A 144,179-nucleotide genomic window follows, 5' to 3' on the forward strand; every position below is an offset into this window, starting at 1 on the left:
TTTATAAGATTTTATTTATTTATTTGAGAGGGGGAGAGAGCACAAGCAGGAGGAGCAACAGAGGGAGAAGGAGAAGCAGACTCCCTGGTGAGCAGGGAGCCCGATGCGGGGCTTGATCCCAGAACCCTGGGATCATGAGCTGAGCCAAAGGCAGACACTTAGCCCACTGAGCCACACAGACGCCCCCTAAGCTCATGACTTCTTACAGCTCGAACTGTGATTGAGCCTCTCTGTGAATAGATTTATTTCTATCATTTTATCATTCTAGCCTTAATCCACTCTAATAAAATTTTTAAACTTCCTCTCAATATATAGATAAAAATATGCTTGCTTTGGTAGCAATTTCACTTTAAAAAAAATACAATATTCAGTTTCCTTATATTTTAAATATAGACTGCATGAAAATAACTTCATATACCAGAAGCATTAAACAAAACTCATTTTTTTGTTTTGAATTAGCCAGAGTTATTTTCTATAGCTATCAATTATTAATGTTGAGAAATACAGAGTTTTACAATCAGATGCCCATGAGAAAATGTGGTAAGTCTTTCTCACAGAAATATACTACACCCTAAACCCAGATATAGCATCAGCTTTTTTTTTTAATTTTTTTATTGTTATGTTAATCACCATATATTACATCATTAGTTTTTGATGCAGTGTTCCATGATTCATTGTTTGTTCATAATACCCAGTGCTCCAATAGCATCAGCTTTTAATATAAACACAAAATAGAACTAACAAAATTTAATATAGTGATGGGTGACAAAAGTTAAGGAGAAACACTTCCACAATGGTGTGTTGTTGGTGGGGGAGAAAGGCACAGAATATCCTTTCTGGGCCTGCACTGATCACATCTACTCTCCTATGGTTTTCTAGCACAAACTTCATAATAGATTTTCTTTTCTTTTTATCTTGGGAAATTCTTTGACATACTGCCTAAAATAACCACTAACCCCTAAACACTTTTAATTCCTTTACATTCATTGGTAGGGTTAAAAAATATGGGGAGGCCTCTTTTTTAAGGTTCTTTATGGCTTGTTTGGCTATTATGGATCCAAAATACTTCACTGAGATATAACAAAATTGAAAATTATTGTGTGCTAAATTAGAATCTTTTTTTCCCCAAATTCTTTGATCATGCTTTTCCAGACCTCTTCAAATTCAATTATTATCAAAATATAGGTAGGTAATTCACCTGTAAGTAATTCATATTCCTGAATATAGTGGAACATCCTGAAACATCAGTGTTTGCAAGGAGGCTTGGGTTTCAGAGATTTTTCTAAGGCATCTTTGAATTTAAAAAAAATATCTTATTGGTCAGATGAATATGTTTATCTACTTTCCTAAACTGAAAGTATCTGCTAGTCTGAAACTAAACTAGCTTGCTACTAAGCAATCTAGGACATTCTGTACACAGAAATTAAATAAATCAATCTTTTGTGATAATCTGCACACATATTAATTTTCTCTAATTTCTTCTGCCCTACAACAATTCACAATTAACATGGGCTTGGTACTTTGAGATAATACTATTAATTAGTAATTCTTTAATCAAGTTCTTCAAATAATTGACTTTCCTTGACAAAAATAATTACTACAGAACAACTGTCCATCAATTCTGGGGCCTCACAAATATTAGATGTAACTACCACTCTAGCATAGCTTATCTAATACTGTAATAATAAAGAATAAAAATGGCCCTCAGCTAAAATTTTGTAGGCACTGTAAATCGTAAGAGTTAAAGCAGTTCAAATCAGTCCCTTTGTCTTCTCCCTGTAAGGCCTAATCAGTTGGTGTAAGAGGGAAATGCCCTCTTCGTGCCCTGCAGCCCTCTATCTCTTGGTTTCTCAGCATGCATTAAATGTGCAGTTCAATCTGAAGTAGTTACCGATTACTGGCTTATAGAACATAATAGTGGACCAAAACTTTGAATGGGCTGATGCTAGTCCATTAAATCTTGTTACTCTTGGTAGACTTGTAGGATTGAGTCATAAAACAGTGCAATGTTCACACATTTTCTCCCCTCCAAAACTACTCTAGGCAATGCCCAGTTCACCATAACCTACCCTATAAATAGATGGACCTCTCTTTTTAACTTATATGTTCCCCGTTCTATCAGATTATACAGTGGAACAGACACACATGTACTCATTTTCTTTAGGGGCTCCATAAGGCATTTTTACAAGTTGGTTCTAGGTTTTCCTTTATCTTAGTTAGTTGGGGATGAACTAAGACCATAGCAACTGCACAATCTCTAAATAATTTTACTTCTTCAAAATTTTGTTAAACTTTGAGTTCCTCTACCTGCAGAGAATTTCCCGGTTGGACACTTTTTCCTTTCCTAATACTACTTCATTTTCTCCACACAGTCTTATTTTTCATTTTTCTTTCTATCCCAATATATTCATCTCCTATTTAAATAAAACAGAATAAAAAACAAAACAAAGAAAAGACTTGCTAAATGTCCTTAAGAACTCATCAATGTCCAAGATTTTTCATTGGTCTTACAAATTATACAAGACTGGTAATCCTCCATAAATTTCCTTTTGACAGATTCTGCTCCCAGAGAGAAGGAAATAGTAACTTTAGTCCCAGAGGCGTACAGGACCAAAACACTCTTGAGGTGCAGTTTGCTATTTTTCCCAAATAACTAAAAGAGTCAAATACATTTATCACTACTAAGCTACTTTTTGGGCCAAGTTCTTCAAGGATTCACAAACAAAAAAATGATTTATACTTGTTACATAATCTTAAACTTTTACCAAAAAAATAAATTAAGGCCTTCACCCTTTCTACCAATGTCACACTGAAAGATGGGGTACTAATTGGTCCTTTCTGTTTATAAAATTTTCTTTTGGATTGCAAGTTGTTGGTCAGGGAAGAGACCAGGAAAGTTCAAAAGGAGTCATACCATATTACTACAGGGAGGATTATATTAGTGATGGCAGCAAATGTCCTGGGATGGAAAACAAAATGCATGTCTTTATTCATAGGTAAGCGTCTATTATGTCAATATTTTGCACTTGCTAAATGTTAAAAAACTAGCCAACAACTAAAGTTCAGAATTCTTTTTCAAATGAGTGAATTTTTCCATTTTCTTTGACTATAACTAGCTAACTTATTACATTGTTTTTATTTCTCTCCTGCTGTGTGGCAGGACTCAAAACTAATAGACATTCTCAAATGTGATTTTTCTGACTAGAGAGAGGGTATTACATTTTAGTTTACACAGGCATTCAGCACTATGAAGTTTGAAAACAATAAGACGTGACTGTAAGCAGTTTTCTGAATGAAAGATATTGAATTCAGTCACTGGACTCTGTCCAAACTGAGTATGAGGTCATTAACCAACTAATAGAGTTCTTAAGGGAGATGAGGCTGCTAAGCAGTTTTAAGATGTAGAAGAGAATAATTATTAGTGTTTTTTAATTAAACCATTTTATTTTCCAAAGGAGTTATTTTTATCAAATATGCATTATTTTTATTTTTTATTTTTTAAAGATTTTATTTATTTATTTGAGAGAGAGAATGAGATAGAGAGAGAAAGCATGAGAGGGGGGAGGGTCCGAGGGAGAAGCAAACTCACTGCTGAGCAGGGAGCCTGATGCGGGACTCGATCCTGGGACTCCAGGATCATGACCTGAGCTGAAGGCAGTCGCTTAACCAACTGAGCCACCAGGCACCCTGCATTATTTTTTAAAAGATGTTTTTATTTATTTTAGAGAGAGAAAGAAGGTGAGCAACTGGGGGCAAAGGGCAGAGGAAGAGAGAGAATCCAGAAGCAGACTCCCTGCTGAGCATGGAGCAGGATGCAGGGTGCAAGCCCAGGACCCTGAGACCATGACTTGAGCCAAAACCAAGAGTCGGCTGCTCAACCAATTGAGCTACCCAGGCGCCTCACATACACATTATTTTTTGAGCTATTTCAATTCGTTTTAAGTGTTCGTGGGTCAAGACTCAAATTCTTTCTTTTCTGGGGTTAAATTTTCACCACAGAGTATCCTTAGTAAGCAAACAATAAGCACAAATACAGTAGCTTAGTTTTAGTTAAAACAAACAACTACTTAACACATACTTAAAACTAGATTTGTAAATAAGACAATAACTGATATGCTTTGTTATCCATCTATTTGTTATCATCGCTAGATGCATTGTATGTATATTGACTTCTCTCTGCTAGTTTCATGTTTCTGTCATTGTAAAAATATTTATGTTCATTAGTTATTAAGGGTGACATAATGATAGTGGAAATTAACAGAATTGGAACTCAAAATCAAATGTATACATTACTTTTGATAAAATTGTTTCCCATGCGAATACAGATTAACAATTCTGAAACTACTATACATGCATACTGGAACTAAACAATTAAGTAAATGAATGGCAATAAATGGGAGCCAGGTTCTTTGCTATTGGAATGGGAAGTTACAGATAAGCAAGGGGAAGAGGCCAGAATGCTCATTGTGTGGATGACAATTGAAGCCATCAGTATGAACTCATCTTTAGCTTAATATACATATAAGATGGTTATGCATAGAAATATTTGTAGATAAGTATATACATTTGGGTTAGTATACATTCATGTAACTTCTTACTCCTTGCTCTGTCAGCTAAGATTCCTAGAAGCAATGACATCCCAGTAGCAATGAGCAAATCTAGCATCCAGATATTGGTTTCTAATATTATTTCCTAATGCTGTATACAATCCACTACCATCACCAAAATGAACAGAACACATCCCTTTTTTTAAAATCACACTATTTAAAAGATTACATTTCACTCCTTCAAATGAAAATTATATCAGTACTATGTGTTTTGTTTGCTTGTTTGAGTGGCAGGTGGTAATTAAAGCAAAATAGCCAAGACTGAGTTCTGTATTAACTTAATATAAAGTAGAGTTAGTGTGTATGGGGGAGAAACAGGAGGGAGATTGAACTCTCCTTCAAAATATACAAACTTAGGAAGTCAACAGAAACTTTAGTGAGACCTTGGAGTTTCCATATGGTGGAAACAGGATTTTCAATCAGTTTTATGTGGATCTCAGTAGACTGATATCAGGTTTACCAGATCTACTGAGAAGAACAAAAAACAACTAAATAATGATAAGAATAAATAATTAGGGGGCACCTGGGTGGCTCAGTCGTTAACCGTCTGCCTTCGGCTCAGGTCATGATCCCAGGGTCCTGGGATCAAGCCCACACATCTGGCTCACTGTTCAGCCAGGAGCCTGCTTCTCCCTCTCCCCCTCCCCCTGCTTCTGTTCCCTCTCTTGCTGTCTCTCTCTGTCAAATAAATAAATAAAATCTTTTAAAAAAAGAATAAATAATGAGAAGTCAAAATAATTTAAAAATAATGTTAAATATGACAGAAACAATGGGTTTACTTAAACCTGTCCTTCATTATAAAAATGAGAAGCCAAAATTTCTTATAGAAGTAAAATGTAAAGTGGCCTATGAAGGACAACTAGGAATTATAATAATAATACATTATTTTGGAAATGGAGGAACAAAATTGTTGCAAAGACCTAGAAGTGAGAAAAAGTATGTTGTATATAAATAACTACAAAGAACTGATATTTAGAAATAGACATTCCAGATGTATTAAAACATTGAAATAGTAATGAAAGGTATAAAAGACATAATCTCTTATGATCCTATGAATTTCATAACTGAATTTATGTTTCCATGCTGGAAAAATTTATCAAAAATAAAAGAAATGTGAGTAGATTATTTCTTAAAAAATACTAAAAGAAAATTAAGCTACAGCCATTATGGCAAAGAATATGGAAAAAAATTAAAAATAGAACTGTCTTATCCTCTAGGAATCTCATTTTTGGATATATAGACAAAAGAAGTGAGTAAGGTTCTTGAAGTGATCTGTACTCCCACGTTTGTTCTAGCATTATTCACAATAGCCAAGTTATGGAATCAGCCTTAGTATAGACATACCATCCATATATATACAATGCAGTATCATTCAGCCGTGAAACAGATGGAAGTTCTGTCATATGTATCAACATGGGTGAAGCTGGAAGATGTTGTGCTAAGTGAAATAAGTCAGACACAGACAAAAACTGCAATGATCTCACCTATATGTAAAATCTTAAACAAACTCATAGAAATAAAGAGTAGACTAGTGGTTACCAAGGACTGGAGGAGTGGGAAATGGGGAGATGTTGGTCAAGGGGTAAAAAGTTTGTTATAGAAGATGAACAAATTCTGGAGATCTAATGTATAAAAATGTGACTATAGTTAACAACATAATATTGTATATTTGAAATTTGTTAAGAGAATAGAACTTGTGTTATTTATCATCACACAAAAAAAGTAAAGAGAAAGGTAACTTTGTGAGGTGATAAATATGCTAATTACCTTGATCGCAGTGCATATTTCTGTGATCACAGATCATCAACTTGTACACATTAAATTTATGTAATTTTTAATAGTCAAACATACTTCAATAAATCTAGGGGGGAAAAAAGAAAATGAAGCTCTGCCCACATTCAAAGAAGTCACTATATATATATATATATATATATATATATATATATATATAATACATATATACATTGTGACTTAAATAAGTTATATATTTATATACAAATTTCTTTATACCATTTATGTATACAAATATATAATTTTTATACTGTTTGTATATATTATATAATTTACTTATAAATTGTATAATTTATGCATAAATGGTATAAAGACATTTGTCAAGAAAGGTGTAGAAACCAAAATCTATATAAGGCAAGATAATTACACATGGGCAGAGAGTTAACACAGTTCTTTCCTCTTCTACATGCACAACTGATCTTTGGTTAACTACTTAGCTTTGTTCCTCTGATAACCCAATAAGGTGCAATGTGATCTAAGAAAGCAGCATTGTTTATGTAAAAAGACACTTGATGGGGAAATTGCATCTGGCCTGGGAGAACTGCAAATACCTGATAGCCACAGCTTTGAGTTTCTCTGAGTGTGGTGATCCTTATTACTGGGTCTGTCCCTTGTGGAAGACAAACTGTTTTCAGACATAGTGACTCTTTTCAAAAATAACACATCTAAGCCAGTTCTAGTCCTGAGAGAGATTCACAATAAATGTTGAAGTGAATATTGAAACACATGATAAATTTACTTATCATATACTTATCATTCAATTATTTGTTTTTTTAATTATTAATAAAAACACAGATCACGTATATTTGAACTCCATAAAAAGAAGTTGTAGCAGAGAACAATGCAAGCATGCTTCCAACAAATATTTACTGAGTCTCTGTGTCATGCACTAGAGAAAAGATAGATATATTAATACTTAAAATATATAATTAGGATTTAGAAAAGAAAAGCAATATTTTTTCAAAGATAACCAAAATTTACAATCATAGGTCACTTACTGCATTCTTGCACATCAGAATTATACTGTAATTCTGCACACCAGCATATTATGAAACTAGTAACATTATTATGGCAATTATTTTATAGCATGAGAAATTATTTAGTTAAAAATAGACAAACATTTATTTTTAAATTGGATGTACATATATTGATATGTTCATTAAAAAACAGTAAATGGAAATATGGCATCGTGTCAACAATATTATTCTCTAGTTAGTGAGATTAAAAAAGCACTTCTATTTTTTCTTGTATTTATAAGACAATATGTGCATAATTGTTCAAAATAAATTCATTTCAGTACACAATATGTGAGTGAATATTAGAGTTGTATAGTTTAAACATATGACAGAAATTACATTTATTCAAAAATGCTAGATAGAAAACTGAGTAATTCTCCATTTTATTCTCAATTAAGGCCTTTCACAAGAGGTGTTTATAGTGCTACTCGGTCCTATGGAATATAAGGGCAAGTAGCTGCCTCCAGAGGACAGTAAAAACTTATACATGAATTCAAACATAATCTTAGAAATGATTTGAGCCTGAGTTCAGAGTATTAAAATTTCAGAAAATGTCAAAGTGTTTTAGAACTGTCTTTTTAAATTCTTTCTATTTTGAATCATTAAAAAATATTATAATAAAATCAATATAAATAAAAACAGCTTAAATATTCACAATTTCATTTGAACTACAATTCATGGTGTTATGGATTGAAAATAGGACATTTATCAGTCATAATAATTTAGGAGATAATTGTACTACATAGTAAGTTCATTACCTTGTTATAAATTCACTGAGATTTAGCATAGAGATTTAACATTGTGACCCTCAATTTAAAGTTACTCAGGTATTAATAAAATCTTTAAAAAAATAAAGTTACTCAGGTATTTAGGCTTAATATGTATTCCAGAGATTATTAATTATAAAAAGGAGGGTTAAATTTAATACATAGTTCATAGATTCTTAGTACCTCCCCCCTTGTATCCTGTTAAATTGATGACCACATGAATAAATAACTTATTTTATTCTTTTTTGAAAAACTGCATTACTACACAGAGTAAAAGAAGACAATGGCTTCTTTCTTTCTTGTCTACATTTTTCTAAGGCATACTTTATGTTCGATTTTTTGTTTGTTAAGGTTATTATGAACATCCCAGATAGAGAAGGAGGATCTATTTTCTTTGTGTCCTGTCTCTGTCCTACAAGAAAGGTAGTGAACTTTCATCTACAACAAGATACACTTAAAGTCCATGCTTTACCTATGATAAAACAAACACTTAACTAAAATGACCTTCTCAAAACCCATAGCAATTTCAGTTATTTAAAAAATTCAACGGATTGCCGCTTCAAAACAAAGTAAGGTCAAATCTACCTCAGATGTGGGGTAGAACACACCATTGTTAGCTGTTTTGAGCACTCCATGAAGGTGCACACACGAGTTGTGTCTTTGCACAATGTCGGCTTTATTCAGTCATAAGCAAAGTTAAATCACAATTATAGAGCAGACTCAGGATTCCAAACTCAATGATATTTCACCATGTGATTAAACTTGGCTTCTTACACAGCACACAGAGCAGGACATAAGACAAGCCACACAAAAAGCAAGATAACAGAAGGGTGTGGGAAGTTAACAAACCAAACGCGCAGTTGAGGTAAGGCGTCGGTCCTGCCCGGGTCAGCTCTTGGCACTTACTGCTTCTGATGTGCAAGCAGGGAAGGCTCTCGGTTCTGTTCGGAGATCAATCGGGCAGAGCCTTCGGGGGCAGTTGCGTTTTTTAAGTGGTCAGACATAGAGGGGTCAGGTCTGAAGAGTCTGATGGTTTGCTGCCAAAATCCTACCCTTTTTAAAGGAATTTAATCAGTTTTGGGTCTCTGCACACCTCCTCTGGTTCTGGTCCTTATCAGTTCTGGGGTGTCAGGTGATGCTGGTCCTGGTGAAGTCTCGTAGCTGCAGGACCTTAACTGCTTGCGTCATTGCTTGACACGGGCTCCTGCTTGACATGGAGACTCCATTTTGCTGTCCACATTGGGCAAAGATGAAGCCGCAATCTGTGGAGCATTCACACCAGATACAGACAGTGATGGCTTGGAGTTAGACATCAGGGAACAAGATACCTGACAGGTAGCAAGAGTATTAGATTTTGAGTAAAATTAGAGCCTAAAATAGCTGACTGTCACACACAGTATATATAAAGTAGTGTCCCTGCTGGGCGCCTGGGTGGCTCAGTTGGTTAAGCGACTGCCTCAGCTCAGGTCATGATCCCAGGGTCCTGGAATCGAGTCCCACATCGGGCTCCCGGCTCAGCGGGGAGTCTGCTTCTCCTTCTGACCCTCTCCCCTCTCATGCTGTTTCTTTCTCTCTCTCTCTCTCTCTCTCTCTCTCTCAAATAAATAAATAAAATCTTTTTAAAAAAAGAATATAAATTCATTCTCAGAGAAATCAAGTATTAGCTATAGCTCAAAATGAATTTTTAAAAGATGCTTTACATTTTAAAAGATGTAAAGAAATAACCTACACAATAAAAAATAAGTTATTAATAAGAACATAGGAATATTAGACAAGAATGCACACACACACAGACAAAATATTAGACAACAACAAAAAATCCAGATACATTTATTAAATAGAAGACAAACAAAATCAAATGTATTGGATAGGATAATTTATATATTGAACACAGTGGAGGGAGGAAATTTTAAGACTGCCTATAAAACACCAGGAAATCAGCACAGAGAGTAAAACAGTTAAAGTATGAAGTTAAGAGATACTCATTGCGTGACTTTAACATATACGTAGTAGCATTTCAAAAAGAACTCTGAGAGAATGGTGGAGATGTAACAATTTGAGACACTAAGACTGAGGAGTCCGCTTCTACATCTCTGGAGACTAGAAGTCCGAGACCAAGCTTCTGGCTGATTTTGTTTCCAGCAAGAGCTCTCTTCTTAATCTGTGGAGAGTCATCCTCTCAGATGTGGTCTCTCCTCAGGGCACACATCAGAAAGAGCAAGCTGGTCCTCTGGTGAGTCTTCTTAGAAGGACAGTAACCCCATTGACAGGGTCCCACCCTTGTGACCACATTTAACCTTAACTGCTTCCTTATGTACCCCATCTCTAAATATAGCCACAGTTAATGTTAGAGCTTGAGCATATGAATTTGGGGGGACATAATATTAAGTCCATAATAATTCTTGTTTAAAGAAGGGTTAAAATGAAAACACTGGCCATACAAAAATGAAATGAACAGTAAGAGGGAGAGACAATATAGTTTAGTAGGGAGATAAGTCTTGATAAAGTTCTTCTCTTAGAAATTGAGAGTGAATAGAAAATAAATAAATTTAGACTTACATAAAATTAAATAAATTAAAGATAGATAAACAGTCTATCTCCATATCAGGAGCCACAGGGCTGCTGAGTTAAAAACTCTCAATAGTAAAATGATAAACAGGAATATCACAATAGCAATAACAACAAAAGAAAAAAAAACAATATCATCTATAATTAAATGCATATACATTTTCTTCAGCGTATCAAAAGTTAAAGAGAAAATCATAATGCAGCCTTGAAGTATTTAAATTGGACTGTACATAAAAGTACTGCATATCAAAATTTGTGGAATGAAAGCAAATAGCATTTGAGGAAAAATGCATAACTTTAGTTACATTTATTCAAATAAATGTTACAGGTGCCTGGGTGGCTCAGTCGGTTGAGCGTCTGCCTTCGTCTGAGGTCATGTTACCAGGGTCCTGGGATCGAACCCTGCATCGGGCTCCCTGCTCACCTGGGAGCCTGCTTCTCCCTCTCCCTCTACCCCTCCCTCCTGCTCGTGATCTCTTTCTCAAATAAATAAATAAAATCTTTAAAATAAAATTATATCCCTGACTTGTAAAAAAAAGTAAACAAATATATTAAACACATTAAACAACATTTTAACACTTGGAAAAGAAAATGAAAAATAAGTAGCATTAAGGTAGGAAACATTTTTTAAGAGAAAAATAGAATATATGAATAACCAAAGACTGGCAAATTGTATCATATCAAAAGTGAAATTTATCAAACTGAATACTATATAAGTACTAAAAAAACAAAAAAAAAAGCCTAAGAAAAATTTAAAGTATCAGTAACAGAATAAACATATATTTAAAAACCTCCACTGGAAGAAAATATTAGAATACATGCAAATGCTATTAATAATACATTCCCAAAGAAAGAACTATAAAAGGTCAATAGATATGAGGAATGACTGCAATCATAGAAACACAACATAAAACCTTGAGATACAGAGAAGATATAGAGAAATGGGTATTCTTACACACTCCCGGTGAACCAACGTGTCAAGCAATTTGGTCAAGTATAAAAAATGTTTAAATATAACACTGTGATAAAATATATGTAGCCAGTATACTATATTGCTCAGAAAAATTGTTTTGAGAATGCAAGCTATTGATAAAAACAATTTTTGTGCAGGGGCGCCTGGGTGGCTCAGTCGTTAAGCGTCTGCTTTGGGCTCCGGTCATGATCTCAGGGTCCTGGGATCGAGCCCCGCATCCGGCTCCCTGCTCTGTGGGAAGCCTGCCTCTCCCTCTCCCACTCCCCCTGCTTGTGTCCCCTCTCTCGCTGTCTCTCTCTGTCAAATAAATAAACAAAATCTTTAAAGAAAACAATTTTTGTGCAGTAATTAAAAATACAAGAGCCCTTCCAAGTGCTAAGAACTAAGACCACTTGCATCCACATAACAATAAAGTTGAAGAACTAAGGTTGTTCGTGTCAATATAACTTAATCTTTGGTTCTTGCAAATCCCTATCCAGGCAGACAAAACCATAAATGAATAAATAATTTCACTCATTGCTTCACAAAATTTCTGCAAGCCCATCTATCTTAGAAAGAGTTTGTTCATTTGGGTAAAATCTCTTCTGCTCAAATAGCTCTTTTAGATAATATTTTACTTACAGACTTCTTTAAGAGTGTAGCCCCTCTGTGTCCATTAATCCTACATAATTATGTCATAAAGGTCGCCAGTGTACCATCTCCAGGCGGCCCCGGTAACTTGTTTTTCCCCGGAGCAGCTATGAGCAAGCGAAACCAGGTTTCGTACGTGCGGCCAGCCGAACCGGCGTTCCTGGCTCGCTTCAAGGAACAGGTCGGCTACAGGGAAGGGCCTACCGTGGAAACCAAGAGAATCCAGCCTCAGCTCCCAGATGAAGATGGTGATCACAGTGACAAAGAAGATGAACAGCCCCAAGTGGTGGTTTTAAAAAAGGGAGACCTGTCAGTTGAAGAAGTCAAGAAAATTAAAGCAGAAATAAAGGCTGCCAAAGCAGATGAAGAACCAGCTATAGTTGATGGAAGAATCATGTATCGAAAACCAGTCAAACGTTCCTCGGATGAAAAATATTCCGATTTAACAGCAAGCTCAAAAAAGAGGAAGGCAAATGAAGATGAAATAAATAAGCAGGACTCAGTTAAAAAGAACTCACAAAAGCAAATCAAAAACAGTTGCCTCCTTTCTTTTGACAATGAAGATGAAACTGAGTAAGTGTAAATATTTTGGACTTAGTCATGCTTATGAGTATATGGGATGTTTTTTACAGTGACACTTTTTTTTTCTATTTAAAGATAATACAAGTTCATTATAGAAAATTCAGAAAAAATTTAGTATGATAAAAATTGTATCTACCAATACCCCTTTGACATGAGGCTAACTCTGTAGATATTAACTACTGTTAACATTTTGGAACTCCCACGTGTGGGGTATTTTTTAAACAAAATTGAGATTATATTGCATATGTTTTCTGTCCTGCTTTTCACAAGACATTATATTCTGAGCATTTTTCCAGATCAGTAAAATTCAAAAATGTAAAAAAAAAAAAAAAAAATATGTCATAAATTTTTGCCCAGTACCAATCAATTCTCCACCTTGCAAAATCCACTCCGTAAATCAGAAGCTCTGAAGGTGAGGTTCTGAGGACATTAGTTGTTAAAGCACATTTAATTATTCTGAATGCAACAGTTTAAAAGCTACTAGAATTAAAAAGAATTCTTCATTTCAATAAATGTATAATTTGAGAGTAAACTACAATGTGCAGAGTGCATGAAGAGGAATTACAAAGACACTGAACATGATGTAAATGCCATTGGAGGAGCATCTGACATACTTTTTATCATATCTTTGAATTGTTCTCAAATCCCATTTACCTTGACTTGTTAATTAGTGGTTTTTCATGCTGTTAGTTGGTAGCTCCAAAAGATACCTATGGTTATGTTATGCATATCCCCAGAGTAAAACTTGGAATATAATCACATTTTTGTTTTATTTCCTTTCTCTTAAGCTATGATTTATTTGGGGAAGGACTCTTGCCAAATTCATCATCCCTACTATCCTCATGTTTGGCACATCATATATGATTCATATTTGTTAAATGAATGGACATGAATGAAAAGTTTGCATGATTCCTCTGTAACCTGATCGTCCTATATTTTAAATGATGTATGTTTATTTACCTTAAAAGTTAGCTTTAAAATGGTTCACATGCTTCAATGATTTCCATTTCTTAGCTGTGAAACATCAGAGGTAACTAAAACAGTCTCTAAAGAACATGGCTATAGCTGTTTTTAAAAAAGAGATACTTCATTACAATTTCATTATAGAATGTCAGTTAAAATTTCTTGCCCTTTTGAATGACAAGAAAGCCTCATTATTCCAATGCAACTTGCCTTTCCATAAGAACATTTAATAATGAAATAAGGTTCCAGGTATGCTTGATTCCAGTTTTCAAGGGATTGTCTTGCTGCTTCATATTTTGAGAAATGATTCTCAAGAAAGAACTGGTGAGTCTATTTCACAATATCTCGATGTGGATTCTAACATAATTAAAAAAAAAACAAACCTTTGTCTTAATTACTTAATTAAATTTTTCAATACACACAAGAACAGTGTTTGGCAAATGGGAATCCTTTTTGCGTATTATTATGGTTTGTAACAGTAACGATATTTATATTTCAGATAACAATGCAGGTTTTTTGAGTTTTAAAAGGCAATGCTCAATTGCTGTCTATGTTGCAAAATTATATATCATGAAATTATCTTCTCATTACATTCTATTATAAAAGTAAATATGTGTTTCTTCTAGAAAATTTCAGGAGATAAATGAAAGAATTTTATAAAGAAATATTACTTATGTACTGAAATTCAAACAATTAATGCAAAGACTTATGTTTGACAAAATATTCTGAATATGTTTTAACAAAGGAACGTAATACCCTTCTCAAATGACACATGACCGTATCTATAAATTAGATGCATTCTAAAGTACTTTTTTCTCTACCTCCTAGATCTTGTAGCTTTGTTAATGAGAAAAGGAATGATACATCAAACGGTCTGGCGGGAACTTAGATGTTTATTTTACTCCAAGTTATTTGAGTGGTAATTTTATATTTATTTGATGAACCTCCACAATTAACATCTATCATCTTAAGAAAGCTTTCTAAAGGCTCAATATGATATTTTCTGTTAACTCTTCTTTGCTTAGTAGCAGCTCAATAAATTTTGTCAAATAGGTCATCTGTGGACTCAAGATATTTTATGCAATTGTTGTTAAATGTGACAGTTATAGTGTTAGACTGTCCCTCTACCATTTCCTAGAAACAGATTAGAAGTCAATATCATATTAGTCAGAAAATAAACAACACAAAAGAGCAAATCAGAGCAAAAGAGAATATTACACATCATCCGTTTTATTTTGCAACTTGTTTTTAAGATTGTCTTTTTCTCTAGACCTTATTATATAATTTCTTTAGACAAAATTATACTATTTAGAAATATAGTAGATGAGGCAAATAACTTCTAAGACTTTAATTTATATATACAAACCAATACAAATCCTTTCCCACTGTATAGTTAGGCGTCTGAGGGCAAGTTTAATACATTTCTCTTGAAAATGTGATCAATAATTTCTAATTGTCAAATTCAAAGAATTATTATCCATATATTTGTTACTTTAGATCGTAATTCCTTTAAAACTTTCTTTCTTGAATTTTTGAAATAACACTTTTTTTTTCATCCTACCAATTCAGTCACTTTTGGATTTTATCCTTATTCCCCAATATTTAATTAATATTTTTATTCTCTAAAGTTTATATTTGGCCTTTTGTTTTCCTGTTCTCCAGTTTTTCCTTTAATACTGTGTGATCTCATAGATTTATATAAATATAACAACCCTTCTAAACTTGATCTCTTGTATAGACCTATGTGTAATTGAGAGCTCTTGTCTTCCTCTCTATGGATGATGAAATCCATCTTAAAGAGTAATTTAAATAAAATAATGTTAACGATTTACTAGGACATAAGAATATGTTAATAAAGTCTCTGTTACTCAACAGGTTTGGTAAATATTCGATAATAATTGTTGATGGTGATCACGATGGGTACTGTGAGAAAAGATTGGTACATATATAAATTTACTATTGTTCTGCAACATTAGGTCCACCCACATAATCCAGGATAATTGCCCCACATCAATTGCATTAATTTAATCACATCTACAAGTTCCTTTTGCAATGTAAGGTAACATATTCACAGGTTTCAGGGTTTAGGTGTATATGTTTTGGGAAAGGCATTATGCAGCCTACTGCTGTGTGCTCACTTGCCCTTAAATACCCACATTCATTTCATATGCAAAATACATTCACCCCAAGGTCCCCAGAAGACTAAACCAATTACAGAATAACTCAATTCCAAATTTCATATAAGTCTTACCAGCTCAAAAGTTCCAAATTCCATCATCAAAATCATCTAAGTCAAATATGGGTGAGATGCTGGTTGTGATCTTTGCTGGTCAAAATTCCTTGCCAAACGTATACCTGGGAAACTAAAAATCAGTAGGTCTACTCCCAAAATGCAAGAGCGATAGGCATAGGACACCAGTTATAGTTCCTTTCAAAAGGAAGAAATTGAAAGAGAGTCACCAGTTCCAAGCAAATTCAAAATTTAACTGTACACACTCCATTAAGTTTCAAGGATTGGGAATAGTCCATTTGGCTTTAGGCTGTACCCTCTGATCCCTCAGCTCTGTGTCTGGACTCTCAGTTCTACCTTATGAGTCAGGCTTCTTTTTTCATGAAGGGTAGCATGTGTTTGCAGCTGAGTGGTTTTATCAGTCTGTCTCCTGCCAGTAGAATTTTGGGAGTCTCACAGCCTTTGTTCCCTCTCCTTCCTTCCATCAACACATTGTCTTCTTCTCTGCCTCTAACTCAACTGCCTCATCCTTATAAGGCCACTTATGATTACATGGTACCCACGTGGATAATATGGTTTATCTCCCCATCTCAAGATCCTTAACTTAATCACATCTGTAAGGTCCTTTTCCCATATAAGATAACAAATTTACAGGTCTGGGGATTAGAATACGCATGCCTTGGAGTAAGGGAGACATTATTCAACCTATCATATCACATTTTAAATATGATGTATCCATTAAGAGAAATAATGACATAAGTTATGATCCAGTACATACATATAATAATTATGTGTATATATTAAAATATGAGCACATATGTAGATAAAATGAGAATCGTTTGTGTATATAATAATTATGATTATTAAGTGGTAAGTGTAGGGCATCAAATTTTATTCCCTCCAAATCTTCTTGATGTTAAATAGTTCTAATTGCATTGTCTTCCAGAAATAAGTTATTCTTTTATTTTTTCCCCAAAGTGTTCCATGTATTTTCCAATTAAAGTTCTATGGATATTATGAGGACTGTAAAAACTCATAATTTGACAAAGATTGTTAATTTTGGCTTTATAAAATGAAGGAAACAGTGTTTTAAAAGCTCAGGACATTAATTTTGATTGTTTAAAAGCTGTTGACAAATGCTTTTATTCAGTTATTAGATATTCTGTCTATTTTAATTACTGTCATTTTGTAGTTTGCTAGGCATAGCCTTATTATTTTAGTTGTGAAATTATCTGCATACTTCCCATTAGGTCAGTTAATGAACTTACATTTTCTAGAATATAAGCATATGTTTCTTAGTGAAATTGTTTCAATTATACTGATGATCATTTGCAAAGTTTTGCAGAGGCAACTTGTTTTAAGGCATTAAAAATGTGACTTTCTGACCATGAACTAATTAATCCCTTTATCACTTCAGCAGATCTCTTGATGTTTCATTAATTTACCCAAAATTGACTAAAAGTAGGGAATATAGCTTATCATCTACATTCATTGGTTCAACTACAGAACCAGGAAATAATATTTCTGTTAAAAAATATTTCTTAGGTTTGCAAATACAATGAAAGAGTGGAAACTCTCACAGCCTTCAACATCACTAATCATCAAGGAAATGCAAATCAAAACCACAATGAGATATCACCTCACACCTGTTAGGATTATTGTCAAAAAGACAAAGGATAACAAGTTTTGGCAAGAATGTATAGAAAAGGGAACCCTTGCGCAGTCTTGGTGGGATTGTAAAATTGTGCAGCTGCTTTGGAAAACTGAGGACGTTCCTCAAAAGTTTAAAAACCGAACTACCACATGATCCAGCAATCCCTCTTGTGGCATAAACCTAAAGGACATGAAATCAGAACCTTGAAATGATATCTGTACTCCCATGTTCACTGCAGCTTTATTCACAATAGCTAAGATATGGAAACAACCCAAGTTTCCATTAACATATGAAGGGATAAAGAAAATGTAGTGTATATGTATAATAGAATGTTATTCATCCATAAAAAATAACATACCATTTATTTATAATAACATTGATGAGCCTTGAGGACATTGTGCTAAGTGAAATAAACCAGACACAGAAAGAAAAAAAACTGCATGATCTCACATATATGTAAAATCAAAAATGTCAAATATGCAGATGTAAAGAATAGAACAGTAGTTACCAGGGGCAGAGAGGTGGGGAAATAGGGAGATGCTGATCAAAGAGCAAATTTTATTTATGTAGAATGAATAAGTCTAGAAATTTAGTACAGCATATTGACTATTGTCAATAATATTGATTTGAATACTGGAAATTTGTTAAGAGAATAGATTTTAGGTGCTCTCACCACAGTAACAATTAAAAAAGGGTAATTATGTGAAGTGATGGAAATATTAATTCACTACATGTATGTACAGCAAATCATCATGTGTACGCCTTAAATATACATAATTTTTATTAAAAATGCTCTACTTTGCAAAAGTTATTATTTTAATTAAACATTTTGAGTACATAATGGATTTTTATTTTTAAGAAATTAATGATTTACATATATCTTAAAATTTACTGTATATGAACAGATAGTATATGTTTACAGAGAAAAACTCTGGCTTTAATTTTGTCTATTTTGTTTAAACACTACTATTATCTTGTCTTCTATTTTATTCATTTCTGAAGATATAAACTAATTATCTAATTGAATATTGAAAAAATATTTGCTAAAACTTCTAGTATTCCTATCATCTATTAATTTGGATGTAGAAAGTAAAATTTTTTTAAAGATTTTTATTTATTTATTTATTTGACACAGAGAGAGAGAGAGAGAGAACACAAGGCAGGCAGAAAGGGAGGCAGGCCCCCCGCCAAGCAAGGAGCCCAATGTGGGACTCGATCCCAGGACTCTGGGATCATGACCTGGGCCAAAGGCTGATGCTTAACCATCTGAGCCACCCAGGTGTCCCAAAAGTAAAATTTAAAAATAAGCTGTCTTTTGCCATAAACTATGATCTCATTACTGGTATTTGTCTAAATATTCTGTACTTAGGATTTTAATCTTACTTGAAGATATTGGTATTAGATTTGAAAGTATTAGTAAAACTCAGAAGGCAATATGTTTTTCTTAGATGATAAGCTGTGTAGTAATAATCACACTAAAATATTTTTAAAACTTTAACTCTGTTAGACAGGGAAGAAAAATCAAAGAGTATGCCAAAGTATACCAGCAAGATTGAGATAAAATGACAGAGGAAGTAGAAAAAAAAGTATAATTGTACTACTTTTAAAATATATTTTAAATGATAGCTTATCATTTCCAATATTGATAATTTGAGATTCTAGAATATTTAAAGAATTGAAGTAGTATCAAATAGATTGTACAGCTTCAAATTTTTTCAGAGTAAAACTTATCTAAGGAAACAGACAATACTGAAAAAAATCAAAATACAAAAAAGAAGTCTTACAAATATTTAAATAAAATGAACAAATAAAATTACCTTCTCACAAAAATTTAGAAACAAAACACTTTCTCAGAGAGAGCTTTTGATTCAGTGGGAAAATAAAAGTGTTTTTTTTTAAGATTTTATTTATTTATTTGAGAGAGGGAAAGAGAGCACAGAGGGAGAATGAGAGAGGGAAGTAGGCTCCCCACTGAGCAGGGAGCTAGCCAACTCAGGGCTCAATCTTAGGACCCAGAAATCATGACCTGAGCCGAAGTCAGACGCTTAACCAACTGAGCCACCCACCTGCCCCAATAAAAGTGGCTTCAACAAGATATTTGGAAAATACCTATCATGAGAAAAGTACAGGGAAAAATATGCATGAATTGACACAATCTATACTTTGAGGATAGCACATTGCTTTGTAATTACGTTACTTAAACAATAAAAATACACTAATCACTTCACTCAAAAAGCTGAAAGTTACAACGAAGCAAACCTAGGGAAAGGAGAAAAATTAATTCAGATGGATTTAGAAGAAAATAAGAAAACAAAAGTCAGAGAGTAGACCTGGGAGAACAAGGAGCTCTTCTTTTAATTGAATGGATCCCATGCTAATATTACAAAAATTATTTTCAGCCTAAAACTGAAAGCCTTCCATGAATCACTGTAATCTGCTGTTCTGCAATGGGGAATGAGGTTCCCAGAAAAGAGATCCCCATTCTCCATGGCTGGCCCACATGGTCCATTTTGAAGTTTTATGGGATATCAATAAGATTTGTCAGAATTCCCTCTACTTTCTTCCTGAGATAGGTCACTGTTATTTCAGGTAAGAAAATTATATTTAACTCTTGCTAACTTTTTCTGATTCATTCATTTATTTTACATCCAGCCAAATTATTTGAAATCCTTGGAGGATATATTTTGCTCTGATTCCAACTTTAACTAAAGTGGTTTTGGTTATCATTGGTCTTTTGTCTTTATTAATAAATGGTGGTGAATGTGAAATCTTTTCCTTATGCTGTTTGGTGCGGTCCTTCCCAGAAAAACCTGCAGTGTGGATTTAGTAAAATTAATTATACAATTTAGGAAAAAGAAGAATCTGTCTTCAAAATCAGTATAATCGGACTAGGAACTCATCCTTAAATCCATAGACACTCAAGTTCCGTCAATCCTCAAATTTTGCTCAAGTCACCTCTAAATTGTATGTCTGATGCATCTTCATTTTTCTCCCTCCACAGTTTTAGTAAAAGTCACTATCATTGCTTGTTTAGGTGAGCCCAGGCTTCCTATCTGGCGTCCCTCCTTTCTTCCTCCCGCCTCTCCACTTAGCAGAGAGAAAAATATATTTTACAAATGAAATTATGCTATTCCCAGCTTAAAGTCAATGATTTCTCATTATGCTTAGAAAGTACGTGAAGCCCTTTCTCAGGACCTATAAATCCCTACTAGCCCACTTAGCTGACTTTATCTCTGAGAACCCCCTAACTCCTTCACCCTCTTATTATGATCACAATAGCTTTTGGCAATTACAAGAACAAACATGCCACATTCCCCCTATTGCAAAGCTGTTGCGTTCATTATTCACTATTTCCCCCTGCTACCTGGCGTTCTTGGAACCTAGCATCCTGAAGGTCTCAGCTGAAATATTATCCTTCCTGGAAGTCATCCTCTTTGTTTTTCTGTATCACAGAATCACAGAATTTCCTTCATAGCACTTAAATAATCTATATTTATTTGAGTCACTTGTTGTATTATTTTCTGTTTCCTACACTAAACTATAATTCTATTACAGCAGGTCTCCTGTTTGTCCTGCTCAATATATTACCCAGAGTGTGAAACATCAAGTCTGGTGTTTATGTAAATGTTGAATAAATAAGTGAAGAGTGAAAAGATGTTAGGTTTTATGTTTTTGCTTTGTTTGGTTTGTTTTTTTTTTTTTTTTGCACTTTATAATACACCTTACACTGGAAAATACATGTCTCTTTCAGGTATAAAAGAGAGATGAGCCATTAGGCAGGAAACAACTTAAAAATATTTTGAATCTGGAGCAGAACCCCAGAGACAGAGTAACAAAATTAGCAAAAGATAGAAAGCAAACAAACAAGCTTCTCCTTTCCTATTTGGGTGCAATAAATCTATTCTATGGCCAAATGTGACCTAGGACTGTTTGAAAATGATTGTATATTTTTACACTATTCAAAGTTTTAATAAAACTTCTTCAGCAGATTTATGCTGATATTAGATAGACATTAAATTACAAAGGTCCCCAATATGTTAATAACCATTATATTAGTCTTAAGCATATTCTTTTGTAGAGGAGGCAAAATTTCCGTCCACCCTCTTAGAGTTTTTCCTGCCTAGCCTGAGAATTAAACTGATATAAAACAGATAAACAAGAAAAAGGCATGCAAATGCATTTAAGTTCTACATGAAATGAGAGCCTCTGTAAGGAATGAAGACCCGACGAAGCAGCAAAACTGGTGGCTTTTATACTAGGTTGAACAAAAAGAAGCATTTGTGGGAAAGTAACTCAAATATATGGGAGGCTAATGAAAATTAAATATTTTAACGAAGTCTGTTCTACAGAATTTTCTTAGTTTCAACTCCGTCAAAGACTTTCTTCTCTTTTCTTTTTTCTTTCTTCAAACTCTGTTACTCCATTCCCTGATTATGATGACAAGTGATCTCCACACTGATCCAGAGATAAAGGTTTATCATGAATGTATATTCTCACGTGGTTTTGATTTCTAAAGGATCTGTGCAGACTTTAGTTACATAAACAGAGTGATAATCTTTAGCTATTCATTGAAAGTCCTAATATCAAACCATTTTCTCAGACCTCAAAAAAATTTTAAAAATATAGTCATTTATATTTTAAATTCTCTGTCTCTCCTGTTTATCCTTTACTGGCTGATAGAACTCACCTTGTTGAACAGCCAAATACCTTTTTTTTTTTTAATGAAAATCAAGCAGTTTAAATAGTTCAAAAGCTGAGTAGAGCCAGAGACTTGTTAATTTATTTTTAAATATGTTTTTAATATTTTTTAAAGGAATAGGCGCCTTTTGGGTTTTTCTCCTGGTTAGATTAAAACTATTTCAATAAAAGATGAAATGGAAAAAAAAAAAAACTTTGGAAACCTTTATGATGTAATCAAAGTGAACAGTAATAGAAATTAAACTGGATAATTAAAAGAACAAGGCATGCTGAAATATGACATTTTATTTCTCATTTTGAAGTTTGCTATCAGGGATGCAAGATAAATAGTTATAGATGATAAGTGAATGAAAAATAGGCAGTAGCATACTAGAGGGGCCTGGGAATGGTAGGTACCAAACAGCAAACAGACCTCTGATATTCCATTTATGTCTGATGGCTTTGTATGTATTACTTGAAAAGAGAACTTACTAACTCACGCATGTCAGATTCAGTCTTGGTTTAAATCAGGATAATATTTGCGTAGTCTTTAGAGGAAAGAACGTTAAGAAAATCTTATATTTTCAAAATTACTATACTGGTAACTTTTATAGTGTCTGATTAACAAAATTACTTTTATTTTATAAGATTTACAAGAACAAGATTTAAAAAGAATGTATGTCAGAGAATCTTCCACTGGTACAAATGTATTAATGGAAATGTGCTCTATGCAAGCTCATTCTCCTACATTACACATTTAAAAAACAGAAGAAACTTCTTGAGAAGACAAAATTAACCGCAGTGTTTTTATATCTAGTTAGAAGAATAAACCTTTAGCATTTAAATTTTGCACCATTCATTTAATCTATATAATTTTTGGTTTTGTTTTTGTTGTTTTAGGAAACAAAATGTGTTCACCCAATTTGTAAAGATATTCACTAGCTCTTTTAAATGATTCCACCATTTACTAAAGATAAAAACCGTGGAGTTATTCTTAAATTATCTCTTTACATCAAGCCCCCCACCTAGTTTATCAGTGAAGCATATTAGCTCTACTTTCAAACACACATCACCACATAGCATAAGAAAGAGGTAACGTGAGGTTATATCTGGCATATCACTTTAAGATTTTTTTACATTCAAACTAGAAAACTAAATTTCTTTTATATTGAGTTTTAAAAAATCTACCTCATAAAAATAAGAACATTGTGATTGTCTGGAAAAGCATATAATATTAATCATACTGGAAATCCAGAAATAATCCATCTTGTTAAAATTGCCATCATTTCTCCCACAGACTACAGAAATAACTTCAAAACTATTCTCATTGCTATCAGATTTGCCCATAATGCTTCTCCCTTGCTCCAGCAGATTTTCAAGGAGAGCTACAATGATAGAGAAAATAATAAACTCTATTCATTTGTTAAAACCCATAGAACCTGTACATTATAAAGAGTGAAATACACTCACACAAATTTTTTTAAAAAATCACCCCAGATATCAGAGGACCCCAGGAAGAAATGCAGACTGTGACAACTGAATCTAGCTGTGTTACAAATGTATGGCATAAGGGCACCAAAGGAGAGGGGGAAAGAGGAAAAAGGGAGCTAATTTAGGCAACTTTGGAAAAGAACATTTTGAATAATGCACAGTTAAAAACAAAAGAACATAAAGACTGCACTTCAATTAGTTGATTTGTTTCTGTAGGTGTAGGGATTAACAATTCTGCAACTACTTTACATGAATATTGGAGTTGAAACACTAAATTGTTGACACTAGGAGCCCTGTTTTCCTCTGTCCAGGAAAGAAGTTACAAATATTAAAGGAGGCTAGATAAATGCAGGTGCATGAACCCTATGGTACTGGATTAAGCTTGGAAGTATTGGTGGGAATTTATGTTTCTTTTTCTATAGACATAGACAGAAGGAGAAGTAACTATAACCACGTGTGTAGACATGGGGTAATATGTGTACATATATTTCTTAGCTCGGTGTACCAAGATGGACCAGAAACAGAACGAGTCCAGCAGCAGTGAGCACACCTAGCATTCTTACCACAATGTCTAAACCCAATTCTTCAGGAAAAGGAACCTGGAATCGCTGAAGAAATGGCTGATTCTAAGGCTGTGGTAGGAGAAATAGAAGATGAGCCTGTGGCATGTTGTAGTGGCAGAAAAGTAAAAGGGACAGGGCCACATCAAAGGGACACAGGATCCAAGTGGAAACCTCTCCTGGTAGCTAAGTCTGGAATAATTTGAGCAACGATGTAAATAATAATAGCATTGGACTATAACCCAAAGAATAAAATACGTATCTATGAACCCATCTTGATAAATAAATGATTTAATAGATAAATAAATGCAGGAGAAGGCATGGCTTTTCCTTAAGGAATTCTAAATAATAAATTTAAAAGAAATGAAGAAATAGAAGGTCATCATTAGAGTAACATAGTAACATAATTTCTACAGGAAACATCTGAAGGTATGTGCTAATATTGATGGACAAAACTTGAAGGAAAAACAACATCTTGGCATAGCCTTGAAGTATCACCCCCAAAACGTTTACTAAACATTGTGGTGGTTTGAAAATATCTAAAAATTCTTTGATACTCCCTCCAGAGAGGTGGAGCTCAATGTTACTTCCTTTTGACAGGGAGTGAATTTAGTTACTCAGGTCTAATAACTAGCGTACAGAAAGGGGAAGAAATATCATACAGAAACCTGACACCAGCTTCTGCATAGGATCAAGGTTAACATCACCAGTACTAAGTCATGTTGATATCATGCCATCCTTCCCCAGATGATACCATGAGAGGGACATTTCATTTCTCTGGTATCCATTCTTCCCCCAAATCCATAAGCCCAGTCCAGTCATGACAAACATCACACAAGCCCAAATCAAGAAACATTTTTCACGATCCCCAAGCAGTCATGAACATCGAGGGAAGAAGCTGTCACAGGCCAAGGGGGGTTAGAAGACATGATGACATGACATCCCGAATTAGCTACTTGAACAGAAAAGGACATAAGTGGAAAAACTGTTGATTCCCATATAATCATTTAATAGTATTTTGATTTTGTTTATTTCTTAATTTTGTTCAATGTAGCATGGTTACATACGGTGCTAGCAGGAGAAATTAAATGAAGGATGTATGGGAAATCCCTGAACTCTCTGTATGGTTTTTCAGTACCTCAAATATTATTTCAAATTTAAAAAGTTAAAATAACATTAATAATATTTACAATGCTTCCTGCTAAAACTCTGTTGTAGCAGCCCACCGCATTCACAATGACTTCTAATCTGACTATCTTGGCCTACATAGCCTTAGTTTCTAGCCCTTGTACGGTGAAATTTACCACGTTCCTTTCTTTACTCCTGCATACTCTGGTTGCAAGCACCTTCTTTGCTCTTTGTTCCTATCTTAAGGCTTTGAAAATACCTGTTCTTGAATATAAATTATCTGCTGTGTAGCTTGCCTTCAGATAACATCAATGTATTCCTTCTCTATCCCTTCAACTTTGTTTCAAATCTCTTTTAAGTGATAAAATTACATAATGAGCCAGCTGAATTTTAAAAATCATTGGATTTTTTATTATCTTGATATTAAATTACTCCTCCTAATATGTCATTTGCACAAAAAATCTTAGGATATAATCAATTTAATTAAAATATAGTTTTCACATTTAATGTCAAAAATGTATGTGTGATGATAACTTATAAAACTATTTCAGAACACAACTGAATTGATTTTATGTGTCTTTTGTAACATCCTAAAACTTCTACTCAACTATATGATTTAAAGTAGATTTTGTTTAAATGGATAAAACGTAGCTCAGTCTATTGGGGGCTCTTTATTTTACGGACGAAGAAACAGATGCCCAAGAAAGAGTTTATGGCAATTTGCAAGAGTCCCAGGGCTTACATTTAGTTCCCTAGATTGTCAAGCTAGTTTACGATTGACAAATTCCCCCAGCTTCTTTTATATATCAACTTCTTTATATGTATAAACTATACAGTATACAAATTTTGCATTCAGGGGATCAGGAATGAAAAAGTATTAACAGAATAAAAGTCACAGTAGGTCATGTTTCACAAAGAGGTAGGACTAATCTATATCAGGCACTTTTTTTTTTTTTTGAGATAAATGAGTATAAGTAGTTCAGCCAAGAATTTCACTTAAGTAAGATACCCCTATCCATGAACTTATACTTAAAAGTATTCATGAAATACTAGAAATGATAAAATTGATATCTAAGTATGTGACAAAAACAGTATTGATTGAACACAGAAGTAATGACTGCTTCTTTCAAATATTAATAACTTCTTTATTGCACATTAAAATCCCATCACATGAATTTATTATTTAAAACTCCAGTAAATTTAATATTATCTCTAAAGTAACTATTATAGAGACTTAATGGATTTCTTAATTAGGATATAACATTAATGGTTATGGAATTATAATTAAAATGAAGGGTTTGAGAAACAGCCGAAGTCTGAAGAAATTATTCAAGCAATGATTTTCTTAAAACAAGAAAAGTGGATGGAAGCTTTATTTGTTCTGCATGGAACACTGGGTGTTATACGCAAACAATGAATCATGGGACACTACATCAAAAACTAATGATGTAATGTGTGGTGATTAACATAACATAATTTAAAAAAAGGAAGTAATGAAGAGTAATACAATAGTAGAAAAAAAGGAAATGTACAAATCATATACTTCATTTAGTCATTACAATGTTTTCCATGAGGATTGATATGTATTGTTACCTTCTAAATATATATTCTATTTTACTTTAATATCCTGGAAGTTATCCAAATTATCTTGCTATTTAATTGGAGTTTATTTATTTTACAGAGAAATTAAAGTACATCTTCTATGATACTTGGCAAATTTATTTGTACCTCTGAAATTTCTTTCATAATTTTACTTACTTGAATACAGATTTTCATTATAAATGTATCACTGCATTAAGAATTCATCTGGATAAATTTATTTAGAAAAATGTTATCTGTAACTGATAAGAGTTGATATGGTCAAAATTATTTAATGATTTTTAAATTTAGTAATAGAGTTTAATATTTGACTTCAAACAACATAATTTGATTCAAATAAAAATTATCTACGGCTATTTTTTAATCTATTATTATGTATGTTAACAATACACTAATTAGTTTTAGGATTCTTTATTAGATAACAATTACTCCCATACCCTTTACTAGTCTCTGGATAGTTAAGATGCTTTGTTCCAAGGAATAGCAAATCATTTTTAAAGAGCAGAAGTAGAAAATGAAATTGAGCACAGGGGATCAAGAGTATCTTAGGGAACCGATATGCCACCAGGATTCTTATGAGTTGGCACTTAGGAACAGGGGAAATTTCAGGAATTTGCGAGACATTTATTCTTTGTCTGACTTGCTTATGTTTAACTTACATGGACTCACATCTCTGCTTTTTTGTGTCTCTAATTCATTCTCCTCTCTCTGTAAACTGATTTTTTACCCCTTTAAGGTTCCTGTTGAGAATATGACAACTTCACCATTCCAGAATTCCAAGTCATCAAGTAAATAAAAATGATTAAAATGAATTATTTTTCCCAATTCCGAATTCTGGCAAAAAGAATCTGTCCTGACCTGGATCAGTGTCCATTTCTGGTACAATTAACTATGGTCTGGGGTTTAGAGCCTATTTAATATAAATGGATGAGTCAATGTCCATTCCTGTTTAAGGCAAGTATAAGATCAGGAAAGCAGAAGTCACAGAAATCCTCAGAAGTATAAACCACATGGAAAGAATTAACTATCTCTCATAAGTGAAACTGGGAAAACATTTATGCTTATTAGACTTAATTCTTCATCGATGTTGAGTTGGCACTATAATTTTTTTTTAAGATTTTATTCATTTATTTGACAGAAAGAGAGAGCACAAGCAGAGGGAGCGGCAGAGGGAGAGGGAGAAGCAGACCCCCCACAGAGCAGGGGGAGCCCGATACGGGACTTGATTCCAGGACCCCAGGACCATGACCTGAGCCGAAGGCAGTCGCTCAACCAACTGAGCCACCCAGGCGCCCCATAAAATTTAAATAGTATAAAATAATGATACAATTTTAGTGATTTATACTTAACATATTTAAATGTTCATAACAATATATAGCTGGAATCTTTTCTGGTGGAGGTTAGAATTCTTTTGGATGGAGCCTAAATTCAACACTATATTTTTAAATGTTTAATGTATTCCTACAGCTGCTAGAATATATACTAATTCTTAAAGACTTGCCAGTTTATCTCTTATTTCTAGATAGATATAAGCACACATTTTAACCTCCAACAGAATTCATCAAGTCTTTTGGCTACTGAACAATGTATTTTAAAATCATCAATTAATCAAAGTACTTACTAATCCGGCACCATAAGCCACTAAGACACACCTAAGATATATCTCAAATAAATAAATAAGTAAGACAGTCCCAATATCCCTAGTTTTGTGGTGATGTTTTATTTCTCTGTTTATTTTAAATATCCTAATTGGAGGTGAGCAGGGCAAGACACTCAGGTGCCTCAGGTGCAGGGCTTGGGTGGGCGCGGGTACTCCTGTCACCAAAGGAGAGGAGGATCACAAGGTGCCAAGCAGGAGGCTGGCACCAACCGGACCGGGACCTGAGCAGGAACTCTGGCCCCTCACCCAGGACGAGGCTACAAGGGGGCAGGGCCATCCAGTGTCGTGATTCGGTACCCACGTCAGATGTATCAGAGTTGCTTGATAAAGCTTTTATTCTCTGGTAGAATGCCCTCCTACACAATAAAAACCCAAGCTAAAATAGCCCCATAACATTCCAGCAAATATCGAACTACCTGATGTTATGGATGGCTTGTGTCTTGTCCAGACACAGAAGTCTCCACAGTCACATACTGTTAAAAAATTCCAAAATGAACAAATTGCCTCTGGATATCTCCAGAGTAGCCTAACCTTCTACATTTTCAAGGTATAATGTCATTCCTGGCACACAAAAAATACTCAATAAATTTCATCGAATAAACGGATGAATAAATGGATGGAGGGAAAAAGCTAGATTTTTAATCAGACCAGGGATTAAATCAGTCATTAGGGAAGGCACTCAAGCCTCAGTTTCATTAAGGGGAATGATCATTTTTATAGAGTTGATCTGTGAGTAAAATCAAATCATATTTTTAAACACTACAATTCTTTCCGGCACAAGTTGTTTCATGCTGACCTTTACTTTTTTTTCTTCAGAACGTAGGGTTTGAAATCAACCATTTCTCCAATGAGTCCAACTCATCATAATGGAGAATGGAATTTAGAAGACAAGATGGCTTGCTAGGTTTGAAATTTTTCAATTGAAAATTAGGGAACAAAATTCTATCAGGTGTATAAAGGAGTTTTCATAGCAGATGCCACCGAATGAACAATAAATGGTAGTGATTCTTATTAATTACTATTATTTGCAATATACACCTCATCATGTCTACAGAATATAATAATTACTTATTCACAGAAAAAATTTTAAAACAAAAAATATTCGAAGTGTCCTATGTATTCTGTGTGGTTTATGCAAGGATTTGAAATATTAGTGGTGAAGTAATTGATTATTTAAAGATTTTAAAGCTGTAGGTTTTGTTTGCATGTATCACATTGTATATACAAATTCAGCTCTTCTTTTGCATTAGAAACAACATATATTCTGGAGATACTTATAATAGGTTAGAAGAGATAATTGAAATGTTTAAAATACCATTAGCTTAGAAAGAGAATATATTTTTCACAGTTGATAACTCTGCCAAGTATTTAGTCTTCATTAAATGTATTGAAAACTTGACACAATGCATTATAACATACATATATATACATACTTTTTATATACACACTTCCCCCCTTGGTCCTATAATAAATCATAAAGTTGTGAGAATAAAAATAATTGAAGCTAAAAGTAAAATATTCTTATTCTGCCTTAGAGAATAAATAATAAGTTAATAATTATTTTTCATTGTAAGTGTTCATTTGAATTACCTTTTTCAGTTTGTTTTTTCACATGTATCAGGGAATTTATATTTTCAAATATAAATATTCTTAATTTAAACTTTAATGTATTCCCTAATTTCCACTTTCGCAGTTGTCTGAATAGCTTATAAAAAATAATAATTCTTCTGCTAAAAATAACTATAAAGTCCCTGGGGGGAAAAGATGTTTGAAGTCTTTGGAGTGCAACTAAGACAAGCAAGCCCTTCTGAGCCAATCTACCAGAGAAAAGAGGAAATGAAGAGAGATGTGTTGAGGCAGTCCTGCTTGTGAAGCTTTTCCTCTTGGTCCAGGCTCACATCCTCAGCGTTGGGCATGACAGCCAAGTCTAAAACCTTAGCTCAGTGTTCGTAGCCATCTCTCTTGGCTGCAGGAGCCTCAGTAGCAATTCTGGATTGCATGGCATCCAGGATGTAGAGGCCAAGATCCAGAAGAGGGAACCCGAGAGACGTGAACCTGAAGCTTTGTGTGCCGCTTTCCTTTGAGGATTTCACCAATTCCTGAGCTGTGCATGCACATGGCAAGAAGAATAAAAACTCACAGCAGCAGCTAAGATGCTAAAAATCTCCACAGAATTTTTAGGAATTACACAATTCTAAAAAGACAAAATGTATGTATATATATATGATATCATATATATATACACACCAAGGAGAAGGACTTCAGGAAAGTATCCCAGGTTTGGGTCAGTGGCAAACTAGAAATGATTAGCTTTCAGAAAGCTTGAATTCTACTCTTGAAACATGACAATCCTTGACAGAATCAAGATGCTTGAATGTTCTCTAATTGCTAGCCATGGAGAAACCAGATCCTCCCTGAAGAAAATAAAATGGCAATAATTTAGATCATTTCATAAATAATATATAGCATTCATTTAGCAATTACCAGGCATACAAGGACCTGAAAACTGAAAATCAAAAGAAACAAACAACAGGTAGAGATCCACACATTTTCCAGCTAATGGAGTAGTAAGACAAGATAGGTGATTGGAAATATGACTAATATTACAGAAACTTCCAGAGGATACCTTCTCCATTATTTTAATGAGCTCAACATATCCATTATTTAAAAAAAAAAAAAGATTTATCTTACAAGAAAAGTGTAGACCGATCTCATTTCTGAGCATTAAGCAAAAATATTTTAAAAATATTAGCAACTCTAATTTTGGGTATAAATTGGTACAACTTCTTTAGAAAACTGTTTCACATTACAAATTATAGTGAATCTCTGAGTAAATTACTATGCAACAATTCAACTCCTATTTACATATTGAACAGAAAGTCATTGGGGTTTTATATCAAAAGACCTGTACAAGAATGCTCTCAGTAGCATTATTCATGGTAAGCAATAGTCAAAGGTTGGAGATAACCCAGCAGTAGAGTATATTTTTTGTTTCTAACTTTTCCCTACTTACCTATACAATAAAGTTACTTAACTATTTCCTTTGAAAATGGGATTTTGCAGTGCTCCCTAGTAGCTTAAATCCTGTATCTGTTTCTTCTCCATTGACTTTCAACATGGCCAAATGATTTGCTTTACTAATATCATATTAGCAGATGATAGTATACCATATCCAAGCTGAGGCTTATAAGAGGCATCGTTGGTAACTTCCAGTCTACCTTAACTCTTATCTTCCATGATAAAAACAAACACAAACACAAAACCAAACAAACAGAAACACCTGATCCCTAGATATCAGGTGTTCCTTCAGCCTTGGTCCCCTAGAACAGACCTAAACTGAGTCCTGGGTCCAGCTTAATCCATGGGAGCCCAAAATGAGATTGCCCAAATCTCAGCCAACCTGTAAGTAAACCCATAAGTGTAACCTAAACATTTACTGTTGGAAGCCACTATTTTCAATTAGAAATTTCCTTTATCACAAAATTTAATTTTATGTAGAATTTTATTTAAAACAGTTATTTCTATTATTGTATTTGGTTTTTATGTTGCCTTGAACATTTTTTCTCAATATGCTATTATATAACTTTTCTTAATGTCTTCTTGAATAATATATTTTTACAGTTATACAATTAATTAATTAATTTGGAATTTTTAGTATCTTGTGATAGGACTTTAATTTTTATTGTGTGCCAAATTAATACCCAATGCCTCTACATTACTTCAGTGTCACTTTCTGCTGGTTTATGTGTACTTGTACAGCATAATCTTTGTACAATATGAAACCACTGGGTTTCAAGTGAGGGTGAGACCTTGTCTAATTGAGGATTTTATTTTATTTATAATAAACAGGGTTGAGGTGTTCTGATTTTGATTATATTTTGAAGGATTCCCTTAAACAGAATTTGTCGATAGATTGGTTGTGGGGTAGGAAGAAGAAAGAAATAACTGATGACTCCAAGGTGTTTGGCTTGAACCTAACATACATATAACGGAATATGATACATCCTTTGAAATTCTTGTTAATGAAGAATTTTCAATGACCTTTGGGTGTAAAATCAGTATCATTTTAAAACAAAACTTATGGTATAAAATTTATGTATGATAGGACCATTACCATGTGTATTGTTTTGTAATAAAATGAAATCTAAAATGTAAATTAAAAATGTTAACAAGTGGGGCACCTGGGTGGCTCAGTTGGTTAAGCAGCTGCCTTTGGCTCAGGTCATGATCCTGGAGTCCCGGGATCGAGTCCCGCATTGGGCTCCCTGATGGGCAGGGAGTCTGCTTCTCCCTCTGACCCTCTTCCCTCTCGTGCTATCTCTCATTCTCTCTCTCTCAAATCAATAAATAAAATCTTTAAAAAAATCTAGTAAAAAATGTTAACAAGAGCAAACTTTGGAATATGATATTGGGAATGAATTGTTGTAGTTATTTTTCATTAATCAATTGCTATTTTTAAAATACTGTATACCTATCCAGTATATTAGACAGACATGTCACATGTATATTTTATTGTAAAAAGTATGTTTGTCTCATCATTATTCTTCCCTATCGATTCAAAGACATGTTTTAATACTATCAAAGAAAATAGAAAACTATCTCTGCATTTTTTTGAAAGAAAAACTTTTTGATTATCAGTGACATTAAATGCAACCTTTGGGGACAAAAAGCAAAACACAACATTTTTTTCATTACGTGCAGAAAAAATGACGAGAGCAGCTTAAACTACTTTGTGGCTATAAGCCCTGAACTCATGTGTAGTGAACTTGACAGAATCAGAGCTTTCTTTTATATTTTGAAATGAAGTGCTGAGGTATGGATAACTGCCTTCTGATACAGTGTAGGATAACAAAATGAACCCAGAATATCTAAAGCAATCTTATGCCTATTCATCTGTACCATTGACTTACATGAAATAAATCCATTTAGAATAGACATTAAATATACTATTAGCTTATTAATTCTCTCAGGATAAATGTGCACAATCACCACAGATGAAGTCACTGCAGAATCTTTACTCCTGTTGTCCATTCTCCCGCTAACTTGCCAGCACCAACACTGGCTTTTGCAGTCCCCCTGACTTTCTTCATGCTGTTCCTGTTTTCCCTTCACCCTCTTCTTGAGGTCTTTTTCTTCTCTTACAGGCCATGTCTTGCAAATCTATGTCGGGGTTCATTTTTCTTTGCATCATCCAAAGAATCATAAATCATGCCAAAACCAGTTTTCTTGCCACCACCAAAATGAGTTCTGAATCCAAATAAAAGATGACATCTGTTGTGTTCTTGTGCATTTTGGCTAGTTTTCCCTGAATTTCTGTTTTGGGTAATCACCTTCCCAGGGTGAAGGACGTCAGTGACTATTGCTCCTGCTGAAATAGTCTGTTGGTCGTGAACTTCCCAGTCCAGATAGTCACTGTCCAGATAGTTCATGACGGCAGCCAAGCTTCAAGCAGCCAGGGAGGAAAAAAGCTAAATATACTACTTGAAATGTGAAATTATTTTGTTATAACACATATTTGTTTATAAAATCAGAAGCCCAGGGTTAAAAAATGATGAGAATGAAAAAGGAAATTTGCTGGGTCATGCAATTATAAGAAAGGGACATTCAAGCCAGTAAGGACATGAACACCAATAGCAGCAATGATAATATGACCTAATCTGTATTAAGTACTTATAGTATGCAATTCATTGCCTTGATTTTCCACATTTTTATTTAATATTTAAACTTAAGAAATTGGTACTATCAGTGTTTAGTTTTTAAATATTGATTTTTTACTGTTTTTTCTTCCTTTTATTTCTATTTCTGAAATATTTTTGTAATATTTATATTAGGACAATATAGGATGGAACAGTATAGAAATACAAACAGACAACCATGGTGTTTGTGCTCACAATTATTCATGATGGTTCTGTGATCAAAAGAAAAAAAAATGTTTGAAGGTCACTGTCACAGGCAATGGGAGATATTAAAATTCTTAAGCAAGATAACAATTTGTATTTTAGAATTTTCCAATTTCACAGTCTTTCCTATGCCGTCATTTTTGTTCACCACAACATTTCTTTTATAAAAGAAAGATCTATCAATCCAAAATATCTCCTGGCTTAATAGTAAGATGTAGTCCATCAGTTTAATTTCTACATGTGTATTAATAGTATAAATATACTTACCTTCTCAAAATTATTTTTTTTTGCAATTTGAAAAAGTGCTAAAGTCAATTTGTTTGATATTTATTTTAATGGTTTTTATGGATGAAACAGCTCACAAAACATGTGGTTTTAAATGGCAGATTTAACTGTAGGCTTGAGTACAAGTTCAGTTAAAGGGAGATAAAATAATACATAAAACGATTTAATTCATCATATCTAAACCACAGTACATCCCAACATACTGAAAGGAAATGGATATGGGAAGGCAGTCTCTTCTCTGAGGATATATTACACACTATCCTGTGATATATGGGCCAAATGAAAGATACTTTATCTACCTGCACATAAGACATAATAATAAAGCATCTTTCTCTCTCTTCCTCGTTCTCTCTCCCTCCTCCCATCTCTCTGTTTCTCTCCCTCATTCTCTCTCTCTCACACACACATACATACATTTTCTCTCTCTTCTCTCAAAAACTAAACAGAATTTTAATATTGTCTTCTTATCTCATTTATCACTGTATCATCTTGGGCAATGCACCAGGTATGCACACTTCACTTTGGATTCCATCCATAAAAAATGAAGCTTAAAGTTTATTGGGCATAAGATGAAGGGGTTTGTTAAAGTTTAACAAGCCCCTCTGGTGACTTTGCTAGAGATGGTCTATAGACTACAGAACATCATGTTCTGAGATTAAAGCCATCCCCTCGAGTTCAATGCAATCTGTCAACAAGTTACCATTTCTGGCCTCATTTCCAGGCTTTCCCTTTTGAAACCTATTATCTGCAGTTCACTCACACCCATTCTTTCTCACATCTGCCTTTGAACTTGATGTCCCCTTTACTGGAATATTCTTTTTATTTTTTTAAGATTTATTTATTTATTTGAGGGAGAAAGAGAGAGAGTGTGCGCATGCACTCACGCACTTGCGAGCAGGGGGGAGGGGCAGAGGGAGAGGGAGAGAGAATCCTCAAGTAGACTCCCTGCTGAGTTTGGAGCCTGAAGCAGGACTCCATCCTACGACCCTGAGATCATCACCTGAGCAGAAATCAAGAGCCAGACGCCAGTCAGTCAGTTGACTTGAGTCGCCCAGGCGTCCCCTGAATATTCTTACTTTACCTATCTAGTGAACCCACTCAGTTCAATACCAACTCAAATGTCACCTGCTTTAGGAAGATGAATGGTGATTCTTTGCATTCAAACAAAACTTTCTTTATAGTGTTCTATAATTTCAAATGCCTATCCTTCTAAGCTAAGTTCTTTATAGCCTCACATAAACACAAGATGTTCAATAGATGCTGTCATGTTCACAAGAAACACTTAAATTATCAAGAACCATATTATAACAATAATCATGGCTCAATGTAGAAAAGTAGATGAGGAAGTACATATTTTCAGATTCCCAAGTTATTTTCCCTACCTATATTAAAGATTTGTTTTTCTTTTTTCTTTTGCTGTTGGGGTTAAAGTGGACAGTTTACCCAGCAACACCAATCCAGATTTGATCCTATCTAGATTTACCCAAGAGTAATGTCCTGTCTTTTCTTATCACAACCATTAGCAGCACACAACTTCTTATTAGCCTTATCACCCATTGTTATGATAAACGAAGCACTAAACCATTCAACCAAATCTGCTGTCTTTAGAGGGTAATAGCTTCTTTATCTACTTGCTGCAAGAATCCTGACTTTTGTTAGTTGAAGACTGAAAACTTATTGTAAAAACTGTCAAACTAGGCAAGTGTGAAGATGTTCCTTAATTAATTTTTTGAGATTCCAAATTCTCTCAAGAAAACTCATTTTATAGAAGAAATGCCAATATTACAAATACTTAATACTTTTGGATGCAGAATATTAAAACCTTCCTCGAACATTTGAAGTGTCTATATGTTGTTCTTGTCCTGAGCAGAGTGCAATGTATAAACTTTTGAATCACTATGTTGTCCACCTGAAACTAATGTAACATTTTGTACAATATACTCAAATAAGAAGGAAGAAAGAAAGAAAGAAAGAAAGAAAGAAAGAAAGAAAGAAAGAAGAAAGGAAAGAGAAAGAAAGAAAGAAAGAAAGAAAGAAAGAAAGAAAGAAAGAAAGAAAGAAAGAAAGAAAGAAAGAAAGAAAGAAAGAAAGAAAGAAAGGAAGGAAGGAAGGAAGGAAGGAAGGAAGGAAGGAAGGAAGGAAGGAAGGAAGAAAGAAAGAAAGAAAAAACAGGAGGGAGGAGGGAGGGAGGGAGGGAGGAAGCAAAGGAGGGAGGAAGGAAGGAACGAATGAATTAACAAAGGAACACATAGCGTTATTATAGGAAATTGTGAAACTGAAATTAAGACTTCTATTTGTTGTATCCATAACTGGATATGCACTTACATATGTTTATTTTAATATATTCATTTATAATCTAACTTGTTCCAAATTAATTTTTTGAAATGGTAATGTACTTAATTTTTAAACATATTTTAATTTTAAATATAGAAGTACCATTTTTAAGACCACAGAGATAATATATAAGATAATATTCAAAGAAAGCAAATTTTATATTTTTCTCACATATCAAAAATATAGAACAAAAATTAAAAGGCACAGCATAAAGAAGTAAGATATTTGGGTGATTGCTTTACTCTTCTAATAGTATATTTCATGATTTTCATTTGAATTGATAAAGATTTTAGTAAGAAAAAAATGTGTCATAAGCTAGAAGAAGTGCTAATAAGTTACAAAGCACTTTATGATACAATGATAACTCACATTCTAAATATCAACATATTTTATTTTCTGTCCATATAAAGGTTAAAATGTCAGGGTAATGAAATGGTGACAAACTGTAGTTGCAGAACTAGAATGTAATCTCCAGGTTTGGAAAATAAGCATATAAACCTGTGAAGGTGTAGAGCACAATGTTTACACCTTTTATAGAGATAAAAATAATGAAGCAATACTTTTACACAGATAAAGCCTATTTCTCAGTGGTTAATGATGGAAAGTGGGAAAAAGTGGTTCAGTCAATGGAAAAAAAAAAGGATTTTTGAATAAATATCTGTTTTTTTAATCTCTACAAATTTTGGGTGATTTTTTTAAACAATATTTAAATAATTTAAAACAGAGCCTGGCACATAATCATTCTGAAATAAAAATGTGTTTTCCCTCTTCCTTTCCAATGTTTCTGGGAGGAATAGAGGAATTGTTATATATATATTATATATAATATATATTTTATAATATAAATTTATATTTATATCATAAATTTAATATGTAGGGAAAAATAAAGTGAACACCAGTAAACCCAGGAGTGATTATTTTGAAGGCATACATATATATATATATAAATTTTATATTTTTTTCTTGGTGAAGTATCTGTGCTTTAAGAACTTGTAACTCTCATAATGTTTGACTTTACTAATAACAACTGGTTATTCTAGTGAAAAGGAAATTTTATTTGTATTTAAAACATAAAAAAACGTGGTGAAAGCATTTCTATACTATATTCAGAAAATTAGAAAGGTAACACCCCATAAGATATAATAACCAGTATCCTACATTAGATGGAAAAGCACTGTGTTTATGCTATATGTCAATTATTCCGAACTATGCAGTTTGTTAACTTAATAGATAAAATAGATGCAACAGAAGGTATACATACGAAATAAGTCATTATCTGGAATTACAGACTGCTTCCTGGTATTATGTCATGTCCACTTTGCCCACTAGACCAGCAGATTACACTTATTACTGTCTTATACTACATACTTGTGTATCATGTTAATATGGTCCAGGGCTTAAATTTTTTTAAAGATGTCCTATTTTATATTCCTCTAAAATAACACATATATAGCTATCTGCCTAAACACCTATTTTATTTTATGCATTTATATGTGACAGATATTTTTTGCAGCTTCAAATATATTGACTTCATCTTGAATTCTGATACCTATTAAAAAGCCTCCAGATGCCTTCAAGTAAAGCAAATAATCACCTTGAACAGCACATCGCCAGGCATCAGTTTACATCTATGAGAAAAGAGAGTGCCTTGATTTTCATGTTACTAATCTCCAGAGTATCAGAAGATGGTGATGGAGAGACAGTGCTGAGATGTATACCACACCTATTTAGAGTATGATATATGGAGTCAATCTTACTTTCCTTGTGTTGTTTTTCTCACTTCGTGCCTTGCCTAAATATAAAGCTATCCATAACTCAGAAGATATATCATAAAGAATCACATGGTTACTGTTCTCTACATTTAAGATAGTTCAGGTGTGTTACTCCCTTCTGTATAACTAATAGTGATCTCTGACTCTTTTCAATTTTAATTCTGTACCCAAATGGAGCATTATGAGCAACTTTACCTCTGGAAAGACTGAGGGAGAGGATAGTATATTGTTGGCTGGAATCATATTTTGTCAGCTTCAGAGATGTCCTGAAAAGGCAGAAATAAGGTTAAAATTATTCTGACCAAAGATAAAAATTGCCAGTAGAGACAACCAAGGCAGGGATTTCTGCAGCACCTGCCTGCGTGCATCCCTCCCCTACTCATTTGTTCATAGCCCTGCAAGACAAAACCTCTGCAAAAGACGGTTTTTGTAGGAACTGGCAACATTGGTGTCTGAAGCAAAGAGGGAAAGGTCCTGGGGCATAAAGAAGAAATATCTAACAAATTGTTAATGGTAGAATACAAGATGATGGTTATTTCTTAAAAAGTACATTGATATCTCAGGATTTCTGGGCAGATAGAGGCAAGCCTGGAAACAGCTGCAAGGTCTATTAGCATGTTGCTAAATCTAGAAATTAAGACAAAACATATTTAGTTTCAGCTACAACATGGCAGGAAAATTTAAAGGAATTAAAAACAAGTAAAGGAAATATAAAACAAAGTATAACACCAAGAATGAATGTATACCAAAAACTACCTAAAATACTCAATTAGGAACATACAAACAATTGAAAGAAACAATGGTGGTAATAAAGTAATTTAAAAATAGAACACATTGGAAGAATTAAAACTAATTGGAAGATCTTATTATTGTATCAATTTAGGCTGTGTTGCAAAATTCAACCACTGTTTATCAGAATGTATATTATAATTGAACTGAAATCTATTGTTTAGAAAAGTACAGTGTGTTTGGGAAAAACTTAGGCTTCCGAGTACGATAAACTTGGATAAGAGCACAGCTCCATCACTTACTAGGCTGGTACTGGAGTCACTGAGTTATATTCATATTCATATTCAACCACAATTTATACCTCTTCAATAATATTCCTTAGATTCAGATCCACTAATTTATTTCATGTATTCAAGTAATACTTATTGAAGTCTTATTATAGCCAAGTTACTCTTCTGAGCAGTGAGCATAAAGTGGTGGACAAGACCAATAACACCAAAAGACAATCCCACATGGATGAATTTTACATTCTACTGGAAAAAAAAATACCCAGACATGCAAATGTGTTCATATACACATATGCATATATGAAATGTTGGAGAGTGTTCAGTGATAGGAAGAAAATATAAAATAATGTAAGGAGAAGTCTTGCTAAGATTTGACTAAAGTGAGTGAGTAACCTTTGCGAACAACTGATGGATGAATTTACCTGAGAGAACGGTGAGTGAAAATGTCCTGAGGTGGGAATATGCTTGGCATAATTCATGGCCCATATGGCTCAAGTGGATGAGAGGGCTAATGGGCATAAGAAATGCAGCCAGTGACATAACAACGGAACAGATTATATGGCTTCTTTAAGCCTTGGGAAAGATTTGGTTTTAATCTAGGTGTAGAATCATACTGACAGAAAGCATCGATGCCTGACTCATTTCCCATCCTAAAAATTAACACAATGTTATAAAAATAATTTTAGGAAATCTTGAAAAAGCAGAATAAACTAATATAATTTGGTCTCAAAACGGTTAAAGATAAGACTATTGGGAAGATAGGATATTTTATTTTTTATTTTTTTAAATAATTTTTATTGTTATATTAATCACCATACATTACATCATTAGTTTTTGATGTCGTGTTCCATGATTCATTGTTTGTGCCTAACACCCAGTGCTCCACGCAGAATGTGCCCTCCTCAATACCCATCACCAGACTAACCCATCCCCCCACCCCCTCCCCTCTAGAACCCTCAGTTTGTTTTTCAGAGTCCATCCCATTGTCTCTAATGGTTCGTCTCCCCCTCCGACCCACTCCCCTTCATTCTTCCCCTAATTTCTTCTTCTTTTATTTTCTTAACATATATTGCATTATTTGTTTCAGAAGTACAGATCCGTGAGAGGAATTCTTAATCTCAGGAAACAAACTGAGGGTTGCTGGAGTGGTGGGGGGTGGGAGGGATGGGGTGGCTGGGTGATAGACATTGGGGAGGGTATGTGCTATGGTGAGCACTGTGAATTGTGGAAGATAGGATATTTTAAATTGATCCAATTATAGTACTACATGTCAATAGCATTCATTACTGTGATAGTGGACCTAAGAGGTCCAACTCAACCGCACCATGCAAAATTTCCAGGTATGGCAGGAACTTTCCCTGCCTGGACTCTCAAATCATGGTAGGCACTTTTCCCCAGCAGAGGTGCCATGTAGGAGGCAACAGGGGCTAAGGTGCAACTAGAAATTTTTCACTTAGAAATAATTTTGTGCCAGGTTAGAATCAGCTGGGTTTGAGATAGAAGAAATTAAATGTCACACCACAGCAGAAGGCACGGGCAAGGTGACTTTTCTTTGATAAAGATTCTGAACATAGAAGGGACATCACTTTCTTGAGTTGTGAACATGCCGCAAATTACAGAGCAAAGCACAGTAATGGTCCCATGTGATCAAAATAAATCAGATATTACAAAAATCTAGATGCAGAAAACAGTTTCTTGATGCAGCAATTTGTGTGTGTTTGTGTGTGTGTGTGTGTGTGTGTGTGTGTGTGTATTCATGGTCTACATCTAACAACTATAGAAGAGTAGTCATAGTCTGAAGCCTATTTCCATAGTTATTGAACATTTATCGTGTGTTAATGTCAACCAGAGCCACAATAGAGGAGTGTGGTAAATGATACAAGCAGAGAAAAGATTATTTCATCACGATTTTTTATAGTTTCCAAAAAGTTGCGTAGACTTTGCATCACTTAATTATGAGAACATGTATGGTGATTGTATGAGATTATGAGGCCAAGGACTATTGAAAAAATATGAGGGACGCCTGGGTGGTTCAGATGGTTAAGTGTCTGCTTTCGGCTCAGGTCATGATCCCAGAGTCCTGGGATCGAGCCCCACATCGGGCTCCCTGCTCCTCGGGAAGCCTGCTTCCCCCCGCACTCCCCCAGCTTGTATTCCCTCTCTTGCTGTGTCTCTATCTGTCAAATAAATAAATAAAATCTTAAGAAAACAATGAGAATCTTCAGCATTTGGGAGATCTCAGTGTAGACTCTGGGTATGAAACAATTTACAGGGCACATAGATTCTGGTCTTATAATTGGAACAATTTGCACTTGCCCTGACACTTGAGAGCTAAACAAATAAACAAATCATTTTTTGTTTGAAATGTTTGGTGTCCAATTACCTCCCTGCTTATAATGGAAGGATTAATAAATTTTACTGTGTTAATGAAATATTTGTGAATGAATTAATGAATTTTAGCATTGTTTCTTTTTTTTCATCTTGCTCATCAATATATATGGTGGCATATGTTGAACCAAAGCAATGTAACTTTGGAAATTAAACTTGATGATATATATGAATTTTTGGCAAGTATGGAAATGATTACTACAAGTCAATAATCTCTTTGATCTCAGTTTAGGAACTTGTTATGATTCTACTTTATCAGAAACTTACAATGATAATAATATTTAAATATTTCTTTAAATGTATTAATGTATTTTCAAAATATTAAAAATTTTAGTATGCAGTAGATATCTTCAAACTGTATTCCTGAAAACAATAAAGTGTTAAAAAACAATGGACTCGCCAAGAGGAAAAGAAAATATTAGCAAATACTTTTGTATCATTACATAAGCTATCAAGGCCATATACTATCCAAGAATACACCATATGGTTTTAATAGTTACTAAGTGTTTTGTTGTTTGACAAAAAAGACCCATACTTTTTTGAAATATATTATATCTTTATAAATCATATTTCTCTGGCATATAGAACATTGGGTAAAGTAATATAAAATACACAAGTGTATGTACATATTTAATAAATATAAAACACAGCATCATGATTACAAAAAAACTATTTTAACAAGTAAAATTTAACAAAGCTAATCAAGGTAGAAGATTTATGTTGTTAGCTTTCTGGAAGTCAAGATATTAAAAAAAGACTTGAAAAGATGTTTAGTTCTCATTGGGTTATAGATAAAAGCGTTTTAGTGTTTTACTTATATTTACTTGTTTAGTGTTTCAGTTATAGTGATTTGTTTTGTATTTTTGTAAAGACAAAATTTTTCCTAGCATTGAACTCTTATAAAAATGTAGCACATGGGTCATTTTATAAAAATCATAAAGTAACATAATAAACATTCTCCTCAACTTTATTTCTGTAGTGTATGAATAAAATAGACATGCTTTATAATGAATTTCATCAATTCAAACACATAGTATTTGGAATTGTAGCCATGCCAACAGATTGCTATAGGAAGCTAGAGAGTTTTAAACCAAATATAGAGTTTCAGGAGATTTAACTTGATAGAAATATAATAGTTAAAAACATTAAAAAATGTCCCTGGTATGATCTCTTATGTCTTGTAGGTAGCTTTTAAGTAGATTTAAGAGTTGTAACAATGCAATTTTAACTCTTCCTTATGTATTTGCATAGGCTAATTATGTTTATCATGTCACTTTAATAGCAGTATGGAGAAAATTAAAAACAAAAATAGGTATTTACTGTAGTTCTGGCTCCTTCCTTTCCTATCCCAAGCCACAGGACCTCATATTTTTATGTACCATTCACGTCACTTTTAAAATGGAAGCATGTGCCAATATATGCATAGTTTGTTACTGTTATTAAATCATTAACTAACTCATGATTCCCACTTACAATGCCTCACCAGGAGATAAAATAGGTCAATTTATTCATAGGAAATGAGCAAATCAAGAATAATGTGCTAGTTGCTGATAATTCAGTTTCTTATACAATAATCTTACTCATCTCTTACCTTCTTGTTTTTTTATAGATTTAATCCTAAGAGCTCCTAAAGTTCTTTAGTATTTCTAAAGATAAAGCGATTATATTGTTTTCAAATATATAATTTGACCAATCATAAAAATATATGGGAGATAACTTCCTACACTAGACTATATTTAAGAAGATATGTTAAACAGAGAAGTGTCTGAGGTATGAATATTCTTTACTGAAGGCTGACAAAGTTATATATGCTTAAAAAATAAATGATCAAAACTCAAGGTTATACTCTACTGAAAGCTAAGAATGCTGACTTATATCTTTGTTTTGGTGAACACTCAACATATCTTCTCTGGGACATAAAAACATATTTCTTTAAAAATCAATAAAAATACGTGTATCTACTGAAGAAATAATACTCATTTGAAATTTGAGATTAAATTTGATCTGAAAGGAGTAAATAATGATAATACCAACTATAGTCTTCACCATTAAACACTCCAACTTACATTATAGGGTTTTGAATAATATTACCACCATTTGGGATTTGGCTGAAAAATATATTTTCAATTATATTTGATCTGCTGGACATAAACACTTTATATTTTAAATTAATATCTAATAACATTTACCAGAAGTCACATTATTTTTTTAATATTATGAATGTGATACTTAAAATATGTTATCTAATACATTTGGAAATTATCAGTTCTCTAATTTATCTAATGAGGTAAATGATAAACATGAACTTAGTGGGTTGTCTGTGTTCCAGACTTCTTTTATTAGAGAAGAGGTCTAAATAACCCTGAAAATTTGGGGAGATCTCCCCCTAAGAACTAAAGAAAAGAAGGTAATTGAAATTTATTGAATGCATACTCTCCTATGATTATTATTATTTAATTGAATACATAAGCCCAATGAATGGTGTCTTTTAATACAGTGACTCTACATTTTTCATTACAACTGGTCATTTGCAAGAGCTAACCCAAGGATGAAATAGGCAAGGATGAAATTCCCCACTGATATAAGACAAATATTCAAAATAGATTCAAGTTAACCTAATGATTTCAGGTGACCCTTGAGAATGTCAATTTTACATCCTCTTGTGTTACAATATATCCTCAGAACCCAAGTAAGTATATGGGTAACTCACTCTGCTAAATTTTCTTGACTTCTTAGCTTTGTGCATTTTTGAGGGTGTTATTTGTCATTCTCTCTGCTATCAGTGTGTTAAATGTTATTTTACATTACTTGTCAGTGTGATATCCCATTATAAACTTCCCTATTCACACTTTTCTACATGGTCTTGAAGACTGAATAAGCAGGGTTGTTAAAATTTATATATATATACACATATGTATATTTTATACCTGTTTTAGATTCAGAGATACTATGTAAGGTCCTAAATTAAAGAATATGCAATTTTGAAAAATACTTCACATACAGGCCATTATGTATACAAATGCTAAAACAGTCCTTATGGATTCTAAAGTTTAAATTTTCTTACTAAATTAATGAGAGAATTTTAAAGGTTAACATCTGGGTTTTATTAATTTCTTCTTTTGTTTGTTTGTCTACTAATTAGTATTGCCTTGAGGATAGCATCCTCAGACCTAAGGAAATGGAGAATGTATAGAAAAATCTAGAATATTTCTTCTGGATGGAAGAGTTTATTAAGAATATGCCCTCATCAGCATTATTTTCAATTAAGTTTATCTTTTTATAAGATTATAGAATATAGCAGAGAGAGGGATAAAATGGACAGTCTATCTAAAAACAGTAGTCTTTTGTATAGGAAACATTTTCACAGAAGTGACTGTATATACACACACATACCTAGATATTGAAAGTAATTTACGTTATAGAGTAAATACCTCATAGTACAATTGTTGGGTCATAGAGTAGTTCAATTTTTAACTTTTTGTGGAGGCTCCATACTGTTTTCCACTTTGCATTCCTACCAGTAGTGTAAAGAGTGTTCCTTTTTCCCCACATCCTTGCCAACACCAGTTGTTTCCTGTGTTGTTAATTTTAACCATTCTGACAGATGTGAGGTGGTATCTCGTCAGAGTTTTGATTTGTATTTCCCTGATGATGAGTGATACTGAGCATCTTTTCATGTGTCTTAACCATCTGGATATCTTCTTTGGAAAAATATCTAATCATGTTTTCTGCCCATTTCTTAACTGGATTATGTGCTTTTGGGTGTTGAGTTTGATGAATTCTTTATAGATTTTGGATACTAACCCTTTATTAGATATGTCATTTGCAAATATCTTCTCCCATTCTGTAGGTTGCCTTTAGTTCTGCTGATTGTTTCCTTCTCTGTGCAAAAGCTTTTTATCTTGATGAAGTCCCAATTGTTCATTTTTGCTTTTGTTTCCTTTTCCTCCAGAGATGTGTCTAGTAAGAAGTGGCTATGGCTGAGGTCAAAGACGTTGCTGCCTGTCTTCTCCCCTAGGATTTTGATAGTTTCTTATGTCACATTTAATTTTTTCACCCATTTTGAATTTATTTTTGTGTATGCTGTAAGAAAATGGTCCCGTTTCATTTTTCTGCATGTTACTGTCCAGTTTTCCCAACACCATTTGTTGAAAAGACTGCCTTTTTTCCATTGGATATTCTTTCCTGCTTTGTTAAAGATTAGTTGACCATATAGTTGTGAGTCTATTTCTGGGTTTTCTGTTTTGTTCCATTGATCTATGTGTCTGTTTTTGTACCAGTACCACATTGTTTTGATCACTGTAGCTTTGTAGTATAACCTGAAGTTTGGAATTGTGATGCCTCCAGCTTTGCTTTTCTTTTTCAAGATTGCTTTAGTTATTTGGGGTCTTTTGTGGTTCCATACAAATTTTAGGATTGTTTATTCCAAAAAGCTGTGGGTATTTTGATAGGGATTGCACTAAACGTATAGACTGCTTTGGGTAGTATAGACATTTTAACACTGTTTGTTTTTCTAATCCATTAGCATGGAATGTTTTTCCATTTCTTCGTGTCATCTTCAATTTCTTTCATCAGTATTCTATATTCTTCAGAAAACAGATCTTTTACCTCTTTGGTTAGGTTTATTCCTAGATATCTTACGGATTTTGGTGCAACTGTAGGTGGGATTGATTCCTTGATTTCTTTTTCTGCTGCTTCATTATTGGTGTATAGAAATGCAACAGATTTCTGTACATTGATTTTGTACCTGTAACTTAACTGAATTTGTGTATCAGTTCTAGTAATTTCTTGGTGGAGTCTTTGGAGTTTTCTACATTGAGTATCATGTCTGTGAATAGTGAAAGTTTGACTTCTTCCTTGCTGATTTAGATGCCTTTTATTTCTTTTTGTTGTCTGATTGGTGAGGCTAGGACTTCCAGTTCTATGTTAAATAACAATGGTCAGAGTGGACATCTTGCCATTTGCAACAAGATGGATGGAGCTATAGTGTATTACGCTAAGCAAAATAAGTCAGTCTGAGATAGACAAATACCATATGATTTCACTCATATGTGGAATTTAAGAAACAAAACAGAACATAGGGGAAGGAAAAAAATGTGAGGCAAACCATAAGAAACTCTTAGCTATATAGCACAAATTGGGGGTTGCTAGAGGGGAGATGGGTGATGGGTGGGAGGATGGGCAAAATGAATGATAAGGAGGGCACTTGTTGTGATGAGCACTGGGTGTTATATGTAAGTGATGAATCACTAAATTCTACTCCTGAAACAAATATTAAACTATGTGTTCCTTAATTAGAATTTAAATAAAAACTTGAAACATGGAAAAAAAAGCTCTTAAAACTGCTAAAATAGGATTGATTTCAAAATAAAAGAAAATTAATCATGAATTTGCTACTTAAATTTTTCCAATAAAAAAATCTTTGATCTTTATAAAGGGTTGAAACAGCTACTTTGTAACTTAGAAAAAGAAGAAAATGTAACTCTGATTCAATGACAAATAAAAATTATACAGTTGAAATATAAAAATCCTATAATATAGTTTATTCTATAACTTTTCTAACTGAACAAATGGTTCAGCAATTTAAAAGCTGATGATACTCTTGAGGCAGATAGCAGAAGTGAGTACAAAAATTGCTCAGGAGGGTCACTTTCAAAAGCAAAGCCTACTTGAGATTACCTATAGTAAACAAGTTTCCTGAAAATGATCACACAAACAAAACTACCAAACATGAAGTTACAATATCATGAATGTAGGTCAACAAATACAATATGAAAGGAAAACTAGCATTGGAAGATTTTTAATTAATTGGATAACCTAAAAACAATATATAATATGTATACTGAAAATAATAAAGAAAATTGCAAAAAGGAAAATAGAAGCCATAAAGCTGCCACTACCCAGCCTTTCCTTTTCATGGCCACCTACTTCTGCCCTCTATTATCTGGTGGATGTTATGCAGAACAGTGTTGTGTTGATCCCTCAAAATAAGAGACTTCTAATACTGTGGACACACAATAGATTTTTTTGCACTCCTCTGAAAGTGGAGGGGGTTTTGTTTTTTTGTTTTATTTTCCCCTTCTTCCAGACTCAACTCATGGGTCTTTCTTTACCTGTGCCCTGGAGATATGAGAGCATTTGCTGTGTAGTTTGGTTAAAATTGCTTTCTGTGACTTTCTTGTAGTGGTGGCCAATCCTTCCATCTCAGGTAGGATCAAAAATTGTTAGAACTACTTGGAAAATAGTTTTCCAGATTCTTATAAACCTCTTCAAAACCTCAAGTATGACCTAGTAATTCTAATCTTGGGTATTTGCTCAAGAGAAACTAAAACTTGTGTTCAGACAAAAATCTGTACTTGAATGCTTATAACACTTTAATTCATAATCACCCCAAATTTGAAACAATTCAAATGTCCTTCAGCTGGGAAATGGAAAAAGAAATATAATATATCTATACAATAGAATATTACTTAGAAATAGAAGGGAGGGGCACCTGGGTGGCTCAGTTGGTTATGCATCTGCCTTGGTCCAGGTCATGATCTCAGGGTCTTGGGATTGAGACCTGCATTGGGGTTCCCTGCTCAGGGGAAAGACTGCTTCTCCCTCTGCCCCTCTCCCACTCATGCTCTCTCTCTTTCTCAAATAAATAAATAAAATCTTAAAAAAAGAAATACAAGGGAAAATTACTGATGCATGAAACTATAAGGATGAAATTTCATCACATTATGCTAAGTAAAAGAAGCCAAATTTAAAATGTAACATGTATGTTTCAATTCTTATTGTATTTTTCAGTTAGTTAATTTATATTATTGTCTATCTTACTTCCCATTTTCATTTGTTTCGTATGCTATTTTATTTTATTTTTTATGTGCTTTTTTAATCTTCTAAACACGTGAGTAAAATATTTGCAACTTTCTATAACAAAGTTTTATTGAAGTATAATTTACCAATAGTAAAATTTACTCTTTTTTTGGTAAGAGTTCTATGAATTTTGACAAATGTATACAATCATGCAACCATAACAAATCAAGATATAGAATATTTTCAGTTCTCCCCAATTTTCCTTTACACTGTTATTGTCAACTCTTCCCCAAAGTCCCATCATGCAACATCTATTTTCGGTCAGGATAGTTTTGTCTTTGCCAGAATGTGATATAAATTAAATTACACATTTCTTTGACCTATCTTTCTGCTTTCTTCCATTTCTAAGGGCCCATGTGATTATCTGGTCCCATCCGGTTAATCCAGAATAATCTCTCTTAGATTGTAAAATCTAAAACCGAATTCCATTTGCAAAGTTCTTTTTCATGTACTATAACATGTTCAGAGAATTAGGGCATGGACATCTTCAGAGGTTATTACAATCTATAATCTAATAGAGGCTGCCTCCATAGTTAATTCCGTTGTTTGAAGACAGGGGCATAAATTCGCATGGCAATTTTTTACCATGGCCTTTAAGATCCTACATAATCTGCCATTCTACTGCTTCCCTGACCTCATGTCAGGCATTTTCTTAACACTAAGACAGCAAATGTGTTTGTAATTCAGCGTCATTACACTTGCTCTGACTTCTCTCTCAGATATTTTCTTCATCTTTGCACAAATAATGTCTTCATCTCTGTATAATACATGTCTTAATGTAAATGGGATTAATTTTTTTTTAAGATTTTATTTATTTATTTTGAGAGAGAGAAGAGAGCATGAACGGGGGAGGGGCAGACAGAGAGGGAGAAGCAGGCTTCCTGCTGAGAAGGGAGCTTGATGTGGGGCTTGATCCCAGGACCCTGGGATCACGATCTGTGCGGAAGGCAGATGCCCAAATGACTGAGCCACACAGGCACCTCTGTAAATAGGATTTAAACCCGTGATATCTAAAATAACTACTTTCCCCATGCAATCTCTGTGTCATATTACCCCAGTTTGCTGTCTTCACAACATTTATTGCTTTCTAAAATTAACTAATGAAGCAAGAATTAATCTGGCAAATAACTGTATAACTGAACTACAAAGCATGCAATTCTTATTTGACTGAACAAACAAGAAAGCTATTTGGTACTTCTATATGAAATGGAACAGAAGAGGGTTTCATGGAAAAATCAATCCATGTAAGAAAACAAAGCCCGATATAAAATATATTATACCAGCAATCTATTGTAATAAATGCATAATAAAACAGCAATGCAAATGGGGTTATATTAGAAGAGACAGGAAACTAACCAGAAGTCTGCTTTTTTTTTTTTTTTTTTTTAAGATTTTATTTATTTATTTGAGAGAGAGAGAGAATGAGAGATAGAAAGCACGAGAGGGAAGAGGGTCCGAGGGAGAAGCAGACTCCCCGCTGAGCAGGGAGCCCGATGCGGGACTCGATCCCGGGACTCCAGGATCATGACCTGAGCCGAAGGCAGTCGCTTAGCCAACTGAGCCACCCAGGCGCCCCAGAAGTCTGCTTTTAAAGGTGCTTTTGGAATAGAAGGTCCATAAATTCCCTCATATAGTGTTACCATATGCAGAGCAGTGGAAACTTTTCCGACACTCCCTTCTGTTTTCAACGGCTTGATGTTACTATTTTAGCTAAATGAATTAGATGTGTGAAATTCTAACCTTATAGATTATGATTTCTAACTGAAAAAAAATTACTTCCAATTTTGCCTCTTTCATGAAAAGAAGGAAGTACATTGTGAGTAAAATGTTCTACCCCTCTATGACTAGCAATAAATTCTCAAGTCAATGGCTTCCAGGATTTCTTTGCTCTTCCTGCTAGGACGTAGTAAATCCTACTAAGTCATTTATTATAATTTTCTATATATAGGTATTGAGAAATATGTTATCCTGTTCCATAAAGAAGAAAACTAGCCAAGCAATTATTATTGATTTTATTAAATGATAAAGTTATATACAGACTATCAAATATGCCAGGAAATAATACTCTTAAATGTTGTTTAAATAAGCATTCATATACATTTTTCATAAATCATATTCTCCTTTCAGGTCAATATTATAAATCAATATCTCTAATATTTTCATTTTCACATTGAATAAGAAAATTTGTTAACTTATAATTTAAATTTTGATTCAAATCTCCGTAAAATGATTCTGAGTGCTTGATGCGTATTTTCAATGAACCAAGCTGTATTTATTAACCATTCCTAAAGAGAATAAGAATGTACTCATTGAATGATAAGCCAGTATTTACAACAATCTAAATTTTTAAAATAATGTTTTAATGGTGTTTGATTTCATTCTCATTTATTTCATTACCAAAAGAATTACCCATTTTTAATACTTTGGCTAAATAGAATCACATAGATATATTTTGGTTTATTTCACATGTCACCTTCTAGAGATTCATATTTTTCTTTTAATTTAATGAATGATCTGAAAAAGCATATTGGAAATAAATTTTGATATTGAAATTTAATTAATGTTCCTTTAAAATAACATTTTAACTTAAACAACCTGGTATTTAAATGTTTGAGATTTACATAAAATAGAATCAAGTAAAATATACAAATATTCAAGGATGGGGGGGCAAATATGTGGGGCAGATAGCATCTGACAACTAATTGGAAAAAATGTCCTTATGTATCCATTAGATGTCCTCATTTATAGAGCTGACAAATTTCAAGCATTTAAAATAGTTTATGGCCAAATTTTCAAGATGTCATCAATGAAGTTCCAGAAGATTCTCAAATGACACAATCCAATCTTTTAAAATACAATAGAACAACCATAACGAAAATCATTTCTGCCATCACAAAACCTTTTTTGGGTATCTGGGGTGTTCTGTTTGTGTCTCTGGTCTTTTAAGTGCCTTCAGATTTCCTTGGCCTCTACACTGAGAAGCACAGAAGCTCCAGGCTACATTTTTAACGCATTTGCCCTAGACAACTGTCTTTTTTAATTGGCTGATCTGTTGATCTATTGTTCCCTGCTTATATGACTGTCTTTCATGCCCTGCCTCTCTGTGTATTTTTAAATTTTGCAATTCCAATTGAATTGTTATGCATATGCATAACATATCCCAGATAAACAAAAATGGTTTTAGGTTGTCATTACTTTTTAAGTGTCTAAGACCAAGCTTGAGAACATATACTCTGCTGCATATGTCTTGCTTGTGTGTCTTACAAAATTTATAAGTTGTGTGTTATACTCTACATCAGTTTAGGTGTCAGGAATGATATATATAGTAATTTGTAGAGTAGTAGACCAAACTTTGATGAGCTGACAGGTGTTAGATATGTGCTATCTTTCTAAAGATGCTGTATTGCATCTGATTAAATTTACATTTCTGCTTTAGCAGGGTATATGTCTGTACATACAGTAATGAAAAAAAATGATGTAATGAGAATCTTAAGTCTGTGATCCTGAGGGTGTCATTGAAGAGATGGAGTAAGATTGGTTTTAAAAAATAAGTCATAAAAATCTGAGCCTATAATGAGCAGTGCTGTAGTTACAAAGTTTAATGCTGGGATATGTGAATCAGAACATAGCATGTACTATTTTTCATGCTTCCAATCAAAGTCACTGGTATATTATTTACTGCAAAAATTCTCTGTGAATAAAATAGAATGTGGAAGGTACTCAAAGCAACTTCAGTTTATTATGGAGCAGTGCCCACACCGAAGCCTTCATCTGGTGCCCTCTTAGCACAGAACCCCATCTCCCTTTCCAAGTAATGGCATGCGGAGCAAACTACTTGTTATAGTAAATGAAATATTCCTCCCCACCCTGTATGTACTCCAGGTTTCAGGAACTTCCTTCTCATATCTGTACAGTTTGTTGTGCTGAGAAATTCATGCCTTGTACTTGAGAATAGAATTGTAATCTGCTCACTAATATCTCTGAGACTGATGCATTCGATCTTGCAGTTATTTAGTGTGATGTGGTCATTGATTTCCCAGATGGTCAGATGGAATACTAACAACGTGAGTTGGGATTATTAATTTAGTATAAATAATGAACAAATTTTAAAAGTGTTCTGCAAAGTGAAAAAAGCCAGACACAAGAGACTTTCTATTGTATAATTGCATTTATGTCATATTTAGAATTAAATGGATGCATTTTTTGTATATAAATTAAATCTTGTTAAATTTTACTTAAATATTAAGTGAATATTACTTAATATTTACTTTTAAAATTTACTTACTTAAAATTAAGTATATTAAAAAATAGTTACTAGAGCATGTTTTACTTAAACTACCACTGCCTTTTACCATATTCTTAAATATTTTAACTTTTTATCTGTATTATTAAGTTTTTATAGGCTAAGTAAATGAATTGTGGTTAGACAAGCACGGGTAATAAGCAAAAGCTCTGGAACTAGGATCACACCGTCTCTAAGACGTAGGTTTTCATTTACTAGTATATTCTGATTTTTAGTATCTATACTTACAAATATTATCCTAAATATCAACATGAGGTTTCTGGAGCAGAACAGATTATTCTTCCGTATAGTAATCACCACACTGGTACCCTGTTGCCCCAGTTCTAGCCCCTGGTCTAAGTTGATGCGAGGTAGGTGACATCTTACACATAACTGAGTCTATTGCAGGTGAGGAGCCCACGGAAAATGAAGCTGCTTGGTTATATAGAAGAAAGAGAGCTATTTCTTATCCTCTCTTGAGTAGGAGGTCTTTCATTCCCTAGAGCAAACAATTTCTCCTTGGAAATACAAAAGAGAAAGGTCCAGACCCTTTACTCTAAAATGTAAATAAATTACTCCTCCAGGAAGTGAAACCCTTTTCTTCAGTTTTACAACTCAGGAATGATTTCAAGAGTTCCAGCTCTTATTCCTCCTGGAAATGTAATCCTTCAAGGGAGGTAAATCTCCCTGCAGGTATCACTAGTTACAGTCATAATTTAACTCCCAGGCTCAACTTTTAACGCAGGTCCCAAATTTTAATAAAATTTGCTTAGAAAGCCCAACAGAACAGAAATGGTATTTTTGCTACAGTTCAACATCTACGATCCCTCTTTATTACATATTCTCCTAAACAGTATTAATTCATGCATATTACTATATTATGCTGTATGAGACAAACTTATTTACCTATCCCATTTTATTGGACATTTAGTTTCCTTGCTTCTAATTTCTTGCGATTTTAAATAATATATAAGAATTGCAAATGATATCCATTTCAGGTATTTCCCCAGAATAAATTGACAGTGGTGGAATTGCAAGATTGTAAATTATTTCTTCAGGTTAAATTCATTCAAGTGGGATAGTTTTGTCAAAAAAATTATATTATAAAAGTGCCCTCCAAAAAAGTGATGACAATTTATACCTACAAAAGAACAATATTTGAACCATAGAATATTAATATCAACTTAATGCATATTGCAATTATTTTTGTTTTTTCTATTTTCTTCAATTTTGGTTTATTGAGTGCTTTGATCTCAGACATTTTGAATTATATATTGTAAATTATGCCATTTTCATCATTTATATCCTTCTCATTTATACTTATGGTTGTCATGAAAGAACAATCCAGATAAAAAATGACATTTTCTTCTAGTTATCTTAGAGTGTTTTTTATAATATATGATTACTTACTACATTTGATAATATCAAAAATAACAAACACACAGGACAGGAACCTAACAATAAAACTTTGTATTTATACCCAGATCCTGCTTAACTACTTTAATGACAATTGACCAAAATGGCTTTATGTTCATTGTTTTAAATGCAGTAAAAATTCAAACCATATTGTATATGGCAATTTGCATATAGTAAAACTTTTACTGTATTGCATGCAGGAATTTGAATAAATTAAGTAAATAATCTACAAAATAATTTAAATATAATAATTTAAATGTAGTAAAATTAAATTAGGTTAAAAATGGAGTGACAGGAAGACATATGATCAGCTTTTTGATACAAAAAGAGGAGGACGGGAGGAGAACCATCAGAATTAAGAAATGAGCTTGCTAACAGTAGGTCTGGGTACCGCAGCCCCAGGGGCTCTACATTTCCATAAGGGGCTTCAGTTTTACTAATGTAAGAAAGGGAAATGAGAGGAAGCCACAGATGTGGAAGGGATGTCAGGTAAATCCTCCACCTCTTAACTGGGGCCCAGTACATGGAAGAGGAGTGGCAGTTCATACAGTTTGGACCCAAACACAAGGCCCACTTACATGGGGAAAGCCTGCTTGACCAGAGCAGCAACCCGTTAATGCTCCAGCTCTGTAGGACAGTCAGCCAACGGTCACCTTCAGAAAGAACAGCCAAAATAATCCCAGGAATACAGAACATTCACAATAGAGATTTAATGTATCTGCAGAGGGAGACCATGCCCTTGCTGAGCAATGGGAGATATTTTTACCAGGCAAGAGATATCAGAGTGAGGTTTTGTTTATGCATAGCCACACTGTGTGTACAGAGAAGGAGACAAAACTCCAGGTGTGGGGGGCACCTGGGTGGCTCAGTCATTAAGTGTCTGCCTTCAGCTCAGGTCATGATCACGGGGTCCTGGGATCAAGCCCCGCATTGGGCTCCCTGCTCAGCGGGAGGCCTGCTTCTCCCTCTCCCACTCCCCCTGCTCATGTTCCCTCTCTCGCTCTCTCGCTCTCTCTCTGTCAAATAAAGAAATAAAATCTTTAAAAAAAAAAAACAAAAAACTCCAGGTGTGGGAGAATAGAGGAAGCAAAGGATGATTCTATCATTGCTCTATTATGGCATGGGATTAACATTTATCATCTTTTATTTCTTAAAAAGTTATCTTTTGTACTATTTAGTGCTCAGGGAATATTTTGTCACATAAGTAAATCATCAAAATTTAAATAAATACATAGAAATCTTTTTATAGATGAGAAGATAAGAATGAGAGAGGTGGAGAGAGATAAAAACAAGGGGGGATGCAGTCAGAAAGAAAATGAATTAGGGGTGCCTGGGTGGTTCACTTGGTTTCAGCTCAGCTTGTGATCTCAGGATCCTGAGATTGAGACTCTGTGATTAGCGGAGAGTCTGCTTGAAACTCTCTCTCCCTCTCCTTCTGCCCCTCCATCCCTTGCTCTCTCTCTCTCAAATAAATGCATTGAAAAAAGAAAGAAAGAAGAAAGAAAGGAAAGAAAGAAAGAAGAAAGAAAGAAAGAAAGAAAGAAAGAAAGAAAGAAAGAAAGAAAGAAAGAAAGAAAGAGAAAGAAAGAGAAAGAAAAAGAAAGAAAGAAAGAAAGAAAGAAAGAAAGAAAGAAAGAAAGAAAGAAAGAAAGAAAGAAAGAAAGAAAGAAAGAAAGAGAAAGAAAGAAAGAAAGAAAGAGAAAGAAAGAAAGAAAATGAATTAGGGGCAAGTGAAGTAGGCTCTGACTTCAATCCTGAGATAGAGATGTATGTCAGGAGTGAACATTTCAAGTGATGAAATTAATTGCCATAAATGGTTATATGCATTTAAACTCATTATTTTTGCTAAAGAAAAAACTGGTAAAAGTCATAATGAGGAATGGATATCAGAAAGAATATAGGAAATAACAATAACATTTTTTTAAAAGCTTAGACCATTATTTCTTTTCCTATTTTCATTATTTTCTATTCCTAACAAATGTATTACTTATAAGTACTTAACTGCATGTGGAATCTTTGGTATGTTATGATATTCATTTTATTATCATTCTTTATATGCATTTTGAATATGTATACATTTATACATTTTATATAATTCTATATACATATTTTGAATATATTTTTGAATATATATTCATATATACATAGAGAGAGAGAGAGAGAGACTGAGCGAGAGACAGCTTAATCATCACTCTGATCGTGGCTCACATTATCTTTTTCAGCAACACTCCTTTTCCTCGCTCACAGCATGAGGTTTTTGCTCATATTGAGTTGCTCTGTCTCAGACACCGGCACGACTCCATGGGATGTTGGAAGGTCTCACTTCTCATCAGTAGGGAGTTCTGTTATATTGTTTCCCACTGTGCTTCACTGAGTCCTCTGTACTATTCTTCAAGCTCCTTGCTTGCATCAATCTCCTTTCATCTTTCTGTGGTTTTGTACTGTTATCCATTCTTTCCCCACACTCAAGCCAGCTCTGCTATTTCAAGGGCATCTTTGATACCAGTGGATTGAGTAGGATAGAAAGCAATCTAGAGGTAGCCCTTCACTTTCTTTCGTTAGTAAGGAAATTAGTATAACTCTTTTATAAAGACTTTGAGATTTTGATATACGTCCTCAAGGGAATATAATGAAAGCATGTTGGTTCACAAACAGTCCCCTCAACACAGAGAGCAAGGGGAGACCAAAGAAAGAGTCAGTCGTTCCAGATTGGTAGGTAGCCGTTTGAACAAGCAAGGGAACTTACTATGTGGCTTGTCTTGCATAGCCACAAGATGAGTAGATCTCTGCCCCCACCTGCCATGATGTAAACATTTATAGAGAGGTCTTAACCGGGTTCAATCACAGTATACGATCCAGACTGTCTCAACAATACATTGCCTTTCAAGTCTGGTCCTTGAAACAGCTTCCCTGTGGGAACAGTGGGGAGAGTACACGTCAAGCACAGGGGAGAAGGTGAGATGCCTCTGATTGCAGAGTCCAGTTCCTGGGGCAACTGTGGGTCATGTCCTCTCTGTTACTTCCTCCAAAAAAGCAAGAGAAATTTTGTTTGTCTTTTTATCCCTGACCATGTTCAGTTATATAGGTTTATTTGCTACTTTGCTTTGCTCCTTCCTTAAATATTTTTGGGAAGTTATAATAGAAGATCAAAATAGGCAAAGAATGAAATTGAATTCTCTAGCTTTCTGATCCTAGACTTCTGTACTAATCTTGCTTCACCTTTGCATGCTCTTGCTACTCTAGTTGGTCTCAATATTTGATTAGCCTGATCATTATGCATGTGATAAGCATATGAGTGAGAAAAATGATTGCCTCTATCAAGCAAATGATATTTCATTCATCACTCTCCTTCTTCCCAGGATAAGATTTTTAAGATTCCAGGTACTCTGGGTTCAGATAGCCTCTATTTGTATTAAATTATTAGCTGTGTGATCCTGGATAAATGACTTAATGTCATTTTCTCAAATTTATTAAGTTTATAATTTCTTGAATTTACCAATAATAGCAATGATAATAGTAATAACACCTAATCAATACGATGAAGATTAGATTAATAATTTAAATAATTTAACTTAAAATTCTGACACATGGTAAGTGCTCAAGAAGTGACACATCATTATATTTATTGCATCATTTTTCTCTGCCTACAGCGTCACTATGTCCTTCTTGTCTTCTAAACTCTATTTTCTACCCTTTCTTCTTCCTGACACCAACATCAGCTTTCTACTTCCCCAATAAGCAAAGGTCTTGAAATAAAACTCTACATCCTACATTTTAAACTCAGCATATTCCTCATAAACAATTTCAAGTTTGTTTCAAACATGAGACTATCTTGAAAATTCATCTATGACCTGCTAAGTTCCAAATTAAATTGTACAAAATCTTTAAAGTGTTTGATAAGGAATTTTAATGAACACTTAAAGAAACATGGGAAAATCATAAGAGACTCTTAATCATGGGAAAAAAAACTGAGGGTTGCTGGAGGAGAGGGGGGGTAGAGGGATGGGGTAACTGGGTGATGGATATTAAGGAGGGCACATGATATAATGAGCATTGGGTATTATTAAGACTGATGAATCACTGACTTCTCCCTCTGAAACTAATAATACGTTATATGCTAATTAATTGAATTTAAATAAAAATTAAAAAAATAAAAAAATAAAGACCCCCCTCTCCTAAAGAAGGAAAAAAATGTGGTACCAGTGATTTAACCCTTAAGCCAGATGAAAGGGCATGATGGGAGGGCAAGCCAGGGAACTGACTTCCTCTCAGAGATGGAAGATGTTGAGCTCCCCTGCCTATAAAATGAAATTTCATACGAGATTTCACATGAAAAACTATAACATGAACTGCTTATCCTAGGATGTTTACATAAAAATGAAACCCCCCCACACACAAAACAAAACACAAAACAACAACAACAGGAACAAAAACAACGCTTGAGGGGGCAAAGAAAACCACGTGGGACCATCTGTTGGGTTGATATCTGAGTCTGTGCTGTTTTCCATGTTACCACAGGGCAGGAGTCTTGAGTTACAGATATATAATGTCTTCAGGATTTCAGAGCACATCATCAGCATGGAGGCAACTTGAAAAACTACAAAACATGAAGTGTGGAAAGAGACAAAGATGGCAAAAGAAAAACTCAAGCCAAGATAAGTTTACCAAATAGAAAAAAAAATAGAAAAAGAAAAAAAAAAGTAAATTTAAAAAAAAATTAAAAACCCATCTTGAGATGGTTTGATTGCAGATGAAATGAAAATAATTCAGTAATTTATGAAATGAGTATAAAATTGCATGTGTAACATTTGCAAATATCAAGCGAGAAGCAATGTCCATTCCAAAATTATTTAAAAAACAAAAAGAAAGTATAAAATATTTTTATTCCTGACTGCCTGCTCTATAGATTTCAAGCTCCAGTATCAGATACAATGACAAGAGCCTTAAAACAGTTTTTATCTCCATTCTAGTGGTTCTGTTTTCTGACTGAACATGAACTGACAGATTATTTTCTACTAAAAGTGTTTTCAGAAAACAGAACCTTAATGGATATATTCTGTGAATTGATTCTTAGATATCTGGAGTTGTTTTCCTAATCTGATTAGATGTTAAGGTGTTATTGACTCTGTTTATAGTATTAAAGGGGTATGCAGTGGCAATATATTTATGGAGATAATCACATAGTAATCAACTGGCAAAATATTTGTTTCCTATCCCTGCAATGTTAGGTTCTGGTGATGTAGAGTTCTTAATTCCAAATCAGGGATACTTCCACCACTGTGCACAAACAGTGGTTCTCTTCATGGAGAAGTTGAGACTGCCACATAAACACTTGGGGGCCTCATCCCGACAAACCAACTGGCAAAGAAGGGTGTTCCCGTACCCGTGATTGATTTTGATAATTGAGGCAGGATTGGGGTTGCTACCATGCAGAAGGAGGAATGAGGAATACATCTGGAAGGTAGAAAATCTTCCAGGGGTGTTCCTTAGTATTCCCATGTCCTGTGTTAGAAGTTCCTGGAAAACGACAATAACCCCAGTGTGGTTCATTCTCTAGGGACTAAGGCTTTGGTCATCCCAGCTGGTAAAAAACAAAACAAGCAAACAAACAAACAAACAAAAAAACACAGTCAGCTGAGGTTCTTTCTAACACCAAAGACAGAGATTGGATGGGGGAGAAGGTAATTATAAATACCAGCTATAATTATGAGAAGAGTTGCAGAAACAAAACTACAATGGTTATCAATAGTTCTTTCTTATTTTCATAGGAGTAGATTTGTTTGTGTATGTATGTGTTATGGCTTTGTTAAATTAACATTTAAGTAAAGCCTCTGGGTGTTGGATGGTGAACCAAGTTTTAAGAAAAGGGAGTAAGAGAAATTGAAATAGAGAGGTTTGTCCCTCATAGGTCCTGGAGGAAGTACATGGTGTACATGGAGGGGCTGCAAGGGGAGATCCAGGCAAGGTGCAGGCAGAGCAAATGATAGAACCTGGGTCAAAAATCTTTATTAGAGTCCATGAGTAGAGTGCTTTGGGATTCCCAAGCTATGGCCAGATTGGGCAATTAAAACAAACAAACAAACAAAAGTGGGGTTTTGGTGATCTCCATGGGCTCTTATCTAAGGGGCCTGGGAGATGGAAGAGACTGTTTACCAAAATGGCTCTTTGGAAAGTCATTTCAGGAACTCAGATTTGCTTGTGACTTTGCAGGCTGCGACCTAGAACACGTGCTTGTGTGGGGGTTTAGTGTCAACTTGGATCCAAAGAAAATGGATACTGAGGCAGCAATAAAATGGAGTGGCTTAGCTAAACTCCCAACAGTATGTATGTATAAGAATTTCCCCTTTAACCTTCCCCTATCAACAACAACAAAGTATGTTAACAGTAGTTAACTCAACATCTCAGTATCTGTGTTGTAAGCAGGGGAATGAGACCCACGTAGAAAAACAATGAACATCAACTAAACATGGAATATAGTTTACATATCTTTTTGTGGGAATAAGAGCCAGCTTGTTTTCAGTTGCACTTATGACAATTGTATCAGAACTGGTGGAACATGACTCCATTCGTGTTTTATTGAGAAGCTACATATGGTTTTCGGAGTCCTGTTTGGAGGCTGGGTTTATGAGTTGTACTGCGGTGGCTTTATGATACATCCACATGACTCTGCTAAATTACGTTTCCTAAAATTTTTCCTCCCGATATATTCCAGTTAGGAGAGGACAGGAGAGATATAATGTGTGTGATTTGGAAGGTGAACATGAAGCAGCATCCGTATCTTTTTCATAATCAGAAGGCAATGAAGAAGCACCAGGTGCTGTTTCAGTTCGCACAGGTTGGTAGTTAAATGCTGGCTCACCTCATGGGCAAAGGGACAGCGGTTCCCCAGAAGCTATTGTACCTTCCCCAGCTGTGCAGCTAGATACAGGTTTAGGTCCATGCCGAAATTTGCCAAGTTTTCTGCAGGACACGGGCTTTATGGAATTGGGAGGTGCTGAGACACAAACACAGTTAGTATCCACCTGTTTGCTGTGTGTGGCAATGGGTCGTTGCTCTCCTCCACTCTCTACCAGCTTTTTTTTTTTGACCACTTCTTCTTCATGCTTTATAAAGGGTCCAGCCTCAAATCAAAAAGCAAAAGACAGAGTCTTTTCGCTCATCTCCCACAGTCACACACACACTTCTATAACAAGTACACAGGAAAGTTGGCTTCTCCGATTGAACCCTGAATCATGTGCAGGTTTATCAGCTAGTGAAGTTTATCACAACACTTCTATATTTTAAATAGTTATTTGCTGCAATATGAGCTTTCTTTGGAACATAATAGAAAATTTAGATATGGACTCTTTCATACAGAATTTTCACAAGAGCTAAAAGTGGCATCTCAAATTCATAGAGAAATGAGATGATCTAAAAATATATCATGTGGAGCTAACTGGACAGTTATTTGGGAAACAAGGTAAAACTGGATGCACATGTCACACTGTATGCAAAGCTAAATACCAAATGGATCAGAAATCTAAACTCTGGAAAGGGAATCATGCAAATACTGAAAAAGGAGAGCATACAAGCACTAAACAGGTGATTTCTATCATAATATTCCAGGAATAAGAAAAACCTCCCTAACTCTGCCCTGAAAACTCCAGAATCTATGGAAGTCTGTATAAATAAATTCAACCACTTATTGCCTGTATGAATGTGGGTAATTACAATCCCCTATATGTAAAACATGATTAATATGATTATGACTAATACACAGCATCTTATAAATATGAAATATGATGTTACCTGTGAAATGTATATGGGCATATATCATGTCCAGAGAAAGAATGGAAAATCTCTTATTGTTATGATTGCCATTACTATTGGTAGTAGTAATAACAGCAGAATTAGTATTAGTAAGGGTAAAAGTACCAGTATTATATCACGTTATTTAGGTTGAAGACAATTTATTCTAAGAAGAATTAAGGACTGAGAATGAAAAAAATATGTGTGTGCATGAAAAAATTGCACATGTACATGAAAAAATTATGGCTTAAAAATGACTGGGAAATATCCAAACATTTCTGGGTTGAAATATGACTGCTATCTGAGTAGTCTGGCTGGCCTGTCAAATAAAATTCAAAAGACTTAAAAGAAACTGTGATAACATTTTGAAAGACACATTGAATAGTTTTTATGAAAAGTAGTTCATTAAAGTCAATCTTAATGGAAAATCCAAAATTTTTAAAACATTATTAAAATTCTCTAGTAATAGCTCAAACAGTAATTAAAACACAAAAGATATAAAAATCACTTTTGTATTTAACTCTTTTTGCTGTTTAAAAGAAACCAAGCATTATTTTCCTGTCCTGATTACAAAAGTTTGATACACCGGCAACAAAACAAGTTAATATGCTTTACTGCTTTTCTTTCTGGCCTAACGATATGCTTACAAATTTGAAATCATTGCACTTTCCTCAACAACCTTTAATGAAGATATATTGCTGCTAATCTCACTCGGAACTGTCTTCCATATCATAAAATTGCATCAAACATGAATACGTGAGGTTGTGTGATTGAAGATGCTTGTACAGCTGCAGTTTGCTTCTCCTAAACATCCTCTTATTACAGGAAAAATAAACATGCTTTATTTAATAAGATAACTTACAAATTAGGTAAAATGCAGTTATGAGGAGTCAAGAAATATGGGGAAATGGCACTTTGAATCAACATCAAAGTCTGGGTAAACAAATATTCTGATGGATGGAAATAAAGCACAGGACTACATTTGTGATCATTTTAATTTCGTTAAACATTTTGGATTTTTATGTTTCATATTTTTAAAAAAGGAAAGCATGTAATTTACTAGGGTATGCACTATTATTAGTGTTCATTCTTTAGGGAGGTAACCTCTAACAAATATCAAACATTTCTGTGAGGACTAGTGTATTAAACCCTGATGAACAGGAATACCTTACTTGAATTAAGGAATCAGTGTGACATTTTTCACTCAGTAGAATATTAGAGGCAATGTGGTCGAGGGTAAATCCAAATGATTTGGAGTCATAGCACATGGTTCAAGTGGAAGCTAGAATGCCTTTATTACCTTTTTTTTCCCCTCCGAGTCCATAGTCTCTCATGGTTGTCTCCCCCTCCGATTTCCCTCCCTTCATTTTTCTCTTCCTACTACCTTCTTTCTCTCCCTTTCTTTTTAATGTATCATGTATTATTTGTTTCAGAGGTACAGGTCTGTGATTTATCAGTCTTGCACACTTCACAGCGCTCACCATAGCACATACCCTCCCCAATGTCTGTCACTCAGCCACCCCATTCCTCCCAGCCCCCCGACTCCAGCAACCCTCAGTTTGTTTCCTGAGATTAAGAATTCCTCTTATCAATGAGATCATATGATACATGTCTTTCTCTGATTGACTTATTTGGCTTAACATAATACCCTCTAGTTCCATCCATGTGGTTGCAAATGGCAAGGTTTCGTGGTTTTTTTTTGATGGCTGCATAATATTCCATTGTATATAGATATACCTCATCTTCTTTATCCATTCATCTGTTGATAGATATCTTGGCTCTTTCCACAGTTTGGCTATTGTGGACATTGCTGCTATAAACACTGCGGTGCAAGTACCCCTTCGGATCACTACATTTGTAACTTTTGGGTAAATACCCAGTAGTGCAATTGCTGGGTCATAGTGTAGCTCTATTTTCAACTTTTTGAGGAAACTCCATACTCTTTTCCAGAGTGACTGCACCAGCTTGATTTCCCACCAACAGTGTAGGAGGGTTCCCCTTTCTCTGCATCCTCGCCAACATCCGTCATTTTCTGATTTGTAAAATCTAGCCGTTCTGACTAGTGTGAGGTGGAACCTCATTGAGGTTTTTATTTGGACTTTGCTGATGCCAAATGATGTTGAGCCCTTTATCTTGTGTCTATTGGCCATTTGGATATCTTCTTTGGAAAAATGTCTGTTCATGTCTTCTGCCCATTTCTTGATTGGATCATTTGTTCTTTGGGTGTTGAGTCTGATAAGTTCTTTATAGATTTTGGATACTAGCCCTTTATCTGATATGTCATTTGCAAATATCTTCTCCCATTCTGTCGGTTGTCTTTTGGTTTTATGGACTGTTTCCTTTGCTGTGAAAAAGCTTTTTATCTTGATGAAGTCCCAATAGTGCATTTTTGCCCTTGCTTTCCTTGACTTTGGAGACGTTTCTAGGAAGAAGTTGCCGCGGCTGAGGTCGAAGAGGTTGCTGCCTGTGTTCTCAAGGATTTTGATGGATTCCTGTCTCACATTGAGGTCTTTCATCCATTTCGAGTCTATTTTTGTGTGTGATATAAGGAAATGTCCAGTTTCATTCTTCTGCATGTGGCTGTCCAATTTTCCAGACACAATTTTTTGAAAAGACTGTCTTTTTTCCACTGGACATTCTTTCCTGCTTTGTCGAAGATTAGTTGACCGTAGAGTTGAGGGTCCATTTCTGGTCTCTCAATTCTGTTCCATTGATCTATGTGTCTGTTTTTGTGCCAGTACCATACTGTCTTGATGATGACAGCTTTGTAATAGAGCTTGAAGTCCGGAATTGTGATGCCGCCAGCTTTGCTTTTCTTTTTCAACATTCCTCTGGCTATTCAGGGTCTTTTCTCATTCTATACAAATTTTAGGATTATTTGTTACATTTCTTTGAAAAAAGTGGATGGTATTTTGACAGGGATTGCATTGAATGTGTAGATTGCTCTAGGTAGCTTTGACATCTTCACAATGTTTCTTCTTCCAATCCATGATCATGGAACGTTTTTCCATTTCTTTGTGGCTTCCTCAATTTCTTTCATGAATATTTTATAGTTTTCTGAGTACAGATGCTTTGCCTCTTTGGTTAAATTTATTCCTAGGTACCTTATGGTTTTGGATGCAATTGTAAATGGGATCGACTCCTTAATTTCTCTTTCTTCTGTCTTGTTCTTGGTGTATAGGAACACCACAGTTTCTGTGCATTGATGTTATATCCTGCCACTGTACTGAATTCCTGTATGAGTTCTAGCAGTTTTGGGGTGGAGTCTTTTGGGTTTTCCACATACAGTATCATATCATCTGCAGAGAGTGAGAGTTTGACTTCTTCTTTGCCCATTCGGATGCCTTTGATTTCTTTTTGTTGTCTGATTGCTGTGGCTAGGACTTCTAATACTCTGTTGAATAGCGGTGGTGATAGTGGACATCCCTGCTGTGTTCCTGACCTTAGGGGGAAAGCTCTGAGTTTTTCCCCATTGAGAATGATATTCGCTGTGGGTTTTTCATAGATGATATTGAGGTAGGTACCTTCTATCCCCACGCTCTGAAGAGTTTTAATCAAGAAAAGATGTTGTACTTTGTCAAATGCTTTTTCTGCATCTGTTGAGAGGGTCGTATGGTTCTTGTTCTTTTATTAATGTATTATATCACATTGATTGATTTGCAGATGTTGAACTAACCTTGCAGCCCGGGAATAAATCCCACTTGGTTGTGATGAATAATCCTTTTAATGTACGGTTGGATCCTATTGGCTAGTATTTTGGTGAGAATTTTTGCATCCATGTTCATCAGGGATATTGGTCTGTAATTTTCCTTTGTGATGGGGTCTTTGTCTGATTTTGGGATCAAGGTAATGTTGGCCTCATAAAATGAGTTTGGAAATTTTCCTTTTGAATATTTTGGAAAATGACTGAGGTTGAATCTCATTTGAACAAGTGACATAATATTATATGACTCAAATATTTTGGAGTATGATTAAATCAGAGTTATATGTCAAAAACACAATATAGATCATTAAGTAACCATCAAATATGTCCTATTAGTAGTAGGATGTTACTCCAAAAAGGTGTTAAATACATCTTTAATTCCTGGATCCTAGGTAACACCCTACACCGAATAGGTACTTTTGACTTCAATTCTCAATAGAGCATGGTTGAGATTGTTTTTATGTCCCCTATAACCAATTGTAAACATTTAGATACTGTCTAAGCTAAAATAAATGTTTCTTTGATGAATATATTGAAAGTGTGTGGCATTTATTTTTTCTTTTAATATCTGTGAGCTGAATCTTAAAATTTGGTTCTGCTTCAGGTATATCTTAGGTTCATGTTTATTTGTGATCAGAATAGAAATCCATCTAAATGAAGGTCTAAAAACATGTTTTCTGTTTGGTTCAAGTATGCCATGTTTATTATGTTCATTTAACTTCCAAGTTTTTGTTTGAAATGATCTCATTAGCCATGGAGGTATTCTCTCCCAATTTTTTGAATATTACTTCAGGAAACATGGAAGTATATCAGCATTCACATTTACACTAACGTTAACTCAAATTTGTATCACTACCACCATAAGAGCAATGTACTCTGTATCTCCATTTTTCATGAAAATAAAAACATACAGAGAAAGGTAAGCAAATTTTCCTATATCACCCACTAGTAAGTAGCGGAGTGCCCTTGCAAGCAGTCAGATTCAAATGATTACAATCTATTGTGCTATACCTTAATACCTTTTCAATCTATAAGGCAGATGGAGTTGAGTTGAGAAAAATATTGTAAACATTTTTCTCAGTACAAACACTTGCATGCGCGCACACACACACACACACACACACACACACCCCTCTTTAAACAAAATAGGAAGATACTGTAAATCATCTAGCTGGGCAAGTTGTCAACTTGCCATACAATATGGAGCCCATACAGCTCTCTATTTGGCATGCATAAATCAGGATGCTGTTTGAATTCCACAATTACTAAGCTAATAAATAGGTTTTATTGCAGAAGGGAGCCACAATAACCAAAAGTCAGCAAAAAAAGAGAAGACATGGGTGCTCCTACTCTGCCCATCATACCACAGAAAAGCACAGAAGTAGGCTGACTTTTAAGATAAAACACAAGATTCTTGCCTGCTTATGTTCACACTCTGTATAATCCCATCCCTTTGAGTTTGAGTGGGGTCTGGGATTATAATAAAATGTTACTCCAATGATTAGTTTCTGTGTTCTATGAAAAACATGACAGGATTTTTAGATGCAGTTAAGGTCCTCAGTAGTTGATTTTGAATTAATCAAAAGGCAGTTTGTGGTGGACTTGACTTAATTAGTGAAAGCCCTTTCAAGAGGACGTGGGCTTTTACTGGCCCTGAAGAAGCAAACAGCATGCTGTAAACTGCCTCTGAAGGGCCCCTGTCTTTAGGAGTTGAAGCACAAGGAAATGAATTCTGCCAACAACTTGACAGAAACTAGAAGTGAATTTTTTCATGACTAAGACTCCAAATGAGAAGGCAGCCCAGTTGACATCTTGACAGCAGACTTGGAAGATCTTGAGCAGAAAATACAGCTAAGTCTTTTGACAAATGGAAATTATGACATTACGCATGGGTATTGTTTTAAGTCATTAGGTTTCTGAAACTGTGCAGTATAGAGAACTAATACAGGGATGATACGTTTAGGTCTTTGTTGTGCCAGTGTAGTTTTAAATTTCTGTACTGGGACCCTTTTCTCTTTATGGCTCCTTCTTTTAACAGGATAACCCTTGCCTGGGAGAGGTACAGGCTGCTTGGCACTAGGTTGTGGAGAATCGGTGTACCAGCTGTTTATGACACTGAACCGACAAACCCAGTTACCCTGTGCCTGGGGACATTGTGTTATAATTCTATATATTGCCATTTTTTCATATTTAACTTGCTTCATGACTGACAAGAACTGTTAAATTTAAAAAGTGGTATATCTAGTGCATTCCTAAATATTTTCAGAGTCCTTAAATTGTTCTTATTTTATAATCTCTTTTCCAGATGCACATCTTGTTCCCCCACACAATTTGATTTACTTTTTCTATCCCGTAATACGCAGAAGTTATATGAACGAAGATTTATATATAATTATCTAAAGTAAGAAACAGAAGACTTTGCTGATTTGTGTCTCCAGATGTTTTATGTCAGATGAAAACCATTATATAATGCCTTGCTTAATATAGTACACCCATGTGATTATCATCACTTCTCCTGGAAAATATTTCCTTTAGTGTTAAAAATATAAACAAACCAGGAAACTAAAACATCTGTAAGTCATGATTACATGTATAAACCTTAAAGTAGACATAGTAAGTCACCTATTTCATTTAAATAACTCAAAAACAAATATAATTTAATTATACATGGTAAATATAACATACATGCTCTTGCAACTTCAATTATTTTATCATATTTCATGTCTATATTTCAAATTTTTATGTCAGATTTATGGTTTTTAAAATTTTTCTAATCTTTTCCCCACATAGCTTAGCTACTTTTTAATATATTTTTTTCATGTCTAATGTGACTGTGAAAGTATTTTCTTCGGTTGGTTATTTTAGGACACATAAAATCTGTATTTTATTGTCTGTTCTAAGTTAAAGATCTACAGATTGTAAGGAAACAGCAGTTATGTAATTATAGTTTTAGGGATATACAGAAAATGATGAATAAATTGGTGAAAATATTTAGTTATTTCCCTAAGTCATGTTAACATGAGTTATTGATTACCAATATTTGCAGAATTGACGATTTCTGAGGGCAGTTCTTTAAGACTTATTCTGAATCCAGGAGGGCTGCTTTTGCTGTTTTTCTCCCTGGTTCTTCCTACTAAACTAGCAGGCTTTTCTAACATTTTAGCTTTGCTAACATGAAGCTACCAGCCTCTCGATTGCTTGCCACAAAAATGTCCACTGCTTTGAGAGAATTCTTACAGTAGAACTTCTCTAATACACTGTCCCAAATAAAGTCAGGGCACTTGGGGAGAGCTTCAGACATCTCTTTGGTTATGGCCTGCCTTTCCCCCTGGGAAAAATCTCTGAGCTCCTACTCCAGAGTGGGGTGCTGGGACAGGGACCCTCTCCTCTCAGAGTGATGCCCTTTCTCTGTGAACAATGAGCTGGTCAGGAGCAGTTTTCTCTGTTTGAGGCTTGCTTCTCTGGGTAAGGAACTTCCACCCTACAAGTGAGCTGAAGGGAGGGTGATTGGGGTCTCTGTTTTCTTGAACTGCTCTGTCTACTATAGGAGTTTTATCCTATGAGTGAGGGGCTGCATGGTGGAAGGTAATCCCTGAAACAATGAGTTTAGACATGAGAAATGCTGTACCTTGCCTCCCCTGGGGAGACACTGCTGCCCTAGACTGGAATCTAGGGAAGAAATTCTTGTTCACCCACTCAGAATGTAGTTTCCGTCTTGCTGTTGGGAGTGGGGGACATGACTAAAATGCAATAGACTAAGTTTTATGAGATTAGTAGATTTTCTTCAATATATGCTTCTTCATTTGTTGCATGCACTTTGGCCAATTTACAGAGATTTTAAACGGTTCCTTTGCTCATTTATGTATTTATTTTTTTTTCTAATTTTCACCTCTTATTATTATTTCATCAGGGTGAGGGTCCACAGAGTTCCCCCAAGCCATGATTCCATAAGTCATCTGTCCCAAAGATATTTTGAAAACATATTTTAAGTAAGCTTCAGAACTGAGGAAAATAAAGGAGACAGGAAACACACTGTTGGCAGAGTAAAGAACCTAAGGAGAGTTTTAAATGACATTGAAAATACAGGATACATTTTTTTTAAAGATTTTATTTAATTATTTGAGACAGAGAGAATGAGACAGAGAGAGAAAGCACATGAGAGGGAGGAGGGTCAGAGGAAGAAGCAGACTCCCTGCTGAGCAGGGAGCCTGATGCATGACTCCATCCAGGGACTCCAGGATCATGACCTGAGCCGAAGGCAGTTGCTTAACCAATTGAGCCACCAGGCGCCTGAAAATACAGGGCACATTTAGGGAATAACAAATAGTCCAGCTTTGTAGATATGTTAGAAATATAGGAGAGTTTTGAAAGAAGAAATGGGGAAGACTGTTGGGATCATAGTTTCTGCTGAAGAATACAAGGGATATATATTTAATTTTGTAGACAATATCGTGGGATCAATCATTTTACCATAGTAGGTTAACCTTTTGACAGGCAAGATATTGATAGTTCCCTTAAAAGAGAGACGAATGGATAAACACTTTATTATACTTAAATATTAAAAGATATATACACATATATATGCTTCTGAATTCTATGAATACACAATTGTTACAAGAAAGCACCTTAAAAGTAGGTTGAGAATTTCAATTTAAAGCTTGACAAGAAGAGGGTTATGAAATTAAATCTCAAAGACAGCTCATTGTCATGATGTGAGGTAAATTTCCTAGTGAACAATATTCTTCTTAAAATTGTTATCATGGTGAGCACTGAGTAATGTATGGAATTGTTGAATCATTACATTGTACACCCGCAACTAATATAACACTGTATGTAAACTATACTGGAATTAAAATTAAAAAACTTAATTAAAAAAAGAATTGAGATTTCAAAAACAAAACAAAATAAAATAAAATTGTTTTTCTCATTCACAGGTCTCATTCAACCGATATGGGTGTCGTGTGCGGTGGTGGTGGGGTCAGTGGGTAGAAATACCACTCTGAGTGTCCACATGATCCAGGAGGAGAAAAGCCCACTTCTCCATTCATCAATCTATTCAACTCAGTGCCTTGTATTCTCATTAGGGAAGCCTCTAATGAATTAGTGTTCAAATGGGACTATAGGGTACATGTCTGCCTTACACCATAGCTTCTGAGTCTGTGATATTAAATGAGGAACTGCAGAGGATACATGGCCAGTCTTCAGAAAATAAAGGAATGAAACATTCTCACAAGTGGTTTTTTCCACAGAAAAATATTAATCATCAGACACAACTAAATATATGCAACACATAGTTAAATTTTAACATTATGTTTGACAGTGATGCACCTTTTCTCAGAAATAATTATTTAATCTGTTCACACCCTTTTGACATGGCCCTCTTGCGAGAGTAGTGATGACATTTTCCCTGACAAAGACTTAATGACTTCATACGAGAACATAAGAAAAAAGGACAAATAAAATGCCAGATTGTTTCTGTGCTGTCACTGTTTTCTTTCCTTAATGTGGTTGCTGACAGCCAAAATTGAAAACATGCTGAGTTTCCTCAGCACCTGATGCTCACTAGATACTGCATGTCAGAGGCAGAGATCCTGTGACAGGTGAAGAGATCATGGCAAGGGAAATAGAAGCATACAAGTATATCAGAGGCCAAGTCCACGTCTTCATTGCCAGGAAAATTGAGAAAACAGTACCCAGGATTATTCTTCTCCCCTCCAAGATGCAGCACGGTCTAAGAATCTCTCTAAACAGCTGCTACATCATGTAGGAGGAAAGCGCTTTCAAAGCACGAGAAGATTCAGATTTCTAATATAAGGAAGTGCTGAGGAGTTACTTCATTGTAAATTGACTGCAAAAAATAAATAACCATAGGGAAATCATTGCAGAACATGAGTGATTCTGGATATGTGTTAGCCAGAAGGACAGCTTTATAGAACAAGAATGAATCTACATGTACAAAGACATGAAGTAGATACATGATCTTTCATTGCTGTTTACTTGGACTACACATGAATTCATGTATTTTTGTTTATTTAAAAAACAATTACAGTGCTTGCTTCAGCAGTACATATACTAAAATTGGAATGATATAGAGACGATTAGCATGGTCCTTGCACAAGGATGACATGAAAATTCATGAAGTATTCCATATTTTTATAATATAATGCTAAGTGGAATAGGTCAGTCAGAGAAAAACAAATACCATATGATTTCACTTATGCGGATTTTAAGAAACGCGATAAACAAGCAAAGGGCAGGAAAAGAGAGAGAAAGACAAACCAAAGAACAGATTCTTAACTATAGAGAGTAAATTGATGGTTACCAGAGGGGAGCTGGGTGGGGGTATGGGTGAAATGGGTGATGGGGATTGAAGAGGATGCTTATCATAATGAGCACTGAGTAATGTACAGAATCATCAAATCACTATATTGTGCACCTGAAACTAATATAACATTTTATGTTAACTATACTGAAATAAAAATTAAAAACTTAGGAAAATTATTATTTTTGGAAAAAATTTTGTGGTAAATGTTTTCTTGAGTTTTGATTAAAGACATATAGTAAAAATATGCTTAGTAAGGGTAGTGGGGATCTGATTACATGTTTGCAAACTGGGGAGATGAAAAGTTTTGGTAGGGACAGCAATAGGAAAACTTGTCCACTAACATATTATCAGGTCTAGACTAACATAAGGTGGCACCAGGTATAAACATACCTTCAAACAAAGTGATAAAATGAAGATAGGAATTGGCAGAATTGGGAAGAATGTAACACAAGCTAAAATGAAAAATATTCCACCAATACCATGTTCCTGAATTTATTTAAGACAGAAGATGCAATTGTTTTGTTTTGGTTAGGGAAAACAAGAACTAACTTACCTGAGATCAGTGACAGTGGAACTGGAAATGTCCTTCAATAATCAGATTTGTTCATCTAGATTATTTACTGTATTTTTGCTGATTTATAACATGCATAATCTATAATGATTATATATATGCATCTATAACATGTATAATCTGTATGTACACTATATATATATGCATCTATGCAAAATATATGCATATGTAATTTTAGGTAAATACATTTTATAGGGCCATGAAATCAATTTTATTTTAATTTTATTTTTGAATAGGACATGATCAAATATGGTTTGAGGACCAAAGTTGCACAGATTATTTAGAAAATGTACAAGGATAATGATGCTTGTAAAATTATTCAGTATCTAAAAATGACTTTCAGTGTTCTTCACTTAAAAAGGGTAATTTGGAACATTATGCATCAACAATCTTCACCCCTGACTCTTTCCTAAAGCTTTGGAGATACATTTCTTTCCTCTGGTGTGTGGGAAGATATATAGTATTGTCCAAATAAACTCTGGGATGGTTTCTTTTCAATTTAGTTATTTTATTTTTTTGCATTCTGGAATTTTTCTGTCTTTACTTGGAAAAAAAATCAATCCAACATATTTTTAAGTGTTTCTATTTAATATTTTTTCAAACATGATAACTACTCTCAACTTCCGGAATTGTATCCTTTTAAATTTTGTCACATAAATTATGAAAATGTAATTTTTGATTAGTGTTTCTGAACAATTTGTGTTTTTCCTTATGTAGTAGGAATGGATGCCTCCTGGTCAAAGTTAGGAAAATTTCTAATAATAGCCAATATTTATTTAGAGGTCATTATATTGCAGACATTTTGCTAGGTTCTTTGTAAGTATTATCTCTAATTCTCAAACAATATTTAAAAGGTTGATATTTGCTTTATTAACTAAATGTGTATTCAAAATCACATAATCAATTGACTTAATACCCACATCTTATGTCCCTGAAAGCCTATACTTTCTCTTTTCCTCCAGCTTTATTGAGATATAACTGACATATACTATTATGTAAGTTTAAGGTGTCCAATGTGTTGACTTGATACACTTATATAATGTGGAAGGATGATCACCGTAGAGCTGGTTAATACCTCTGTCATGTCACAATTATCATTTCTTTCTTGTAATAAAAACACTTAAGATCTACTCTTTTAACACCTTTCAAGTATATGATACAGTATTGTCAATTATAAGCACCACGCTGTACATTAGATCCCCACAACTTACTCATATTATAACTAGAAGATTGTATTCTTTGATCAACACTCTCCCCATTCCCTTCACTCTCCATCCCGGGGCAACCACCATTCTACTCTCTGTTTCCATGAGTTTGTTTTTTGTTTTTTGGGTTTTTTTGTTTTTTTTTTTTTTAATTATACATATAGGTGAGATGATACAGTGGTTGTCTGGCTTATTTAATTTAGTATACTGTCCTTAAAGTCTACCCATCTTGCTACAAATGGCAGATTTCCTTCTTTCTTCTGGCTAAATAATATCCATTGTAGATACATAACACATTTTCTTTGTCCATTCATCCATAGAGAGATCCTTAGGTTGTTTCCCTATCTTGACCGTTGTGATTAATACTGCAATGAATGCGAGAGCATTGGTATCTCTTCAATATCCAGATTTCACTTCATTTGGATATATACCCAGAACTGAATTTGCTGGATCATATAGTGGTCCTATTTTTAATTTTTTTGAGGAACTTCCATACTATTTTTCATACTGGCTGTACCAATTCACATTCCCATTAACAGTCCACAAGGGCTTCCTTTTGGCTGCACCCTTGGCAACACTTATTGCTTGTCTTTTTGACAATAGTCATCCTAACTGTTATGAGATGATGTCTCATCATGGTTCTGATTTGCATTTCCCTGATGATTAGTAATGTTTAATACTTTTTCATGAGTCTGTTAGCCGTTTGTATGTTTTTCTTTAAAAATGTCTATTTTGTTCCTCTGCCCATTTTTTTTTTTTTTTAAAGATTTTATTTATTTACTTGAGAGAGAGAGAGCAGGGCCAGAGGGAGAAGCAGACTCCCCGCTGAGCAGGGAGCCCGATGTGGGACTCGATCCCGGGACTCCAGGATCATGACCTGAGCCGAAGGCAGTCGCTTAACCAACTGAGCCACCCAGGCGCCCTGCCCATTTTTAAATCAATTTTTTTACCATTGAATTGTATAAATTCCTTGTATATTTTGAATATATTGCTTTATCAGGTGTGCCATACACTTTCTATTGATCAATATTATCAGATGGCCAGTATTAAATTGTTATCTCTACCATCTCTTCCACTACAAATATTTTCTCTGTTCCTTTCATCTTTTCCTTTCACTCACTCTCACACCCTCCATCTTTTAGGTCTAATAAATATTCACAAAATATCTATTTCCACACATTCTAATACAGTAGCCTCTGGCTACATATGTTTACTAAGCCCTTGAAGTGTTGCCAGTCTAAATCGTTAGCTGTCACAAATGTAATATACACACTGCATTTCAGTGAGTTAACATGAAAAATAGGATGTGAAATATAACAATAATGCCTTTTAAGATACTAAAATCCAAATGCTCCAAGTCAATGTTTTTCAGGTATGTAACCATTTTTTTGCTCCCTCTCTCCTTTCCTTCCTCCATTCCTTGCAATTTAAAAAAAAAAAAAATAGAATTGTAAGGTAGTTGTAAGAAATAATACAGAGAGATACTATGTATCCTTTATACAGATTCTTATAATAGTGGCATCTTAAACTCTGGTTAAAGGATATCGCAATCAGGATATTGACTTTGATGAGTGAAGATACTGTATCACCACAATGATTTTGCCCTTTTATAGCCACATCTACTTCCCTTCGCACACTCTCCTGCTTCATTCCTAACAACTACTGGTTTGTTCTGTATTTCTATAATTTGTTATTTCAGAAGCATGATATAAATGGCATTATATGATATGTAAACTTTTTGCAATTGTTTTTTTTTTCACTCAGTATAATCCTCGGGAGATTCTGGGAGGTTGTTTCATGTATCAATAGCTCATTCCTTTTATTTTTAAATAGTATTCCATGCTATGGATATATCAGTTCATTTAGCCATTCATTCATTCAAAATATCTGAATTATTTTCAAGTTTTGCTATTTTTGTAAAACTCCTACAAACATTCATGAGTGGGTTTTTGTGTGCACATATCCATTTCTCTCAGATAAATGCCCGGGAGTACAATTGCTGTGCTATATGGTAAGTGCATGTTTAGTTTAATAAACAGACAAATAAACAAACAAAACTTACCGTTTGGGGGGAAGGATTGTATCATTTTACATTCCCAATGGCAAGAGAATGAGTTATCTAGTTTCCCCACATCCTCAACCAAAATTCGACTTGTATGATTGTATATTTTTATTTTTACCATACAGACTGGTGTATAGTTCTATCTCATTGCGGTCCTAATTTTCATTTCCCAAATGGTTAATGATATATAACATCTCTTCCTGTGCTAATTTGCCATCTGTTTATCCTCTTTGGTAAAATATTTTCTTTTGCTCAAATTCAAATTGAATTGATTTTTATAATTGGGTGTTGAGGATTCTTTATATATTCTAGATACAAGTATGTTAATATATATGTAGCTTATAAATATTTTCTCCCACTCTGTAACTTGTCTTTCCATCCTCTTACAGCATCTTTTGAAGACGAAAATGTTAAATTTTGATGCAGTCCAATTTGTCAAATATTCCTTTAGTGGATACTACTTTTGGTGTCAGGACTGAGCTCTCTGTTTACCTTTAGATTTTCTCCTAGATCAATATTTAAAACCTCAGTAATGGGCACCTGGGTAGCTCAGTTGGTTAAGCGACAGCCTTCGGGTCAGTTCATGATCCTGGAGTCCCGGAATCGAGTCCCGCAATGGGCTCCCTGCTCAGCGTGGAGTCTGCTTCTCCCTCTGACCTTCCGCCCTCTCATGTGCTCTCTCATTCTCTCTCTCTCTCATTCTCGCTCTAACAAATAAATAAATAAATAAAATCTTTAAAAAAATAAAAAATAAAAAAATAAAACCACAGCAATTTTTCATTTTTTATTTAAGTCCATGATCAATTTTGAGTTAATTTTTGAATAAGGTGTGAGATTTAGCTTCAGGTCAAGATTGATCGATCAGTTGGTTTTTGGCTCTAGACAATTTGAGGCATATTGCTATTCTTGATTGATTGGCCCTTTTAATCATTAAATAATGTTTCTCTTGGTCTTTGGTAATTTTATTTGTTCTGAAATCTGCTTTATTGGGTATAAGATAGCCACCTCTACTTTGTGTTAACTAATATTTTTATGATATATCTTTTTTCATGCTTTTGCTTTTAAGCTGCCTATATCAGTATATTTGAAGTGAATTTCTTGTAGACAGCATATGGTTAGGTTATGATTTCTAATCCGTTTTGACAATTTCTGTCTTTTAAATTGTAGGTAGATCATCTGCATTTAATGATCTGTAGGTGCTATCTGTTTTTTAATTTTTATTGTTATGTTAATTACCATACATTACATCATTAGTTTTTGATGTAGCATTCCATGATTCATTGTTTGTGGATAACACACAGTGCTCAACGCAGAATGTGCCCTCTTTAATACCCATCACCAGGCTAACCCATCCCCTCACCCCCCTCCCCTCTAGAACCCTCAGTGTGTTTTTCAGAGTCCATAGTCTCCCATGGTTTGTCTCCCCCTCCGACTTACTCCCCTTCATCATTCCCCTCCTGCTATCTTCTTCTTTTTTTTTCTTAACATATATTGCATTATTTGTTTCAGAGGTACAGATCTGTGATTCAACAGCCTTGCACAATTCACAGCACTCACCATAGCACATACCCTCCCCAATGTCTATCACCCAGCCACCCCAAACCTCCCACGCCCCATCACTCCAGCAACACTCAGTTTGTTTCCTGAGATTAAGAATTCCTCATATCACTGAGGTCATATGATACATGTCTTTCTCTGATTGACTTATTTCACTCAGCAAAACACCCTCCAGTTCCATCCACATCATTGCAAATGGCAAGATCTCATTCCTTTTGATGGCTGCATAATATTCCATTGTGTATATATACCACTTCTTCTTTATCCATTCATCTGTTGATGGACATCTTGGCTCTTTCCACAGTGAGGCTATTGTGGACATTGCTGCTATAAACATTGGGGTGCATGTACCCCTTCGGATGCCTACATTTGTATCTTTGTGGTAAATACCCAGTAGTGCAATTGCTGGATCCTATGGTAGCTCTATTTTCAACTGTTTGAGAAACCTCCATACTGTTTTCCAGAGTGGCTGCCCCAGCTTGCATTCCCACCAACAGTGTAGGAGGGTTCCCCTTTCTCCACATCCCCGCCAACATCTGTCATTTCCTGACTTGTTAATTTTAGCCATTCTGATGGGTGTGAGGTGGTATCTCATTGAGGTTTTGATTTGGATTTCCCTGATGCTGAGTGATGTTGAGCACTTTTTCATGTGTCTGTCGGCCATTTGGATGTCTTCTTTGGAAAATTGTCTGTTCATGTCTTCTGCCCATTTCTTGATTGGATTATTTGTTCTTTGGGTGTTGAGTTTGATAAGTTCTTTTTAGATTTTGGATACTAGCCCTTTATCTGATATGTCATTTGCAAATATTTTCTCCCATTCTGTCAGTTGTCTTTTGGTTTTGTGGACTGTTTCCTTTGCTGTGCAAAAGCTTCTTATCTTGATGAGATGCCAATAGTTCATTTCTGCCCTTGCTTCCCTTGCCTTTGGCGAAGTTTCTAGGAAGAATTTGCTGCGGCTGAGGTTGAAGAGGTTGCTACCTGTGTTCTCCTTTAGGATTTTGATGGACTCCTGTCTCACGTTTAGGTCTTTCAAACATTTGGAGTCTATTTTTGTGTGTGGTGTAAGGAAATGGTCCAGTTTCATTCTTCTGCATGTGGCTGTCCAATTTTCCCAACACCATTTGTTGAAGAGACTGTCTTTTTTCCATTGGACATTCTTTCCTGTTTGTCAAAGATTAGTTGACCATAGATTTGAGGGTCCATTTCTGGGCTCTCTATTCTGTTCCATTGATCTATGTGTCTGTTTTTGTGCCAGTACCATACTGTCTTGATGATGACAGCTTTGTATTAGAGCTGGAAGTTTGGAATTGTGATGACAGCAGCTTTGCTTTTCTTTTTCAATATTCCTCTGGCTATTCGGGGTCTCTTCTGGTTCCATACAAATTTTAGGATTATTTGTTCCATTTCTTTGAAAAAAGTGGATAGTGTTTTGATGGGGATTGCATTGAATGTGTAGATTACTCTAGGTAGCATTGACATCTTCACAAGGTTTGTTCTTCTAATCCATGAGCATGGAACGTTTTTCCATTTCTTTGTGTCTTCTTCAATTTCTTTCATGAGTATTTTATAGTTTTCTGAGTACAGATTCTTTGCCTCTTTGGTTAAATTTATTCCTAGGTATCTTATGGTTTTGGGTGCAATTGTAAATGAGATTGACTCCTTGATTTGTCTCTCTTGTCTTGTTGTTGGTGTATAGGAATGCCACTGATTTCTGTGCATTGATTTTATATCCTGCTACTTTACTGAATTCCTGTATGAGTTCTAGGAGTTTGGGGTAGAGTCTTTTGGGTTTTCCATATACAGTATCCTATCATCTGCAAAGAGTGAGAGTTTGACTTCCTCTTTGCCGATTTGGATGCCTTTGATTTCTTTTTGTTGTCTGATTGCTGTGGCTAGGACTTCTAATAATATGTTGGAATAGCAGTGGTGATAGTCGACATCCCTGGTGTGTTCCTGACCTTAGGGGGAAAGCTCTCAGCTTTTTCCCATTGAGAATGATATTCGCTGTAAGTTTTTCATAGATGGCTTTTATGATATTGAAGTATATACCCTCTACCCCTATACTCTGAAGAGTTTTGATCAAGAAAGGATGCTGTATTTTATCAAATGCTTTTTCTGCATCTATTGAGAGGATCATATGATTCTTGTTCTTTCTTTTTTTAATGTATTATATCACGTTGATTGATTTGCGGATGTTTAACCAACCTTGAAGCCCAGGGATAAATCCCACTTGGTCATGGTGAATAATCCTTTTAATGGACTGTTGGATCCTATTGGCTAGTATTTTGGTGAGAATATTTGCATCCATGTTCATCAAGGATATTGGTCTGTAATTCTCCTTTTTGATGGGGTCTTTGATTTGGGGATCAAGGAAATGGTGGCCTCATAAAATGAGTTTGGAAGTTTTCCTTCCATTTCTAATTTTTGGAACAGTTTCAGAAGAATAGGTATTAATTCCTCTTTAAATGTTGGGTAGAATTCCCCTGGGAAGCGATCTGGCACTGGGCTTTTGTTTGTTGGGAGACTTTTGATGACTGCTTCAATTTCCTTAGGGGTTATAGGTCTGTTCAGGTTTTTTATTTCTTCCTGGTTCAATTTTGGTAGTTGATACATGTCTAGGAGTACACGGATTTCTTCCAGGTTATCTAATTTGCTGGCATAGAGTTGCTCATAATATGTTCTTATAATTGTTTGTGTTTCTTTGGTGTTGGTTGTGATCTCTCCTCTTTCATTCATGATTTTGTTGATTTGGGTCATTTCTCTTTTCTTTTTGATAAGTCTGGCCAGGGGTTTATCAATCTTGTTAATTCTTTCAAAGAACCAGCTCCTAGTTTTGTTGATCTATTCTACTGTTCTTTTGGTTTCTATTTCATTGGTATCTGCTCTGATCTTTATTATTTCTCTTCTCCTGCTAGGTTTAGGCTTTATTTGCTTTTTTATCTCTAGCTCCTTTAGGTGTAGGGTTAGGTTGTGTATTTGAGACCTTTCTTGTGTCTTGAGAAAGGCTTGTATTGCTATATACTTGCCTCTCAGGACTGCCTTTGCTGTATCCCAAAGATTTTGAAGAGTTGTATTTTCATTTTCATTGGTTTCCATGAATTTTCTTAATTCTTCTTTAATTTCCTGGTTGACCCATTCATTCTTTAGTAGGATGCTCTTTAGCCTCCATGTATTTTAGTTCTTTCCTACTTTCGTCTTGTGATTGAGTTCTAGTTTCAAAGCATTGTGGTCTGAAAATATGCAGGGAATGATCCCAATCTTTTGGTACTGGTTGAGACCTGATTTGTGCCCTAGGATGTGATCAATTCTGGAAAATGTTCCATGGGCACTAGAGAAAAATGCGTATTCCATTGCTTTGGGATGGAATGTTCTGAATATGTCTGTGAAGTCCATTTGGTCCAATGTTTCATTTAAAGTCTTTACTTCCTTGTTGATTTTTTTGCTTAAATGATCTGTCCATTTCAGTCAGGGGGGTGTTAAAGTCCCTCACTATTACTGTATTGTTGTCAATGTGTTTCTTTGCTTTTGTGATTATTGCCTTATATAATTGGCTGCTCCCATGTTAGGGGCATAGATATTTACAATTGTTAGATCTTCTTTTGTATAGACGCTTTAAGTAGGCTATAGTGTCCTTCTTCATCTCTTATTACAGTCTTTGTTTTAAAATCTAATTTGTCTGATATAAGGATTGCCACCTCTGCTTTCTTTTGGTGTTCATTAGCATGGTAAATGGTTTTCCACCCCCTCATTTTCAATCTGGGGGTGTCTTTGGGTCTAAAATGAGTCTCTTGCAGACAGCATTTTGATGGGTCTTGTTTTTTAATCCAATCTGATAGCCTGTGCCTTTTGATTGGGGCATTTAGCCCATTTACATTCAGGGTAACTATTAAAAGATAGGCATTTAGTGCCATTGTATTGCCTGTAGGGTGACTGTTACTGTATATTGTCTGTGTTCCTTTCTGGTCTATGCTGCTTTTAGGCTCTCTCTTTGCATAGAGGACCCCTTTCAATATTTCCTGGAGGGCTGGTTTCGTGTTTGCAAATTCCTTTAGTTTTTGTTTTTCCTGGAAGCTTTTTATCTCTCCTTCTATTTTCAATGACAGCCTGGCTGGATATAGTATTCTTGGCTGCATGTTTTTCTCGTTTAGTGCTCTGAAGATATCCTGCCAGTCCTTTCTGGCCTGCCAGGTCTCTTTGGATAGTTCTGTTGCCAATCTAATGTTTCTACCATTGTAGGTTACATATCTCTTCTCCTGAGCTGCTTTCAGGATTTTCTCTTTGTCTCTGAGACTCGTAAGTTTTACTATTAGATGTCAGGGTGTTGACCTATTTTTATTGAATTTGAGAGGGGTTCCCTGTGCCTCCAGGAATTTGATGCCTGTTTCCTTCCCCACATTAGGGAAGTTCTCTGCTATAATTTGCTCCAATATACCTTCTGCCCCTCTCTCTCTTTCTTCTTTTTCTGGGATCCCAATTATTCTAATATTGTTTTGTCTTATGGCATCACTTATATCTTGAATTCTGCCCTCGTGATCCTGTAATTGTTTATCTCTCTTTTTCTCAGCCTCTTTATTTTCCATCATTTGGTCTTCTATATGATGGATTCTCTCTTCTGCCTCATTTATCCTAGTAGTTAGTGCCCCCATTTTTCATTGCACCTCATGAATAGCCTTTTTGATTTCGACTTGGTTAGATTTTAGTTCTTTTATTTCTCCAGAAAGGGTTTCTCTAATAACTCCCACGCTTTTTTCAAGCCCAGCTAGTATCTTTAAAGTCATGATTCTGAACTCTAGGTCCAACATTGTACTAATGTCCGTATTGAGTAGGTCCCTGGCAGACGGTACTACCTCTTGTTCTTTTTGCGGAAGTGATTTTTTTCATCTTGTCATTTTGTCTAGAGGAGAATAGATGAATGAGAGAACAAAATGCTAACAGGTTAAAAACGTCCCCAGGAAATATACTCTAAACAAATCAGAAAAGACCTGAAACCAAGGGAAAAGAAAGGGAAAGAAAGAAAAAAGAAAGAGGAAAAAAAAAAAAGAAAAAGAAAAAGATAAAAACAAACAGACCAGAACAAAACAAAACAAAAAAACAAAATATGATCAAATATGATCAGGCTAGTGCATAGATCAGTGCTACACACTAGATTTTGGGCGTATTTTGGTCTGTTAGAAGAAAGTGCCTCCTAAAATTTTAAAGGAAGAAAGACTTATATATGTACAAAATAAGGGTTGATACAATGAGGGGTGGAAGATGACTGTAAAGATTAAAATTATAAAAGGTTTTATAAAAGGAATTGATAAGAAGTTGTTTGAAAAAAGAAAGAAGATTTAAAAAAAAAAGGGAGAGAGTGTGATCAGGCAGACTAGAACAAAACCATACAGTAGTGATTTAGGTTATATTTTGATATGTGAGAAGAAACTGTATCTCAAAATTTTAAAGAGAGAACAAGTTATATATATATGCCAAAAATAAAAGTAACTACTATGAAGGGATAATATATGACTCTAAAAATGAAAAATAAATTTTTTTAAAAGAATTGGTAAGATGTTGTTTGAAAAAGGGAAAAAGAAAAATTAAAAAAAAACAGTTAAAAAATTAACTTTGAAAAACTAATGAATCATGGTAAAATAAGCCATGAATTCTACGTGCACTCTTCCTCTAGCGCTGGAGTTCTCCCGTTCACCTTGATCAGTAAACTTGGTCTTGGCTTGCTGGCTGTTCGTGCTGATCTTCTGGGGGAGGGGCCTGTTGCCTTGGTTCCCAAATGTCTTTGCCGGAGGCGGAATTGCCCTGCCCTTGTCGGTCCGGGCTAAGCAATCTACTCGGGTTTGCTCTCAGGAGCTTTTGTTCCCTGCAAGCTCCCGGCACCGCATTGGAGGACGAGAGTGAAAATGGTGGCTTCCCAATCTCCGCCAGGAGGAGCTGAGAACTCGGGGCCCCGCTCCTCAGTGCGCCCCCAGAGAAAAGCAGTCAGTTACTCCCATCTCCCCGGTCTCCGGCCGCACTCCGTGCTCACCCGGCCTGTGACCGAGCGTTTCGATCTCTGGCACCCGACCCTGTGTGGAGTCTCCAAACCCAGCAGATCCCTGCGGTGCGCTCCCACGCCCCTCCTCCCCGGGGAGGGGGGAGTCTCCCTGGCTCTGCCACTTGTTGGGTCCCTGCTGGAGGAGCAGTGGCCCGACTGGGCCGCGGACCACAGTCTATGGCAACCCCGAGCTGAGAGCCCGCGCCTCGGCTCCATCTCCGCAGCCGGCTTCCCTGCTCCGATCCCTGGGAGCTCTGCCGCACTCAGGCACCCCCGGTCTTTCTGTGACCCCGATTGTCCTGAGACCACACTGTCCCGCGAGGTTTCCACCCCCCGCTTAGCCACTGGAGCGACGTCCCTCAGCGGAGCCGACTTCTAAAAGGTCTGATTTTGTGCTCCGCGGCTCTAGCACTTGCCAGAAGCGGCCGACAGAGGCCCCCTCCCCCGCCGTCTATCCTCCCAAATATCGCCTCGGATTCACTTCTCCGCACGTCCTACCTTCCAGAAAGTGGTCTCTTCTCTCTTCAGAGAGTTGTTGCTACTCTCCTCTTTGATCTCCTGTTGAGTTCGTAGGTGTTCAGAATGGTTTGATCCCTATTCAGCTGAATTCCTGAGACCAGACGAAATCCGGGTCAACTACTCCTCCGCCATCTTGCTCCGCCCTCCGATCTGTAGGTGCTTTCATCTGCCATTTTATTTTTCTGTTTTCTGTTTGTTCATTTTATATATTTTTTATCTTTTTTCAATTCCTTGCATTATTGTGATCTACTCATACATTTTGGGGACTCCATTTTTCATCTATCTAGTGATTTTTGTGGTTGTTCTAGGTATTACATTTGCTGGGGTGTCATTTTAAGTGTGAGTAAAGTATAGAAATGCTACCTGATTTTGCATCCCTTTGCTCATCTTCCAACTTTTAGAATATAATTGTTTTAAATATTTCTTATACATATATTTAGAGCTGCATAACACAATGTTACAATTTACTTCAAATGTCAAAATTTAGAACCTCAAGAAAAGAAAATTCTCTTGTACTTAAGCATAGTTTGCTTACCATGTTCTTTCTTCCATTTTCACATTCCAATGTACCTTTAAAAAAAATCATTTAATTTTTTGTTTAGAGAACTTCTTCCTTCGGTCATTCTTTCAGGGTAGACAGCAGATATATTGATTTCCCCTTCATTTCTGGAGTACATTTTTGCTGAGTATAAGATTCTGAGTGAATAGCACTTATTCTTCAGTCCTAAAAAAAGGTTTGATCCTATTCTTTTTGGCCTTCTTAATTTCAGATGAGAAATCTGTTGTCATTTAAATTTTGTTTTTCTTGTAGGATAGGTGTCATTTTTTTCTTGTTGCTTTCCAGATTGTTTTTCATTTGTCTTCAGATTTCAAGATTTTACTAAAATGTGTCTTGATGTTTAGCTTCTTGAATCTGTAGGTTTATATCATTTCCAAATTTGGGGAGTTTTAAAACACCATTTCTTCAAGTACTTTTAAAATTTGCCCTTTTTTGGGGGGGCGCCTGGGTGGCTCAGTTGGTTAAGCGACTGCCTTCGGCTCAGGTCATGATCCTGGAGTCCCGGGATCGAGTCCCACATCGGGCTCCCTGCTCGGCGGGGAGTCTGCTTCTTCCTCTGACCCTCTTCCCTCTCATGCTCTCTATCTCTCTCATTCTCTCTCTCTCAAATAAATAAATAAATAAAATCTTAAAAAAAAATAAAATAAAAGTTGCCCTTTTTAACCTTTCTTCCTGGGACTCCAAAAACATGAATGCTAGATCTTTTGTTATATTCTCAGAGGTTCCTAAGGCTTTATTCATTTATTTTCATTCTCTTCACACCCTGTTGCTCAGATTAGGTAAGTTCTCTTCCTTCATTTGCCCATTCATCAAGTCTTTCCTGTGTTCCCTCCAATATTCTATTTATTCCATTTATGAAGGTTTTTAAGATTTTTTATTAATACTATTTTGTTAATTGTATTTTTAGTTTGAAATTTTCTATTTGGTAGTTCTTTACATCCAATATTTTTTTTTCTGATTCTTTCTAATTTTTATTATTTCATGTGTGCACACAGTTGCTCACTGAAGCATTTTTATCATGACAGCTTTAATTCTAACATCTCTGTCATCTCAGGTTTTGCATCTACTCATTGTCATTTTTCACTGGGTTTGAGATCTCCCTTGTTCTTGGTATGACAAGTGGGGTACAGAGGTACCTCATTATTGTTGGGGGTAGTAAGTCTGGGCTGCTCTTGAGCTTTGCTGTGACACTGAGGGAGATTAGGGCCTGTTAGCAGCCAGCAAAGATGATCGTCCTGACTCCTGCTTGGCCTTCTTGACACCAGTATGACAGAAGTGTGGGAGTACTTTCTTACAACTTTGCAGGATGGGATCCAGGAACTTCCCACTTGGCATTTGCTGACATAGGTTGGAGTAGAACCACACATCTTTCTATGGCATTTGGCTGAAATGAGCATTTCTTGCCTAAGAGTTTTCTGTCTTGTTACGCTCCTTTTTTCCTGGTCCTTTGGCTAGAGAGAGCAGGCTCTTGGCGAGGCTTTTTTTTTTTTCTTTCCTTTTTTCTTTGTCTGCATCTATTGATGTCTCTGGATTGCTGGCCCCTTCATATCCAAGTCTGAGATATACAGGGAAAAAGAAAACAAGAAGTTTACCACTGAGTTGTACTTTGCACCCCAAGTTCTCTAGTGTTTTTTCTCTCTTCCAAAGTTTTCTTATATTTGTGTTATACACAATGTCCAGGGGTTGCAGTTGTACTTAGCAAAAATAATAGGGAAAAGTATGTCTACTTCACTTTTGTGAAGATAGAATTCTCAATGTAGCAGATTTTTAAGGTCTTGAGTTAGGCAGTGAACATAATATTCAGGATATTGTATTCCCTGTTAAAGTATTTGGCTTTTATCATGAGTGAAATTAGAGATGTGCAGAAATATTCCCATGACACAATCTTGAGTAATGTGGGATATGGTGGAACCACTTATTGAAATGAACTTGAAGGAGCATTAAGTAAGTAGGAGTATCAAGTATCCAATATTGGATATGTATTATATATCTATGATTCACTTATAGGTCTGATGTTTAGAGAGAAGTTAATTTAGATTAAAATATTCCATTCTGTCAGTATATGGACTCCATTGAAAACATGGAAAAGGAAAGTTTAAAACCTGGAAAATTCCGGGTGCCTGGGTGGCTCAGTCTGTTAAGTGTCTGCCTTCAGCTTGGATCATCATCCCAGGGTCTTGGAATAGAGTCCTGCATCAGGCTCCCTACTAGACAGGGAGTCTGCTTCTCCCTTTGCCCTCCCCCCACCCCAGTTTGTACACGTTCTCTCTTTCTTTCTCACAAAAATAAATAAAAATAAAATATTTAGAAAATACAAAACAAATAAAACATGAAAACGTCATTAGAGGCAGATTGTAGAGATAGGCAAAGAGTGGGCCCAGAATATTGCCCTGGCAAAAGTCAAAGCATAGACATTAGGCAATATGGAAGATCCAATCAAAGACACAAATTAAAGTCAAAGAGATTATGGATGGAGAGTGGACATTGTTGAGTCTCAGAATCCAAAAGAAGACAGTGAGAAGTCCAGTTACAATGAATGAGGAAGAGAGGTTAATGATATGAATTTTGAAATATGGTCATCATGTTTGGGAACATGGAAATCACTATCTTGGAAAGAAATGTTCTTGTATGATTGTCTTGAGTGGACTTGATGGGGGTTGGTTACTCAGAGAGTAAAAGGCAAATGATGAACTGCATGCATCATATGAAGATAACTTTCCAAATTATCATGTGAGAAGGAGAATCCAAAATGGCACAATTGCTAGAATGAGGAAAGGTAAATTTTTAAGGTGTTCTGGTTTATTTTAAAAATAGTTTAATGTGTTTGTTGATAGGATACAGTTGAGAAGGAGAGGTTAAAATGCACAAGATAAAGTATTAATTGAAGGTGTTAAATATGTGATGAAGTAGGAGAAATCAATCTTGTACTTATAGCTTTTTATATATTTTAAACTTACAATATGTCTTTTGTGTATATCCTGACACTTGCTTAAGGAATTCTGATTATGTAAAGGGAGATCAGAAAATATTAAATGATTTCCTTATTTAAATATTCAAACATAGTTATATTTTTATATGTTTGGAAGAGATGCAAGTAAGTAGCAAAATATCTGAAAACTGTAGATTTTTTTAATTATTACTTGCTTGAGATTATTGCAGAATCTGGTTCATCGTTCATAAATAGTATCAATAGAAAAATAAATACAAGATGTTACTTTGAACTCTAAATCATATTCAATGTTTCTTTAAATATTAGTTTATAAGTTTTTGTGTGCATAAAATTATACTGTCACCAACAATTTCTCCTTCCTTGGAAAAGTGGTATGTACTAAGATTAAAAAAAAAAAAAAAAATTCTGGTTCAATTTAGAAAGTTTGTTGTTTTAAGATCTTGCTTGACCACCTACAACATGTGTTTGCAAATCCCTGCTTGCAGCTTTGTGTTTTTCATGAGACTTTTATTCCAATAAGAACAGCTGGTGAAATTAAGGTTATTGTCCTAAATTTCAATTGAAACCATTGGTGTAAAGCTATTTTCAGGATCATTTACTTGGCTCTCAAATAAACTCCTCTTAGTTGTTCGAAATGTGATCTTACTTTGATAATGTTCAAATCACGGATGGATATTATCATGCTTCTGAAAATGAGTTTATCTTGGATAGGTTAAATGTATATAGTAGATTTTTAAAAAATAATTTGGACATCATTTTAAAAATTATCATTTTAAAAGCATAATTTTGGACATCAAGAACTTTGGTAGTATTATCTGTTAAACTATAGATTTTTACATTTTTAAATAATTATTTATTCACTTTTGTTTGCAGTGGGGGGTGGTTGCTCTTTCATTTTTGTTTGAAGAAAGGACTTTATTGATATTTATAAAAGACTTCAAAGGACAAAATCTCTATGGTCATCTGGACTAACCCCACCAATAAAGTTATCAGAAATACAATAATCAGAGAACATAAGTAATACGTGCCCAGTGATGACACTACAAAGTGACAGACCCATGTTTTTTAATCCTTGATATTTGCTTTTTCCAACAGAGTGCTACTCCTTTTATTGTTTTCAAATTTGAGTATACTGAACAGTTGTACATTTTTATGAAAAGGGACTACAAGAAAAAAGAACAGACTTTTTTGTTCTAAAATTAAATGCCACATGCTGGAGTTTTGAGGTTTTAATAGATAATGTTTCCCTCCTTTTTTCCTCACCCAGCTTGAAATCAAATGACAAACAGGAAAAACAGTTGGAAATGAAAATAGCATTTTATGATAATAAAAGTATTCAGAAAATATGGTTTAGGTCTATGGATATCTTCAAATTAAAATTATACCTCTAGTCATTGTTCAATCCACTTTGATGATTGTAACCTCAGAAAGTTAGACCATAGGATTACAGAATTATTTGCAGAGGACAGATCCCCCCAAAAAATCAGAAGGGCTTGAACATTAATTCTCTGTTCATCTTACCAAATTCATCTACCAGATAATTTATTTCTTCCCCACTAGAAGTGAGTGAAGATGCATGACTGTGCCCAGTATACTACTCCAATGGAAGGTCCTTTCCATGCAAAAATGATGAGCTAAGAAATATCACAGACAAATCCACTAGATAGTGTGAAAAAGATTGTATTATTAACTGAGCTTTCTTAAATCCCAACAATATCATCCTAGGTGTGACTGTGGCTAGGATATGAACATATTGGAAGTATAACTTCTATAACTCTAGATTCTGGAAAACTATTAAGCTAGAAAATTAAAAATAAAGAAAAATAACCATATCACACACACAAAAAAATCTCATCTTCCATCACCAAACATGGGATTTATTTTTGACATGATGGGATTTAGGCCATGGATAAAAATCTGATGTCAACTAATAATTTATTAAGCAATAACAGCACTTTTTAAAAGAAAAATTATAACTACATAACTAATATTGTTATTTTAAGTCAAAAACCATTCCAAACAATTATATCATGCACTGCTTCTAAAATACATTATAAGAATAAAATTTGAAACAAAATTCTACTTTCTTAACTAAATAAAACAAAGCCCAAAGTTTCTTTTAATCCCTGACCAGGTCATTAATCAATGATTAATTATTGAAGTCTCAAAGAAACCCTCTAGCTTTCTAAGAATAATTGAAGAATTTGTTACCAGAATTAGTGTGTTTTCTGAACTCCTAGATATTTTGCTTTATATAGTCATTACCAAGGGGAACCATGAATCATATCATGCATTTTATATATCCATAGATTGTTTTTTCTCTTGATGTAATTTTATGAATTTCACAGCTCTCCGAAGATGTTTTTGTAATTACATTCTTGAACACTTGTTCTTATAAAATTAGTATGTTATGGACTGAATTTTTGTGTCCCCTTTCCCCAAATTCATATGTTAAAACCCTATCTCTCAATGTGATGGTATTAGGAGGTGGGGCCTTTGGATGTAATCAAGATAGATAAGGTCTTGAGGATAGAGCTATCAAGAGTGGGAATTGTGCCCTTTTAAAAGAGCTTGCTTCCATCACCTGAGGACATAGTAAGAAGTCTGCAGTCTACAACTAAGAAGATGGCTCTCACTAAAACCTGACCACACTGATGCCTTGATTTGGACCTCCAGCCTCCAGAACAATGAAAAATAAATTTTTGTTGTTTATAAACCACCTTCTGTACTTTGTGATATAGCAGCTTGAATGAAAATATAATGACTAAAACTTCAATAATAAAATATTGGATCATATGGGCTTTTATTATTTAATCCCACATATCATTTAGAATTAAAAAAAACTTATGTTATTATAAACTTATTTTCCATTTCCCATATGCAATGAATCATAAAATTCTACTAACATATAATGTATTTTCTCTTTCTATTGCTGTCAGCTACTGTCTTGGTCTAGGCCCTTATCTTCTGGGTTGATCCAATACAGCCTAACAGAACTTTCCACCTGTATTGTTTCTGCTCCTTAATCTACAGACTTTTGCCAATGTAATATTTCTAAAATTTTACTGTGATTAAGTCATGCTCATGCTTGAAAATCTCCAAATATTTTAATTTGAACAATAGCCACTAGCAACAATCAAATTGATTCAAATGATTCACTACAACTGATGCATATACTCTTCTGGGGAATGTAATGTTAGAAACTACACTTACATGTTCATTCAAGTGAATGCCACCTACATTAAAATTGCTTAGATTATACACTGTATACCACCAGTCGTAATGAAGTCAATATAGGAACTTTAAATTAAGCACATCCCACCATCTCCTAAAAATGCCAAAGATGACAGAAAACAGACACACACAAGCAAAATTAGATCAGAAACTAAGATAAGAAAATGAGAGAAAACTTTAGTATCCTCTGTATATATTAAGCAGAATTGATAGAGATCAAAGCAATACAAAATAAAAGAAAATTTATTTCATTTGCTCCAATGCTATAACAAGATTACAACTCAAAAAAAGCATATAGCAGGGTAGAGTGAGAAAGACATGCCATATCTTCTGTACTCAATATCTCAAAGACGTAAGTCCCATACCAGAAAACTATACCCTACTCCCTCCCAAAACATTCAAAGGAGACAGTAAAGGAAGTATTAAGGCAGGAATGTTAGTTGTGATTTCCACCCTGGAAGATGGAGTCTCCATTAAAAAAATAATAAAAAAATAAAAATGAAAAAATAGAGGTACTAATGAGGAAAGAAATGCAAAAACCTTTCAGCAGAGCATACCTTATATCTTTTGTTCGTGTTTTCCATCAGTTCAAATTACTTGATAGCAATACAGTGAGTCCGAGAAGCCATTACCTTTTTCTATGAGGAAGTACACTGGGTGAAGGACTCTGGAAAGTAAGAGTTTGAATGGAAATTTTAGACATCAATCTGATGTCTGGTTCAATGCGGACAGTTAAATATAAAACCATACAGAGTGTCAGGGCAGGGCAAACCATTCAGACAAATCATTAAAAAAACTTAAAATTGGGCTAATATTAAACACTCAAAGATGTTAGATGATGAGACAAATCAAACATGAGACATACTTGTTGACTCCAACTCAATTCAAAATGAGAGCAAATAGCGAAAGGACGGACACATGAAGGTACACAAACAAAAGTAATAGCATTCATCTAAAAAGATTTATTGACCAATGCAGAAGAAAATTTCACAAATCCTTAGCTTTAAACACAGAATGAGAGAACAGTTGGTCCCTATGAAACTGCAGCATATACCCCTAACAACAATGTTCAGGTAACAAAATAGGATACCAGAAAGGGAGAGTACAGTTTAAAATGAAAGCTAAAGAAATGGGGAAGCTATGGCACGTTTGCAAGAGAAAGAAACTGGTGCCCTGTAACTGTGTAACTGATTCAGTGACATAGACAACAGATGTGATTAATCTTAGGAAAAGGCAAAAGAATAAAAAAATATTAGGTGTGAGATATTAAGAGAGATGGCAGATAATAAAGAACCAATAAATCCAAAATGAGTTTTCTTGAGAAGAATAGAACAAGTAGAGCAGAAGCAATAATTACATTAGGGAGAAAATTTCTGAGGGGAAGCAAGACCAAAATGTTTGTAGGTGGAAAACAATTGTCACATTCGTGGCAAAATATAATTTTTCTAAATTGAGCTTGTAGGGCTTTAAGAAAAGGTATTAGAAGCTAAGAATACTATATCTCCTCAGTAATAAAAGTTTTCCTTGGAGATTTACCTGTTTCTTTTATTGGAGGCTACATGCCTTCCACAGCCAAAAATTCCAGCTGAGACTATTCAGAAGTTAAATATAGTATGTCTAGGATGCAAGGAAGATGTGTAAATGACAATGAGTGACTACAGGCATAGAACAAAAAAGAAAAAAACATTAGTTAATTTCAGATTTGTTAGTTATATCACAGTCATTGTATTAGGATGTACATTTCATGGATAGAACTTATAAACAACTAAATATGTACTTCTTGATGAACACCATTGGAATGGGAAATATGGCGACCTTAAAACACTTCTGAACATAAATAAAATTAAAGTTATTTAAATTAAGTTAAAATCAGAATATATTTTGTAGTTAAAATAAGTTTATATTTGTAAGTAACATTATTTTCCTTTCTGATTTTTGGATACCTTAATATAATTAAATTTTTTTCCTGTTATTCCAGGTAAGGTTATATGTGACCTACTGAGTCACATAGAATTCAAAGCTCATTTAACCAACGGAGCCACCCAGGCGCCCTGCCATCTTGCAATTTTTAATAAATTTTGAACAGGGCACCCTATGTATTTGTTGTGCTCTGTGTCTTGTAAATTATGTGATCTGTGCTGGGGCCATATTTACGTCTTATCTTATTTTGTTTATTTTACTTCCTTTCCTTCATCCCTCTCTATATACTTTCTTCCCTTCCTTTCTTTAATATGATTATCATAATCACTTGGGGTAGAATATTTCAAACAACTGGAAAACCCTAGCAAATAAAAAAATCAACACCTATGTAATCCCAACTCTTCAGGTGTTAAATGACCACGTATGTACCCTAATGAAAGGAATGACACAGACCTTGCCCAAAATAATAAAGGGCATTTAAAGAGGATTTCATAAGAGATTCTAGTGTGAGAATTTCTTCAAAAACTGTTGTAGAAATGTTGTGTGTATCTCTTACCTTCACCATGATGCACAGAAGCTCTCTACATCTCAAACCCAGGGAAGCTCTTAGGACATTAATAGTTAGTTTGACTGTGTTTGTGGCACATAGAGGACACAGATGTGGGTGTGTGAGCCTTATCTGAAATGGCAAAAGGTGAGAGACTGGTTTGAGCAGCCTTGTAGGTCTTCAGAGAAGAACATGCACTCTGGGTAAGAATATGAGTTTTTCTGTCTACTTAGTGATTCTGTAAAAGAATTCTACCCACAATTTTTCTATCAGAGGCGAGACTATCTAACAAACAAGGCACATCAACCTGGAAGGGCATCAAATGATACAGCAGGAAGGATGGGTGACTTGGAGGGAAAAGATAACTTCACCAATGCCAGGGAGCTCTGGAGAGGTACCAGTAGAGAGAGGTCCCTGAGGAATTCACAAATTTGTTCTGCTCTAGCAGATATTTGAATATCTCTCCAAATGTTTCTCTGTTCTTGCAACTTTTGGTAAGCCTACAGTGGTCAGCAATACTATTTTTTCCTTACTTATATTTTTCTGCAATCCTAACTCTTATTTATATTTCCTACTTTTTTTCTCTCGAGTTTAGGAGAGAAGGAACCCTTTGACATCCCAGTCTCTGGCTTCAAGCTCCCACGCTCTTCTCATGTGGAACAAAATAACAAACTTTACTCTGCAGCACTGAATTCCCCGCAGCAAATGCTATTCCAGGACCCTGGACAAGTCCATTCAGTGTATAGGTGGAATGGAGGGAGATTTAATACTCAAATTTCTGGTACAAGAGAGGAAAGAGGAAATAAAAAGACAAGGGCTCAAACGAACTTCAAGTGTACTGCTTTAATTGTACTAAAAACAAGGTATCTTAGTAAAAAAGTCTCCTGAGGCATACAATTTAAGGACAAGGTTATGGTTTCTAGACCACATGCATGGCTATGTTTCCAAGGCAGCAGGATCATTGCTCATCTCCCCACCAGACTACTCTGTGGTGATGGTGACGATCATGATGCTTGTAAAATTCAGTGGTTCTGTGATGGGTTTATTCCCCCAGAAATATCTTACTTTATCTATTTCAGTCTATTTCTCAGAATGTCTGTTCTCATCTTTCTTGATATCACCATATTCTCTCTATTGGCTTCACTCTTCCGCTGCTGGTATATGACCTCTGGGTTCTCCTCTGGTGCTTGAAGGTTCTACATTTTTTGAAGGCAGGTGTGCATGTACTAGTGATTCATGTTGAGCCAGTTTATGAAATCCAGAGAATCAAAGTACAATGCCAAGTTGGTAAGTCCGATAATTTAACATCTAAGGGAGCTGATGCACACATGAAGAGAGTTGAAGCAAGTCTGTTTCTTTCTGGACTGAGATTTCTAGGTCAGAGGTTTCAATGTGAAGCAAAGAAAACCTATCAAAGCACCACTTCTCAGGCTTAATTCTAAAATAGTTGCTATTTTTTTAAGATTTATTTATTTACATTAGAGAGGGAGAGAGAGAGAATCTCCAGCAGACCCCCTGCTGAGCACGGAGTCTGACGACATGGGGCTGGATCTCAGACCCTGAGAACAGAACCTGAGCCAAAATCAAGAGTGAGATGCTTAACAGACTGAGCCACCCAGCTGCCCCTACATGTTATTATTTTTTAAACCACAGAAACATGTTACATATTTTCATCTTCAAAATATATTTCTTTTTCTTCCCTCAAAGGAATGGAGTTTGTTAAGGTGACATCTGCACATGTCTCAAAAGGTTGTTTATTGAAACTAGATAATGTGTTTCAATAGAAAATATTTTACTACAAATACTCTAGAAAAAAAAACCTTCTTAAATTCAGTGATTCTCATCTATTGCTGGCTTTGTAGTTGGCAACCTTATTGAAAAAATTATTCTGACACTTATTGAAGACTCTAAGTCAGACTTTATTCAGGAAGTGAAGTACAGTGGGGTTTTGTGTTGAGGGAGTTGAACTCAATCTCTGCCCTGCATAACAAAACCCCATGTAGTAACCCACACAAAGAACAGCACAGTCAAATTTGCCCTAGGGACACATTAGAAGAGACTTCTCAAATCAGTATCTGAATGCTGGCTCCGTCATTAAATAATGGTAGAAAATCCAGAAGACTTTCAGACCTTAATTTTAAAAAAAAGCCATACAATTTAAAGTACTAGAAGCAGGGTTCTTTGATTCTAAGGGAATGAATCTCTATTCCTCTTTTTAAGCATGAGGTATTCTAGAATGGATGCTGGCCTGAGCATCCAAAGTAATCATAATATTATCATTTTATTGTTCCTTCTTCCCATATCTGGTAGTTCTTAAATTATTATCATGAGGATAATCGTTATTGTCCTTCTTTCAGTAGATAGTATTTTCTTATGCTACAATTATTACTACTAATGTTAGCTAATAACACTTTATGATCACTAATAATTACTACTATTGATATTAGTTAGCTAAGTCTATATATATATATTTAAAAGCTATATGCTATATCGATATCTATCTATATGTATAGCTATATGTATTTGTATATCTATGCTAGAACCATTCCAACTCCTTTTTGGGAGTATTATATAAATCTTAATAATGTATCAGGGAAATTATCATTATCCCCAATTTTAGATTAGGAAATGGGTTGGGTGGAGAGACTAAGTAATACAGTAATACAGTGCCGCCGGTACAGTGACGCACCCCCTTTGACGTTAGAGGGGATCAAGGACCGTGTTCTTTATGTCTTGAAACTTTATGACAAGATTGACCCAGAAAAGCTCTTGGTAAATTCCCAATTTATGAAAGACCTGGGCTTAGACAGTTTGGACCAAGTGGAAATTATCATCCATGGAGGATGAATTTGGATTTGAAATTCCTGATACAGATGCGGAGAAGTTAATGTGTCCACAAGAAATTGTAGATTACACTGCAGATGAGAAGGATGTATATGAAAAATCAGACCCCCTTTTTTCACTGAGAGAAGAGTTGGAAGATGCTGGCAAGTGTCTGGAAGTGAGAACGCATTTTGGCATCATTGCTGCCTTTGACAGAGTAATTCTGTTTAGACTTGTATTTAAACTGTCTGTTTTTTCCTTTGAAAATAAATCTATAAAGCCAAAAAGAAAAAAAAAAAAACCTGAACCATGCAGAGGTTAAGGGTGCTGACCTCCCACACAGTCAAAAATCCACATATAACTTTTGACTCCACAAGAATTTAACTATGAATAGCCTCCTGTTGACTGAAAGCCTTACCAATAACATAAACAATTGATCAACACGTATTTTATATGTTGTATGTACTATATATTATAATAATATAAGCTAGAGCAAGCAACATGTTATTAAGAAAATCATAAAGAAAACACACTTACAGTCTTGTATTTATAAAAAAAAAAGTCTGCATATAAGTGGACCCACACATGTATTTTTTTAAACATCAAAATGTTAGCTTGTGATCAAGCCCAGACTTCAACCAATGTTGTCTAAATTTAGAGCTTTTGTTATGTATCAGTATATTCTATTGTTTCTTACACATGAAATTCAAACCTTAGAATTCAAAAACGCTGTATCAGTATCAAGTGTAGGACACTTTATCTGGACACTTTGTCTTATATAAACTTACACCAGATACATTTTTTATATCAAGGGAAGAACAGGAACTCTAATAGTAACTGAGTCTCCACTGCAGGCAAAATCCAGTTATTTTAGTAAAACCCTCTGGGTTGTTTGTAGTCACAACAAATTTTGGAATTATGTATCAGTATCTATTTTTTCATATGAGAAAACTAAGGAACCAAGAGGTCAATTGGCAATTATCTTTTGAAAAGCCCAGCATGCTTATCTAAAAAGATAGTGGATAACCCTTTATTTAGGGGAAAGACACAATAAATCAAAGAAAAGACAAAAGGAATTTAGTTGGAAAAAAACTGAGAATCTTATCAAAAGTTTTCTTCTATCAGAGAATTTTATAGTTAGAAACCCTGACTTCTCCTCTGTTCTATAATGGATGATTGCAATTCATTCTGGGTTTCCTGCTTATCCTTTTTTATTACTTTTTAATGCATCCCGTTAATAATGGTGTTTTACATGCATCTATACCATGTCCATCAAGTGGTTTTTCAGACTCTTAAACTTTATGACACCACCTGGTATGTCAGATGAAAGCAGGTTCCCAAAATCTGGCCATGGTTGGAAAAGTGAGGAAAAATCTTATGTTATTATATTTAAAATATAATATATATATCAGTATTTTATCAATTAACATTATACATTAATAATTCAGTTATGTCTTCAATAAGCAGAGTATTATTTTTCAAACCATTATTTACTTTTTTACACTAGTCACTATCTTCCCTGGTCTTGTATCATAATTCTTATGCATATTTTGACAATTATTGGTCTTACACATTCTTGTAAGCTTCTCCAAAACTTTATGATACTAGGGATGCACACATATATGTACATGTGGAAGTATGTATATATATATATGTCTATGGCTTTGCCTTTCTAGACCTGCTAAATTATTGCTGGACCATAATGAATAATGATAATCATAAGTGGAAAACTTAAATCCACCATAGTCAATATTTCTTCTCCTTGGCTGTCCTATAGCAATTCTTCTAGATTTGTTAAATTTATAAGTAAGAGAGCCTTCTTTTTCATCCCCTCCACAATCTCTTGTTTCCTTGGAAAAGTGTATTTTGATAGTTAAGTATTAAAAATATGTTCATTTACAAATCACCGCAAACCAGTGATTACCACATTGGATTTCAAAACTTATAAGGCATGGCACTAAATGTCAAAGAAAAATGATAGGGCAAGCATGAATCTTTATTTTATTTCAGAACTTAAAGTTGAAGTTTTATAAAATTTACCTTCCTGTGCATATACTGTGACCTCATAGTATGTTTAGTAACTACCAATGTCCAAGTAGCCTAGAGTTCAGAATGGGGGAAAAAAAAAGACATTACTTCACTCCTCATGCAGTAAGAGAAAGGTACAGTGTTTGGCAATATTACTTAATATGCTTAGACTCATGACAGATGAAAGTAAACCAATGTATTTCATTAATACTAGGACAGAATCAACAATTTCCTTTTAATTTATACATTCCTATCTGTTGGGGTCCTGGTGTGCAGTTAATTAACTAATAAAAATATTTAGCATAACTGTTCAGAAATTTTGTAATTTGTTCAAAGGTCACTAGTAGTGAAAGAAAAATCATTGATTTATGTATGTTTTTCTCTTCCACCTCTTTCAATAATTGTTTAAGACAGGCTTCACATTCTGTCCTAATGACTAATCATATGTAATTAAACAAATAATTGGTACAACTTTCTTGATGGCTCTAAAAGCTCTGTCTCATCAAGGTACACTATGCACTGTGATTAGGACTTGCTTCAGCTGTTAATGAGAAATGTAAATGACTTAAATAAAATTATTTCTTTCCCATATAGAATGGCAGAGGTAGGTTCCTCCACCAACCATAAGCTCCATTCCTAGAGTCTCTTCAGGGTCCAAGATGACTGCTCCAACTCCAAATTCCCTTATCTACAATCTGAACAGCAAGGGGAAGTAGGAGGAGAAAGTCACACACACTCCTTTTAATGGCAACCCTTGGAAGTTGTACTTAACCACTTCTGTTAATATTCCATTGGCCAGTGGCACACTAAGCTTTAATAGTGTCTGCAGAAAATGAGGTAATCTTTGTGTATTACCAAGTTCCCAACTAAACATTGGCTCCTCTAATTCTTTAGAAAAATGTAGGACAGAATTTAATTGACTAATCCTATCTGTGCCACAAAACTAAACTGGTCAGTGAATACTGGTCAGTAAATAACACTGATACCAGAGCTGTAGTTAATGCTGATTTATAGATTACGTTGTTCTAATCCTAAAGCTATAACAGCCAGCCATTTGTTTTATATTCCAGCTACAAAATATTTTCTAGATGTGTGATTGAATGTGCCACAAGGCAAAGAAGACTTGCTTAAAAATTATCAGTTACATCAGTAAACTAGAATATCATATCTAGCAATCTTGACATCATTGTTTAGAATTTTATGTCAATAATGAATATTTTAAGGAAATGAATATTATTATATTTTACATTTTGAAAATGTGTAAATCAGGGGCGCCTGAGTGGCTCAGTCGTTAAGCGTCTGCCTTGGCTCGGGTCATGATCCCAGGGTCCTGGGATCAAGCCCCTCATCAGGCTCCCTGCTCCGTGGGAAGCCCGCTTCTCCCTCTCCCACTCCCCCTGCTTGTGTTCCCTCTCTCGCTGTCTCTCTCTGTCAAATAAATAAATAAAATCTTAAAAAAAAAAAGAAAATGTGTAAAACATTCGGAAATTGTGTAAATATGTATTTTCTCAAGTGACGTGTCACCAACAACTAACTTAATTTCCCGAGAAGATCATTGTACCGTGATTTTAAAACCTTAAAAAGAATACACAAATCAGTACAATTACCATCCAGATGGACTAATAAACAATAATGTAATGATTCATCACACATTCCTACCACATTTTCTGGCTTGTCTGTAGTTATTCTTTATTTTACCATGCACTATGTGTCAAAATGACTAATGCAAACAGATGTAACGAATGGCAACTTAATGCACAAGCATGGGGAATTAGAGACGCAGAACCTGGTATAATCATTTAGTATGGGGGTTAACCTCAAAATAAAAATGGGCTTATTATTATATATTAATGGATTTTAAAAGTATATTATTTTCTTTTTTGTATAAATTTTCTCTATTTTATTAAATCAGTAATTTATTTTTATCACATCATTTTCCAATATAAAGACATGAGAAAAATAATGGAAAATGGGAAAAATTTAACACCTTAGTTTTTATCAAATGTATTAAATATGCATGAGACTAATCTCTTTATAATATTATATAAAATATATAAATGTTATAAACATATAATTAATTCCAGTCTCCATTCACTAAGTTACACCTGGTTTTCATCACTATGACACTTTACTTCTGGTCCCGGTATGGTATAATTTCTGTGGTAATCGTGCCTGAGAGATATTTTACATTTCTTTTTTTTTTTTTAAAGATTTTATTTATTTATTTGACAGAGAGAGAGAGATAGTGACAGCAGGAACACAAGAAGGGGGAGTGGGAGAGGGAGAAGCAGGCTTCCCGCCGAGCAGGGAGCCCAACACGGGGCTCAATCCCGGGACCCTGGGATCATGACCTGAGCCGAAGACAGACGCTTAACGACTGAGCCACCCAGGTGCCCCGATATTTTTACATTTCAAACATCATTGAAAATTCAAGGAACCTACAGTTTAGTCCTGCTGCTAGTCTGGACTTCACTTTGGGGATAAGTATTAGGTCCCACATACTTCATGATTGGCGGCCTATAGTGGATATTGACACCTACACAACATAATCTCTATGCCCCTCTTTTGCTTGGCCCATAGTCCCATTCACCGTCGTGTTTGACCATGCTACGAAATCTGAACCAAGAGAATATAGCACATGATGTATGAAATACCCAGGCTAATGCATTGAAGAAGCTGTGCCTCCAAATTTTCTCTTCATTTCTCCCAGCAGATGAATCTGAGAACAAGGTAATAGTGGTTGACAGAGCCATAAAATGGAAAGACCCTCAGGATCTGCCCCCCACCCCCATGGAGAAGATCTACCAGATACACTATTTAACAGGATTATCAGTGGAATGCAAATGTATTACACTATGCTTCGTGTTTATGATATTTAGGTCTAGTTGTTATTGCAGCCTATTCTACTCTACCTAACACACAGCCAAATATATTCTCCTTAAGCTTAAGCTTTTCACCTCAGTTCTCTTTTTGAATACTCCAAATGCATTTCTTCACTCCAAATGTGTTTTTCTGAGATTAGATATGGCATGATTAAAACAAAGTAAAAATAAATACTTCTAGTATAAAAAATATACAGTGTAAAACATAGGATTTAGTAATAAGTATTTCTTTTTCAACTACTCCCATTAAAATGGGAACATAAAAATGTTTATGGTTTTATACTTTCCTACATGTTTGAGACATTAAAAAGCCTAACAAATTTTAACAAAAATGTAAAACAAAATAGTACCATAGCAAGAGTTTTTGTTTTGCTGATTATTCAATTATGTCTGAATTAAAATATCTAAGAAATCTAAAAAATGCGGCTCTTATTTTTTTAGTCAAGACCCTTCTCAGGAGAAAATTCTTTAGAATTTGTTTTCAATACAAGATTCCCAGAAGTGAATTTTATAAATATAGAGTCTTCTTTGCTCAAAATTTCTTATTTATCTTTTGTCATTTGTGGACTGATTTTTTACAGAAAATAATTTTGTGTGAAAATTATCCTTTCATACATAATATTCTACTCGGCTCTATCTTTTCCCACCAGGTTGAACACCAACCTGAGTTATACTCATTAGTATGTGATAGCCATTGCCCTGTCATTTGGAAAGGGATTTTACTGCATGGATTGCGAGGTTAAAGATCAATGGTAAGTGGGAATGCATTTCATAACCTAGTGGTGGACTCACTTTTCCTGAGAGACTTCAGAACTCTTTGTAATTCTTTGAAGACTTCATGTTTTTGTATCCGAGAATTTGCACTTAATTTCCCCCAGCCTAGAATGACATTCATGGCTCTGATCACCTGGTGAACTACATGAAATTCTAACATAACCTCGTCCGATAATATTTCCAAAGCATTTGCTGAGTGGATCCTCCATCTTCTCGGCTCCCATAGCTCCTGTAATACTAGCACATTGGAGTTACTTAGATTTCCAGCTAAAATCTTGGAGAGAAGAATTGTGACACGCTCACCTTTAGAAGCCAGTCCAATATGTGGAACATAGAAGTCTGTGGATGGATACTGAAAATAATAAGTCACAGTTTTGTTTTTTAATGAGACAAATCTTCTACTGATCCAGATTAAAGAGTTCATGTACATTTCAATCAGCAGATCATAGGAAAATGAGCTGGTTAACATTAGAAAAACACCAGAATTGTGCCTCAATATACTGGTAGTTGCTGTAGCAAATGCTCCTTAAGTAAACTGTAAATTAACTTTCAATGTTTACTTCATTCTGCAACTTATCATTCTGTTGCATTATAACTTTGCACATTGAAGATATTTCCTGGGTACTATTAAGAAGAAGATCCACAATGCTCAGGAAAGGCAGCCAAGAAAACATATTTGATGAATTTGAAGGGGAAAAAAAAGATAGTTTCTTTTAAATATGTATAACTTTACAATTTCAGGAAATGGCCTTTCTACTTAACCTTATAATAACCCCATGAATAGTGCTTATTCCAAATTTCAATTATCTTCTTAAGTACTGAAGTGATTTTAATAATACCTCTTTTACTTTATAAGAAAATGAGGTCCAGAACGATTGAGACCTGCCCCAAACCACATACCAAATAGATTTAGATGAGATTAAGAACCAAGGTGAATGACTTTAATTGGGTTCAGTTTGCATTTCAAATATGTAACAGTGCTTCTATTTCTTTAATACAGTAAATGTAAATATGTACAAGATAGTTCATATAAGTGTTTTAAAACTGAATAATACCACTGATAAAATATTTATTGAACAGGCTGCCTGGGTGGCTTAGTTGGTTAAGCGACTGTCTTTGGCTCAGGTCATGATCCTGGAGTCCCGGGATCGAGTCCCGCATCGGGCTGCCTGCTCAGCGGGGAGTCTGCTTCTCCCTCTGACCCTCTTCCCTCTCATGCTCTCTCTCTCAAATAAATAAACAAAATCTTTAAAAAAAAGATATTTATTGAACAATGCCAATTGACAGAGAGTATATATAAATTCAGTTCTTTCTGAAGTTTTATGATATTATACATATGGCAATTTAACAAATAGCTACCATTAGTGATCTTTTTTGAGTTGTTGATTTTTTATTCATTGAAACTAACATTTTGATAGAACCACAGCATTTATTTAGCATATGGTCTAATTTCTAATTTCCTGATTTTATTTATTAGAAAAGAATAGATTATGGCATATTTATTTATTTTTGAAGATTTTATTTATTTATTTGAGAGAGAGAGAGAAAGCACAAGCGAGGATGGAGGCAGAGGGAGAAGCAGACTCCCTGCCTTAAGGAGCAGAGAGCCTGATGTGGGGTTCGATCCCAGGATCCTGGGAAGATATGACCCCACGAGTCATAAGACTCATGCTGAAGGCAGACGCCCAACCAACTGAGCCACCCAGGCGCCCTCATGATGGCTTATTTAATCTCTGGGTGGTGTCAGGAAGATGCATACATGTGGGAAATCTATGTCTTCCCATGGGATTAAGGGTCTTAGTATCACTTTTACTTTTGTTCTTTTGGCCAGCATGACCTCTGTGCATATGGAGCACCGGACTATTGGTAGGGATTGTCAGTGGAAAGCAATTTAGTAAGACAGAGCCAAATAGCAGCCTAGAGATCTTGCTAATGTTTTCCTGTGTAAGTATATGCTCTATTGCTAATTAGCATAGTAGCCTTGCTTAAAAATTTCACAGTGCAGTAAATCGTGCTTCTTCTGCAGGGGGATCATTACAGCACCTGCTTTGCTTACACATGTTACTTATGCAAAAATGTGTGCTGGTTCAGGTTCAGGTTGCTCAAACAGGAGAAAGGGAACGCTCCCAGAGGTCAGAGGGTTATACTCCTGCTGATATGGCAAGTAGTGTCTTCACTATATACCTCAGTTGGGATTTTCATGGTCCTGACAGCACAGGCTAAGTAACTCAGAGTGTAGAAGATGGCTACAGAATTTGCTTCATTTAGCATAGACATTTATTGCTAAGTGAAGTTAAAAGTGTTTAAAGCAAATGTGATGATATGTAAAACACAAAATGAGCATAATCATTAATATAACAGTAAGTGTACAGAAAGATAAAAGCATCAATAGTTGCACATCCTAGGATCATAGTAAAAAATGTTGTAGGGCAAATGCAAACAGAATATTCTCAAATCAGCATACCAAAAATAAAGACAAAATTCCATGAGCTTCCAGAGAAAAAGAATTGTTCACCTTCAAATTAACATAAATCAGATTTGCTTCAAGCTTCTTAATAATGATACTGGGGAAAAATTAACAGATTCATAATTGTTTCCATACTGAAGATAAAAACACTTGAACCTAAGATTTCATGTCTAGCTAAATCATCATTTAAATGGAAGGGTATAATATTTTTAGGCATATAATGCCTGGGAAAGATTGCACCACAAAAAGCCACCTTGTAAATATTCTTGAGGAGAAAAAAAATCAAGACAGATGATACAATAGACATGGGAAGCAAGAGTGATCAAATGACTTAATAATGTGCAAATAAAGCACAGAAAGCATAAAAGGGGAGGGAAGTATATCCACATTCTAGAGAAGACTAACCCAGTTTATTTGTACATTCTTAAAACATAACGAATGAAAAGACAGAGGGTCTCAGATTTCATTAAAATGCACACACACACACACACACACACACACACAGTGTCAACAGAATGAGTTCTACAAGAGGCACACATAAACATAAAATGCGGTGAAAATTTGAACATCAAAGGCTGGGAAAGATATACTTGGCAAATATAAAACAAAAGAACACCGGGGGCAGGGGTGTTATTGTCTAACAACAACAAAATAAACAAAAACTAAACAAAACATTTAACCCAGAAAATGTCGAAGAAACAAAGTAGAGTGTTATCTACCCATACAAGGAACAACAGAAGTGGGAAGATATATTCATCATAAACATAGGTGTTCCTTCCTAGTGTCATAGCCTCAAAATAAACAACTGACAGCAGGACTGGGAGAGATATGCATTACCTACTGAATGCACATCCTTATATATCAGCATTTGTGGGACACATCTAGAACAACATCTAGAAGGATATTTATAACTTTACAATTACCAGAATATCAGAATGGTTGTAAACAAATTAAAACTTCAACACATCAGGGTGGTTAAAGAGCCACAAAGCAAATCCAAAATTAAGAAAGAAGAGAATAATAAGGGCAGAATTACAAAACAGGTTGAAGAAAATAAAATCTTTGAAAATATTAGGATAGATGCTCTTTCATTAAGACTGGCCAATGGGGCGCCTGGGTGGCTTAATCAGTTAAGTGTCCGACTCTTGATTTTGGCCCAGGTCATGAACCCAGGGTCATTAGATAGAACCCTGAGCTGGGCTCTGTACTCGGCAGGGAGTCTGCTTGAGATTTTTGCTCTCTCTCCCTCTCCCGCTGCCCCTCTCCCTGCTCTCTCTCTCTCAAATAAATAAATATTTAAAAAAATACTGACCAAGAAACGAATGTGAAAATAAAATACAGAATGAAAATGATGGGTAGCTCTTAAAAATAATTTTTAAATATTGCTTTAAAACTATTTTAGGAAATTTGAAAAGCTAAACTAAATGGATAAATTTTTGGAAAAAATGAAAAACATTTATAGATGAACAAACATCGAATAAGTCAAAATGGCAAGTAAAGCTCTGCATCACTAAAAAAGATACTCAAGATGACAGATGAGTTCTATCAAACTTTCAAGGAACTATTCATTATCTTCTATTAGTCATTTCAGAATGTAGAAGAGTGAGAGACTTGTTTTACACGGTGGATGTTATTTAGATTCACAAACTAAAGACAATATAAGAAAAAAAATATGTAAACTCAATTTTAATATGTATGAAAAAAGCTATAAACTCTAGAAATATTCACAATTATTTTTCAGTAAGTAATAATTTTTCCTCAATTTAGTTTATTGACATTTGTCCTGGCAGTCAGGTGTTGTAATACTAAAATGTCTATGTATATATGTAATTTTCATAACATAATTACATATCTAGCTACTGAACTCCTGAGAAAACTATCATCACCCGCCGATGACCATCAATTGCTACAAATTATATATAAGTTATTCAAATATTCTCCTACCCCAACTTTTCAGACCTCCTGGTTTCTCGTGCCTTCTATGAGCAGCTCTAGCATGGGAATAGCACTTCCGAGTTGTTCAAAATTAGGCAAGGAAATTAGTCTCTCTATCACTAGCCAATCATTGGATGCAGGACACCTGAGAGAGAGCAGTCAAGAGCTAGTCTCAGTGAGAGACACGGCTATGAATCATTCGCTGGTTATAGGCCCAGCAACTGAGGCATGTGCATATTAGCACAGAAGAAGGAATCTGGGTGGAACCCAACATTATCCACTATAATCTCTTTCTGGCCCCACTCATCTCTATTTACTTCTCATAATAAGTTGACCCTAGCTGTAAACAGGATTCTTGCTGGTCCTGTTTCTGAAAAACTTCTAATAGTTAATGGAACAACATTGATTACAAGGAAATAACTAAAGTTTATCACCCCTCATTCCATCTTCGATTCTAGATTTCCCTCATCCTCAGTTAGCACTTTATACTGGTCTAGGTGGAATGCCTAGTGAGAAGACTCAAGCATACAGCCTTGAGGAGTATAAGCCTTAGAATATCTTTATAACAAAAATACAATAACCTGTGTGGCTAATAAACAACAGAAATTTATTTTTCATGGTTCTGGAGGCTAGGAATTCTAAGATCCAGGCTAAGCAGATTTGATGTCTGGTGAGAGCCCACTTTCTTATTGAGGAACCTTACAAGGTAGAAGGAGCAAGTAAGTTTCTCAGGCTGCTTTTATAAGGACATTAATCCCATTCATGTGCTTCTTCATGATCTGGTTACTTCCCAAAAGTCCCACCTTCTAATAGGCTAAGATTTCAACATATGGATGTTTGGGGGAGACAAACATTCAATCTACAGCAAACTGAAAGCTCAATTCCCCAATGGGTCACCAAAAGGGTGGTGACTAATCTTATTCCTACTTCTATCCTATCGGTTTCCAGATCCAGCCTTAGGACTTAAATTCATGAGTGGCAGAGATTCAGATAAGGTTGAATTTTCAGCCCTGCTAGGTGCACCTTCAGCTAAGGTCAGGGACCTACTAAAGATAGATGGGATCTTCAGTCTTGGAATTGATATATCAGTGTCCACTCTGTATTGATAGAATGTGGTAGTCTCTCATAGTGAAATATCAGGCATGAGCCTCAGATAAGGCAGGTGCTTCATGAGACAATCTTTTCTTCATCTCCCATCTTGGTAACCAGGTCAGCGATAAGTATCAGCTGTTAGCATAGTCTGAATATAGTGGGAAAGGGATTATATGCCAAAAGAGCTGCAAAATTTCTCTATGCACCAGCAACATCTGAGAGAGTAAGGAGGGTGCCAGAGTGCCAGAGGGTGCTGGCTCAAAGAATAGACTTTACGTGTGGATGAGGGAGATCTTAACAATGTGGGAGCATTTTTTGTGGTATAAGGTTTAATACCCTGGAAAGGGCCTTGGGAGGAAGTGCTGATATACTGCTGAGATAGTTATGAGAAACTTGGGGGGGAAATGGCAGTCCATAGTACGTGAGGTAGAAATGCTAGAATTGCCCAGTGGAGGGGGAAAATGGATCTAAAGGCACAAAAATTGTGTATGCTAGCATGGATATTCTACCAAACGCCAGAAAATTAAACAGTCTACAGCTTTCCATTGGTGGGCCAAGAGGACATTCCATTAATCGAAGCAATAAGGAAGGCACTGGTATGAAGGCAACAGCTTTATCATGAAACTAAGTTATAATCATTCTCTGAAGTCCAGTGCTGATGGTAGGAGATGGTGTTACAGGACCTGAGCTTCTGAATCTAAGTGGAATAATACAATCCCAAAACAAATGAAGCTAGGTGGGGAGACTTAATTCTCAGGAGCAAGGTGGGCAAATTATTGCAATCAAAGGCAAAATCTAAGTGGCAGTCAGAATCACAACCCATAGAAATTTGTGGAGAAAATTAATAGAATATGATTTTCTCAGGAATACGATAAATTAATTATCATCAAGGGTATTACTTAAATTATACAATAAAATAATCACAGAGGATAATTAGGATACCGATTTTAAAATTCATAACCCTTTGATTGGTTTCCAGACTGGAGCCATTTCTCAAGTTCAAACTCGTTATCTAAAGATGGACACTCCATTGTCTGTCTTCTGGCCAAAGAAGGTTAGGGTTTCCTGAGATCCTGCCAGGGTTGCTTTATGGCTTTCAAGTTTTTGTCCTTAAATTGATGCTTAATCAACTTGAACCTGCCATTCTCCCTTTTCAGTGGATCCAGCGTGCTCATCAACAGGCAAAAAATTACATAGTCATTATAACTACCATTCCTCTGCACCTATCCAGTCTCAAAGACATTTCACCAAGCAGTCATTTTTCCTTCTGCCATTGAAAAATATAACAATTGCACTGCTAGACCATACCAGGAAACCCTATACCTACTTCAGTTATCATCAGCAAGTGATAAATTACCAAAATCTTATTGTAAAATTTACTTCCTAAGATGACCCCAAATCTGGTACCAATTATTTTTTAAAATCAGTTTCCTGGAAACAAACTTTGCTATGGAAAATACCATACAGGAGAATGCAGAATGGGGTAGAAGACACTGTTACACAGTGTAAATCCTATGTGAAGCGGTAAAGTTTGGATGATATTTCAGAGTTGACTCAATTGAGGAAAAGGACCAGACTGTGTCCAGAAGCTGAGATGGATTTGTCAGTTCTTAGGGTGTCTGAGAAGAACACCATAATATCACCTACAGTAGTGATATTGTGCCTTTATTTTGCATTTCCATATTTTTTTATGAATTTTAGCACCTTATTAGAAATTTTAATTGTGTTTTTAAGATTGTATGTATGCTTATTGGTTTGTTGTTTGCTTTTTCTATCAGCTATTTTAGAATATATAAAGTATAGGGTGCCTGGGTGGCTCAGTTGGTTAGGCGACTGCCTTCGGCTCAGGTCATGATCCTGGAGTCCCAGGATCGAGTCCCACATCGGGCTCCCTGTTCAGCGGGAAGTCTGCTTCTCCCTCTGACCCTCTCTCCTCTCATGTTCTCTCTCTCATTCTCTCTCTCTCTCAGATAAATAAATAAAATATTTAAAAAAAAAGAAATGTATAAAGTATTAAACTAAGACTGTGGATTCATTATTCCCTCTGCTGAATTTTGCTTTATGTAATTTTGAGCAATGTTTTGAGTGCATACATTTTCAGAATTGTTAATATTCTTATTGAATTGATATTTCTTAAATTTATTAATGTCATATAGCTACACTTATCCATGGCCAGCAATTTGCTTTGTTCTTTACCATATAAATGTTTCCAATTATGTTGCATATATTTTGAAATAGAAACAGAATGACAGATACCTGGTCAACATTGATGACGCCCAGGTATTGAGTCAATTATTTAAGGTGCTTTAAATTATAGTTAACCGTGAGAGAGGGCACTCATTTATAAAAAAATTAAATAGAAAGAGTCAGTGTGCCTTTTCCACAAGAGTGTGAAGAAATATACTCATTTAAACCTCTCACACTGCTTCAGTTGTCAAATATATCCTCAGAAGTAACTTGAATCTTTTTCTGCATTTCTTAATATTCATAAAACAAACAGGTCTATGGTTTGACCACCTCAAATTGTTAAATAAAATAAACAATAAAAATTAACTGTAGTTATTAAGCAAATATATTTCTTTTCTTTTTTTTGGAAAATGGGGAATTTCTAGAAATTTAACACTCCTAATTAGATGAAAAATCATATACTGGCTATTTCAGAGGAACATCTTAAAGCAATGGAGTACAGTAAATCTTGAAGGTACCCATTCCTACTTCCTCTTTTATTTTATAGAAGAAGAAAAAGACAGAAATTCTGAGTGCTAATCCTCAGGTCATGAGTTAATTGAGTGGCAAAAATAGGTCCAGGACCCATGTCATGTGACCCCAACCCACTACACAGCCAACTAAAAGTGTATTTTCTTTAATTTCTTTCACTCTTCAACACTGAATTTATTTCTCTAAAGAGACATTGGGCAATAATATATTATTTAATAATGAACATCAATATATATTTTTTAAATATAATAAATAATTTCTTGAACATCAAATTAGTGAAGCATGTTATGTACTGATCCTTTAGAGTACATTGGTTTGGAAATGTTTATTATTTATATTACATAGTAGTTGGCAGAAATCTGAATTTAGTTTTTGAACTATTTTTTCCACTGTAGAGTTGTGGTACATATACAGAGGGAAATGAGGCTAGCCAGGCTTCGTCGTAATTTGAAGAGGGAACTATAATTTTAGAAATGTAAATGCAAATTTTACATCAAGTCAAGCAATTCAAACACAAAGTAAAACAGTGGGGGGGTATAAAAGGGCAGCATGCAATCTCAACAATTAAATTTCAGTGTTGTAAAAAAACAAAAACGAAAACAAAAAATAGATGCACTTCGTTTTGCTTTCTCCCAGCAGCTAAGCTTAAACTGCCACAAGTTAAAAAAAAAAGAAAAGCAGAAAAGGGAATAAAAATTTGCCTGAAGAATAAGTAAATAAAAAACAATTCTACACCTTAATTTAGAAACTATTTAAACATCCTTATCTATGTTTTAGCAATGTGCACAAACTGGTTCAAAGAAGGTAATTTTGTATTCTGTAAGTAGGTGATCAGTGAGGGAAAATATAGAATAGAAATGTTTATTCAGAGGTCAGATTCGAATGGAGGAGATAGAACAATGACTTTCATATCAGTGTTCATTTGAATTTCTATCTCATTCAAAAAAAAAAGTACTAGAGCACTAACTTCAAATGTTTCCTCTTTCTCCTGTTAGAGACACATTATAAAATATTTTCTCTACTCTCAATACCTTTTATGATTGGACTTCAGACATAAAAACCAGGTCTTAATAAGGAGAGTGAAACTTCTGCCATTAAGTAGGTTAGAATTGCAAATACTTGGTTATATAGTCTGTTACATGGAAATTGATACCATATTAACTCAACCTTAATATCTCCGTCTAAAATATTTTTTATATTTAATACAATTGACACATTAAGTATTTACCCTTCTGTCCTCAAAAGAGTAATAGAAGAAAGTTATAAAATTTTAAATACTTAGCTCTGGTGATTAACATAATATAATAGAATTAAAAAAAAAAAAAGACCATATGAAGAGTCCATAACATTTGAAGAATTTGCTGCAGAGACCAGGGAATTGATTGCTTAGATCTTTTTTTACGAGGTTCCTCAAAAATTTAAAAATAGAGCTACCCTAGGACCCAGCAATTGCACTCTTGGGTATTTACCCCAAAGACACAGATGTAATGAAAAAAAGGGCCCTATGCACCCCAATGTTCATAGCAGCAATGTCTGCAATAGCCAAACTGTGGAAGGAGCCAAGATGCCCTTCAACAGAGGAATGGATAAAGAAGATGGGGTCCATATATACAATGGAATATTACTCAGCCATCAGAAAGGATGAATACCCAACTTTTGCATCAACATGGATGGGACTGGAGGAGATGATGCTAAGTGAAATAAGTCAAGCAGAGAAAGTCAATTATCATATGGTTTCGCTTATTTGTAGAACATAAGGAATAGCATGGAGGACATTAGGAAAAGGAAGGGAAAAATGAAGGGGGGGAATCAGAGGGAGAGATGAACCATGAGAGACTATGGACTCTAAGAAACAAACAGGGTTTTAGAGGGGTGGGGGGAGGGAGGATTGGTTAGCGGGGTGATGGGTATTAAGAAGGCACGTACTGCATGGAGCACAGGGTGTTATATGAAAAAAATGGATGGATCACCACAACAAAAACTAATGATGTATTGTATGGTGACTAACATAACATAATAAAATTAAAAAAAAAAAAAAGAGGGAAGCTGCTGTGTGAAGCAGAATTAGCTGACAGTCGCAGCTCTTATGGCTTCAGGATTCTTTGGCATGAGAGTAAAAGCCTGGCTCTCCCTGGCTGCTCCTGCCATTGCAATGACTGAGAATGGTGGAGGTTCTAGAGCTGGGCCCTTCCTGACCAATGCAGAACTTCTCCAGTGGGCAATCTTTATTTGGGACCTCTCAATTAGCCTGGGCAATCTTCCTCAGAGCTACACTCCAGTCTGAGACTCTCTACGTCCTCTCCTTCCTTCCCAGTTTCTCCTCAGCAGAGCCAGACCTGAATCACGTTCAGAGGCTCTCCCTACTTACTTCTACATCCTCTCCCCTTTACTCTTTATAGGAGCGCCCAGTAAACCCTTATAATTTTGATTCAGTCTTAGTAACTATTTCCTGCAGAACCCAAAGTGGCGGACACACACACACACACACACACACACACACACACACACATTTGATTTCAATCAAAACTCTCAATGGGTTCAGACATAAGACAGAACCAACAACAACAAAAAAATAAGTCTTATATGGAGGCTGTGAATGAAAAACCCAAATCAGGGCCAAGCAAGGCTATGAACAGACGTTGCTAATAGAAATAGCAAGAACAGGGGCGCCTGGGTGGCTTAGTTGGTTAAGCCACTGCCTTCGGCTCAGGTCATGATCCTGGAGTCCCGCGATCGAGTCTCGCGATCAAGTCCCGCATCGGGCTCCCTGCTCGGCAGGGAGTCTGCTTCTCCCCCTGACCCTCCCCACTCTCACGTGCTCTCTCTCTCATTCTCTCTCTCAAATAAATAAATAAAATCTTTAAAAAAAATAGCAAGAACAATTAACTTAAAAAAAAGGCTTCTTTTGTGTGTCAATTTCTTATTTGCAAATTGTCTGGCTCATGCATTTAAATGTGGACTAATACTCTGAGATTAGCTTGGTAAATAAATAGGATGATTGTCCTGGATACTCTAGAGTGCATTTTCATGTCTGAGGGAAAACTAGGGTAGGGTTTTAAGTAAGATTTGGCTGCCATGATGGGCAAGGAGCAAGCTGTTCCAAAATTATAGCTCCATATAGAAATTAATACAAAGCATACCCAGCTTCATTTCCCTCCAAATTTCCCATTTTAGATCAGACACTTTAAAACATAATTCTTTTCCAAGAGAACAGTGATTTTTCACTTAAACTGATCACCAAAATTAAAAACTACTTCAGGAAACCTACAGCATGAAAAAAGGAAAAAAGGAAACTAAACTGGGTAAATAGAAGATTTAAACAAACTTAAAGATAGAGACAAGGCAAATGCTATATGCATGGAAGTCTGTGTAAATATATGTATGTAAATTACTATTTGATATAATAAATAACATCATCAGTATTTTCAGAGAGATGATACAAGATATTTTATCTATTAACCCAGGCAAGATTACTTTGGGGTAAAAACAAAACAAAACAAAACAAAAAACCTAGAAGCAAAAGTATACACTGTTATATATTACAAAACCAAGACATAAGTGGGCTCAAAAATAAAACTATTTCTCTTTCCAGATTTCTTCAGAATCTCTAAATAATTCTCAAATTAAGGAGTTGTTTCCTGGCAAAATCACATTCAGCTTACTGTCAGGAAAATGTGGTATAAAGATAAAGCCAAGGGTGTGACTCTAAAGTGGATTTTTAAGGTCTTAGAAACATTTACAGTGGTGTCTCATAAATTATTCAAACAGACAACAAGCTTGTAAAGATAGTAAGCCTGTGCCAAATAAATCTCCATTAATTCATAAAGTTTCTAAGAGTCTCATAGCGGAATGAACTCCAATAAGACTTATAGGAACTGGGGTGCCTGGGGGTTCAGTTCTTGATTTTGGCTTAGGTTATGATCTCTGGGTTGTGGGATCAGCCCCACATCATGCTCCATGCTGGGTTTAAAGCCTGCTTGGAATTCTCACTCTTCCTCTCCCTCTGCCCCCCCCCCCACAAAAAAGTTAAGACTTTGGAGTTATCTTGGGAGCTATCTTAGGAGTTTAAGATGTATATAGAAGAAAAAGAAGTAATTTGTGGTCAGAATGTTAACTGTGATTGTTTTCAAATATTTCAATAAATCTCCTGATAGTCCTTTCATCAAGATGGGGGTTTAATTTACCTTCCCTTGAATATTTGCTGACCTTAGCCCACTCACCTGCTACCAGGTTATGCAGTGTGTGACTTGCAAGGCTATGTTGGAAGAGCTAAAATAGCCTCTCCCTGTTTCTTTCTATTGGGATAGTCTTTTTTGTTCGCTTGTTTTTTTTTTTTTTTCCCCTTTTCAAGTGGCCATGTATTATATATCCTATTAGCCTAACCTTATATCACTATAAAATTTCAATAAATCCTAACAGTTCAAAATAACATAAATCACATTTCTCTGAGGTTCAGCCAACTAAAATAACAAATGTGTATTTTGGAAATATACACAGATTGTTTATAATTAATTGGTATAATACGATTTGTGCAAAGTTGACATTAGATTGGAATCCTGAAACATAGAGACTAAAGTGTCTGTCACCTAGTAGGCAGATAGTCAATAATTATTTGTTGAATAAATCAATATGTACAAATTTGTAGAGACATAAGGGCGTTTGAGGTGGCATAAGTTTATATATATATGTAGGAAATAAGCCAAGAAATACCTATGCTATTTAGAAATCAAAAGAAATTCCTATTTGGATTGTAATTTTTTAAAGTTTTTCTCTTATTTTTTCTTTCCTTTTTTTTTACTATGTTAATTAACAAATTAAAGCACAGGAATAGAATCAGAATGTGCTACTAATTTACCTATCAATATTTATTTGACTGATAAGTTTTAACTTAAGCCAAAATAGTAAATTTGTGAATGTCGTGCATAATTTTGGGTCCACTACCATGGAGTATGAATAAGTAAAGCCAAAAGGCCTAAATAAGTAATAGGGGGAGCAACCTGATTCTGATCTTTTTATGCTTTCTTCCCTTTCTGTTTTCCCCCCGGAAAAGATAATACATCATTATTCAGAAGAGCCAGCAAATTCACAGGTTTTTCTGGTTGTCTCTCATACATCTTCATCTTTGCAGCTGGAGTTACCACAAACAAATTGTTTTAAATAAAGTACGTAATATCTCCACACCAAAAGAGAATATAATCTAATTGTTTAGCTCACAAATTTCTAATTCTGACAAAGATTCAACTGAAGCAAGACAAGGAGCTCTTTCTGTCTTTTGAATTACATAAAAATCAAATAAAATGAGCAGACTTGTATAAATGTCCATTTTATGTGTTAATGTTCTTAAATGGGAACTGATTTCTCTGGTTTTGAGTATTTCCCATTATATGGAGAAAGAATACTCCAGAGAAATGAAAAGATTTCTAGCACAGATTATGTGGCATGAGTCCATTCAACTGACCACAGGATGCTGCTACCTCTCTGCTGGATGAAAACTTCAAACCCACTACACAGGTTGGAAGCACAACTTCCCAAGTCAGAAGTTCAGCAGGGAATGTTTCAGGATGCTTCTTACCTCTCATTTTCTCTAATAACCCAGACACAGTTGTCATCTCTTATGGCATTGCATTCCATTAACTCCTGTGATTCTCTGTCCACAGCCAGTCAGGTAAAAACCTATTTTCTCCATTAATTGGTGAAGCAGCAGTGACTCTTAGGGAGGAAATTAGAAGAAGAAGAAGAAGAAGAGGAAGAAGAAGAAGAAGAGGAAGAAGAAGAAGGAGAAGAAGGAGAAGAAGAAGAAGAAGGAGAAGAAGAAGGAAAACTGCTTTAAAATATGCTGTGATACGTTTTCATTCTGAAAGTCTTAGAAAAATCGTGGGAGGGAAGCATGTGTGTGTGATGCTTTCCCCTTTCAACTCTTGCCTTCCTCTGCTGGTCAGCCATAGCTCTGAGGTGGCACAAAACAAGTCCATCACATTTTCTGAGACTGACACTCTCTTCTTTTGCCATACAGGATAACTAAAGAAGTAACTAAGGAAAGCTTTCTAATTTTCTAGCTGTGAATCTAGCGAATAGTTTTCGAAATACAATAATATGGGAAGACCACATGATGATCACATTTTCTGAATAATCATTACAGACCCGGTGCTTTAGAAAAACCATAGTTCTTATCTATCTCCCCATAAACTACTCCCAGATTTTAATCTCTTTAATAACTTATGCATGTGTGTGTGTGTGTGTATGTGCGTGTGCGTGCGTGCAAGCACATGCGCATGCACATGGAGCTCCCCAATCTAATGAAAACACTGATTATGAATTGCTGGTAACATTGTTGTTTGTTCCCTAGATTTTCTGTAGTTGAATTACTCGGGCAGTTCAATATTGGCACTTTTTCTTGGCAATTACTTTATAGATAGAAAGATAAATCAAAGATAAACATTCTTTTAAGTGAATACTTATCCCAAAATCTGGAAATAATTTCATGTTCTTATTTGTATAAATATTATTTATAATGAAAGTATTCATCACTGATATGTTTTCCTAATTATTCTTAAATATGATGATGAAAGATTCAGAAACATTAGGAATGGAATTGTATCTTTTATTGTTTTATTGTTCTCTGGACAGTGGAAATATTAACTAATAAAAGCAAATTAATATCAGGGAATAGTTGTATGGAAATTTTGGAAGTAAAGTATTGGTGGTAATATAAAAATGTACTTTTTTAAATTTTACATTCAAGTTAAAGAGTTAAGGTTTTCTAAAGAGGTACATGTAGAGAAGGTACCAAATATAATACAAGGTATTATTCAAGGATTCCCTCCTCATCTTCCATTCTATTTCATAGTATTTTGCAGAGACAAATTCAACCTTTTATTTCTAAATACAGAAATTTGTACAACTCTTCACTGATTTATCAATTTTAGATTTTTTACAAATATCACCAGCGAAAGTTGAAAACTTGTATCTGAAACCACTACTCTCTTACTCTCTACATACTCCCCACATGTCACATAACAATTATTTTTACTAAGCTATTAGTCAGATTTTACATAATTTAGGATAAATCAATGTGGTGAATGATGAATTGAAAGGCTTCCTCAATAATCTTTTGTTTATCCTGGAGTTAATGTTTGCTGCAGTTTAAAAGTTTTTCCTAGTTTCCTATGTAATTATTATTCATTTTTCCCAAAGCATCAACATTTAACTTCATGGTAACAACTATTTTCATGGCTTCATACACATTACTTCTATTACTCTCTGATAAGGATACTTCCTGTAGCCTTCCAGTTTCCTTGTCCTACAGATTGTTTCCTCTCTGATCTCTCCACCCAGTTGCTGTCCTAGAAATTTCCTTTTTCTATTCGTCTGTGGCATTTTACCTGCTTATTGATCTACTTTCTTTTTTTCCTTGAATATAATGAATATAATATATCTTTAGAATATAATCTAAAGATGTGAGAGATGTACATTTTTTAAAACGATTTATTTATTTATTTATTTATTTATTTATTTATTTATTTGAGAGTGAGAGAGCACGCACGAGAGGGCGAGGGGGAGAGGGAGAGAGAATCCTCAAGCAGACTCCCCGTTAAGTGGGGAGCCAGTCACAGCATTCAATCTCAGGACCCTGAAATCATGACCTGAGCCAAAATTAAGAGTCGGATGCTTAACCAACAGAGCCACCCAGGTACCCCAAGATGTACATTTTTAATAGTAATTAAAAACATTTTATTTTTTTCTTACATTTAATTGTTATGTAAATTTGATATAGATTGCTAACATGAAGATCATTCTCACCTAATAATTTTAAAGACAGGTTTGAGTTGTTTTCTAGCTTCTGGTGTTAAGAAATTTGATCACCTTCTAATTTTTGGTACTTTCTAAGTGACCCCAAAAATATCAAGATTGTATACCTCCCTTTTCTCCATGTTCCTAGCCTTTCAATGTGCTGGCTTCTTAGAGTACCCCTAATTCTAAGTGTTTGTTTCTCCAACCTTTTGATAGTGACTAAAACTATATTGGCTTCTCTGCCCGTCACCAGTGACTTGCTGCTTACATTTACATCAAGAAACAGTAAATGTCCTGGGGCATTTGGATGGTTCAGTCAGTTAAGTGCCTGCTTTCAGCTCAGGTCATGATCGCAAAGTCCCGGGATCAAGCCCAGCATTGGGCTCCCTACTCAGCAGCGAGTCTTTTCTCCCTCTCCCTCTGCTCCAGCCCCCCCACCCCCAACTTTTGCTCTCTCTCTCAAATAAATGAAATCTTAAGAAAAAAAAAGATAAAACAGTAAATGTCCTAAGAGAAAAAGCATCTGTTTTCTTTCTCTACATCATCTTGGCCTCTTAAATTCTGCCTGCCTTAGCAGATGTCTAAACTTTCAAATAGATATATTTTTTAAATTTTTTTATGTAGACTTTCCAGTGTTTTTTCTATTCTTTTGTTGTTGCTGTTAGAACTTACATAAAAGCTAATGAGGGCACGTGCTCTGATGAGCACTGGGTATTATACACAACTAATGAATTGTTGAACACTATATCAAAAACTAATGATGTACTATATGTTGGCTAACTGAACATAATAAAAAAATAATAAAATAATAAAATAAAATAAAATAAAATAAGGGCACCTGGGGGGATAAGTCGGTTAAGCATCTACCTTCGGCTCAGTTCATGATCCCAAGGTCCTGGGATCGAGCCCCATGTCAGGCTCCCTGCTCAGCGGGAAGCCTGCTTCTCCCTCTGCTTGCTGCTCCTACTGCTTGTGCTCTCTCTTCTCTGTCAAATAAATAAAATAAAATCCTAAACACACACACACACACACACACACACACACATAAACCATGTCTTTAAAAATTAAAAATAAAATAAATAAATAAAAATTTTAAAAAGCTATACTGGCAAATCATTAGACACTAATGAACCATGGAACAGGGACAATGCAACCAAATCCATGTATTCTGATACAGATGGAGATCATTCCAGGAATAATTTACTTATAATTTTTTTAAATGTACCAAGTAGCACCAGGTAAGTTTCAAGTAAAATTTATGTTTCATTTTATTATTTACTTAGTTTCTCTAAATACTTACAGTGTGAAAAATGCACATGACATTACTGTGTTAAAAACATATTTCTGCCTATAAAATCAGGAAGTATACTACTTGGATTCCATATACAAATTTGTTATTGAGACTGTTTGACTAAATTTACATAAGGATGGTAGAAGATACATGACAAAAATTTGAAACGTATTTTCTTTTTGCCCCTATTCATCAGTGTGTAAAGAATAATGCCACTGTAGGACATAAAATGGCAGATGGTTCATGTATACCATAATTTAGACACATGATAATGAATTACTTGTCCCCAATATTTCTTAGCATATATTAAACATATCCTTAAATATACTAAATATATTTCATGTAATTCTACTGTTTACATAGACTGGATAATGTGACATGCTCACAGGAGTGAAAAAAATATTTTTAAACAATTATATGCATTTTTTTACTTAAGGAGAAAAGGCAGTTTTTCTCCATAAGTAAAAAGCTGTTGATAGTGCTTAGATAGTATCAACATCCAGTCAAATAATGCAATCTTAGTTCTCAAAAAGTACATGATATATATTTATAGTGCAAACAGTATATATACATTCATTCACTTGCTATTTCAATTCAGAACTTCAACAAATGCACATTTATTACAACATTTAATGGAAGTCTTCAAACAGAATTTGGCTCTGTTGAATGGATTGCATTTACAGGGCCATTCAGAGGAGTATTTTTGTTTTAATTTCCCACCAAGTTTTCTATGAATTGCAGTTATCAATATACTGAAAAATAAAATTCTGGTTTCACATATAAAATTCACGTAACAACCCATCAACACTTTTAAATTATTTCCAAGTCTAACGTAAATAATTCTCTAGATTTTACCATTTCCAAATCCTGATAATTTGATTTTACTTACTTCCTTATCCACAAGGGAAAATAACAATGCTACACAGTAGTATCTTTGTCAATATATTAACTGATTCTACATGAAATTTAGAGGGAACACTGATAATGAATTAGAAGTGCATAAAAATCATTAGTAAAGCTCTGTAAAATATGGATGATTTCATGTTAAATATTTGCACCCACGTGTGCATTTTCATGCCCTTCTAAAAGTTCATTAAAATTATAGTAAGAAGTAGAAAAATATTAATGTGCAAGAACAGATATGCTGAAGGAAAAATAATAATGAAATAGTAATACTGACAGGTTTTTAGAGGATGGAAATAAGCAAAGTGAGACGAATCCTCCCACAAAATCTAGAATTCGAGAGGGCTCATGGGTAGGAAATCCAGGGACGTATGAATCAGAATGAGTATAAAAGTCTGGACAAAAATATGGTTAAAGAGCAGTTAGCATCCTCAGATTCAGACTCCATTCTCCTTATCCCAGAAAGAAAAAGAGTATTTTTCCTGAGAAATTGAATGGAAGAGCATCCCACTCAATTTACAGCACAGTGGAAAGTGAGTCAATCTGCATATTGCTTCATGGAAATCCCACACGTTACTTTGTATTCCTCTCCTGTCTGGAATTCTGACAACCAAATTTATACAAATGCTTGTGCAGATCCACTCATGCACAAACACACATCTAGGAACAGATTGGAGTACACTCCCTCCCAAATCCCACTAGAACCTGAATAGCCCTTGAGAAAACACCTGTAAGTACTGGCATTTGGGGACTCCCTTAGTAATAAAAGCCACTTGCTGCCCCCATCACTTTGCTGAGACCAATCATTCTAGTTTCCAATATTAAATATAAACTTCCTGACCTCCTTTTCATGAATTTCCTTAAATGTGCACTGGCAACAGAGGATCATCATACCTTACAATAAAGACTAGCACTTGAAAAAAAGACCACAACAGAAATCTGGTGGAAATGTAGATGATTCAGGAAGCATGCAAAAAAAAAAAGAAGAAGAAGAATTTTATTAGTATATCAGAGCTAGGAAAGGAAGTACATACATGAAATTAAAATATAAGCCTGTTTTTCTCATTTTTTTAAAAAAAAGCAACATTAAAAAAGTCATTTGCAAAATTCAAACAAGATAGAAATGGGAGTAGCAAATGAAATTAAGATTTCTCCTAAAAAGTGGAATAAAATCTCAAAGAATGAAGAAGAGCATAAAAATAAAAACCAGAAAATTAAAGGATTTATTCATAGAATTCCAAAAACCAAAAATAGAAACTGAGAGGCTAACAAATGGTCCAGACAACTAATTTAATAACATTTTCCTCAGGTGAAAACATAAGTTTCAAAACTAAAATGCCATAAATTCCCACCATATTGAAAGAAAATTGACATAAATTAAAGTACGTTGTAATGGGGGCATTGCCCAGATCAGTCCTCCCTTCAAGACAGCATTGTTATTCTCCCAATGGTTAGCTGACAGCTTATAGAATTTCAATTTTTGGCAATTGCCTGGCCAGGAGAGAGCCACGTTACCAAAGTCAGTCACCTTATCACCTTACTCCCACCTTGCTCTACTACATAGAGGGAGCTTGGTCAGTATAAGGCTTCTAAGACTTGGCCCTATTGCCGCAACCGGGGACAACTATACAGGTCCAGTTGCCTTGAACAGAACTTTCTTCCTCTTTTTCTTCTTTCTTTCCTTCCCCAGCACATGTTGAACCAGATAGCGTTTTTCAATATATTTCTGCATGCAAATCTTCCTCTCAGAGTTCACTTCCCTAGAAAATTCAACCTGTGACAACCATCATCTGATCTTAGCAACAAATGGTAGAGGATCCTGTTATCTCTATCAGGCCAAATATGTGACTTCAACAATTAAAAAAAGATCAAATTTCTCAACACTAGGAACTAGAAAATAATCCAAACAAAAATGCCCCCAAGATCCCTAAGTGAAAATAACTTTCAAGCTAGAAATTTGCAACTTATATATCAACCCAGTGAAAGAATAAAAATATTTTTGAATCAATATTCAAAAACTGACCCTCCATACATTTTTAATAGGAATTATTTGTGTATGTCCACACATACATATGAGTACAAAATAAAGAAGAGAGAAAATCAAGATAACTAAGAATCTACTATAGAAAGGTAGAAAATGAATTCCTATATTCAGTGGTCTTCCCCTGAAGGCAATTGCTGAATTTTGGAGCTGTATAAGGTTGGAGAGTATGACATCAAGCAGGAAAATCAAAAACAAAAACAAAGCCAGCCAAATGAACAAAACTCAGTAGCTAAGTAGCTTTCAGAAATGCTTTTTTTTTTTTTTTAATTTTTTTATTGTTATGTTAATCACCATATATTACATCATTAGTTTTTGGTGCAGTGTTCCATGATTCATTGTTTGTTCATAACACCCAGTGCTCCATGCAGAACGTGCCCTCCTCAATGCTTTTGATATGAGAATGAAAAGACAAGACTCAGAGTGGGGGAAATATATATATAGATAGATAGATAGATAATAGATACAAATATTATATATATATATATTTCACTGTATTCTATATATAATCATATGTCATTAGGGAAATGTAAATTAAAGCAATACTGATATACCATTACATACCTATTATAATGGCCAAAACCAGAGCACTGACAACACCAAATAGGGGTGAGAATGTGGAGCAATAGGAACTCTCATTCATTGTTGGTAGAACATGCTCTTACCATAAGATCCAGTGATCATACTCCTTTGGTATCTACCCAAAGGAGTTGGAAAATTTATGTCCATACAAAACCTGCACGCAGGTGCTTAAACAGCTTTATTCATAATTGTCAACACTTGGAAGCAATCAAGATACCCTTCAGTATGTAAATGGATAAACTGTAGTTCATTCAGACAATGGAGTATTATTCAGTGCTAAAAGGAAATGAGCTATCAAGCCATTCATGGAGGAAACTTCCTATTACTTCCTATTGTATAACAATCTTATTACTAAGTGAAATAAATCAATTGGAAAAGTTTATGTGCCGTAGGATTCCAACTCTATGACATTCTTGAAAAGACAAAACTATGGAGATAATAATTAAAAGATCAATGCTTGCCAGAGGTTAGAGTTGAAGGGAGGGATGAGTAGACAGCACAGAGGATTTTTAGGGCAGTGAAAATATTCTGTATGATATTATGATGATGGATACATGTCATACATTTGTCCAAACCCATAGAATATACAAACACCAAAAGTTAACCAGAAAGCAAACTGTGGACTGTGGGTAATAATGATGTAAGTTCATGTAAGTTCATCAGTTGTAACAGACGTACCACTCTGGTGATGTAGGTTGATAATGCAGAGGAGGCTATGTATGTGTGGAGGACGGGACTATTTGGGAAATTGCTGTACCTTCCTTTCCATTTTGGTATATATCAGAAAGTGATTTTTTTTTTTTTAAGAAGTATTTTCTTTTTAAGTTTTCAGTGTAATTACACATAGCGGACATGCCAATTAAAATCACAAAATACTACTACACATCTATTAAAATGGCTATAATCAAAACACTGACCATATTAGATCATGGTCAGGATGTGGTGCAATTCAATTTCTCACATATTTCTGGCATATAGTTGGATAGAAAAAATCCAGCCATGTACTCTTTATAAGACACAGCCCCTAAATATAGGAAAACTGAAAAGTTTAAAGTAAAACATGAAAAACTTATACATAATTAAATGCTAATGAAAAGAAAGCTGGTGTATCTTTTTAAATATCACATGTAGTAGACAGCATAAATAGAAACAAGGAAGGAAATTTCATAAGCATAAAAGGGTAATTCAGCTAGAAAGTATAATTTGCATGCTACTCATAACTTCTAAACATATGAATAAAGTTTAACAAAAATAAAAGTAGAAATATATACACTTAGAATGATATTGGTGAAATTTAAGCATCTTCGTCTGTCTATAATTGGTCAAACTGGCAAAAAGATCAATAAAAAAATCAGATCTGTATGATACAACTGACAAATTTGTCTTGACTGGCATACAATCAGCATGACATCGAATGAAAAAAACAAACACACACACATTGTTTTCAAGTTTACCTTGGCCATTTACAAAAGTGACCACAACATAGGATAGAAAACAAGTCTGAGCAAATCACCAAGTATGATAACCAACTAGAGACTATTGTCTGCCCACAGTGGAATTGAGCTAGCTGTCATTAACACAGAAGTAACATGCAAACTCACAAATGTTTGCAATGAAACATACTTCAAAACAATCCAGGAGACAGAAAAGAACCCACAATGAGAAACAGAAAATATTTTGAACTGAATAACAAAAATACAGTGTTTAAAAATTTGTTATTTGTGTTGAAAATAAAATTGATAACCTTGAATGCCTACAAAAGAAAAGAAGAAAGACAAAAAGAGTCAATGTTATGTTTACGTATCTTAAGACGTTGCAAAAATTTAATAGAAAAAAGAGTCCTGGGAAAATAAAGACAGAAGTATGTTCACAATAGGGGCGCCTGGGTGGCTCAGTCATTAAGCGTCTGCCTTCGGCTCAGGTCATGATCCCAGGGTCCTGGGATCCAGCCCCACATCGGGCTCCCTGCTCCGCAGGAGGCCTGCTTCTCCCTCTCTCACTCCCCCTGCTTGTGTTCCCTCTCTCCCTGTGTCTCTCTCTGTCAGATAAATAAATAAAATCTTTAAAAAAAGAAAAGAAATATGTTCACAGTATTTCTTACTACTTATTACTTCTTACTACTCTTTATCACCATTAACAAAAATAAAACCAAATGTTCATCAAGGATATATAATAAATTGTGGTATATTCTTGCATTGAATTGTAGAGAGAAATGAGAATTAATATCCTGCTGCTATACACAGCTACTGGATGAATCATGCAAACAACATGGTGATTCAAACACAAAAATCTCCTCAAATTGCTCTAATTGTTCAATTTGTGTATGTTCTGTGTTCAACTTGTATAATAATCTACATAGCCAAAACTACCATATGGTAACCAAAGTCAAGGTATTAATGAGCTTTTCAGGCTTAATAACTGGGAAGCTGGTTTTCCACTTAGTTTGGAAATGTCAATTTTCTTGATCTGAGTTTATACGGAATACGGATGAAGTTGTGCAATTAGAATTAATTGGTGCACCCTTTCGTATATGTTGTATTTCAGTCAAACCATTGTTCATATTTTAGAATTCAATCAAAATGCTTAATGGCAAAAACAAATCAATCTTTGTCACTATTCTTATGGATAAATACTTGTTGCTTTGAGGTACACTTCAGAATCTCCCCAAAATGGATTTTGCAGATGTCAAAAGCAGGCAGGTTCCAAACCACAGCAATAAAGTGAATATCACAACAAAAGGAGTTAAATGAATTTTTGTTTTCCCAGTGCATATAAAAGTTATGTTTACTCTCTACTGTACTCAATTATTAAGTGTGCAACATCATTGGGTCTAAAAAAGGTACATACCTTAATTATAGATGCTTTATTGTTCAAAATGCTCTCACCTCAGTTTTCAGGGAGTCATAATCACTGATCACAGATCACCATAACAAATATAATATTAATTTTAAAAAGTATAAAATAATGCCAGTATAATGTGACACGGAAACACAAAGTGCGCAAAAGCTCTTGGAATAATGGCACCGATAGATCTGCTTGACACAGGGTTGCCACAAACCTTTGATGTGTAAAAAAACACAGTATTCGTGAAGCTCAATAAAGCGAAGCACAGAAAAACGGGGATGCCGGCGTTATATTTTGAGGTAGACAATGTCAAACAGATCTTCGAAAATCTGGGAGAAATCTCCCTAGCTCCTTTTCGATAATATGATAAAAAACAGAAAGAGACTTATTTGTGTTATGCAGGCTATTCGTGTAGAGTACAAAAAAACAGTGACTGCATATATTAATGAATTACATCGGAACCAAATTACAGATTATACCAACATGGTCTGTTTCCAGTTAGATCCAAAGCTTCCAGTTAAATTGATGAGTCCTCCTAATGCGGAAGAGATACATGCAATTTCTAAAATTCAGGTTGTTTCTCTCCAGGAAAAGAATCAGCCTTGTTTTGAGGGTAGGAAACCATTTAAAGATTCTCAAACGCTCTGTGCCCCCCAGAAAGTATAAACTATTTTTCTATATAGGAGTAAACACCCTTTCAAGGGCCACACAACAGGCTATGTTGCCATCGCCTTTGCTTCTTACAGCTTTGCCAGGCAAGTGAGTGGAACATGCTGTTTGCACTGGTCTATTCCCTCACAGGGAGGGGTGGTTTCCAGTTGATGTGTTTGATTGCTTTTCTGTATACAATTTAAACCCTGGAATTTTGTAGCTTTTAAACAGCAACCTAAGGTAGATTATGTCTTCCCCAGTAAGACTGCCAATTTTAGTCTTTTTGAGAGGATAAGAGATAAGAGATAAGGGTGAGAACCGGGGGAAATCATCAAAGGAATGTAAAGAGAACCAGGGCACAGAAAGAAGAGTGAAAAATAGAGATCAGAGGGAAAATACTCTTGTTATGCATTGGCTGTTTCCAGAGTGGGTAAGTATGTTTTCAACTTCAAATCTTTTGTTGAATCAAATAGGGCTCTGTTTCCGGCTGATGATACTCTTGTTCCACACTCCTGTTCCTGCTGAGTGAGTTTTGCATTTTTATAAGGTCTGATGATAAAATGAGTGACCTTAAATCCATTGCCACCAAAGGATTTCTGCTAATGGGTTTAGTCTGAATTATCGTAGTAGTAAGATAAATATATCCGCTCAACCATGTGTTTATACCTTTCTCCATTTCATTTCATATCTTATTGAAAAAATTGAATTAAATTGTCAACATTCACAGTAAATGATCTGGTATTCAGGATTCTGTAGTCCTAAATGTTAATACCCCAAATTTCAGAGGCATACTATTTTCTGACCAAGTGACAATCTGTGTACAAGCATGAAGCTTTTCAGAAAATGGGGAATTATTTTTCCCTGAAGTGTTCAAATAAATTAACTTAATGCTTTTTATTGTTGATATGTCTTCTTAAATCTGCTCTCATTTCTACAGAAGGTGTCACATATCAAGGTGATATAGTTGCTGAGATGCTAACTGTACAATCAATAATTCAGAGACTGGGGAAAATACTTAGGTAAAACAGTAAAGGGTGCCTCACAAAATAGGTGGGATTTAAGGTTTCAGATAGTGTTCTGAACGGTAGACGCACATACCAATTCAGATAGTGTTTTGAACAGTAGACACATATACCAATTTTTTTTCACAGATGGCTAATGGTAACACTATTGTTTACTCTGTTTGTTTTCAACAGTATGTTGCTTTTCGCAACCAATTATTTCAGTTTAATGGTGGAGAAACACCAAAGTCCTGCTAGATTATTACCAAGACAACCCTTATGAAAAATGGACAGAATATCCTAACACCTTCCTTTCCTCCTGTCTCAGTAGGTAAAATCTCAGATTGCACACTACAAACTGAATGGTCTTCCTATCTTTCTAAAATTAAAATCTTAATATTATTAAGATTTTATTCTCATTCTCAGTCACCTGCAACAAAGCGCCCGCTATCACATTCCAGAATATTTCCCAAGTTCCCATTCCTCCAGGCTCTTAAACATGCCATAACTTGAGTTTTTTGGGTTTTTTTTAATTTTGTTTTTTTTGTTTTTTACCTGATGAATTCCCCTGAACACTCCTAAAGACTTAGCTCAAGTGTATCCTGTCATATAAACAAAGCCCTGATATTTTAATTTAAGATTTTTATTTGCTGAAACCATTGCACTGTTTTCATGTGTTTCCAGTCTTTCATTTCTTCAATACCTTGTATTGACAACTTCATCATAAATATAAATAATGCATGCATGTGAATAACCACTTCTCAAATCTCTTTATCATTCCAGTGGCACATTTACCTGAGCTTATACCAATACGGAATCTTTATGACAAGTACTTTTATCTCGTAGACTAAGGTTTCCAACTTTTTGTTTTTCATGATTTCCGTGGCTTCTTAGGTGACCCTTTGCATTTCTATATATGATTCATTGATTGATTGATTGATTAAAAAATAATCATGTTTGTTGTAAGGGCCACATAAAAAATAAAAAGCAAGATTCTTTATTTTTTTTTATTTTTTTAAATTTTATTACGCTATGTTAATCACCATACATTACATCATTAGTTATGGATGTAGTGTTCCATGATTCATTGTTTGCATATAACACCCAGTGCTCCATTCAATATGTGCCCTCTTTAATACCCATCACCAGCAAGATTCCTTAAAGCAGTGATTGCCAAATACTAGTGTATGTTAAAATTAGCTGGAGCATTTTTGAAAGGCAAGCTCCTGAGCCTCTTTTCCCATGATTCTCATTTCTTATTTACTGATGAAGAACTTTTTGAGGAGGAATTTTATTTTTTTCTTCAATCAAAATCATTCCTTATTAAAAGGTATTTTAGGTAAGGTAATGTGGTAATGGGTTTGACTTTTCTATTTTTTAAATTCAATTAATTAACATATAATGTATTATTAGTTTCAGAGGTAGAGTTCAGTGATTCATCAGTTGTACATAACACCCAGTGCTCTACATATATTTTAGAAACTGTTCCAATTAATCCTATTCTCTATATTCAGATTTTCTTTGGGGTGACATTGAATCTTTACAGCAAGTTGAAGAAAACTGATGTCTTTGCAGTATTGCACCTTTCAAATCATTAATGTAGAAAATCTACTCTTTATTTGGATACTCCATTATTCCTACTAGTAATTCTACTTATGAATTATTTTTTTTTCTGTTTCTAGCAATTTTCTTGCTTTAAATTCTCAGATTAAGATAGCTATATCAACTTTTATTTAGTGTGGGTATAGTATAACTTTTCAATCATTTTTCAATGAAATTTTCAGTATTCTTATGTTTAAAATCTGTTTTTTTACAACCAGAAGGTTTTTAAATGTAGTATGAAAATTTTGTCTTTCAACTGAGTACTTAACACTTATGCTATGTATTGTGCCTTTGATATCTTTACACTTAAACCTACCATTTTAGTATTTTATTTCTATTATTCCGTTCTGGTATGTACACCTTTCTTTCTTTGCATTATTTTGTGATTCCATCTTACCTAGTTTCTCTGATTAGTGGTTATTTAGTGAATACCATGTGCTTACTTTATTTACTGAAATACAATATAAACTAGTAATTTTATCACTTCTCTAACATTTCAAAAATATTAAAACATTTTTACTTAGGCACCTTCCTTCAACTAAAGTACTACATTTTTTTTTAATTGTGGTAAAAAACACATACCATTAAATTTACCATTATAACCATTTTCAAGTGTAGAGTTTTGTAGTGGTCTTACTGGTGTGCTACAGATGTCTAGAATATCTTTATCCTGTACCCCCGAAACTCTATACACAAAAACAGCAACTTCCCACCCTCCTCCTCCCAGTCCTCGGCAACGACCTTACAACTTTCTGTTTCTGTGATGTTGATTATTTTAGATGCTTCATATGAGGGTAATCGTAAAGTATTTGTCTTTTTGTGACTGGATTATTTCACATTGCTTGCCTTCTGGATATACATATATAACCAGAAGTGAGACCACCGAATAATAAGGTAATTCTATTTTTATTTTTTTTTTTACTATTTTCCATAATGTGCGCACTCCTTGACATTCCCACCAAAAGTGCACAGTGCTCCTACTTCCTTGCATCCTCATCAACATTGTATTTTCTGTTCTTTTGATAGTGGCCATTCTGAGGCTATGAGGTGATATTTCATTGGTCTTGATTTTTGTTTTCTTACGATTCATGATGTTAAGTACTTTTGTGTGTGTGCATGGGCTATTTGCATATCTTTGGAAAAGCGTTTATTCAAGTCGTTTGTTCATCTTCTAGTTGCACTATTTGTTCTTTTGCTGTTGAATTGCAGAAATTCCTTTTATATGCTGGATATTAACCCCTTAACAGATATATGATATGCAATTATTTTCTCCCATTTCATAGATTGATTTTTCACTCTGCTGACTGTTTCCTTTGATACACAGAGTTTTTAAGTTTGATTAGCCCCATTTGTCTATTTTTGCTTTGGGTGCCTATGATTTTGGTGTCCTAGACAAGAAGTCATTGCCACATTTAATGCCCTGAAGCTTTTCTCCTCTGTTTTCTTTAATGAATTTAATAATTTTAGCCTTACATTTAGGTCTTGAATCCATACTGAATTAATTTTGGTACATGGTGTAAGGTAGCACGCCAAATTCATTCTTTCGCATGTGGCTGTCCAGTTTTCTCAACATTATTTCTTGAAGACACTATTTCTTTCCCTTTGTAGTAGTCTTAACACCCTTGTTGAAAATCATTTTGCCATAAATGGGTGTATTTCTGCGCTCTCTATTCTGTTCCACTGGTATGGATCTGTATCTTTAAGCCAGTACCAATGCACTAATTTTGACATATTTTTTTCTCTACGTGCTTTATATCCACAATATGTTGCTGTTTTAAGTATTATGTTGGTTTTCATTGTCATTTTATGAATTAATATTTGTTAAGATACACCCACCCTCATATGCTTTTTTTTGCTGTTCATGTCTTCATCTCACACCTAAGATCCTATCTGGTTTATTTTCCTTATGCCTAAGAAACCTGGTTTGTTATTTCCTTTAACATAGATTTGCTAAAGAAAAAGTAACTGTTTTATTTGTTTGAAAATATCTTCTTTTTAAGCATATTCTCTCAACATTTTGAATTCTATATTAACAGTTATTTCTTTCAGCATTCTGAAATTTTCATTAACTCATCTGGCTTCTGTTATTTCTGCTTAGAAATCAGATATCATCCTTGTCATTGGGTCTGGTTATACCATTTTTTTTTCCTTATACGATATGTGATTTATATTTGACAATCTTAATAACTTGTTTTCTCTTTTTCTTCCCCTATGGCTCTAATGATATGCCAAGATGTGGGTTTTTTTCCTTTTTTTTTTTTAATATTTTATTCATTTGTTCATGAGAGACAGAGGGAGAGAGAGAGAGAAGCAGAGGGAGAAGCAGGCTCCCAAGGAGCAGGGAGCCCGACGTGGGACTCGATCCCAGGACCCCGGGACCATGACCTGAGCCGAAGGCAGACGCTTAACCATCTGAGCCACCCAGGCACCCATTCCTTTTTTTTTTTTTTAACCATCTGCTTGAGATTTACAGTAAATCCTGACCCCATAGCTTGAAAGTTTCAGCTACCCTTTTATATGTATATGCATTATTTCTTTTCCATTCTCTGGCAACCTCCATTATGATAATACAATGGCAGATATGTTAGACTTAATTGTGATATGTATCCTTCTGCATCGAGAGACTGCACTGCAGATACTCTCTTCTAATCTATCTTCCAGGTCACTTATTATTGATTTAGTTGTGTTTAATCTGTTGTTCCATATGTCATTTTGTTCCATTTGCTTATTGTATTTTTCATTTGCAAAAATTCTATGATTTTTGCAATATGTAGTTATTGCCCCCAAAATTCCTTGACAATTCCTTGAACCTAAAAATCAGAACTATAATTATTTAAAATTTTTTTTCCAAATTTTTATTGTTATGTTAATCACCCTACATCATTAGTTTTTGATGTAGTGTTCCATGATTCATTGTTTGTGCATAACACCCAGTGCTCCACGCAGAACATGCCTTCTTTAATACCCATCACCAGGCTAACCATCCCCCCAACCCCCTCCCCTCTAGAAACCTCAGTTTGTTTTTCAGAGTCCATCATCTCTCATGGTTCGTCTCCCCCTCCGACTTACTCCCCTTCATTCTTCCCCCCTGCTATCTTCTTCTTTTTTTTTCTTAACATATATTGCATTATTTGTTTCAGAAGTACTGATCTGTGATTCAACAGTCTTGCACAATTCACAGCGCTCACCATAGCACATACCCTACCCAATGTCTGTCACCCAGCCACCCCATCCCTCCCAACCCCCACCACTCCAGCAACCCTCAGTTTGTTTCCCGAGGTTAAAAACTCCTCATATCAGCGAGGTCATATGATACATGTCTTTCTCTGATTGACTTATTTCACTCAGCATAGCACCCTCCAGTTCCATCCATGTCGTTGCAAATGGCAAGATCTCATTCCTTTTGATGCCTGCATAATATTCCATTGTGTATATATACCACCTCTTCTTTATCCATTCATCTGTCGATGGACATCTTGGCTCTTTCCACAGTTTGGCTATTGTGGACATTGCTGCTATAAACTTTGGGGTGCACGTACCCCTTCGGATCCCTACATTTGTATCTTTGTGGTAAATACCCAGTAGTGCAATTGCTGGATCGTATGGTAGCTCTATTTTCAACTGTTTGAGAAACCTCCATACTGTTTTCCAGAGTAGTTGCACCAGCTTGCATTCACACCAACAGTGTAGGAGGGTTCCCCTTTCTCCACATCCCTGCCAACATCTGTCATTTCCTGACTTGTTAATTCTAGCCATTCTGACTGGTGTGAGGTGGTATCTCACTGAGGTTTTGATTTGGATTTCCCTGATGCTGAGCGATGTTGAGCACTTTTTCATGTGTCTGTTGGCCATTTGGATATCTTCTTTGGAAAAATATCTATTCATGTCTTCTGCCCATTTCTTGATTGGATTATTTGTTCTTTGGGTGTTGAGTTTGATAAGTTCTTTATAGATTTTGGATACTAGCCCTTTATCTGATATGTCATTTGCAAATATTTTCTCCCATTCTGTCGGTTGTCTTTTGGTTTTGTGGACTGTTTCCTTTGCTGTGCAAAAGCTTTTTAGCTTGATGAAATCCCAATAGTTCATTTTTGCCCTTGCTTCCCTTGCCTTTGGTGATGTTTTTAGGAAGAATTTGCTGAGGCTGAGGTCGAAGAGGTTGCTACCTGTGTTCTCCTTTAGGATTTTGATGGACTCCTGTCTCACGTTTAGGTCTTTCAACCATTTGGAGTCTATTTTTGTGTGTGGTGTAAGGAAATGGTCCAGTTTCATTCTTCTGCATGTGGCTGTCCAATTTTCCCAACACCATTTGTTGAAGAGACTGTCTTTTTTCCATTGGACATTCTTTCCTGCTTTGTCGAAGATTAGTTGACCAAAAAGTTGAGGGTCCATTTCTGGGCTCTCGATTCTGTTCCATTGATCTATGTGTCTGTTTTTGTGCCAGTACCATACTGTCTTGATGATGACAGCTTTGTAATATAGCTGGAAGTCTGGAATTGTGATGCCGCCAGCTTTGCTTTTCTTTTTCAATATTCCTCTGGCTATTCTATAATTATTTTTGAATCCGTGTCTAATGACTGTATTATCTGCTCTTCCATGTGTATCTTTTTTGATTTTTGCTAAAAAAGATTATATATTTTCATCACACAGTTCTGCTTATTTTTAGTAATTGCCAGATATTCAACACGATATATCGGGGAGATACTTTGAGACTTTGAGAGATGTCATCTCCCTCCAACAATGGTTTACTGTTGTTTTGGACAGGAAGCTGTGCTAGAGTTGGTTCACTTTAAATCAATAAATGACTGAATGAATTTAAGCTGGGCTTCATCTCTTGCCAAATTCATCTTGTTATGAGTCTGTGCCCCTGTGAGGCCCCAACTAAAATCATGTGTGCTTGCCAGTTCCTCCCTTTTCTGGCACCCTGTAACCTTTTTTTTTTCCCTTTCCTTAATTTCCCCAGCCCATGAGACTATTTAAAGTAAATTCAACCTCTCTAAAACCAATTTTGAAATATATAGTACCATGGAGGGTAGAAAAGACAATTTCTGAGCTCCTCACTCTTGGTATACCTTCACTCCTGGATCTGAGCCATGCAAATTCTTTCAGCCTTGGGATCCTTCCAATATCTTTTCAGAAACTGCATGCACACACACACACATAACTCACACAACTTATTCGGCTTAGCCTATTGTCCTCAGTGAGAGGGTTGGTAAAACACAAAGTCCGACATTTCCAAAAGGGAAATTTTATTAAAGGTCTTAATGTGGTACTGCACTGTTTTCTTGTTAACTTTCACTGAGGATCAGTGTTTTGTTTTGTTTTGTTTTTTAATTAACTTACATTTTACTTATTTTATTATTAGCCAATCTTCAGTGAAGACTGTTTCAGGGAGAATATCTAATGTGGCATGGTTTTGAAGATTCAGAGTATTTGTTTCCTGTCATGCTTTCCAAGTGTTTAATCAATTTCAACTAGATTGTTAGGTTTATTTCTGGCTTGTGGATTCCCAGCCACCGTGAACGTTGAAATAGTTAATAGTTAAACTAAGCTTTGCCTTAGAGTTTTGATTTCTCTCAGAAGAGTTTCCCCCATCAAAAGCACCTAATAGTGACTGCTTCCTTGCCCTTTCCCTGAGATGGTGACAGTCCTATAATCCTTCTAAACTGAGGATAGAGATCTTTGAGTTCCTCAGTTTTCTCAAGGGTGTAAGTTTCTACTACCCATTGAAACTGTAATATATTGTAATAGAGCGGTGTTGGGAGATGTATTATGAGTTCGAATAACCTAAACTTGGTTAGGCTTAATAGTTTTGGTTTTGACAGGCTGTTTCCTGATCCATGAAAGGTGTCCAGATTCCACCACCTGTGAAATGAAAACATAGAGAACTCTTGCATCAGGAGGCTAATTTGTAATTCTATGCAATGAACCACTATTGCTATAATAACAAGAAAAAAATTTTTAAACAATCTTTTAAAATGGTAATTATGGTACTAAAATGCAACATCTTGGGAGGAGGAGCTATTGTCTATGTAAACCTTTTTCTTTTTCTCTTTGAATGTAGCATTAAGTCTCTTTTGTTTTTTGCCTATTTTAAAATTTTCAGTCCTGTCTCTTCTAAATTTGGCATTTCTGAATAGATATCTCATATTTTCAATATTTGAAACTTCTCGATTTTTCTTTCCATTCATCTTTATCTCCTAGTAATCCTTTCCTGAATGGAATATGTGCTTGCTATATGCAGAAGTGTGATGGCACCCAACGTTTTCTCCGAACAGAACTCCAGGTTTAAAAACAAACAGACAAACAAACAAAGAGCAACCAGCTAAGCAACATTGATGTGAATTCAGTGCCACTCGACTTTTATCTGTGTGTTTTTCAACCTCAGTGAGATCTCAAGGTTTGCTTACCTCGGAGGGGCCGTCTCTATTCTTTTTCAAGTTTCTTTTTTCCGGGACGCAATGAAAAATAATAAATTCTTTCTCCAGTGCACATCCAAATAACCTCACCTCCTCTTAGCTTTTGAAATACTGCAAACACAATACACATCCTTTTCTGCCACTACCTTTCCTGCTCTGTGTGGGAAAGGGTCTTTCCTCTGAATTAATATGCTAGTCACTCAGTCCTAGATGAGAAACATGATCAAGTGGATGTGTCGCTGGAAGAGCAAACTCAATCCTTTTCACTTGTTCAAAAGCTGTACGTTACTGTTCTGTCTGGTCTGAGGTGAGCTTGGTCTCATTCGAAAAATACTCTCTTATTCCCAATAAAATCATCTCCTCCTTGCTTCACTTTGCTTAACAGGCCGATAAATACATTTGTGAATTGTGGTCTTGACTAAGACTTAGTTGACTAAGACCATGACTGCAAACATTAAAAAGCATTTTTTCCAGATGGAATATCCTGCAAGTACATGCCACATTTGCTTGTGGGTTGAAGATATCACCACTAGAGGACCTAGTACACACATTCGAACTCCTCTCTTTCCACATAGGGACTGAAATTAAGAACTGTAATTATATTTCCACTTGTATTGCCCTGAATGAACTTGCCTCCTGTGTAAAGATACTTTTTTCTGCAACATGCAATAAAATGTTAGATGCATAACATATGTAAACAAATTTAAACCAAGATTCTGAATTCCTGAATTAAATGTTACTACTTCACTACGTAGCCCCCAAGAAAAAGGAGAGAAATGGATAATGCTGTCCAATTTAAAACAATACAAATGCAATTTAAAATAATGTAGAATTCAAAATGTAGAACTCGGGTGCCGGGGTGGCTCAGTCAATTAAGCGTCTGCCTTCGGCTCAGGTCATGTTCCCGGGATTCTGGGATCGAGCCCCAACGTCGGGCTCCCTGCTCAGAGGTGAGTCTGCTTCTCCCTCTACCCCTCCCCCTGCTCATGCTCTCTCTCTCTCTCTCAAATAAGTAAATAAAAATCTTAAAAAAATGTAGAACTCAATATATTTAGAGTTTCTAAAATTTGGAACTTAGAGAATCCAAATTTTAGAAATAAAAAACTGACTTTTTATTAACAATTATTTGTTCCTTTATGTTAAGCCTGCAATATTCATTATATACCCTGAAAATAACATTTATATTTTCTGTGTTTATTTTTAATTTACCTATTTTTCTTTCCTAGGCAACTAGAATGTGTTAGTTACCCTCATACAGAAGGATATAATCTATGTGGAAATAAATAAATATTCATTTAAAAGATAATTAGTAGGGCTGCCTTACGGCAATTTAAGATGTCTACCCCTGCTCTTAATTCTCTTTTCATTTGTATATTATGATATTACAGACCACACAGATCCTAGATAGGCTTATTAAAACACTGGAAGCCCAGTTACTATTAGCCATTTATTCTTGGTAACCAGCTTCACATAATTTGCTGACTTCATTTGGCTATAGACTGGCTGTTACATGTTGTATTTTAATTCCTGTATGTACAGATTGAAAACCTACTTAGCAGAACAGGCTTTCACTTGCTGAGAATGGTGGTTTAATTTACACTATAAGGTTTGGTCTATTTGGTGGAGAGCACGTCATTTAATTTCCCTGTAAAGAGTAACTTGTGAAACCCTGTTTATGGGCACCATCCATGTAAATTATTGAAATAACATACGGATTGTATCTTGAAGAGCTGCCTGGCTGGCTGCCTGAACTCAGTACCACTACCCTAACACTACCTTCCAGACTGGTCTTCAGGAAAGATGACTCAATATTAATAACTCAACAATTCCACAAATCTGTATTTGATTTCCTGCTTCATGAGCCCAGCTGATTGTTAGAAGTTGAAATATATCATCTCGCCTAAATGAACAGCAGTCCTGACGATCTGTTTTATGATATTTACTCTTGAGTCCCACTATATCTTATAAATTGGAGAGGGTTGATTTACTCCAGGGAAGAGAGGGAAGGAAGTGGAAGATCACTTGGTCCAAGAAAAGCATTTCTAATCAAAGCCCGAAGGTAATGCCACCAGCTGTACCTTGAGAAATGCTCGGTTTACCTAGCTATCTATTACAGGATTTCTGATATTTTGTATGTAACACTATATACGTGGAAGAAAAAAATAGATCTCTGGGTGGAAGTACTAGTGTGAGGAATGTGACAGATTGAGGGAAGGACACTTAAGTAAAAAGGAGCCAAGACAAGGATTCTGAAAATTCCAACCCCTCCAGAAAGAAAAAAAATATGCTAAAATTAATGAATGGCTTAAGAGCAAAGATCAAATCCAGAATACTACTAGGAGAATGTGTCCTAAAGGGAAACTGAGTGTGACTATAAAATCTCTTTTAAATTCTTCAGAGTGCCATAAGATGGTGTATCAGAATAGTTTTCTGCCACATGAAATGGGAACTAGGCCTACAATTAACTATATTAACTCTGATTCTTAATTTATAACATAAGATATTTTCATTCATTGCTTGCTTAAGTCATATGAAATAGTAGGGTGAAAGTGCTCTGGAAATACTGCTTCAAAAGAAAAAAAATATTGTTAAAATGAATAAAGCAAGGTCATTTGCAATAGGGCTTAGTCATCAGTATATTTATTGCTGCACAATAATTATCACTGTGTTGCTGCACGTGTGTATGTGTGTGCGGGTGTGCTGTGTGTGTTCTTGCATGAGAGGGGCTGTCTTAGGTTGGGTGCTCCACAGGCAGGTCTTAAATAAGAATCTGTATTCAAGCTACTTCCAGTCAAGACTGATAAAGAAGTCAAGGAAACAGAGCAGAACATGGGAAATAGCTGAGCAAAATTATGACTTGGCAAAGTCCCAACACAGGTACTCCTGCTCGCTGTACTTGCCAACACAGCAGTTAAATAGCTCAAGGGCAGTCCTCAGAAGAGGGTCACAGATAGATAATTAGTAGCAAAGTACTTAGAAATCACAGGATGGGTACATAAAACAAGTAAGAAAGATTGCTTTGGATGTAGGTGGAGGACTGACATACCCGCTTCACTCAGTAGATAACAATAGAGAAAGTTCTTTTCCCTCACTTAAACTTGCATTTAACTATTCACTGTTCATGCCACTCTTCTTAGCAATGCAGCGTCTTTCATTTTTCAAATATAGATGAAAAAGATTTAAATACAAATATCCTTAAAGAAAGATAAGAAGTCCACTAATGTATTCATTCGAATGTGCCTTCAACCAGATTCTTTGAGACTCTTTCTCTGCAGACATAAAAGATGGAGACAAAGAGAGGAGCATTAAAGGATTATCACATCCAAGAGTATTGATGTCTTCATAATTCTCCTGGAGTCTTCTTGGTTTGAATTACTATCAATTGTGGATATGGAAATATGTTATTTGTGTTGTTTATTGTCCTTGCTTTTTCATACAACAATAGGCTATTAGCGTACACCTGGTATTGAAATACTTTGCTTATAAGAAATGCAGAGGAAGTTTAAAAGCAAACATAATGGTCATATTATCCATAATAAGATCAGTAATTATAATAACTAAAAGGTGGATTATATTCTTAAATTATCTTTGCAATCTAGATGTTAAATTCAATAAGATGTCTTCATTTATTGTTTTGTTTTTCAAAAAGTATTTATAGTCTGTCAGAGAACATCAGTAAATTAATTAATTGAACAAAATTATAGGTTATTTACAAAGTCAAGAATATGCATTAAACCTATTTCGAAATAGTATTTCGGTTACACATTTAAATAATATATTCAGTATGTTTCTTCCCAATTTCTCGACACCTTTTCACTGGAAGGACTTCTTAAATATAAAATAATAGGCTCAGCTGATATCATGAAAAAACTGAAATAATTATTTCACTGTGTGCTCAGAATTTGTGCACTTTGTGTATTTAGATTTAGGAGAAATGAATTTGTGGTTCGGTAAGTGAAATCATTCAAATTGTAGAATTAGAGAAAAATCATAGAGAATGTTCTAATTAAATACATTTTGGTTGATAGAAACTGAAACTCAAGTTTGTTCAGATAAATGAAGAATCAATGTATATAAAAGCTAATTTCATGGACTTCAAAGTGCAAGTCTCAGTGAGAAGAAAGTCAGAAAGGTAGTGACTCAGTGTCTACATGATCTCTCTTAATTTTCTCTTCATCAATTTTGTATATTGCTCAATATTACCTCTTGTTCTGTCTTTACATAATCAAGGTTTATCGCAAATAGTCACTACCTATCACCAGTAGCTTATGTGTAGATGTAAATATTGAAGAATGAGAAACATTATATTTTGATGGCCCTGAATACTGGCCTTTTGATTCTGATTCAGACACCCATGATTATCTTTACCAGGTGGGCTTGAGACATATATTTGGTTGTATCACCCTACAGCTACTTGAATAATTTCTTCCCTTCCATATATAAAATGTAAAAGATTGCCTTTTGTGGGTGATCATATAAAGCTACAGATCATACAAAGCTACATTTCTGAGCCAGAGAGAACTGAAAAACACATCTAGTTATTGTATTCAAAGTAAGATTTAGAGAGACAATTCTTTCTTTTGCAAAGGCCCGATTGCAATTCTCCCTAATGGGCTTTTTTATATTTCAATTTTTAAATAATTTGGGAAATCGAGAATGATAAAAATATAGTTTTTTAAAAGTTACAATGCTTTTTTTTAAAGAATGTATTGTAAGAATTCTAATTCCTTTTTTCACCTATACATATCTCTTCAATTCCATCCAAGAGGTAACCCCCTGTTAACCCTTAACCCAGTTAAGTGAATATTTTTCCAGACAGTTGTTTATATTTATGCACAATACACATACACACACACACACACACACACACTGTTTAATATCAGATTATACTCTATGTATTTTATGAAATATGAAATATACACAGAACTATATTATTCTTTTCATTGCTGCTGAGTAAGACATCACATGGATATAAATATTTTATTTAGCCTATACTGTATTTAGAGATATTTTATTTATTTTGCTACCTATTTGTGGAAAAGAGACATGAAATTCTATATTTTTGCATATATATTTACCCCCTAAAATGATTTTTTTATGCTAGTTTCGCAAAAGTAGGAGAGCAGAATTATGGATAATTCATATTTTTAATATTGTTAGGTAAACTCAATCTAAATGTACAGATTTATGCCCCGACCAACAGTAAACACTGATTAGTGACAACTCCTCCATATTTTCACCAAAAGTTGAAATTACGAATTTTATGTTTTACATCCATTATAGGAAAAATGATATTTTATTGAGTTTATTTCCTTTCAGGAGAGAAGTTGATTATAATTTTAAGGAGTATTTTTTTATCTTATAATTTGTACTAATGCCTGTGCCAGTTTTTCCACTGGATTATTTATCTTCTATTTATTGATGTGAAGATGCTTTTGTCTCTTAAAAGTAGTGAGAAAACTCTGAGTCCGTCATTTGTACTTTTAATGTTATTTATGGATATTTCTCTGTATAGTCAATTTAGGAATGATTTTCAGATATAATTAAGTGTAATTTTGATAATAACTGCCTAGTTGCTTATTATTTTGGTAGAAAGTTATTCTTGCATTTTTGTTTTCTAGAATAATTTTCATAATTTAGTAATTATCAGTGCATTTGAGGTTACATATAAAACCATTGAATTTTGCTGTTATTTTAGTGTTCGATTTTTGGTAACCTTTATATTTTTTCTCCTATTGAGACACCTTCAGTACATTCAATTTTTTAAAGCCTCCATTTCATCTAGATTTTCAAATTTTGAGGCCTAAAATTATACATCTCATTATAAATCATCCCACTATGCAAAATTATCAAATCTATGCAAAATTGCACAATGAAGCAACAAGGTTTGTGGGGGAAGTGGCTCTGGGGCACAACAGTCAAAACTTCATCAGTGAAACATGTAAAAAAAAAAACAGGAAACTAATAAAAAAGTGGAGCACAGTTTTAGACATGTTAATTTGTTAAGAAATACATAAATAAGATACGAAAATATATGTGGTAATTTACCTTGAAGGAAAAACTGAAGTTTGCTTGTAGAAATAGGCTCTGGGGGCACCTGGGTGGCTCAGTTGGTTAAGCGTTTGCCTTTGGCTCACTCAGCTCATGATCTCAGGGCCCTGGATTTGAGCCCTGCATCTGGCTCCCTGCTTAGCGGGAAGCCTGCTTCTCCCTCTTCCACTCCCCCTGCTTGTGTTCTTTCTCTCTCTGTGTCAAATAAATAAATAAATAATCTTAAAAAAAAAAAGAAATAGGCCCTGAAAACTTGTATCTTGTGAGTGAAGGTAAAGTGGTAGAAGAAGGATTATCTGCCATTCAGACAGAAAGTTATAAGTTGTAACAGCACACGTGCATGGATCTGAGTTAAAACACACACACTGAACTGATGATGTACCTGGTAGACGTTTACGGTGTGTGCTTGTGTGTGTATTCTGCACATTCTTACTTCTCTCAGTTCAACCAGGTGCAATTTGTTGCTTTATTTAATGTTCCGTGGATGAAATCATGCATTAACAAACACATTGCTTTATTCTCAAATTGTTCCCCAATAGATCAGCTTCCTTGGAACAAATTTACATTCTCAAAACAATCATTATACTTGAACCGCCATATTTTTTTCTGTGATAGGTATATAGGATATATAAAGGCATATCTGTGTTACCATTCTTCTTGTTGTTATTAAAACATGAAAAATTTCAGCAAAAAGAAGATTTGGGAGTAAGGATATGTGGTAGAAATGTTCACTGCTCAGTGGCACATGAAGGCCAGTCATTGTGAAACAATGAAAATAAGCATGCAGGGATTAAATAATCATGAGGTTGTTTATGTTAAAGGCATGAATTTAAAACAAATTGAACAGGACACAACTAATACTTTGATAGGAAGCTTCTGCCATTAGTGTTTTGAGTTCACTTGTCATAAATCTAAAACAATTGACAAGGGTAGCTTAGCAATCCAGGATAGTTATTTTCTATCTCTCCCTTCTCCTGGATAACACTGAATTGTGCACTGATTTACAGCTGGAATGAACAAAAGTGTTCTGCATTAAGATATGTATTACAGTTTTTAAGATATTAATTTCATCTAGTAAAGACTACCACAGAAGGGGCAAGGAGTAAGTATACTTTTTAGTTTTCAAGATATGCTTGTGTGTCTTACCAAAATTACTGATGGTGTTGAGAACTTACAATAGTCTTGTGTGAAACAGCTGATCATTTTGGAGCTGGAATAGTTCAGTCTTAGATATGATGAAAGATATTTTGGTGGGAAAAAATCCATAATCAGCCCAACAAGGAACAAAACTAAACTTCCAAACAGAATAATTATTACCAATTTAGAGATGAACTGAAAAATGACTGAAACTTGGACCTTTAGAGAGAATTGAATTATAAACTACTTTCAGCCATTTGTGGAAACATCTCCAGCTTGAATGAAATTAGGTTCTTTTTATAACTTTTTATAACATTTTCAAGTTTTTGGCTTGCCCTTTACAAAGTTATCATGTCTGAATTTAATTCTACCAATGCAAAAAGCAGGTGTAAGCATATTTATTAGAAACTTTCAAGTTAAGTTTCATTGTAACTGGGTGCAAATTGATGCAGTTTACTGAGTTTGCTTTATATTTTTCATTCTCATTTTGAGTACCTAGAGGTTACTGTTATCAGAGCATCATGCTCTTCAACTTCATTGAGAACCAAAGAATTTCTATTTTCCATAGCCTTTTATGATATCTCTTCCATCTCAGTCTGTTGGGATATAAAGATGCATCCTGAAACTTTTTTTAGGGCAAAGCCCAATGGATTACACACATAAAATAAAATATAACTGAAATGCTAGTTAATGAGGTTTTTTACTTTTATATTTTTCTCCTTTGAATGTCAAAAGACACAGGAAGTGATATTTTTTTTTTTTTGTCCCAGCTTTTTTGAGATGTGACAAATTACATTGTGTAAATTTAAGGTGTACAGGTAATAGCTTTATATATGTATATATTGTGAAACAATAACCACAAATCAAGCTAATTAACACATCCATCACCTCACATCGTTACCAATTCTGTGTGTGTAATGAGAACCTTTCAGATCTACTCTGTTGGGGGCGCCTGTGTGGCTCAGTTGGTTGAACATCCAACTCTTGGTTTTGGCTCAGGTCTTGATCTCAGGGTGATGAAATCAAGCC

At 34.9% G+C, this 144,179-nt stretch overlaps 1 protein-coding gene and 1 non-coding gene across 3 annotated transcripts; both read left to right on the top strand.

The window, feature by feature from the left end:
• The first annotated feature begins 12,427 nt into the window (after nucleotides 1–12,427).
• Nucleotides 12,428–72,010, top strand: LOC113920201 (uncharacterized protein KIAA1143-like). Of its 2 annotated transcripts, XM_027590507.2 has the most exons (2): nucleotides 12,428–12,925; nucleotides 71,576–72,010. In XM_027590507.2, the coding sequence occupies exons 1-2, from the start codon at nucleotides 12,462–12,464 to the stop codon at nucleotides 71,628–71,630; spliced, it is 519 nt and encodes a 172-aa protein (XP_027446308.2). In that variant the 5' UTR covers nucleotides 12,428–12,461; the 3' UTR covers nucleotides 71,631–72,010. The 2 variants fall into 2 exon arrangements, with proteins under 2 accessions (XP_027446308.2, XP_035582669.1); XM_035726776.1 differs by lacking the exon at nucleotides 71,576–72,010 and having other exon boundaries at nucleotides 12,428–13,177.
• A 679-nt stretch (nucleotides 72,011–72,689) lies between these two features.
• Nucleotides 72,690–72,796, top strand: LOC113921093. The gene has a single exon (XR_003519501.1). It is a non-coding gene; the product is annotated as a U6 spliceosomal RNA (small nuclear RNA).
• The last annotated feature ends 71,383 nt before the right edge of the window (nucleotides 72,797–144,179 follow it).

This window comes from Zalophus californianus, chromosome 3 (assembly GCF_009762305.2).
Source record: "Zalophus californianus isolate mZalCal1 chromosome 3, mZalCal1.pri.v2, whole genome shotgun sequence".
NCBI lineage: Eukaryota > Metazoa > Chordata > Mammalia > Carnivora > Otariidae > Zalophus > Zalophus californianus.

Excerpts from the sequence above, each read along its gene's own strand:
- LOC113920201 (XM_027590507.2), top strand. The coding sequence starts at position 12,462 with ATGAGCAAGCGAAACCAGGTTTCGTACGTGCGGCCAGCCGAACCGGCG. Across the intron at positions 12,926-71,575 it reads GACAATGAAGATGAAACTGA|GTCTCATTCAACCGATATGG; the intron begins GTAAGTGTAAAT and ends TCTCATTCACAG.